Consider the following 144,179-nt stretch of genomic DNA (forward strand, 5'->3'; position numbering starts at 1 on the left):
GGGCCCGCTCGTGCCTTGCTTGCCAGTCTGCCAAAGTGACACGCCATACCAAGACCCTCCTCAGTCTTTCCTGCCACCTGGATCGCGCTTTGACCATATTGACCTTGACCTCGTTGGACCGCTTCCCCCCTCTCAGGGCTACAAGTATATTCTGACGATGGTTGACCGCTTCACCCGTTGGCCAGAAGCCGTGCCAATTCCGGACATTACCGCGCAAACAGTTGCCAGAGCTTTCGTTGCAGCGTGGGTTTCCCGCTTCGGCTGCCCCGGCATTGTTACCACAGATCGCAGCCGCCAGTTCGAATATGCCCTCTTCACTTCGCTCACACGACTACTCGGCACTAAACACTGTCGCACCACATCATACCATCCCTGTGCCAACGGCATGGGCGAGCGGCTTCCTCGCCAGCTCAAGGCTGCCCTCACTGCGCGCCTGGATCGCGAGCACTGATTCGACCACCTCTATATGGTGCTCCTAGGCCTACGTGATGTCCTGCGTCGTGACCTTGGCTGTTCGGCGGCAGACCTCGTCTTCGGTACATCCCTGCGGCTTCCCGGAGACTTGTTCGTTCCTTCGGCTCCCTCATACCAGCCCCTACGATATCTTCATCACCTACAAGACTGTCTTCAGCCTCTGCGCCCAGTGCCGCCTCGCTCATCTGCCCATGAAGTCTTCGTGCGCCCAGACCTTGCTTCCTCGACGCATGTGTTTATCATTCGAGACGCTGTAAAGATGCCTCTTACCCCCTCATACGACGGCCCGTACCGCGTCTTTAACAGGACGACAAAGTCAGCGACAATCCTGCTGGATGATCGTGAAGAGGTCGTCTTCTAGATCGTCTCAAACCCGCGTAGCTCCCCAGGAGCTCCCCTCAGATATTTCCGGCTTATCTGCAGACCTGCTTGCCGCCGTGGCACGCCCATCTCTGCCCCGTCGGAGCAGTCAGGGTTTATGGTCAACAATATCGACTGAATTGATCTTCTGGCCGTCCAAGGAACTCTCAAGAGTCTCCGAACCACAATTCAAACGCGTCAATTCTTCGGCGGTCAGCCTTCTTCACAGTCCAACTCTCGCATCCATACATCACAACTGGAAAGACCATAGCACGAGCTTTACGGATCTCGGTTGGCAAACTAATGTCTCTGCTCTTTACTAGCTAGGCGGTTAAGGCTAGCCTTGGCTCTCTTTCCCAGAAGCACGCGTCTCCTAATTTCATGGCTGCAGTCTCCTTCCAGGGTAATCTTGGAGCCCAAGAAGAGAAAATCTGTCACAGCTTCCACTTCTTGTCCCTTGATGCTCCAGGACTTAAAGGGCAAGACGCCATGATCTTTGTCTTTTTAATATTCAGTTTAAGCCCAAATTTCTCCCTCTCTTCTGGTACGCGCATCAGAAGTCTCGAGCTCCACTTCACTTTCTGCCATTAAAGTGGTACCATCCACATATCTAAGGTTGTTGATCCGTTTTCCAGCAATCTTCACTCCAGCTGAAGACTCGTCCAGACAGGCCTTCCTCAAGATGCATTCAGCATATAAGTTAAATAGGCAGGGCGACAGTATGCAGCCTTGTCTCACTCCTTTCTCAATCGGAAACCAATCAGTAAGGCCATGCTCAGTTCTGACTGTGGCCTCTTGCCCTTCATACAGGTTCCTGAAGATACAGGTGAGGTGAATTGGAACCCCCATCTCTTGGAGAGCTTACCACAATCTGCTGTGGTCTACACAGTCAAACGCTTTTGCATAATCAATACAGCAGAAATACATGAGTTTCTGAAACTCTCTTGCTTTTTCCATGATCCAGCGAAGGTTGGCAATCTGGCCTCTAGTTCCTCTGTCCTTGCGAAACCCAGCTTGCACGTCCGGAAGCTCCCGATCCACATACCGCTGCAGTCTACCTTGGATGATTTTCAACATCACCTTGCTAGCATGCGAACTAAGCGCGATTGTGCGGTAGTTGGAACAATCCTTGGCACTACCATTCTTTGGAATGGGAATTTAAACTGACCTCCTCCAATCATGTGGCCGCTGCAGGGTTGTCCAAATTTTCTGACGATGTATACAGAACGTTAACAGCGTCATGGTTGAGGTTTTGAAGCAACTCAGCTGGAATGCCATCAGTTCGGCTAGATTTGTTCTTAGCAAGGCTGGCTAAGGCCCATTCAACTTCACTCTTCAGGATGCCCGGCTCGAAATCAGTAACCACAACCGTCTTATGTTGGGTTTGCACATCCGGGTCCTTCTTGTACAGTTCTTCTGTGTATTCATCTCTGAAGCTTCAGTGAGGTCTCTGCCTCGTTTGTCCTTTATCACGCCCAGCTTAGCACACAAGCTTCCTTTGTTATCTTTGATTGTCTCATACAGAGCTCTTGTGTTACTCAGTTGGCTGTTGTCCTCAACTGCTTGGCACTGTATGTTCAGAAACGCATTCTTATCTCTCCTTGCTATTTTATGAAAATCCGCATTGAGAACCTTGTATCTTTCTCTTTCCCCCATAACTTTTGCAATCCTCTATTCCTCAGCTATTTGCAAAGCCTCTTCAGATTACCAGTTTGCTTTCTTGCATTTATTTTGCTTTGGAACTACCTTAGTAGCAACTTCTTGCATTATATCACGAACATCAGTCCACATCTCTTCAGGCACTGTCTTCTAGATGTAATTCTTGAAATCGATTCCTCACTTCCACAGCATATTCTGATGGAAATTGATCCAGATCATACCGGAAAGGCCTTCTAGTTTTCTTCGTTTTCTTCAATCGAAGCCTGTTTGGCAACAAGAAGCTGATGATCGGTGCCACAATCGACCCCAGGCCTTGTTTTTACTGCTTGTAGACGCTTCTCCATCTCTGCCGGCAAAGAATATAATCAACCTGATTCCTGTACAGACCGTCTGGTGAATTCCATGTGTACAGGCGCCTCTTGTGCTGTTGAAAATGGATATTCGCTATGGTCAGGTTGTTTTCTTGACAAAACTCTACTAGCCTCTGCCCAGCTTCATTTGGCTCACCAAGACCGAACTTGCCTGTTATTCCGGATATATTTCACTCCCCACCTTAGTATTCCAGTCTCCTATGAGAAAAGGGACGTCTGATGATGGAGTGCGATCTAAAAGGCATTGCAGGTCAGCATAAAATATCTCAACGTCAGCTTCTTCAGCAGTAGTGGTTGGTGCATAGACTTTGATAACTGTTATGTTGAAAGGGTGACCTTGGATCCGAAGTAAAATCATTCGGTCGTTTTTGGGGTTGTACCCTAGCACTGCTTTGCCCATTCTTCTGTTTACTATGAGAGCGACCCCATTCCTTCTCCTGGCTTCGTGCCCATAATAAAAGACATAATGGTCGCCGGAATTAAATTCTCCCATTCCGGTCCACTTGAGCTCGCTGATACCCAAGATATCAATGTTCATTCTGTCCATTTCTCGCTTGACGACATCCAGTTCACCTTGCGTCATAGATCTTACATTCCATGTTGCTATGTGATATATCTCGATCCTTGCAACATCGAACTTTCCGGTCGCTTCCCGACACATCCACAACTGAGCATCCTTTTGGCTTTAGCCCAGCTGCTTCATTCGTCCTTGAACTACTTGGAATCGCTGTTTGTTCATCCCCAGTAACATGTGCGACGCTTTCCAACATGGGGGCTCGTCTTCCAGAGGCATATCATTAATGCTATTGTGACTGGCCATAGGGTTTTCTTGGCAGGAAATACTGGAGTGGGTTGCCATTACCTTCTCCAGTGAATCACATTTTGTCAGAACTCTCTGCCGTGACCTGTCTATTTTGGGCGGTCCTACACAGCAGAGCTCACGACTTCATCGAGTTTCGCAATCCCCTCCGCCACGACAAGGCAGTGATCCATAGCACTAACCTTAGAAGGTAACGCAGTGGGTGTCAAGTTTACTACTGCGCATCGCAGATTGCCTCAATTGCATAAAGATATGTTAGCCTGGGCAGCCTGTTCATGCAGTGCATGAAGTCTGGCTACTCCCGTCAAAAGATATAGTGAACACAGATTACCCATAAACGGCCTCCGTCGTCGCCTAATCAAAAGCGCTTTTCTTAATGTCTCACTTTCGAGGTATGGCGTAGAACATAGCTCCGGATCGGCACTCTTGCACTCCCGTACTAATGTAATAAAAAAAGTTATTCCTTTGTCATCTTAAACAACCTCAGATGTGAAGAGTGACTTAATGAGTTTACTAAGGGAATCAGTGAGAATATTCTTGTGCACTGCGAAACGAAATGATTGAACAAGCGCATGAGTCTATTAAAAAACCTTATAGTGCGAGTAATTAAGTCGCGCCCTTGAGAGATTCCCCTCCCCCTTCCCTCCCCCCCCCCCAAACACACACACATAGAGAAAAAAGAAAAACAACATAATTTACCTGTTTGTAGGGGAAATTAATGTAATTTCAAACCAGTACTGGACTGCAGTTTTGAAACACGATATTCAAGGTATCGACAGCACCGGAAAGGGGCATTAGAAGAGAATCGCGTGAACCTAAGTTATTTTTTAGCGCAACAAGAAAAAATGAGGAAAAAAATGCAATATTGTCAACAACACTAATGCTAATGAAATGCAGCAGACAACCAGAGCTGGAGTTCATCAACATAGATAAACATTGCAAGGTTACAAGCAATTAAAAGGAGAACATTATACTTCTTTTGCGAAATATTTGAATGGGCAGCATAATCCTTTTTTGTGTGTGTCTAGTGGGAAATGAGCGTAAGCGTTCCTAACTTCCACTGACCATCTTTTTTTTTTTTTTTGCATGTGATTTTGTATTACTCCAACAGCTAAAACTATATTTCCAGCGAATTCACTTCAATGCATGCTTTAAGCTTAGAGCTCATATGCTTGGTTGGTAGCATATCCTGAGCTCATTCAGAAGCTTATAAGCTTTTGTGCTTGCCTGCCTCCCAAAAATGCAGTTAACGAAGCTGTTCGACATATCGTACGTCAGTCCAGGTAGGAGCCGGACGTACCAGCCATTGCAAGTCTGGAAGGCCTAGCTTGTAGATCATGCCGATCTAAATCCTCTTCTGAGCTTTTAGAGGCTTATATTTTAACAACGAGAGACAGCTTCATGAAGAACCGTGAAGAAGCGATAAACCACACTCTTATCCCTCCTAACTCCCTATTACCCGAACAGCGGCCAAGAGTCTTCCCTTCAATCAAATAAAAGCTTTATTCATTCATTACCTTTTTTTCTTTTTATTGTCAGCTGGCGCAGCTCACTGCGGTTTCTATGCCACATGCTCAGTTATTTTGAAGATATTTTAATTTTTGTAATCATCCTGCTTGTCGAATTTCTCTGCAGTTCTTATGATGTCTACTCTTCGCATAAGCTCTGAGTTGGAAGCCCTGTGTACAATTTCGCTTCATTGAAATAAGAGCTGTAATCTACGTTGAATTCACATGATATGAGCACTTTATGAGCAAAATATCATTGCTGTGACAATTACCCGCTCAATGACAAAAGTCTTCTCAGCAAGCAAATTCCTCACCCTCATGGTTCGTCTAGTTCCTCGTCACGAAAATACTCAAATTTTCTTCAAATTGCTGATACTGCGACGAACTGAAAATGATCCAAATCAAAGTCCGTTTGTGCAGCTCAGCTGTCCGATTTTCGCTATGTACACTGATAAACTCTTGGAATCTTGCAAGTTCTTTACTGGCATTGCTGTCAAAACACACAGGACAGAGCGATTATTAGGGTGCTTTCTCTTCGGTATATAATGCTTTTTGCGTTTGAAATATTCGCCAGCAAAAAAATAAAGAGCCTTGCTACACGAACTATCACGAAAGTACTTGAATAGTTCCTTTTCTAAATGCAGTTCCGAAATTGTTCACTTCGAAGTAAGTTATCTCTTATGTGCAGAGCTTGTGCCCATATTTTATCTCGAGGAAGGCTATGACTGACACGAATAAATGACGGACTTCCAAGTAATCGTTTCAATACGCTTCGTTGCCCTGGTATAAAGCATACAGGCCAGCATGAAGAGGCCTGATGTTAAAAAAATATACAGCCGAAAGCTTCATCTTAAGAGAGGACGCGATAGCGCCTTTAACGCTGTCTTTTTATTTCGCCAATTTTAGGCATCTAGAGGCTGGCACGTATATTTGGCAAGGCGTACGTCTATTTGTTTTTGATTTTAGGGTAAAGACGCAGCATCTTCTCGACGCAGACCCTACGTTTACAATGAATGGCGGATAATTGGAGGCACTCATGGCGGCGGCTTGAATCCCACACAAACTGGACTGAAACTGGATAAGAAGATGGATGCTAAATAAGAAGCGAAAAATTGCATGACCGCACGCTGAACGCTGCGCAATGAGCGGCTACGTCATAATTTAATACGAAATGACTTGATGTCACAGTATCGCGTAATAAAAAGAAATGAATCCGAAGAGCAACAACGTTACTAGAACGCTAATTTCGGCGAGCAAGTCAATAAAATTGTCACATATGTTTCACGGCATTGAATCTCGCATCACACAAATGCGTTCTCTGAGGTAATGCATGTCTTTGAAGCCAAAACTGTCATATCGCAGTCATAACTGCACTGCAGACGTGTAGAGTGCAATAGCAGCACGTAACAGCTACGTGTATGCCGTCCGCTCTATGCTTTCGCGCCGCGTGCAGCAGACGACGCACCCGGCAAGGAGCAAGAGTCAACTGCAGCCACGGCCGGCCTCGAGAAACGTATCTAGTAACGTTGGTCTCGAGGGAGAGAGCGCAAGGTATTTGTGCTTGAGAGCGCTTCTCTTAGCGCGCGTTCTCCCTCGAGACCGGCCGTGCTGCAGCGCCGCTAGTTCGCGCGACTGCCACCGAGGACACCTCTCCGGGCGGAGCCGGGAAGCTGAGTTTGTTCTAATAACGTTGGTGCTGCTTAGTAGGAGTTTCGTTTTCACCGAACGAAGAGTGCATGTCTCGGCACGTAAGAATATGCCGGAGAAAGAAAACGGCATTGATTATCAGATCAGATGCTAGGAAGTCACATGATTAATTTAGATATTATTTTATATCCGCGGTAATAGGAATGGGGTCAGATAATTTCGTCATCTGCACAGCAGCCGAATCACTTGTTAAAATTTTGCTGAGGACAATTAAAACATGCATGTCAGCCACAAATTCGTGGCCATAGACAGACATTCACGGATACCTCTCGGGCGCCCGCGTGCGTACATCCGCTCGCCATTCAATAACGGATGCCCCTCGGACATACACCGAATCTCCGAACGGATATCCGAATATGGGCGTCCATACGGATGCCCTACGAACGTCCTCCCATATTAATGGAGATTCAGATCCTAATCGGACGTACCACGGATATCCGAGGTTGACTGGGACTCTTGCTGTTGTGGGCGCCACTGACGACAGCGCCCCAAGCGGCAAGCTAACCAGGCGGACCGCAGGGATAAAGTGCCTAGAATAATAAGTATATTCTAGGCACTATAATAAGTATATTCTAGGCACTATAGCCGGGAGACCCGGGCATGGGGGACCGCGCCAAGCAGAACGAAAACGGGCGCCATTACCGGATGTATAAATAAACAGTTTTGCTTGTTATACCGGCTACGTCCACCACATGGTGGCAGCGGCGGGATAACCAACGCAGCGTGACACCCAGAAGGACAGTGAGCCCAACGTAAGCGGCCGCAGCGTCATGCCAGACACTCGCGGCGCGAACGAAGAGCGCGCGAGCGGCACTCCGAGAATGGCGTTCAACCCGCTCGCCGTGGAACTGCCGACAAAGCTCGATTTCTGCAAGCCCGAAGATTGGACACGATGGTAACCCAGGTGGGAACGCTACCGACTCATCACCGGTCTAACAGGGCAGGACGAGACGACGCAAATCAACACATTACTCTACGCCATAGGCGAAGAAGCGAAGGACGTGCTCGCTGCTTTGAAACTGACAGACGAACAGATGGCATCATACTCCGCCGTGGTGAGTGCTTTTGAAAAGCATTTCCTACCTCGAAAGAATGTCATCTATGAGAGAGCGCGATTTAACTCTCGGAAACAGGAGCAGCATAAAAACGTCGACGCATTTGCGACTGAACTGTTCAAGATAGCCGAAAAATTGCGATTACGGAACTCTCAAAGACGAACTGATTCGGGACAGGCTCGTGGTCGGCTTGCGAGACGTAAACCTCAGCGAGAGCCTGCAGCTTGACGCAGAACTCACTCTCGAAAAAGCAATCACAGCTGCCCGCAATTCAGAGAGTGTGAAACTTCAACACAAGGAAATTCGCTCCATCGAACAGCCAGCTCTCGACATGGGAGAAGTTCGCGGCCAGACAAACGTCAAAACTCGCCGGAACGAAGCGAAGGCGCCTTTCAAGTCGCGCCCTCAATGTACACAGGACGGGAGACGAACGCTGCAAGTGGTGTGGTGGTGTGCGTGACTACGCGAAGACACAGTGTCCCGCGATATACAAGACGTGCAACCAGTGTGGGAAAAAAGGCCACCACGCCCGCGTCTGCATGTGACGAGACCTCGAGTATCCGTCAACGACCAAAAGATCTCAGAGAGCTATATCTAGGCGAAATCAAAGTGGGAGTGAACACGCCGTGGAAGATTACTGCTACCGTGAACAACTTGCCTTTTACCTTCAAGGTCGACACCGGCGCGGATGTGACTGCAATCGCACACTACCAGTACGACAGAACCGTCATGGGATCCATCAAGTCAACGCAACAGCTGTTGATAGCCCCAGGCCAGACAGCGATAGCCACTGTTGGCTACATCGATGCAACAGTCACCTGGCGCAACACTGAAGTCCAAGAAGCAGCCTTCATCATCAAAGGATTAAAAGAACCGCTGCTCAGTCGACCAACTATAGAATCACTTAGGATTCTACAGTGTCCTCTTGAGCTAGATGAAACCCTCGCACAATCAACTGATGTCCCCAACTTCTTGGCGTCATACCCAAAGCTAACGTCTGGGCTTGGCGTCATGAAAACTGAGTACAGCATCAAAGTCAAAAAGGATGCTGAGCCATACGCAGTCAGTTATCCTAGGCGCGTGCCTCTTCCACTGCTTCCACTTGTGAAGAAAGAACTAGAAAGGATGGAAGACTTGGGACTCATCCAGAAGATCGAGCGAGCAACCGAGTGGTGTTTTCCAATGGTTGTCGCACGAAAAAAGAACAGTGAGCTGCGCATCTGCCTGGACTATGGTCAACTCAACCAACAAATAATACGCGAACTTGTGCTCATGCCTACAGTGGACGAGTGTCTTGCAAAATTAGCAGGTGCAACAGTTTTCAGCCGCCTATATGCACGAGCAGAGTACTGGCAGGTGCCACTGTTCAAGGACTCTCGCGAATACACAACCTTCATCACACCAGTTGGCAGGCTCCAGTTCCTGAGGCTTCTCTTCGGAATCCCCACAGCGCCAGAGTTCTACCAACGAGAAATGCTCCGTGTGCTCGAAGGACTTGATGGTGTGAGTTGTCTACGAGATGACATCATTGTCTCAGGGAAGACAACTGAGGAACACGACACCAACCTGCTGTTGCTGCTGAGGAAGCTGCAAGATGCAGGTGTTATCCTCAACATCGACAAGTGCTCCTTTCTACAAACAGAAGTAACATTCTTAGGACACGTCGTAAACTCAACAGGAGTCAGCGCCGACCCGGAAAAGGTCAGGGCCATAGTCCAGCTCGAACAACCATGTGATGTGTCAGAAGTCAGGTCTTTGTTGGGCTCTGCAAATCACCTAGCGAAATTTCTTCCAGAGTTAGCAGACTTTATGAAGCCTCTGAGAGACTTGCTCCACCAAGACGCCGACTGGCACTGGGGCCCGGCTCAGCAGCAGAGTTTTGACAAACTCAAGCAAGCTTTAAGCAGGACGCCGATTCTTACTCACTACGATGCTCCGTCGCCTCACACAGTGTCTGTGGATGTTTCCTCATACGGTCTTGGGGCTGTACTTCTACAGCAGTCGCACGAAAAACTCCTACCTGTGGCATATGCATCACGCTCCCTTACGGATACAGAACAAAGATATGCCCAAATCGAAATGGAGGCACTGGCAAACACATGGACTTGCGAACATTTCCGCAAATACCTGCTGGGATCAACCTTTCACGGGGAAACGGACCACAAGCCGTTAATACCGCTGCTGACGACTAAACGACTTGACGAGCTGAGTCCTCGCCTTCAATGTTTCAGGATGCGCCTTTTGGAGTACGACTACACCATGTCCCACACTCCCGGCAAAAAGCTGTACACAGCTGACCTTATGTCCCGGAAGCCATCTGGGAAACTAGCAGACAAAGAAAGAACTCTCAAGAGTGCAGTGCGCGAGTTTGAAGAATTAGCACTTAAACAGCTCCCTGCTTCAAACCAAATGCTGGACAGTATCAGGGCAAGCATCCAGTCAGAAGAAACGCTTTCCATGGTGGCTACCTTCTGCACTACATCATGGCCAACTGTGCATGGGCTGTCACCTGAGCTGAAAAGGTACGTCGAGGTGGCTAGTGAGATTTCGCTCGTTGATTGCCTGCTATATTCAACGGCGACAGAATAATCATCCCGCCAGACATCAGAGTATAGGTTCTAGAAAAACTCCATGCAGGCCACTTGGGCACAACGAGGGGCCGAGCGAGAGCAAGAGAATGCATATGGTGGCCAGGCATAGGCAAGCACATCGAAGACTACGGGGAAAAGTGTCCAGCTTGCAGAGAGCACAGAAAGCCAGAAATAGAACCCCTGCTTCTAACCCCATTGCCAGCACGTCCTTGGGACACAGTCGGCATGGATCTCTTCACGCTGGAGGGGAAAGAGTATGTTGTAGTAGTAGACTACTACTCCCGATTTTTCGAGCTAGAACAGCTGCCGAGGACAGCTACAAAAAACATAGCCCAAGTCTTGGAGCCAATGTTTGCACGGTACGGTGTTCCACGGACAATACGCACAGACAACGGGCCGCAGTTCACTCCCACGGAGTTCAAAGAACTAGTGCATCACTGGGGAGCCTCACACATAACCTCCCTTACTACCCGCAGAGCAACGGTATGGCTGAGAGGGCTGTGCAGACAGCAAAACAGCTTTTGAGGAAGTCTTCCAACATACACGAAGCGCTGCTTGCCTACAGGGCCACACCCAGCGTGGAAGGGCTTTCACCAGGAGAACTCTTAATGGGTCGTCGTCTGAACACTACAGTACCAACCACTTCGAAGCTGCTAGCCCCGAAGTGGGATGAAAGCGAATTCAGACAAAATAATGAAGCCTACAGAGCTCGTGCAAAACGATCATACAACACCCGGCACAAGATACGGAGCCGAGAGCGCTTACCACCAGGCACAGCGGGGCGCATCCTCGCTGGAGCTGCATCACACGGTGTAGTAACACAGCCAACACCAGAACCAAGATCCTACGTTGTACAAACCGACAGAGGACAAGCAAGACGTACAGCAAGACACCTGCAACCATTGCAGGACACGAGCACCACAAGAAGTGGACGAGTTTGTAAGCGACCAGAATGCCTGGACCTGTGAGATCAAACCTTTCAAGAAAGTGGGGTGTTGTGGGTGTTGTGGGCGCCACTGACGACAGCGCCCCAGGCGGCAAGCCCGGGCATGGGAGACCGCGCCAAGCAGAGCGAAAACGGGCGCCCCCATTTCCGAATGTATAAATAGTTTTGCTTGTTATACCGGCTACGTCCACCACACTTGCTACGGAGCCGTTTGATCAAGCAGAGCGTTGGCTTCCATTGAGATTTTCGCTGTTCGATCCAATCCTTAGCAGTACCATGTTGATTGATGGGAACGCCAAGTATCCGGAGATGACCTTCCGGGGGTTGTTCGATGCTTTGACCGCCGAAGTGAAAGCTGATGCATGCCTGTAGAATGAAGTTCATTGTCCATTGCATCTAGTGCCAGTTGCAGCGTCTCCGTTTGTTCTCGAGCCGTATTACGCTACGTCGTCCAAAGCGTGATGTCGTCCGCACATATTGTGAACCATAGGCCATCGATTTTGTCCAGTTGCCATACGATTTTCGCCATGACGATTTTAAATAAGGTGGAGGAAATGACTGAGCCTTGAGGCACACCCGTGCGGTTTGTAAAATGTTGCGCCGTGATTGGTATCGATTTCAATTTCATAGGTTCTGTTACTCAGGGAGGATTTCACAAAGTTGATGATGCGGGCTGCAACTCCAGTGTGGATGAGCACGTCGCCAGTGGCTTGATGGCTGATGGTGTCGAACGCCTTGTGTAAATCGACAGCTACGAGTATGTCGGGGCGGCCTTTGCACCATCGGCGTGCTCTGTTGGTGTGGGTTGATGTGGAGAAGATAAAGGCTGTCCTGAGTTCCTAGCTGAGGGCAGTAGCCAGTCTGGAACGGGTGAAAATAATTTGAGATCTCAAAGCAATGTGTGAGTCGGTTGGTGACCATGCGTTCCATTACCTTACAGACGGTTGAGGTTAGAGAGATCCTTCGCAAGTTGGCAAGTTGCGTGGGGTGTTTTCCAGGCTTGGGAATGGGGCGACTACCGAGTGTTTCCAATGTGGTGGTAGGAAGCCCGTATCCCAGTGCTGATTGATGAGGTCGCTCTTTAGCTACAAAACGCGACTGAAGACTCCAGCACAACATGGCGCTGAGGCAGCTGTTGGCTTGCTTCGCAGCCGCCCCATACTAGTTGGAACATCCAATTTCTTCTTATCGGGTCAGGCAAGTACTCCAAACAAATGTGGTATGAAAAATACTGCCGACCAAATGTCATTTCTGTGCGAAACTATATAGCTCCGAGGATCCAGCGAAGGAGGAGGAGAAAACTTTATTGTGGAGAACTGGAAAAGTTCTTTCTTCGTGGGAGTTCGCTTCTCCTCAAGCCGTCCCAGGGGTGGTCATCGCTCGATGGCGCTCGACGACCTCCTTGGCCCAAGCCGTGATGGCGTGTTGCCGGCTTGGATAAGAGCTAAGCAATGCGGCCTCCCACTGTTCCGAATTGGTAACCTGCAGGCCCTCCGGAGGATGCATGCTTTCACATTTAAACATGATGTGTTCGAGATCTGCCCTCTGGTCACCGCAAAGTGAACATGAGGGGCTGTATTCGCCTGGATACCATTGTGCTAGCTTATACGGATTAAAGCACGTGTTTGAAGTTTTCTAAGTAGTGTTTGTTGTGATTTGCTGAATGTACAGGGGGGGGGGCTCCGGATATTTCAGTCTGTTGTTTTTATACCAATTCGTAATTCCTCTGTACGTAGGGTCTCTCTCGCGAGCCAATCTTAGTTGGGGGTAACACACCTCCCGGCCTACGACGAATCCTCGGGCATACTGGTGCACCGCCTCGTTTCCAGGATGACCCGCGTGTGCGGAGACCCACAAAATTTTGATCGAACTTGCGTTTTTAGAGTAATCAAAAGATTTCAAAATTTTGGCTGCTGGTTGATGAATTCTACCTTTTGAGAAATTTCTAATGGCTGTTTTTGAGTCGCTAAAAATGTATTTGGAGTCCGTCGCTACAATCGCCAAAGCTACAGCCGCCTCTTCTTCGTACTTCGTTTATCGTCGCTGAATTTTGTAAGCGATACTTGTGGTCGACTAGTGCCAGGGCATAGGCTCCCTTATTCCCGTATTCTGCTGCGTCCACATATGTCGTATTTGGTAGACTGGAATAGTATTTCTCTAATGACTGGGCTCTTGCTACCCGACGCTGCAGGTGAAACTCCGGGTGCATGTTCCTAGGTAGTGGAGGGTCTACCAGTATTTTGTGTATTGGACGGGGAACCGACGTTACCTATGAGTGTCTGCCCTCGTAGTGTATGTCGGTCTTTTGCAGTATATCTGTCTTCCGGTCGATGTTGCGGTCAACCGCTCGTACTGCGCCGTGAGGTGTGCTTCGATCATTTCTTCTAGTGTGTTATGTATCCCCAGTTGCATGAGTTTCTCGGTAGCCGTGCAAATGGGAAGACCGAGTGCTGTTTTGAAGGACTGCCGAATAATGGAATCGATCGCTTCTCTTTCCTTGGCCTGTAGGAATAAGTAGGGCGCGAAAAGTTCTCATGAACTGTGTCATTCAAATCACGCGCGCTTATAACAGGTCACATGACACAAGAAACAATTACTACAGTGTGGCCAAGGTGTGGCTTTAGTGAACAAATTACGAACGCTACAAACAACAAAAAATATGCAAAGAAACTGATGCAATAAGGAAAAAATACTCGCAACGGTTTCTTTCACGTGACGTACATGTGTTATTGACCTTGCGCACGTGTCGTCTGCTACAGCACTTTCTAAACGCTTTTAAAGAACTAATATTATGTTTTTACCATGCGTGTAACTTATAATATGCCCGCAGGGCGTTATAGCAACATTCTGATATGAGTAATACTTCTTACAATTGGTTGATTATTATCGAGAAAACGCCGAGAAACCGAAAGAAACCCTCATGGCACATGCCAACCACGCGCTGTTCACGATGTACAGGATCGACAGAGGTAAATTTAAAATTTTGGCGAGTTGGTATGTATTCATTTTGACAAACATTGCATCAAAGACGGCATATATAACGGAAAAGGTAGAACCCCTCTATACTAGTTAATATTGCAACTATGCCGACTACTTATATAAATCCATAGAACGCCATGAATTCGTCAGCATACTATTTTTTTTTTTTTACTCAAGTGTCACATTTACTTGACGAAGACTGATCGGAGCAAATAGCGATTGGCCTATATTAGCGTATACATTGCTTTCTTTCTTGTATTTATTTCTCTATTTTCGGACGCTGTGCATGAGACTTTGTGTATATATTCGGATATCACCTCTAACTTTCTCGTTATATACTTCTATGCCTGTCCTGATGTTTTAGTGCTGTGGGATGATTCTTTCCTTCTAGGCTACGCGGCAACGCCGCTACGCCGGCTACGCGCTTTGGGAGGTGACGAAAACAGAACCGGAAGTCCGTGTTGTTTAGCCTCCGGACAAAATGGCGGCAATGAGCAACGCAAGCAGCAGCTGTGTGCGCGTAGAAACCAACTGACGATGTGTGTGTGCGCTAGTCGTGTCGGCCTCGCGTCGGTAAGTAGAGAACGAGGAACCGTGGACCGAGTGGCGGCATGAGTGGCCCGCCATGCGAGGCCCCGAGACGGCCTCAGCGCCTCAAGCGGGCCAGTCCGGTGCCGCGCGCGTCGCCTCTGGTGCAGAAGCTGCGCGCGAGGTTCGAGCCGGCGGACGGCGCACGAGCACCGCCGAACGGGACGGGGAAAGGATGGCCCGAATCCGGAGGCGCGGCCCGTGAGCACAACCGGACGCCGTCTGTGCTGCAGAGGGCCCGCCACTACGAGCGCTACTCGGTCCGACCGTGCGCGAATGGAGTCGACACGCACGTGAGACCCGCCATGCTGTCGCCCCAACAAGGCGCCTCGCCACCGGTGAAACCCCCGAGGACATTCGCGCACGATGTGTACGCCGAAATGAAGAAGCAGATGAAGCCAAACCCCCTGTATGGTAGGGTGCCACATAGGCGGGGTACCGTGCCTTCCCTGGATGATTCGGCCATCGCCCACGACTACGACGAGGTGTGCGTTGGCGAATCGTCGGACGTCGAAGGCAGGCTTCGCCGCAGTCGCAGCGACGAGCACATTTACGCCCAGCCCGGTGCTCTACGCACCCGTGACCAGCCGCGTGAACTGCATTACATGGTTAGTATCTGCGTCCCTTCGCTGGGGGAATGAACTCTGGTGGCAAACGCTTGTTCGATTTGGCTGCACCGATTCCGCAAAAATTATGCGGCATGCATCAGCGCTTCAGGGAGTTCATGTGCTGATTAGTACGAGTCAAGAGCAGGCGTGGTTGTTTGTTAGTCAAATTGCTGCGAGCTGCCTGTGTTCACGAATTGCCCGAACGGCGTGAATGTCAGCTAACCCCATGAATTTAATGTTTTCCTGATCATGTTTGTTGCAGGAATCGCACACACACACACAGTTTTTAAAGGAATGGACACTGAATGTCTGAAGGTCCCTTTAAAGTAATCGTTAACCATTGCCGTTAAGTTACACCATGAACTATGCATATACTTGACTGAATTTGTTATTTTCGAATCGCAGCATTTACATACCCGAGTCAACCAGTTCCATCTGTGTTTGCTTGTTTGACTTGAGATTCCCTTCTGCCAGAAAAATTCAATGTGATCCCCAATGAACACACCTGTCATTGCTTCACCAAGACAGGATAGCGGTAAAAGACACAGTGGGCTTGTGAGCTGTCAGTGCATGTTAGAGAGCACCACATGCTCAAAAAATTCTCCGGAACGCACCACTGCAGTATCTCTTTATTTCTTGCTGCTTTTTTCACTTTCTGCTCTGCCTTCCCTCTGCGGATGGTTAAAATGTCTATTCACCAAGATGCTGGCTACCTTCTTGCCACACTTCCACCGCAGTGAGTGTAAGGCAGCGAAGAACTCGTGCTGCACAGGTTTACATAATTAAGGTAGGAGTTCTATCGACACTGGAAAAATGAGATTGCTGCCCTCCTTGAACTGATGCAGCCCAGTCAAAAGGACTCTCTATCCAGCCTTGAATATATGTATCTCCCAGAGGGCCTGATGACAGTGAACGGCATTGGAGTCGTTGAAGCTGAGTAGCTCTGCTGTCATCTGCATTTAGAATCATTGCAATTGACGAACGCTGAAGACAGATGAAGTCGATTCTACTCTCACTCACACGCTGTGATGGTGCAGTGGTTAGGGCACTCCATTTCTGTGCTCAAAGATGCGGGATCAAATCCTGGCTACGGTGGCCACTTTTCTAGAGAGGTGAAAAGCAGGGCACCCCTGTGCGGTGTGATGTAAGTCCACGTTGAAGAACTTCAGGCGGTCGAAATTTCTGGAACCCTCCACTCTGGTGTCCCTCATATTCTGAGTCACTTTCGGACGTTATGCCCCATACACTAAACCAAGCCTCTATTATGAGAACGAAGTTTCTTGTAGCAATAAAAAAGGTCACAAAATGAAACATCTGTCGGTAGTACCCAATCTTGCCTGTAGACTAATTGCCATGCAGGGGCTTTTACATCCAAGCAATTCTTTCACACCTCACGTTACTAGTCTGAATCAAGTAATGAGAAGGGATTTTTTCCGTCACCAACGCTGCCGAAAAGAGACAGAGCACTCATTTTTACTAGCAACAAATATTAGGTAGAGTGGTTGTCTTGGGTGTGCTTTAAGGCTAGATTCAAGACACAGGGTCTGATTGAATTAGATCCTATGCCAGCAAACTTTCCAATCTGCTCCCATACGCACTTGGCTAAGTGGTGTATTCACCATGATAAGTTTGCCACATATATTGTGCTCAAGCCGAATTCCTCATCACTGCTATCAGACAGAGTTGCTGTCAGCCTTTCTAGCAGTGTTCACAACTGTTGATAATCCTAGCTGTTTGCATTTCCGTTCTGTTCAAAATCGCTATTGTCTTATTCACATTGATTTTGAGCCTACCTTTGTATTTGCTTCATTTACACCTTTATTTGATTTGCTCTCTTGTGCTGCTATCTCCAGAGTTACTCATACCATATCACCAGGAAATTGCAGATCTTATCCATTACCTTCTGTACTTTGCCCTTCACAAGCCACCACTCCAATGACACATGTGAACAGGTTGTAATTGACGGTGAAGAGATTGTTTTTGCTTTTTCTGACACCCCGTGTGACTCGGCTATCCTGCTAAGGACTGTATATTTAGTTATTACAGGTAATATCCTTCCTGTCAGGATCGAGATAAGAATTTAGATGCAAATGAAGTGCAAAAGACGACAATGCAAATGTAATATACCCAAAAACAAAAACACTTTTTGTTCAATGCTAAATTGAGCCCTTCTGATAAAGAAAACATAACAGGTGTGCGGGCTACACATAAAAAGAAAGCTTTACAAAACAGTACAACAAAATGTACGACAACATGGTAACACTGCATGGGCACTTAACGCGTAAAGTGCATCATGCAGGAAACGTAAACATTTATATAATACCAGGAAGGAACAGAGCTACACATATGGTTAGCAGTACGTGCTCAAAAAGCTTGTTCCACTATTTCATAAGGAGAGGAAAAAGTAATGCTAAAAGCGCTGCTTATAAAACTTGGGCTTTATCACGTGACTGTTGTGTTTAACCCGAGTCGTAGATGCTGTGATTTTGCCTATGGTTTACAACCTTTTTATCCTTGTTTTTATGCTTCTAATCCGTCAACCTGCCTGATAAGCACAAAAACTTGGATGGATCTATCCATGTCGTAAAAGAAAGAAAACAGAAGAGCCTCCAGCAGTCACATGAGTGTTGCAGAAAACTTGTCAGAATTTCCATGTTTTTTACACAAAAAAGGTGTGGAATTTTTTTGCACAACCACACAGTCATGGCAGCGGTACCTCCAGTAATGTCAACCGTTTGGCTTACTGAGCTAGGACAGGTTTCCCACAGTAGCTGCCACTCCTGACTGCTTGGCACATGCTCAAGAGTTGCCACAGTAAGGAATACGGGAGTAATTACTCATTGACGCCCACCCTAGGAAAGCTATTTTGTAGTTAAAGAAAAATTCGGCCTGAATTATGAATTCGAATTATTGATGAATTTGCCCTTGCTCTACCATCAGTTTTGCTGACCGTCCTGGTTAGCTCAGTTGGTAGAGTGACTGCACCGGAAAGGCAGTGGTCCCATGTTTAATCCCCAGACCAGGACGAATTTTTTTGTAACTGCGAAGTTTCTGAGAAAGCTGCATAGCATTTTTTTTTGCAGCCGTATGGCTGCGCTTAGGGGAATGTCGATGAGTAATTACTTTTTAATTACAAATCCACTCCACCTTGAGGGATTCCCCTAAATATTCAGCCTATAGTAAGGAATACACTGAACGCTTATATATCCCCCCTTCCCCCCCCCCCCCCCCTCCCAGCTATATTGTAAAAATTGTAAAAGCAAATGTTTTCATTTTTGTCTGGCCAAGTGGCTTGTCAGCTTAAGGCAATGCATTTTTGTTGTGTTACATAATTCTGAGCAATGTAATGGGGCCTGTGTTACATACACTGTGTGCTACAATCACGTTTGGGCTGAAACTGCAGTCAGAAAATAAGTTGTTTTGCTAAAATGAGGCACTGTTTGGAACTTTGCTCATACGTTGTAGCATTTCAGTTCTTGACGGCTGCCCATTTCACCCGAACAGTGCAGTTGTTTTGTGTGGTTACATTGGCTTGGTTAGAAGTTCGGAAATTAAGAAAAGTGTAACAGGCAGCTACTTGAAATGGAGGCATGCAAAACATGGGTAAGCATAGTGTGCACAATGTGTAAGCTTGCTTCTTAGGTGTTAGTGATTCCAAGGAACTTCCAAAATATATTGATGAACATGTATATATATATATATATATATATATATATATATATATATATATATATATATATATATATGTTTACTAATACAAGTACTGTATTTCTAGATTAAGCTCTGCGATAACGGCCAACTAATCTGCTATGTACTCTCAAGTGCAGTTTTTGTCCAGACGGCACCTTTGGGACTACACTGCGCAACAAGTGAGGGAGGTCTTGAATCTGTGATACTTCCACCATACCAGTTATATTTTCTGTTATTAATGTAATGAGTGAGTGACTTTTGCAAGCTCAGTAGTTAGATGGCTAGCCATCTAGCCTGACTAGTATCAGCTTACAGCTTAGATTGCTTTCAAGTGAGGTTTAATGAGCCAGTGTTCAGCAGCCTTGTGCTGGGCACTCTTATCACTGCTGTGATTATGTACAGCGACTTTCTGTAGCCTTAAATCAAATTGGGCAAATTTTTATTCAGCTTATATCTTCTCCTTCTTTTCTGACCACTCAGTGATTGCATTTTTTTCTGTTTATCCTTTTTCATTTCTTTTGTCTTACCCGATTATTTTCATCATGCAATTGCTTTTCCTTTTTTTCTCTTTGTTAAAGGATCTTGTAAGTACTGGCTTATCTTATTGTCGAACACTGTTTCACTGTCTTTTCTCTTTGTTCTGAACTCTACTGTTACTCTGATGACAGGGACTTGCACTCAAAAAAAGCTTGTTATTACATCCTTTCATGCTATCTGTTATGCTATCAGCAGAGTAGCCATGCAGCTGTTAACTAAAATAGATAACTGGCGACGTGGCTGTGGTTATAGTCAGTTGGTCTTGTTGGGGCTAGCATTGTTGCATGCCGCAAGTGCGTGCTGTCTGATGACTGTTTCTTGCCAGAGAGATAATGTTATGTATACATTGAGGGGCTGCATTCACATTGTTGAGCAAATATAAATATAAAAAGCAAGTATACCATACAAAGATTACATAAAGTTCATACTGTGTAAACTGAGAGCTAATTGGTAGTTTTCATGCAACAGTGAACTGACCAAAGAGCTGTACCTACTTACGCTGATTATCGAGGCATAGAGGTCATCATTGAGCACGGTTTATTGAAGTAATATTGTATCTGGTTCATATTGCACACACACATCTCAAGCACGACTTCAGTGCTGGAACAGGATAGGCATACTGCAAAATAACGAGCGAGTGCTCACCTAAAATTTGAAGGTAATCATAAAATATTGGAAGATGAGTGTTTTTTTGGTCCAGGCGTGAAAATTAAGAATGGGCAAGTGGTGGAGTGGGCCCTTAATCGGCCTTATGGTCGATTAATAAATTCAAGATTGCTGCCAGCTGCTCTTTCCTGGCGACAGTGAATTGAGTGCATTGTTGAAACAAAACAGTCTACGCTGCAGCAATCCATGATGTGACTGAATCCGACTCCCCTTGATCGGCAGTAAGCGTTGCGGAGATAATGTACACTGGGTGCTTAATGCGTCTTTTAGCTACTGACAGACATGGGACATAGTAAAAAATCTCAAGGAAAGGAGGTGCGGGCACTTTGTTCAGTTTATTTGACCATCAGTGGATTTATGTTATGAAAGGTGTGGAGACAGGCTGACACCCAACCACATCATACTATTATGCGCAATGCTAAAGGAGAAAGCTTCAGTCCATTTTATACTAAATGGATTCGATTCCACCTTAGCTTGCTGTGTTGAGAAAACACCTTTGTTTTCTTTTCGTGTTTTAATGCATTTTTAAAGGGAGCAAGGATCCTAATAAAGTTTAAAAGTTGATGTTGTAGAATATTATTTTATATCTCTTTAACAATGCACCAGAATTAGTCCTGTGTATGGTGCATGGTGGCCTTAGTTGCTTATGTGCCATAAAATCCAAACGGTGATTAGGGCAGGAGTGTCAAACTTGTATTGCTATGCGCACCACATTGAAAAACTTGCTGCTGGCTAGATGCTGGGAAATAAAAATAAGGTGGGTTTGGGGGATCACTCACAGTGGTCATTTCTTTTTTGTGGAGAGTGCACATGGTGTGGTACACACAAGAGAGAACGATTGAAATAAAAAAAAACAGCCTGATGAGGAAGTGGCTTCATTTTGGGATTGCATAATTTATCTGTCGCTTCCGATCATGCTGCTGGCTTGAGGTTTGGCTATGTCTAGCAGCGACAACGGAAGAAATATCCACTGTTAGATGTTCTGTGGAGATGATTCGACAGCGGGTCTAACATGGTTGTCTGTCATCCTGGAAGAGCAGGCTTGGTGTTGTAATATGTCGCTTGTTTGGAGCTCAGTAAGCTTCACTTCCAGCTCGAGATCCACTTGCGCTGCAAAGGATAAAGAGTAAATTTCCCACGGTTTGACGAGGCTAGGGCTTGTTCAAAACTGCATTTTGAAATTTTTTCTTGAGATTGCACACTAAATATGTAAAAACTTTGCAAGATTCTTCGGCAGCATGCTCTTATTAGCGGTGAGTTGAGAAATGGACCAGCTCATTCGTTCTTATTATGCACTGACAGTATAGAAATTTGGCCTGCTCGCTCATTTTCATCATAAATTTCTTGTTTTTCCTAACATGTTAGGTGCTGACTTATTTCTGTGAGAAATGCAAGTGTACCAAGTCACTTCTCATCTGAAACGTCAGCAGACTCCTTATCTTTTTTTTTTTTCAGAAAGTTGTCAATTGCTTTCCAAATGTCAAAAAAAAAAGCAAATGTTTTGAGCACTTTCCTGTGATTCAACCAGTACACATCTGTCGGATACATGATCTCTCCATGATTGCGTTCTTTCTCTTTTAACAATGGGTGAGCATTCTTGAGATATGACTCCACCGAATACAAACTCAGTGGCAGATTTTGCATTCAGTTTCATGCTGCCTAGTGCTCTTTAGTGGCAGATGCTGGGTACCACCACAAACTGTTTAATGGCCATCGCCCTGCATGCAGTCATCTGTATGTATGGCACCCTGCCTCCCTTTGTTGTGGCCATTATGGCATTGTTGTGGCACACAATAAATGACGCATTTTCACTGCATGGCCTGCTTGCCTGGGCTGTGTCCCGTTCAGTGGCATTTTGGATGTCCTGTCAGGGGTTGACTAGGCTTGGGATCTAGTTTCGTACATCCTTCTCAAGAAGCTCTTTTTTTGTGAATTCCAGCCGCTGTTGATAAAATCAGCCCCCCCCCCACCCCGCCCTCCATGCTGGTTGTACAGGTAATGGAAATCATCGACACGTGGCAATGGCAGTGCAGCTTGTGTTTCACCTCTTGATCAATGACAAACGCTCTGCTGATAAGGAAGAACCGCAGTGCGGACGTTTTTTACCCACCCTTCAGCTGGCTATGGTGAAATCAAATTCAAAGAAACAATAAAGAGAGTACTCAGCATGAAAGTGAAATGGACTACCAGTACTGCTAACACTTTTGTCCCATCATGCTTTATAATCGTCGAACATGTTTTAGAGCTTTAGCTCTTATTTCTCTCAACACAGTAAGTTTGGCGAGTTAGTTTTTGACATCGCTCTTTGTGGCACAGAGATGATGACACACAACACAGTACTGACCGACAAGTAAATTCCATTGGATGGCCAGCAGGCTTTTTACTCCTACTGGTAACCAGAAAGGAAACAGCAGAAAACAAAAACATGCACAGAAGGGTCAGACGCCACCAGTTAGCTGACATTTGTTGAATTTCACACTCAAGGGACACTTCGAAAACTTTTTAACTCCAAACAGTCCAAAAAGCCAGCTATGTTGAATGGGTTGTTGTGTGACAGTATTGTCATCAAGTACCCCATACTTGGAATAGGTCTGATGGAGACAGTCACTATCCTCGATGCAAATGTCAGGTGTCTCGTATGGGTCATAAAGTACATGTCGTGTGTTTGGAATGTCATGCTCTTATTGGGTACCAAATGCTTCGGCAAACACTCAAGAATTCATAAAAATAGCTTGTTCAAAATAGGCATATTTGCAGGAGAAAACTCAACTGTGGTGAACACAATTTACTGCTAAACTTTTGACTGTACAGCTAATTAACTAACACTCACTAATGAACTTTTAACATATTTGGCAGTTAGTGCCAGTAAGGACTTTGTAACCTTGGCAAGATGATGCCATATCAGTTTTTAAACTGATGCCATGTGAAAAATTTCAGCACATTTTTTTTTCCATGGAACTGGAACTAAATGCATTAAACTTGCACAAAGCTGGATGCAGATTCAACGTCGGCTAATGCCGTGTTGCAGTGCTGCCACACTCAGTAAGAACCACATTCAAACTGCAAACATAATTGTGTCACATCATGTACATTATGCACAAACTGTGCCTTCGTTTGGTTTGGATGTGGTGATATTTAGTAGTAGTCAGGTAAATTGATTTTAAATTGGTGATGAATAATTGGGAATAGGTATTGCAATTGGTCAAACTTAGAGCTGTTCTGAAATGATGAAGCTTGCATGCCTGCAGAGTTCAGTTGAAGAATACAAGCGATGGTATCTATAAAATATGAATCTAGAAGCCAATCACTGAACTCTGCCAAATTTGTTATAATTAGCTGCTTTATGTAGGTCCCATGCTGTCTTTGCATGTTGAGTAATTGGTCGTACTACTAGTACTATTTTATCTGCTAGGCTTTCAACTTCTGGGGGTGCACTGTACAGTCTTCACCTAAGGCCTCGTAGAATGTTGTTTGCCCTACTGCACATCTCATTTATTTGCACGTTCCATCTCAAGTCTGGAGTAAATATTAGACCTGAATATTTATGTCCTGTTACTCTTCTAAATTTATATACTCCAATGCAATATTTATAGTTCAGGGTCACCTTCCTTTCTATGGTCATGCAAACCGATTTTCCTGGGCTTGTAGCCATATATCAGTTCAGTTGCAAATTGCAAATTACGAGCGCTGCGACGGAGAGCAACAGTATTTAATCTGTGTTCTTCGAATAAACGTTCAGTTGATAGTAGCGCCTGTCCTTGTCATTACTCTCTCGTTGTTGCTCTCCGTCGCAGCGCTCGTAATTTGCAATCATGTACCAACTAGCTCAACTTTCCGTATTACTGCAATCAGTTCAGTTCAGTCGCGTCCGACTCTTCGTGACCCTATGGACCATATCACGCCACGCTTTCCGGTCGCTCACTATTTTCCTAACATCACATAACTTCATCTGCAGCGCCTCGAGAAGGCCATCTAACCATCGCGTTCGCTGCCTACCCCTTGTCCGGTGACCCTCAACCTTTCCCAACATCAAATCTTTCTCCAGCGACTCTTCTCTTCTCATCAGATGACCAAAGTAGCTGAGCTTTAACTTTAGAATTTGACCCTCCAATGAGCAGTCAGTGATATATCGGCAGCCATATATCACTGTTTGGTAATTTCTGTAAATTGAAGTTGAGGTCTAACTGGCTGGTCACTAAGAGATTCTGCCTGGTTATATATGGTGCAGGCATCTGCAACAAATAAAACAAGAACAGCAATATCAGTATGCAAACCATTATTAAATAAGGGAAATAAAAGGGGCCTGAATACTCTGGCTCGAGGTGCTAGGTGCTCCACATAAGACTGACTTGGAACTCAGTTTACTTTCATCTATTTTGACATTCTGCCGACGAGAATGAAGGTATGATGTAAATCACTTAGTAGTGTTAACATTTTTAAATGTCTTGTTAATTTTGATGTGAGTTCAGGATGAGCTGCTTTATCAAATGCTTTCATGAAACCTAAAAAAGATTAGGTTGTTGTGTCCTCGGCAGTTTATTGTTTGTGGATGTGAGCAATTTGAACAATCTATGTTACTGGGAACCAGCCCTTACGAAACTGGTGTTGCATACGGGACAATATAAGTTTGAAGGTAATTTGGCAGACGTTGACTGACTATGTTTAAGCAGTTTTAGAGATGTGCTTGCAGGAGATGGGCCCTTTGTTACTTACATCAGGTTAAGTCATGTTTTTGTGAACTGGAATTACTTTGGCTTGTTTCCAGGCTGTGACAAATGTGCATTGGGTAAGTGACGATTGAAATATTCTTGTGTGATTTTTAGTGACCCACATTGCATACCTTTCAAAAATATTATTCAGGGTATTGTCTGGACCGGGGATTTCTTGATTGTAATGCGCAGAAGAAGATTCAGGACTCGTTTCTCATTGATAGCAGTGCAAGACGCTAACAGGTGATGGGAGGAGTAATACGAATTGGGGCATGTACCGTCATCTGTGGTGAAAATGGCGAAGATGAAATTGAAGTGTTTGGTGCAACCTTAAGTCCCCCTTTCATTCTCAGTTTTGTTTTTTGTTCTTTTTTTTTTAGGGTTTCCATAGCTGCATGATTTGCCATCTTTGCTTCGATCCTATGATAAGGCTATTAATTCATGTCTCGTGTTCTCAAGTGCCGCCAGGTTATCAGCATTTTGATCTCAAGAACACGCCTTTCATTTCCCTCCTAATCCTCTGCTTGATATGAATCCTCTGGTAATCCAGGGACTTTTTCCTTCTGCATTTTTCGTATGCATTAGGTATAAATTGTGTAATACAATACTTAATCGTCTTGGCAAAGAAATGCCGAAAATCATCACTTCACCATTTGACTCAAAGCTAGATATGCACTTGTCACATAACCTTTCAATGCAATCCAAGCCACTAATATCATCAGCAGCTTGAAAATTTAGGTACTTGTTAGTTGAGCCTCGGATCCTTCCTGCATTATTTATGCTGACTATTTTGAAACCAAAATGTTCACTTTGAGTGTGTTAATCATTTTCACTTGATGATTCCCAGCCTGTACCCTTCCTCATGTTCTTCATTCAGCTTTCAAATGCGTTTAACTTGTATCAAAAACTAGCTTTACGATAGCTTTTTCTTTCTTCCCTGTACTCATTTAGAGAAATCCTCACTGCTGCTTTCAGTTTGAAGTATTTCTACAGCATTTTAATTTATTCCTGTAGTCTGCAGCCCTTGGTATGACTGAATGAGTTTCTTACCTAATTTGTGAATTCTTTTGATGGAACTCGCCTCTACAGTAATACTAAAGATCTTGCATTTACTTTACTTACTGGGGGCTTCCTTGTTCTTGGGCTCACTTTCTAAGTGTCTCCTAATAATAAGATTACTTCAATAGGAACAATTATCTATTTCATTTGCATGTTTGAGAAAACTACATGTCTCAGCACTGCAGCCTGCCATCGTCATTTCGAAATCTGCTACCCTGTTGCGGGGTTCGTCAAAAGTTTGTAACAGTTTCGATTGCAGAAAGTCATTTCTGCATATATTGATTTAAATATCATTGATATAGATTAATATGGGTTATATATAGTATAGAGTATAAATATAAATACAGAATATAGATTAAATACAGCGAGCTGTTCCAGCACTGATCAGCAAGACTCTGGAATTTCAATTCTAGATAATATATCAAGACTTGATCGTAGATAAAGAAGACTACATCTTGGTGGCGCTCGAACAAATAATTTTGATTCTGTGTTTTCACAATGATATCTGGGTTCAACATTTTTAGTTTACAATGAAGGAGTGGATGCGGCATAGTGCCAAATGCTTTTCGAAAATTTAAAAATGTGCAGTCTTCCCTTCGTTGTGGACTTGTTCATGGTAAAATTTAACAAGTTGTCTAGTATGGGATAAACCATTGTGGAGCCAACTCAGTATTTTATCAGCATATCAACAAGTCATTGTTTACCAGGTCATTTTGTCAGTGTTAGGAATGCTGCCCCAGTTGCTGTAACCTGTGCCATTGCATTAAACTGGCTACATGCTGCTGCAAGTGGGAAATCATTGATGAAATTTCACAAAAGCTGTGTCAAAATACTATTCCAGCAACCTAGAGCAGAATAAAAATGCGAAGAGGCTGCCAGCAAATGTGCACAGGCATGGCTCCTCCCCCCAGTATGGGATGAGGAGCTGACCAGGAGAAACCAACTGCATCGCGTTTCACTTTCTAATCTTTTGCCGCCTACTCTTAGTGCACAGTATGCACGTTTCCGAGGTTTCAGACGTGGTCCATACCGATAGCTCGACTGCAGTGGCCTAAATCATGCTCACTGTAACAGTACCGTCAGCGTCCAAACTTCCTGCTTGTTTGTGCAGTAGAGACACGTTAATTCTAACTTTCAGTGTATAACATGGGCTCGTAACAGTAGCAGTCCTAGCTAAATTGAGCCACGTGTTTATGTTACACTACAAAGAAGCCCGAGTCTCTTCATTGCAGGCACTTAAAGGGTAAAAGCCAAATACACGGTAAGTGTATGGCTATGCCAAACTCGTGAATGGAGGAAAATAGGACTGCGCACATGGAACAGGGCACTTCATTGCAAGAGGCACAGCCATGTTGGACTATGAGAAACCTGTGCCATGCTGTGGAAAGGTGATGGCATGTCCGTGGTCTGGCTCAAGCAGCAGAAACAAGGCGGCTGCTTGCAACCTGGAGTTGCGCTTTGACCGGCTGCCCTTTTTACTCGCCCTGGCTTTCCCTAACCGAGTCCCTTCAAATGAAGCATATTTGAAAGCACTAACATTAAAATGCAGAAGTGCTGTCATGTGCCTATTCTCAAATCTAGGCCAGTGTGATATCAAAAAAAAAAATAACTGAAATGGTTGCTTCTAAGTGCTTTTCACAAATTTGCATAGAAAAATTTGGGCTACTGCTTGCAATACAAATTTTAACTAACTTTTCCTTTTAAAATAAGTAAATTTGGTCGTATAAAAAAAAAAGGGCTGATGTGGCTCAGACTACCTTGAATTCTGCAGTATTCAAAGCTTCATGCAGCATGTTGCCATTGTTAAAAACCCTCTGTATTTGTATTTTTTTCTTAAGGCTCAGTATTGGGTTCTCGCTACAAAAAAGAAGGAAGATGCTCTAAATTAAATTTCCTGGTCCTATAAAGCTTTCAAAATGCTCTTGGCCATTCCTATCACCAAGCTTAAGGTATGTGTTCAATAATTTCACATAAAACTGATGTTAAAGAAATGGGCCTGTAGTTAGAGGCAGCTTTTCTAGTTCTGCTTTTATGAATTGGGGCTACATGCATTATTTTTCACTTGTAAGGCGTAATATTGGTGCACAAAGGTTTCAGATTCACTAGAAATAAGCACTCTAAAATAGGATAACCACAGTGCTTTAGTAAATGGGCTGACATGCTGTCAGAGCTGCAAGCCTTTCATTCGTCCATGTTCTCCAGGAGCCTTTCAATCCCTATCACACTTACGTCAGCTGGTTGCATTAATGGTGCACAGCTTGTGTACTGCTACTGATCATTTACCTCCTCAGGCCCAAAAACTGTTTGCAAGTAGTTACTGAAGCAAGTTACTTTCTCAGCACCATCTGGGACGACCTTCTGGCTACAAATGATTTCACCTTTCCCAGCCAATTCCGATCCGCATTCTCTTATTTAGCGCCAAAAAAGTCAAGGATTTTCCTTAATTTTAGCGTCCAGTGTTAGAAGCACTGCTCTTTAGTACTTTGGAGCTTCAACTTGTGCTTAGTGTTAGTTCATGTGGCCATCTTGAGTGATCAGCATGCTTTGTTCTCTTAAATATCAGGTGTGCGCACCATGTTTTCTTTATCATTCTCGCGATGCTGGCAGTCATCCATGGTCTTTCGCAATTATTCAGTCAAACTGAATCCATACTTGGCACATGTGCTTCTTTCAGGTAAAGTGCTTTATTGGCAAATAATGGCCATAATTCATTAGCCTCATATCTCATGAAGGCATTCAGAAATGGGCAAGTAATCGAGGAATTTTTCAGACATTCCAGTTCTCGGACAGTTGTATGTTTCTGATTGTTCCTTGTTTTCTACTTAGTAAAGAAATAACTTTTGTCTGTGACTTGAGCTTTCTAGAACGGTGTTCTTGTGGACTTGTTACATGAACTGTCTAATTTACACTTCCTTGTTGAATAACCAATTTATAGAGAGCTTCAATCTGGCGACTAGCTCTGTTAAGTTTAAAACTCTTTGCATACAACTACTGTGCTGGCTTTCCTCATTTTTCCCATATAATGCATACACCATGGTGGGCTCATACGACATAGTAAAATGCCAAACCTGCACTCGGGAAGAGCCGTATAAGAAACTGGCTGTACGGAAAAACATTCAGCATATGTTTTAGTTAAGGAAAGTGATGTGATGCAGGCCTCGGTTTTCCCATAACAGTTTTGGTCAGCATGGCTGCGGGGCTTATTTCTAACTGGCTTGAATGCAGGGCCTTGTTCAGTTACCCGAGATAGTGGAGGCCATTCTGAGGGGAGCAGGCTTGAATGGTACCGAGATGTTTGCCTGCATGTCTGGTGATTAAGGGTGGTTTCTTTCTTTTTTTTTTTTTTCAGAGTTCTCCCATATCCGGTGCTTCCCAAGATGGGCCTTTGTCACCCAAAATGAGGCGGGGCATGACCTCGCAGGTGAGGAGCTCTTTCCTTTCCACTCTGGCTGATTCATTGAGTGCACCTTTCAAATTGATTTATGATGGGTATGGTTTGAAACCCTTACACCATTCTGTCGTAGGCTTTTGTCAGAGTTTCTGGGGGTTGGACTGATAGAAAACCTGCCATACTGCACTTCTGTACTAGAGCATCACCATCACCTGCAGTCTGTGTTGGTGTGTCTTGTTTAGAATTTGCCTATCAGGAGTTTATACTAAGTGTAAAGCTGGAATTGATACAGCTGCCATGGTTGTTTCGAACAGCTAGAGACTGATGAGGTTTATTTTTTCTTCTTTAGGACGGTTTACACTTTGTAACGCTCCTCTCTGCTCTCTGCACAGAGGCTCTGTTGGCTCTCAGCACTTGCTTCTTACCCGTGTGCTGTGTGATGTTAGTGCGCATTACAGAACTCCCTCCACTACGGCATCTGTCATAGCCCGAGTCACTTTGGGGCAAACCAACTAACTGTTCTCTCAGCCTTCCTTTACATGAGAGGCACTGCATCCTGACGTGGTTGAGTGAATGCATTGTCCTGATTTCCCCCACTGTTCATTATTTTGCCCCCGACAAGTTTGCTAGTTAAGGCTTATCTTGTTGCCATCAGGGGCTTGCTTATTCAAAACTGCATGAAAAATGTGCTGCACCTGATCTTTGTTTTTAATCCTTACTTGTTGCTCTTTGCTGTTCTCTTTCTGAGATAGTTTGTGGCTGACTCCTCCGCATGACTCCTCCTTTGCAAGCCTCTGTGGAGGCTTGCAAAGTTGAATAGCAAAAGCTATTCATTGTCACAGCCAGAGGTTTGTGCACCAGCATAGAGTTGCACTGCTTTATGACTACTTGTAGCTGCTGACTGATTTTGCAGTGCAAATTGTTAGTTCGCCCTTTAATGCTTTTAAATTGCTGTTTGTTTTAATTTATAATGGTTGTTTTCCGTCTCCCTACTTTTATGCTGTTTTTGCTTAATTTTCAGACATGGTGTTTTTTCGTCTCCCTACTTATTTATTTATTAGATACTGCAGACCTTGCTCAGGTCCAAGCAGGGTGGTAAAATGCAACAATATTACAAGTGAACAATACATCAATCAATGGAAACAGGCAACAGCGAGTCATTCCAATCTGCAATTGTTCGGGGGAAAAACGAAAATTTGAAGACATCCGTCCTTGCAAAATAAGGTGTTAGTGAATTCGGATGGTGGTGTCGAGTAAGCCTAGATGTTGAAAGAGACAGATAAGATGAAGAGCCAAATGCTAAATTTCCTTCACAAAGCATGGAAAGTAACCGCAATCGTAAGTCTTTCCTTCTATGTTCAAGAAGTTCAATACCATTATTACGCATTATTTCTGAGGGAGAGTCGTATCTAGAGAATTTGGAATAGATAAATCGTACTGCTTTTCTCTGTACCCTTTCGAGACTTTTAATATTTTGTTTTGTAAACGGGTCCTAAACTACACACGCATATTCAAGTTTAGGTCTAATTAAGGAATAATAGGCAAGCAATTTTACGTTAGGTGGAGCACTTTTAAGCTTGTGCCGCAAAAAATATAATTTACGCAGGGCCGAAGAACAGATATTATCAATGTGTAAATTCCATGATAAATTGTTAGCAATTGTGACACCCAAGTACTTATAATTGGTTCGTTCCTGCAAAGGCAACGAATCTAACGTGTAAGTAAAGGATAATGGAGCTTTTTATGCTGTCTTTGCTTAATTTTCAGACATGGTGTATATTCATCAGCGATCCGTTATTTTTGGCCCTGTCATTTTATTTCTGGTACTGGACTAGATGTACCTGTTTTGAGGTTGCTCTTGCTCAGCTGGCATCCAGCTTTGTTTTGAAACAGCCTTTGTTTCTTATTCATTTTTTTTGCATTACTTTGCCGGTTCCTTGCTTAACGCTGAGCATTATTTTTGCCTTTGTGTCTTTTTGAGCCGGTCCCTTGTTTAATGCTGAGCATTATTTTTGCCTTTGTTTCTTATTGATTTTATTTTTTACATTACTTTGCCAGTTCCTTGTTTAACGCTTAGCATCAGTTCTGCCCTTGTTTTTTATTGATTTTTTTTTGCATTACTTTGCCAGTCCTTGTTTAATGCTTAGCATTATTTTTGCCCTTGTTTCTTATTGATTTTTTTTCATTACTTTGCCAGTTTGTTGTTTAATGCTGAGCATTATTTTTGCCCTTGTTTCTTATTGATTATTTTTGCATTACTTTGCCAGTTCTTTGCCTAATGCTGAGCATTATTTTTGTTTCTTATTGATATTTATGTTTCTTATTGATATTTTTTTTAATTACTTTGCCGGTTCCTTGTTTGACGATGGGCCTTATTTTTGCCCTTGTTTCTTATTGACATTTTTTTGCATTACTTTGCCGGTTCCTTGTTTAACGATGAGCCTTATTTTCGCCCTTATTTCTTATTGACATTTTTTTGCATTACTTTGCCGGTTCCTTGTTTAACGCTGAGCATTATTTTTGCCCTTGTTTCTTACTGATTTTTTTGCATTATTTTGCCGGTTCCTTGTTTAACGCTGAGCATTATTTTTGGCCTTGTTTCTTATTGATATTTTTTTGCATTACTTTGCCGGTTACTTGTTTAACGCAGAGCATTATTTTTGCCCTTGTTTCTTATTGATTTTTTTTTGCATTACTTTGCCGGTTCCTTGTTTAATGTTGAGCATTATTTTTGTCCTTGTTTCTTATTGATATTTTTTGCATTACTTTGCCGGTTCCTTGTTTAACACTGAGCATTATTTTTTCTCTAGTTTCTTATTGATCTTTTTTTTGCATTACTTTGCCAGTTCCTTGTTTAACACTGAGCATTATTTTTGCCTTTGTTTCCTATTGATTTTTTTTTGCATTACTTTGCCGGTCCCTTGTTTAACGCTGAGCGCTATTTTGTAGTGTTTGTACAGACCATCACACTGTCAAAGCTCTTGGAATTAAGAAAAATGAAAAACAGTATATGAGAATAAAATTAATAAAAATGTGCCAAACTACCAAATGCCCAATTCCCACTTCACACCTTCCCATTTGATATAATATATTTGATATATTTGATATAAATGCTTCTCTTTCTTCTTGAGATAGATTGTTGAGAATTTTGGTATCCATCCTGATAATTCTTTGTCTTCCTGTGTTCATGCAGCTCTCAATCTACCATTTCATATCTGTCAGTAGTAGTAGGGCTGTTGTCACCTCTGCAGAAAAATAAACGTGGCAAACTAAAATTTTGTTTTAATGGCCTAAGAATTTTTACAGCCATAATACGTGAAAAATGGAAAGAAGTCACTGAAGCCGAAAAAAGGAGGGAAATGTGTAGCCTATTTGCTCCTGGGAGTGTGTTGCTGCTTGGAGAGGCCGCATGTTTGCAAGAATGATTTGGCATCCATCATGTGGACCACCTTGGTAGACTTTTGTGTGCTCAGTGTGATGCAGTTAGAATGAGCGGACACTGGCAAAGAAAGTGCTTGGTCCGTGTCCTGTGTGCAGATCCGGGATGCCATCCGGCAGTCCTTCACGCTGGCCCGACAGCAGCTCAGCGCACGATCAGCCGAGGCAGGCGACAACACACAGGGCAAGTGTGCTGGGCTCATTAGCTTCCGCCAGGCAGCACTGCCTGGATGCATAGTCCCTCCATCTGGTGGATTAAGCTTTCACCAAAGACCACCCTACAGTGGCACCTAGTGGCCGCCCTGCTGGTTCGGCCAACATGCCCTCCTTGGGCATCGCATAAGGACTTTTTCTTAAAAGTGCCTATACTCTGCTTGGAACTCTCCAGGTCTTTGGGCTCCGCATTCAAGTCATGATACACTACCAAATGTGGCTGCTGCTTCCTTGCACCCACACATAGCATTTGTGTACATTTTACATAGTGCAGTGGGGATCATTAATGCATGCAGGTATGTACACACCAGCGGTCAACTGTAAGCATATTGTACCATGTCTGTATAACTGGTCACACCAAAATATTTGAGATGGGTACCGGCTCTAACACAGTCTATATTGATGGGTGAGAGAGGTGCCCACTCTCAGGTGGGCGGACCTCACCCCGCAACTGGTGCAATTACAGTTGAAATGTTATTTCAGGGCGCATATTTGATTGGCAGAAATGCAGGCCCATGCTTTTGTCCTGGCTCAGAAAGGGAGACGCATTATGCTGCTGGCACGTTTCCTTGTACCCACCGCTGCCGTAGCACTGTCTTGGTCGTCAGCAGTGCAAGGCCACCTTCTTATGCGGTTGTTGTTTAATGTTTACTGCATGATCTGCCCTGGTTAAACCTTGTCCACTGAGACAGCCTGGTGCCCTTTGTAAAAGGGGTTCATGAAAGTAAGAGTACCCTTATGAGCTTCTTTACTGCCACATTTTTTGTTCTGGAGCATGTCTAGGCATATACTATATCATCTAAATTTGAGCGATGAATTTTTCTGTGCCTATTCAGGAGTCTATTTATTGGAAAAATAAGACAGCACATGCCTGGCATAGCATTTTCTAATGCATGCAGACAGTGGAATCTTGCTTTTAAGAACGTATGGACATTCACTTGCACTAGAAAAGTGTCGTGGGTAGCACTCGAGGTTCAAGTGCATTGTTTTTGTCATCTTGCAACCGTGTATCCACATGCTGTTTGTGTAGGAATCGTGCTTGCGAGCTTTCCTGCCGACAGTGTTGTGGAAGATGAAAGAAATATGAGCCCAGACTTTGATGGCCCAGAATCTCACACTAAACTGGTGGTAAAGTCATGGCACAACCTTTTAGTGCTGAGTAAGGGTGCTGTTGGTAAACGGCACTTTCCCTTCCAAGTAGATAGTGTGGAAAGCCTGCACTCAATGTGTTTGCGTTTGCTACGCTTCCCTTGGCTCCAACTTATGAGATAAAAACCTGGCTACAGCAGCTGCTTTGAGGGGGGGGGGGGGGATTAAAAACTTCAATTTAAGCCAGGGCTGCAGATGCCAGTGTGGTATCCCGGCTGGAGCTGCTGCAGTCTGCTTAACATGTGGAATGTGTAACTGCCGACAACAGATGTGTCTGAAAGCCTAACAAAGCACCTTTTTTTCTGTGCTTGCAGCAGACAGCAGCAGTGAAGTGTCAGTCCGAGAGGTCCAGAAGAGGCTAGTCTATGTGCGGTCTATCAAACGGGTGAGTGCATTTGTTTCTGCAGCCTGCTTCCCAGCTTTTGCACAACCAGCATCTGTGACAGATGTGTGTGCTGAGTGCAGAATGAGAAAATAAGAAATGAATCAAAGATTTTTCAACAGATTACAGTTGAATGGCTTTTAATACTATTGTGACCAATAAGTTCACTTATGAAAGAATTGCTCCAAAAAAAATTTTGTTCTTTAATAATAATAATGTAATCTTAGCTTTCAGGGAAGTTCCTATGTAGCTGTGTCTCACCATTTCCTCAGTGGGGAGTGTAAATATTTTCAACTGTTGGGAGGCGAACCTAATTGGCCGTTTCTTAATTGTTGGAAATACACTGTAAGGCATGCATTAGGTTCTGCTATGAGTGCCATGTAGCTCAACTGGCAATATTGCTTATGATAAAAGAACATTGTTCAACAGAACAACAGGAATGATTCCACATTTCTAAGGTTTTATACTCATGCTTTTGAATTTCATGAATAGATGAAGCACAATTGCTGCTTTGGCTGAATGAGTTATGAGGAGCGAATATGTGCATCAAGTACCCACTCCATCTTTGGACTCCTAAGTACGACTATAAATATTCACGCAGTCCTTCACCCGCAACTTAAATCGCTTGAAGAGACAGCTTGATGAAGCAGCAGGAAGGTTAAACGACTGCCACCTTGTTGGCCATTTGAGCACCTGCCTTGAAGATTAATGGTGCGTAAAGGGCATTTCAGAGCCTGAGACCTCTGAAATTTACCATTTGCCAATGAATGCTGATGAAAGGAGACAAGACAGCTAAATGCACTGAACAGATTTTTCTTAGCTGCCTCCTCCCATGACCAGCCTTTTTGAGGGGTGTCATTTTTTTATTTCCACAAGAAACAAAAAGCCCGGCGCTTTGTGGTTCGTGCAGCTGTCTAGGAGCACATGATGATGGCCCACAGGTAAACTAAGCTGTTCCACAATTCTACGATTCAAGCAAGGAAACATCCCGCGGCATTCAGACGGGTTCGCTTCTCATGCGTACAGACATACCGCGCCAATGAGGCATCGGAGAATACCACAATGGGCCCAGTGCTTTGCGGTGGTGGTGACGCAGTGCGACTGCCAGCAAAAGCAGTATGTTGGGCTGAGAAACTTTCTCCTCCTTGTGCAGACCTACACGTATGGCCCTTCGTGTGACTACTGCGAGGCCGAGAAGGTGTTTGAGTTTGCCCTCCTGGTGGGCTATCGGCGCATCGACCACGCCATGCCTCCCCAGCCAGATGTGCTGCATCGTTACCCCAAAGAGGTATTGCCTTTGGTCATTGGCACCATCTACCTATTTCTGCTTGCACTTGCACCTATCAGAATATGGGGGGGAGGGGGGGGGCATCTGCTCATGCTCCTTGCCAGATGCATGCTTCAGGAAAGGTGCACTCTTCATGCTGATCTTGCCTCCTCACCATTGCATCGGAGATGTACTCTCTTTTTGCTTTCTCAGCTGCATGCAAGCATGGGTGCGTGTGCCAATTAAGAGGAACAGCCCTACTAGAAGAGTTTCATTTGAGACCGAAAATTGGCTCAGTTACATCAATTCTGTATTTCAGCCCCCTTTTTCCTGTGGCAGCTTGAAAGCTCTGCCAGTTTGGAGAATTTGTTTTATAAATTCTGGGAAACTTCTTAAAAGCTTCCTTTTTGCCAAATATCTTTCTTCAATTTCTCTGAAAGAAGGAAATTTTCCTGAACAGAACGTCACCATGGCATGCAAAGTGAGCATAGTTTGGAGGTCCCCTTAGGACGGAATTTATATAGGGATGACGGGTAGGTGTACAAGCCGTTGCACACAGCAGCATGGAGTCAATAACAATCAAAGCTTTTTTTGCACCTGCCTTTGCCTACTGAACAATGTGAAGATATGTAGCCAGATTCAAAGCATTGAGAAATTTATGCAGAAGCCAGAACACTGTCATGCTTGGGCTTATGGAAGCACATCATATAGACATGAAGATGCAGTGCATTTGTTATTGACACATGATAAGGGATTCGCGATTTGGCTAGCCAGCTTCGTCATTACATAATTTCAATAAGTTATCGTGTTGTTGTCCATCTTTCCAAGTAAACCAGTTGCAGGTAGCCACCCATCCTGTTTGGTTCCTTTCCACTTCCTCGTCCCGAGTCACGCCCACCTCCCCTCTTTGCAACAAGTTGTGAGTCCTATACTTCCGCCTTACTGAGGTGGGGGACACAAGTACCTTCGGCCAACCTTCTCTCGTGGCTGACATTCCACAAATTCTGTGGGAAATTTATCAAATATGTTGGGCAATGAAAACTCGGGCGCCGCAGCCACGAAAGTAGAGGAAGGCATGCTTTTGCAGGTAATTTTAGCAGCTATGCTGCTAAGTCTAAGTACCTGCTGCTGAGTCTTTCGAATGCACATTATGGTCTACAGTCTAAAAAAATTTTAAAATTTGTGTATCGTTGAACCCTTCTTGTTGCGCAATAATGACACACATGGCTCAGAAACTCATCGAATCCCAGTCATGTTTAATATAGAACACTCACATTATTGTTCAACAAACCTCTTTCTTTAAAACCTGAAAGTATTTCCGCCACTAAAACTCAGCTACAGTGTTCTTTATTAGAGCATACCACGGTGTGAAAGGGAAAAAGAAACATTACAGTGCCAGCCTACATTTGGTTGGAACGCTGGGAATCTTTGTGGCCGTCTTTGTTCCTTATTTGTTTGACTCTAATATATGTGATGTGTTTTACAGACAGACTGCCCTGGCTATGACCCGGTTGTGATTGCTCATCTCTGCATGCCACAAGAGTTTGACTCTGAGGCTGGTTCATCATCTGAAAGGCCAGTACTGTGGCATTGACCACCTCCCACTTCCTTCTCTTCGTTGCCGTGGCTGTCGCTTTATTGCTGAAATGTAGTCTTTGCACAATCTCTGCGTTCACAGCATTCACCACCGCCACAATGAAATTCGTGGTACTTGTGGCCAGGACTAGATTATTCTATACTTTGGTTGTGAAGTGTGATCATTTGATTTGGCCCACGTTGTGTTCTTCGCTCCAGCTCGTAAGCATAGTCTATTTGTGTTGCAAAGTGTTTTGTGGAAATTCTTGGCGTGCAGCAATAATAATAGCTTGGTCACATGCGCAAAGCTTGGTTGGGCGTCTCTATGTTGTGATGGCACTTTTTTTGTGACCTAGTTTGGCGAACATGATGGCCTTGCCTCCCTGTAGCTGCTAAGGGTGCAGACTGTAGTCTTGTCTTATGAGTCACGCCTGTCACATGCAATGCTTGTAGTGATTAACTCAGTAGATAGGCTACAAGGATGCACCATAGCATACACAATGCAGCTTTTCAGTGTCAAAGCACTATTCCTCAAGGTGCTAAATCTGGACTCAGGTTTATGCATTTCGTGTCCTTAAAAAGGCCTTGAAGCTAAGCATAACAGCAGCAAATTTCAAATTTGAACCAAGACATATTATGATATAGAGCAAAAGCTCAATTATTCGAACCTCGATAATTAGAATTTTTGGATAATTTGAACTACACTACTCAGTCCTAGCAAGCTCCATAGAAATCTGTATATAAAAAAACCCGTTAATTGGAACATGAGTAGGTTCCACTACAGATAATTCAAACTGCACGCCGCCCCCTCTGGGTGACCTGGTGTCCACCATATGGCCAAGGAAACGCCTCCACAATAAGAAGGCAGAGTTAGAGGCTGCGCACATCCAATACGGGGACAGAAGATGAAACTAAGTAAAATTGTGGAAGAGTAGACAAAGCCTAAATGGTGCCATGACTGGTGCGGCGGTCAGCGGTGCCAGAGTCTAGGAATTGGCAGCTGCGGCTGCGACTGCCTGCTTTTCTCTTCTGCGCAACCTCCGGAACTTGCAACTAAATACTCGTTAATTCGACCCCCGGTAATTCGGAAATACGGATAAGTATTTCTGTCGGCGTAGTCCCAGCCAACGCCCATGAAAGGCTATTATGTCGGACGGGCGCTACAAGTCTCCAAATAAAAAGCCAAATCCTTACACGTAAAACACTTTTTTTTTTTTTAACATTCATCTATCCTTCCACCCATTAGTAATCAACGAAAGGAAGCAGTCAGCCACGAAATGATTTTGTGGCAGTGGGCGGCGTTCGCCCCAAACCCAGCAAGGTAAAGTGAACCTATTGAAAACGAGGCTTGCACTACCGGAACAGCACTGGCACTCTGCCAAGTTTCTGACCGTGAATTTTCTCCCTGCTGCACGTTTGTGCATCATTTCCTTTTTCTTCCTGTTTGTTTGTGCTGTCTTCAATGAACCCAGAACTCCAAGTGCATCTGCTCTTGGCAGAAAGATGTGTCAGCGGTAAATCAGAACTATGTGTGTGGCAGCATTGGCCTTGCTTGTGCATGTTCTAGGGGCTCGTCCAGCGGCACAAGCAGATTACTTTTGCAGCTGCCGTAAGCATGGCCATCGTGGTTGCAACGAATGGCGGCCTCTGGTGGCCTCTCGCTCATCATGACATTATCATAGTCGCCACATGCACCTTGCTGAAAAATTTTTACCATAAACCACCGTTGCGCACTGACAAATCTGCCTGTGAATTTCTAGAAACCTGGCTTCCTGGAATCATGGTAATAAATTGCTGGCTCCATTCCAAGGAGTTATGCTCTGGGGTAATGTTCAGAGGCATTTGTTCTTTAACCGCACATATTTGTCTGTAATTTTTGATCCCGTTTCATAGTTCGTTTAACTTACATCCAGACATTATTTTGTAGCTGGAAAAATTCGGACAGATAGTGTTCACACATTGTGGTGTGTTAGGAGGACGGTCTGGCGGTGGAGGTGGAGGATGTAGTTCCAGGCGACATCATGCAGTAGCAGCATGTCTCCAGTGCTTTTGAGGTCACATGAGCAAGGAGATGTGGGTAGAGTGGGTGAACAAAGGAGGGGAATGGCATGGAATAAAAAATGTGGTGGTGTTGCAGCACGTGTGTGGTGTGACATCGATGAAGCATCACAGGAGCTAGCACACTATGTGGTGTTACTTAATTGTGTGCTAATAAATGGCACTTTACCTACTTATCACGGACTCAGGCCGGAACAGGCTGAGGGGCACAACCAGCATTCACCCTCGCTCCGAATGAAGGAAGACAAAGTTAATGGGGAGCACAAATGTTTACTATGTAGTAAGCTGCATTACTTGGAACTGCACTGATCCCCAAACCTTAGTACAGCCGGTATACCTGCCAGAACGCCTGAAGGCAGAATAATGAATCCACTCGCAAGGCAAAAAGTACTTACATGTTTGTGGCGGAGCTAAGCCTGCTTGTGAATCGCACAGCCAACAAAAGGGTTGAATTTGTTGCATGCGAGACAATACAAACGTGGATGAGGAATTTGTGGAGCGCATCACACGTCGGTAGTACGTCACCACTGGTACTGGCTGGTGGTGACAGAAAGCTATGCAAAATCAGGCCTTTCTAGCATGAAAGCTTCAGCGCTGCTTATGTGAGGTACAGGACTCCATTCGGGACTAGACCTGAGCAAGCATACAAGATGGGCACAATTATACAACCCACGTTCATGGTCGTCTGTAAAAGGTCAGCGATCCTGGAAGGAAAGCTATGCACCCTGGTTCTACCTGTGTTTGGCAGCTGTCTCCTCTGTTTGCTCCCATGCATGGGCTCACGTCCAAATGACAAATCAATACGTCACTTGAAGCAACCCTGTGGATGTGAGGTCGAACAGGCTGAAAGGAAAGGCGGGTAACTTACACTAGTTTTTGGAAGAGCATCCCTTCAGAAGGGGCTGGCAGCTGACTGCCATCTCCTGCAGTGCCTCACAGGAGGTCTCTAGAGCAAAAAAATGCCAGAGGCAAAATGCTCGTATCTCTCGGTAAGCTGAATCCCCACAACTTGTACAAGTAACATCAGGTGTTCCACAAGAACTGTCCTTAGTCCCTTTTTATTCCTGATTTGTATTAATGTTTTGCCATAAAATGTTTCAGGTCAAGTACATCTATTTGCCACCAGTTGCACTATTTACACTCCAGTTAATAATGGCAGTGAAGAGCTTTTTTAAGACAACCTTAATTGCGTAACTGTAGTCTCTCTGTAACTGTAATTCCTGCTCAATGACCTATAACCGCACTGCATGCAAGCCCGTGCCTGTTCATCGCCATTGCAACCCACATATTATTTTTAATATTACTGCTGAACTTGTTCCATCCTGTAGTTGCCGAGGCATATCAGCAGTGATCTCTTGTGCTGTGAGCTTGTAATAATCTAATCATCTGCGTATAAAAATCTGGGCTTCTTTAGACATCATCTTTACGAAGGTGATGAAAATGTCGAGTTGCTTGCTTACAAATCATTTAATAGGTATGCATCCTATACTTGAGCATGCATCTGCCATTTGTTTGTAACCCGCAGCAGGCATGTCTCATTGATTCATTGGAAGCCGTACAAAGCAGAGCCGCTTGTTTGATTCCTTGCTCACCCGCATACAATATCAGCATCTCGTCCCAGATGTGAAGTCCTCCCCTCCATAGCCGCAGTTCCAGTATGTGCCCATTTCACAATTTTTACTGTGCCCAGCTCAAGCAGAAATCATGCATCTCTGGACCTCCATCACGCATGTCTCACCACATTGGTCATCCAGTGAAAGTTTCACACCAGTGTGCTTGTACGGCTATATTTTTCAGTCATTTTTCTTCCAAACAGCAATTTAGTGGAATGACCTTCCCCATGGAATCGCAGCCAGTCTCGAAGTCACATCGCACTTGGCATCAAGAAAGGTGTTATAGTTTCATATGTTAAACCCGTCCCTTATGTAATACACTAAAAGAGGGGTCGTTAAAGAAATTGAAAAAATGGTTAAAATAGGCAATGGCCCAGCTAAACAGTTGACGTTATCTGGCAGCTGAGTAGAAGCAAATGCTTCACACTGACGAGCACAGTTTCGTGGGCAAGGCTCGGGAATGTGCGCAGCCACAGGAGTGTTTAATGAGAAATGTTGTGGGCACCTGACATCTGGCTCACTGGTCTTTGGGGGGTGTGGCTTGCAGGTTCTTCTTCACGCTGGTGCGGGACAGTGGGGAGAAGACCTTCTTCCACTGCCTGCAGCTGCCCAAGGTGAGACCGCCACTGGCAGGGCCTTGCTGAGGCAGCGTAGCAGCTAAGAATAAGCACAGCTGTATGCGCACAGCCATTGTGAATGAAAATCAGCTAGTCACACAGGCACCAAACAAGCTAATGGAAATGTGTTGAGAATAGCTTGTAGCTGGGAGACTGAATTTGAAACACCCGAGTTATAAGTCCCCAATCCTTTGATGACGTTGCCGCGGGCAGGGTAGACCAAGTAAGATGAGATGGCCAGCATGGGCTCTATGCCTGGCTGTTCTTTGGCCCCTTTTCCTGGACTGTATGCCAGTGGTGGCATGTATTTAGAAGTCCTGGCCATGACAGGGGCATGAATAAATGTGTTTAAATTGTTTATATTGTTGTGTGATACATAATGTTTACCTATGAGGAGAATACGTATATCAATAAAATGATGCATGCTTATCTACTATAATCGTAATTGAGCGAAAGCTCTCTTTAAACTACCTTAAACTCTTTTTCTTTTTTCCCTGGTTATTGTATATGATTATAACAATAAGAGTTTTTTTTTGGCTGTAGTATGCATTTAATTATGTGACTTATAATATTAAGAGATGTTCATTGGAACTTTAGAGCCTTTGCCCGTGAAGTCCCGAGACTGAGTCCTTGAAGAGAAAAGGCATTCAGCTTTGAAATAATTTGTGCAACACCCCTTGGAAGTAGTCTTTCTTGCAGTCTGTTCAGAGCTTCCAACGTTTGTTTTTTAACGTCTTTGAAGGTGTTAGGGAACGCCTCTTTTGGCAGGGGTATCAGCTCCTTTGACATAGCTTCTTTAAGTCAATTCCATGCTCTCCATCCAGCGCCTTTTCAGGGCTGTCCTCACTTGTGGAAACTGAAAAATTCTGGTAAGGAGAGGTTGGGAGTGTGGCAAAAGCAAAATTGCACGAATAAATTTTACACCACTTAGGACACTATATGGCCTTACAGGATCGTGCAGAAGGCTCCGTTCTGCAGGGGCCCATAGGTTGCATTGCATTGCTTGCATTTGTTTGAGTGCACAGACATAAAACTCCTGATTTTATTCTGCCTTTGTGGAACAAACTGTGGCACTGAAAAGAAATGAAAAAATGAAAGGTAATTTAGCATAGTTAGGCCAAATGCAAATTTTATGTGCTAGCACTTGAATTTTGCTTTGCACTGGGACACGCATTTTCGTTAGCACACATCCAAAGTCTACCGCATTGTGTGAAGGGCCACCCGACATAGGCATAAAGCCTCAGTTTTACCGGGCCTTATGAATATGCCTGTGTGGCCTAGGAGTGGGACTTGGAATACAGGAGTCCCAGTGGGTTTCATTCCCGTCTCAACGGCATTGCCCATGTTGGCAGCTCTTGCCAATTCAGCCGTGACATGTGGTATTGTGACATTACGCAAAGTGCCAACAGAGAAGACACTGGCGTTGAGCTATGAGCCTTCAGACACCACACAGTGGCTAGATGTGGGAGGGAACCATCTAGTGCTGGCACATTATCAACATCATCATTTTTTTTTTTTTGGACTCCTGTCGCTTCACATTTTTGCACTCACAGAGAACTCATGGGCATCTGATTTGGTGCTCTGCCTCTTTGTTTGAGGGTTGTACTGAAACTGAAAGCAGCATGTTTCGTCTTCATTGTTGATGCTATCTAAAACCACAGCATCCTTGCGTTCATCGGAGAGCAAAATTGCACACACTGAGGCCCACATGACCTTCTGTCCTTGTGTGAAGGAGCACAGTGACTTTAACTTCTCCATGTTCTAACGCAGAATTTGTTGGCATGTTGTCTCACTGATGTCAAGGGATAGCGTGTGGACTGTGCTGGTGCAGTCTTGCAGCATAATTTGCCGATCCGAGCCTCATTGTCATCATTCTATAAGGTTGAAGCGAGCCCCTGCCTTGTATCATTTACTTCAGACATTCTCCCTGATCTCGCTGCAGTGGCTCAGTGTTTAGTGCACTGACTGCTCAACCCAAGAACACGGTGGGAAATCCGTCCTATAGCGACTGCTTTTTGGTGTAGGCAAAAAGCAAGAAACCCATGTACCATGTGATATCAATGCATGTTAAAGAACCCCGGGTGGTAAAAATATCTTCGAGCTCTCCACTATGGCATCTCTTATAGGCTGAGTCGCTTTCAAACATTAAGCCCTCTCAGCCAAATCAACCCGTTATTCCTGTGATGAATCTCTTGTGCTACTCTAACACTGGTGCCTGCAGTAATGTTTCGCTCTCATCAGTGTCATGAATAAGCTCAAGAGTTTTACGTTTACATGCTGTTCCAGATGAACGTCCATCTCTCTACGGTCATCTATAGTAGGATGCGGCAGTGAATTGTCGGATGCAACTAAAACATAAACGGCAAATAACACTCGAAGGAGGCCCTCCAGCCAGTGGCTTTGAGAATGCTCATGACATTTGCATTGCAAGAGATGAAAAGACAATAAAACACTGCTTGATTGGACGAACCACAGCGTCATGGAAACCTGTCGAGGCCATTGGCTGGAAGGCCATCTCTGAGGGCCATCGGCCGCTTTGTTCCCGACTCGTATTTGGCTGTAGTGGAAGTGCTTTTTTCTGGCTTGTAGTTTTGTCTAGTGGCTGTCGCAGCATTTAACATAAGTAGCATAGGCTAGCCTTCAAAGATGGTGCTATGCATACACACAAGCACCAACATTTGTTTTAAAACCGAATCACTTCCAGGCAAGCGTCTCGGAAGTTTGCGGACAGCGGTTGTATTTGAATTATGTCATCCCTACAATTCATCCCCACAGTGTTAAGTAACCAAGGAGAGAGTGCTGAGCATTTTTTTGTCGCCATGTTTGCCAAGCCTTGTTCTGCGCAATAAGTGGCTCTTTAGGCTCATGGATGTAAAGGAATTCTCCTGGGCCTGTTTTCCAGAGAATTACTTTCAAGGATAGATATTGGCATGCACACATGGAAAAAATCAAGGGCTTTATCTCACGATTATCTCAAAATTGATATGCAACAAGTGGAATCATTCTTTTGTCGTTCATCATTAATTTTCAAAGGAATGCAAAGAAAAGCAATCGCAGAAAATGTAAATCCTTTATTTATTGCTTCATGTGATTTTTGCTTCTGGTCAAAGAAATATGGCTTTGCAATAAATCCAAGCTCTTACTTGGTCGCACCTGTTCATGGTGGCATCAAGATGGCAGCGCACCATCATTGGAACCCCATACAATTCGCAATGCTCTACAATCATTGGGAGCACAATTCGTTCAATATTTCATTCAAAAAATCGTTTTTAATTTTGTACTACATATTTCACTATAATGCTTCATCACGAGACAGGTGAAGACGGGAAGATTATGAAAAGAAGTATTGAAAAATAAAATTGTTTAGCTAAACGTGTCATTTTATTTGCCACGACATGCCTTAAGGTTGTTAATGCCACTGTTTTCATACCTGACGGTACACAACTCAACTTACAAAAGTGGCTCATGTGAGCGGAAGTTAGAATGTGTACATCAGTTGACGGGAAGTTGTTTCTAGCCAAGCTTTCTTTGGGTGAGAAATGGACTGAAAGCTTGCATGTCTCAGCCAAGGAGCAGAGTTTTCTCCCTTGGCTGGCGTGCTGCTGTTCCACGTGTGCGCTGGGTCCTGTGTTCAGAGTGCCAGCATGTGCTTGTTAATTCTGCCTATTTAATTTCTTAATTGTTAATTTTGCCTAGTTAATTTGCTTGTTCTCGAGCACAAGGCTGTGATCATTCTCTCGGGATACAGTAGTGATGTAATGTGGCAGATGAGTGGCTTGCAGGAACGTGGTGTTGCTGTATAGCCTATGTGCAGGCTGCATCGCATGTTTTTCAAGCCTTCAGCACTGCTAGCAGTGGTGATGTGCCCAGGAAGGGCCGCTGCCCCTCAGTGGAGGTGAAGGAAAGCTACAGCCAACAAATAAATTCCGCACAGTTGAGAAGACACGCACACAGGCTTTTGTACGTGCCTTCTCACTGTGTGCCGTTTATTTGTAGACTCTAATTGTAGACTCGCGAACCACCAACTGGCTTAGAAACGACTCCTCTTTGGAGCCACACGCAGTGACTCTATTATTGTGTGCCTGTGCAGGGTCCTTCCAATGGGGGAGGGGCATTGGGGGGCACTTTGAAGACGCCCTTGGTGTTGTGCCTGGCCACTAAGTCATCCAGCGTGGCCTTCTACCACCAGGTATGAGCCGTCCTTCACCAGAAAACAGCTGAGCTGCACAGAGCGGCACATATCGCAGGTGCACTCAACTGGGGCAAAAAATGCGAGCAGGAAACGAGTCATTATTTTTTTATGTGTGTCCTAGGGCTTGGAACATTGTGGTTTAAACAAAAGAAACACCAATAAACATGCGCTGAGTTCATTTTTTGAAATTGTTAACCGTTATAGTTGAGTATTTCTAGCATGCATGTCACAGCTAGTTGACTACTTAGGGCCACTTGCACTGAGTCACTGGAGAGAATGAAGTCCTGGAACTAGGAACGAAAAGGAGCACCGAAAAAGGGTTCCAGGCATTGTTTTTTTTTCTTTTTTTTTTTTCTGCACATCCAGTCTGTCAGTGTGGACTGGCGAATGTGTTTGTCATGAGATCTTTTCTCACTGCCCAGTGTGTTTTTTCCATTCTAATAGCCTGGTTGCATCGTAAACCTGCTTGCACACTTTCTTTGTTTACATTTATTGCAATGTGTTCAGTGCTTGAAGCAGGCCCCCGTGTGGGTGGGTACCGTGCATATTTTGCCGGCATTTGCCTTCTTTATTCCTTGCCCATGTCGCAAAGTGTGAAGTGCGAGTGCTAGAGAAGTATACCGTGGCTGGTGCTGTGCAGTTGCTGGGTGACCTGGCGGGTCCCCTGGTCTCCCTGTCCGAACCCAGCTGGAGCGAGCTGCTGTCAACGCTGGCCCAGCAGCGGGTGCCATCACCTGGATGCCGGCTAGGGTGCCTCCAAGCCCCAGTACGTTTACCCTCATACTCGCTGACGTCATACTGCACACTTGTCAATCTCCTAGGAGGCAGCCTGATGGATCCGGTGTTCATTTCAGGGCCTAAGAGATGTGAGCCTTGCCACAACTCGGCCTGTCGACGACAAGTATGATTGGGTGAGTAGACCCCTCTTCCATGCCCAGCTGAGGGCCGCAGCTTAGTAGTGCGTAGAGGTGTCTTCTCGAAAATTGCAACACTGGAGCTCATTCCTCAGGGTCCTGTTTACCTTAAGCCATATGTATCTAGTCAGCAAACTTCACTGCCACCGGTAATAAATGGGCTGTCTTTGGAAGAAGGGGGAAATAGTCACTCTTGGTCCATATTGGTGAATGGTGAGTGGAACACTGATGCACAGCAAGCACATGTGCCCATTGATACAGTAACTAAAATGTTACAGGGCTGGAAGGGACCGAGACGAACGTGCGCATACGAAAAAGCCGGTTTGTGCAAGTTCATGGTGAAAAAGGCTGTGAGCGCACACTATGGTGAACAGAGACGGTTTGGGAATATGCAGAAAAAGTTTGGCTGTCACTGATGGAATTTTGTGCCAGGCACCCCAGCCACGCAAGTATCGGCGGGGGACCGGCACAGCCTTTCCAGATTCGCCTGAACACTTCGTTGTGGTCGCAGGCAAAAACAGACAAGCAGAGTGGTGGGAAAAGCAGGTCTCTGCAGAGCCAGAACACAGGAGATTGTAGCCACGTGCCATCCTTTATACATGCACCGATGGTGCTCCTAGCTCAGACTGTGCAGTGCAAAAATTTAAGGGTATTACTGTTCAACCTTGATATAACGAATCTCAATTTAACGAACTTTGCAATGCAGCTTTTTTTCATTTTAGTTTCTTGCTTCAGTGGAAATGCACATTTTTTACCTTTGATTTAATGAAGCAGTTTTGCACAGGAGTTTCAATACAACAAAGTTTTTGTGAGCATAGAAAGCAAATTTTAGCAAACTCTCAGTTCAGTTCAGTCGTGTCCAACTCTTCATGACCTTATGGACCATATCACGCCACGCTTTCCGGTCTCTCACTATCTACCTAACATCAACTTCATCTGCAGTGCCTCGAGGATACCATCTAACCATCGTGTTTGCTGCCTACCCTTTCTCCGGTGACCCTCAACCTTTCCCAACATCAAATCTTTCTCCAGCGACTCCTCTCTTCTCATCAGATGACTAAAGTAGCTGAACTTTAACTTTAGAATTTGACCCTCCAATGAGCAGTCAGGGTTTATGGTCGACAATATCGACTGATTTGATTTTCTGGCCGTCCAAGGAAATCTCAAGAGTCTCTGCCAGCACCACAATTCAAACGCGTCAATTCTTTGGCGGTCAGCCTTCTTCAGAGTCCAACTCTCGCATCCAGACATCACAACTGGAAAGCACGAATTATACGGATCTTGGTTTGCAGACTAATGTCTCTGCTCTTTACTAGGCGGTCAAGGCTAGCCATGGCTCTCTTTCCCAGAAGCAGGCATCTCCTAATTTCATGGCTGCAATCTCCTTCCGGGGTAATTTTGGAGCCGAAGAAGAGAAAATCTGTCACAGCTTCCACTTCTTGTTCCTTGATGCTCCAGAGCTTGATAGGGCAAGACGCCATGATCTTTGTCTTTTTAATGTTCAGTTTAAGCCCAAACTTCTCACTGTCTTCTTGTACGCGCATCAGAAGTCTCTTGAGTTCGACTTCACTTTCTGCCATTAAAGTGGTATCATCCGCATATCTAAGGTTGTTGATACGTTTTTCAGGAATCTTCACTCCAGCTGAAGACTCGTCCAGACCGGCCTTCCTCATGATGCACTCAGCATATAGGTTAAATAGGCAGGGCAACAGTATGCAGCCTTATCGCACTCCTTTCTCAATCGGAAACCAATCAGTAAGACCATGCACAGTTCTGACTGTGGCCTCTTGCCCTTCATACAGCTTCCTAAGGAGACAGATGAGGGGAATTGGAACTCTCATCTCTTGGAGAGCTTGCCACAATCTGCTATGATCTACGCAGTCAAACGCTTTCGCATAATCAATAAAGCAGAAGTAGATGGGTTTCTGGAACTCTCTTGCTTTTTCCATGATCCAGCGAAGGTTGGCAATCTGGTCTCTAGTTCCTCTGCCCTTGCAAAACCCAGCTTGCACGTCCGGAAGCTCCCGATCCACATACTGCTGCAGCCTACCTTGGAGGATTTTCAACATCACCTTGCCAGCATGCGAAATAAGCGCGATCGTGCGGTAGTTGGAACAATCTTTGGCACTGCCTTTCTTTGGAATGGGGATGTAAGCTGACCTCCTCCAATCCTGTGGCCACTGCAGGGTTGTCCAAATTTGCAGACTTAATGTATACAGAACGTTAACAGCGTCATGGTTGAGGTTTTGAAGCAACTTAGCTGGAATGCCATCAATTCCGCTAGCTTTGTTCTTAGCAAGGCTGGCTAAGGGCCCATTCAACTTCACTCTTCAGGATGCCCGGCTTGAGATCAGTAATCACAACCGTCTTATGTTGGGTTTGCACATCCGGGTCCTTCTTGTACAGTTCTTCTGTGTATTCCTGCCACCTCTCCTTTATCTCTGAGGCTTCAGTGAGGTCCCTGCCTCGTTTGTCTTTTATCACGCCCAGCTTAGCATAGAAGCTTCCTTTGATATCTTTGATTGTCTTATACAGAGCTCTTGTGTTTCTCAATGTACAGTTCTTCTGTGTATTCCTGCCACCTCTCCTTTATCTCTGAGGCTTCAGTGAGGTCCCTGCCTCGTTTGTCTTTTATCACGCCCAGCTTAGCATAGAAGCTTCCTTTGATATCTTTGATTGTCTTATACAGAGCTCTTGTGTTTCTCAATTGGCTGTTGTCCTCAACTGCTTGGCACTGTATGTTCAGGAAGGCATTCTGATCTCTCCTTGCTATTTTATGAAAATCGGCATTGAGAACCTTGTATTTTTCTCTTTCCCCCATAAGTTTTGCTATCCTCCTTTCCTCGGCTATTTGCAAAGCCTCTTCAGATAACAAGTTTGCTTTCTTGCATTTATTTTGCTTTGGAACTACCCCTTAGTAGCAACTTCTTGTATTATATCACGAACATCAGTCCACATCTCTTCAGGCTGTCTGTCTTCTAGATATAATTCTTGAAATCAATTCCTCACTTCCACAGCATATGCTGATAGAACTTGGTCCAGATCATACCCGAAAGGCCTTCTAGTTTTCTGCGTTTCCTCAATCGAAGCTTAAATTTGGCAACAAGAAGCTGATGATCAATGCCACAATAGGCCCCAGTCCTTGTTTTTACTGCTTGTATTATAAGTAGCGGCGGCAGCCGAGCTGGCCGTATTCGAAGAAACAGCCCAGACCAGGTGCAGGATAAGGAATGACCTTTATTCGTTCTTTGACGCGCTTATATAGCCAGCGCGGTTACTTATCCGCTGCTGCTATCAGTTAGCAAGTGGCGCGTCATGCACACGCGCTATCACATTCTTCCTTCTCCCCAAGATCATTGTCTTTAATCCTTGGTTTCAATGACGGAAATCATGAGAAGTGTACCGGTCAGGTGGTTTTCGGGTGCGCTGACTTCTGCGCAGAGGTGTTCGAGAGTCTAAATGAGTTTCGGCTTGCGTCCGAGGATCCCCGATGTCGGCAGCTGGAGGTAGCGCTGCCTGCTCTTCCAGTGGTGGTGGGTTCCGATTTGTAGCATCTTCGAGAAGGGGAGGTGCAGGCGTGCCCACCTCCGGATGCACCTGCTGGCGTGCGGTGAAGCCATCTTCATCCGTGCTGGGTATCCCCAAGGCAGGCATGTCCACCTCATGATGCGCCTGTTGGGGTTCAGCGAAGGCCTCCTGATGGCGTGCGGAGTCCTTGGGGCTGGATAATCTAGGACCCATCGCCTCGGTCTCCAACCCTGCATGTCGGAAACAACTTCGCGAACGCAAATGATCAATATGAACATGCCGGACGACGTTCTGCATTTTTACAAGGTAGGTCACAGGGCTGATTTGCCGTACTATACGCCCTTCCGTCCATGACACCTTCTCTTTCCTGACTGTTTTCACGTATACGAAGTCGCCCTCCCTAAATGAACGGAAAATCGATCTTCGTTGATCAAGCTGCCTTTTTACTACTTCTTGCTTTTTCTCCATGTCATCACGAAACGACGACTTTAGTAATGAAAGCTTTGTGCGCGGCGTTCGCTTCAGGAACAGTTCTGCGGGAGACTTGCCTGTGACCGTGTTAGGTGTTGTCCGATACGCCAGCAAGAAGTGATCCAGTCTCTCCTGCAGAGATCTGCTGTTAACTCCCTTGCTGTCGTGGAGGAGCTGCTTGCGAAGGCTCTTCTTGACCGTTTGAACTGCCCTTTCGGCTGCCCCGTTGGACTCCGGATGGTATGGCGGGCTGTACGTGCGTCGGGTGCCACATGTATCGAGGAAGTCCTGGAATTCCTGCGATGAAAGCTGTGGACCATTATAAGAAACCAGTTGTTCAGGGAATCCGTAAGCAGCAAACAGACTTCGCAAGCACTCGATGGTCTTTGCGGTGGCAGTGGAGGACATAGGGTACACTTCGAGCCACTTTGAAAACGAGTCGACACACAGGAGAAATGTCGTTTTTTCAAACTAAAAAAAATCTACATGTACTCGCTGCCAGCAGCGGGTGGGAAACGGCCATGGCTCGAGTGGAGCGCGGGCAACAGTATTTTGCATTGCTTGGCAAATGCTGCAGCGTTTTACAGTTTTTTCGATGTCCGAGTCTAACCCTGGCCACCACAGCAGGCTGCGTGCGAGCATCTTCATGCGTGACGCCCCAGGGTGTTCCTCGTGCAACAGTCCTAACACAGAGTCCTGCAACTTTGTGGGCACAATAACTCTGTTCCCCCACGTGATGCAACCTGCTTCGAGAGACAACTCCGAGCGTTTGCTATAGTACGGCACAAGTTCGGCATCTTGCACTTGTGCTGGCCATCCTTCCAGTGTATATCGGTATACCTTGCTGAGCGTACGGTCATACTTGCTCGCTTTGGCAATATCTTTGGCCGTCAGTGGCATAGTTTGGAAAACGGCTAGTGTATATGTCTGATCTACATCGGTTCCCCCTGCAACAGGCAGTCTGGAGAGCGCATCTGCGACTTGCATTTGAGATCCTTTCCGATATCTCAAGTCGTAATGATAAGAAGCCAAGATCAAAGCCCATCTCTGCATTCGAGCCGCCGCCAAAGATGGAACAGGCTTCTGTGAGCCTAAGATGCCTAGCAATGGTTGATGATCAGTGAACAACGTGAATTTTCGCCCATATAGATAGCAATGAAACTTTTTGAGGCCAAAGATTATCGCTAGCCCTTCTCGCTCGATGTGGGCATAGCCCCTTTCCGCTTGTGATAACGTCCTGGATGCAAAAGCAACAGGTTTTTCCATGCCATTTGGAAGTATGTGAAAAATAACTGCGCCGAGCCCATACTGTGACGCGTCGCAGCTCATAGCCAAGGGTTGCTTTGGATCGTAGTACGATAGTACCGGACTGTTCGTGAGCAAGTTTTTTGTTTTCTGAAATGCTTGAACACACATGTCTGTCCATTCCCAACGTTTTCCTTTCTTCAGAAGCTCGTACAGCGGGGCAGCAACTGTTGCCAAGTTTGGCAGGAACTTTGAGTAAAAGGTTATCATTCCAAGCAATGATTTCAGCTCAGTACTATTTGTGGGCTCAGGTGCGTCAGTTATTGCCCTTACTTTGGACCGCAGTGGCTTTATTCCTTCCACTGAAATTTTGTGACCCAGGTAGCGGACTTCACTGCAAAAGAACTTGCATTTTTCTATGCACAGTGTCACATTATGATCCTGTAATCGTCTCAACACTTGTTCTAGCTTTTGGCGACATTCAGTGATACTCGAACCGCCAATGATGACATCATCAATGTAACATCCTACTTGGGGAATATCTTTGAGAATACAGTCCATGAGCGACTGGAATATGGCAGGAGCACTTGCGATGCCGTAGGGCAGTCGCTGAAATTGATAAAGACCTTGGTGTGTGTTTACAGTTAAAACAGCCTTCGAGTCTTCGTCAAGTTCCACTTGCTGGTAAGCGGCAGCCAGGTCTAGCACGCAGAATACCCTTGAGCCTGCCAACGTTGCGAACAAATCCTCTGGCACGGGGAGAGGGTAATGTTCAATCAACAGTACGGGGTTTACTGTGACCTTGTAGTCACCACAGAGCCGTACTTTTACTCCTACATTTTTTGGTACTACTACCAAAGGGGTCGCCCAATCGCTTCTAGTGACCCGTTTTAATACGCCAGTCCGTTCCAAGAAGTCAAGTTCCTCGGACACAGCTTGTCTCAAAGCAAAAGGCACTGGACGGGCCTTGCAAAACACTGGTTTACTGTTCGGCTTCAAAAGGACTTGTGCCCTGTAGCCCGTTATCAGCCCCATTTGTGGCGAAAACACGGGTTCGAATTTCTTCTTTATCTCAAGTACGGCATCATCTTGCTGCAAAGCTTTAACTTCTTGCCAGTTCAATTTAAGCTTACTCAGCCAATTGCGACCCAGTAGACACGGCAACTCTTTTCCACCATCATCTACTATCAGCACCGGCATAACCTCAGTTTGATTACCGTACTCGACTTGCACGTTTGCCGATCCCACGACCGGCACCAGTTCCCCTGTGTACGTCTTTAAAGGAACGGTAGCTTCCTCCACTGCCAGATGCGGAAACTCGCGCCGAAAAACTGATTTTGGCATGACGGTGACTGACGCCCCTGTGTCAATTTGCATTCTTACGGCCCGTCCTTCCATCTTAACAGTGACATAGTATGCAGAAGTACTCGTTGTCATACTGTAGATTTGTTCTCCTCCTCAGACTCATTTGCGGGACTATCGATTGCGTTCAGTGCCTTCGTTTTGACCGCCTGCTGTCTGCACATTATTTTCAAGTGACCTTGCTCGTCGCAGATATGGCACTTGTACTTGCGATACCGGCACCTTTCGGCTGCATGCCTTTTCCCGCAACGGAAGCATTGTAGGGGTTCCGCCTTGTTTCTACCGTGTTTCGTTATCCGGCGCCCTTGGTCCAGCTGATCAACTTCTAGCCTCGGTTGCGTTTGCAATATACTTTGGTGCTGTTCTAACTTTATTTGTTGAGTCTGGGCGGAGGATAGCTCACGATTTAGAGCGATTTTACACGCCTCTTCGAATGTCAGTCTTTCAGCTGCAAACAACTCACGCTGAGTGTCAACGCAGCGTAGCCCGGCGACTAGCCTGTCTCTAAGCGCTTCGTCCAGGAATTCGCCGAACTCACAGCTTCTGGCCAGGTTTTTGAGCTGAACCATAAATTCAGCTACCGCCTCCTGCTCGAGTTGTACTCTACGGTTAAATCTGCACCTTTCCGCTATCACGGCCTTTCGGGGACTGTAGTGGCTCTTTAGCAGGGTAGTGACCTCGTCATACATTTTGCTGGCTGGAGAGCGGGGTATCAAAAGGTTCTTCAAAACCTCATACACTCGAGGGCCCACGACCGTCAGAAACACAGCTAGTTTCTTGCCTTCAGCCACATCGTTTGCCTCCACGTAAAGCTCAAATCGTTCCAGGTAGGACTCGAAGCTTTCGCTTCCTTCGTCAAAGAAATCAATTTTCCCCACCTTCGACATTGCAGCGCCGGCCAGGAAATCGCAGTCTTCAGTAGCAGTTGCCGAAACAAGTGGACAGCCACGCAGATCCCATCCTCGTTGCCAGAAAATATAGTAGCGGCGGCAGCCGAGCTGGCCGTATTCGAAGAAACAGCCCAGACCAGGTGCAGGATAAGGAATGACCTTTATTCGTTCTTTGACGCGCTTATATAGCCAGCGCGGTTACTTATCCGCTGCTGCTATCAGTTAGCAAGTGGCGCGTCATGCACACGCGCTATCACAGTATAGCGCTTCTCCATCTCTGCCGGCAAAGAATATAATCAATCTGATTGCTGTAAAGACCGTCCTTTGAAGTCCGTGTGTACAGACGCCTCTTATGCTGTTGAAAATGAGTATTCGCTATGGTCAGGCTGTTTTCTTGACAAAACTCTACTAGCCTCTGCCCAGCTTCATTTGGCTCACCAAGACCGAACTTGCCTGTAATTCCGGAGATTTCTTCGCTCCCCACCTTAGCATTCCAGTCTCCAATGAGAAAAAAGACGTCTGATGATGGAGTGGGGTCTAAAAGGCATTGCAGGTCAGCATAAAATCTCTCAACGTCAGCTTCTTCAGTAGTAGTGGTTGGTTATGTTATGTTATAACTGTTATGTTGAAAGGGTGACCTTGGATCCGAAGTGAATTCATTCAGAAGTTTTCGGGGTTGTACCCTAGCACTGCTTTGCTCATTCTTCTGTTTACTATGAGAGCGACCCCATTCCTTCTCCTGGATTCGTGCCCACAGTAAACGACATAATGGTCGCCGGAATTAAATTTTCCCATTCCGGTCCACTTGAGCTTGCTGATACCCAAGATATCAATGTTCAATCTGTCCATTTCTCGCTTGACGACATCCAGTTTACCTTGCGTCATACATTCCATGTTGCTATGTGATATAGGTATCTCCTAGCAACATCGGACTTTATGGTCGCGGTCGCTTCCTGACACATCCACAACTGAGCGTCCTTTTGGCTTTAGCCCAGCCGCTTCATTTGTCCTGGAGCTACTAGGAATCGCCCTTTGTTCATCCCCAGTAACATGTGGGACGCCTTCCTACCTGGGGGGCTCATCTTCCGGCGCCATATCATTAATGCTATTGTGACTGGCCATAGGGTTTTCTTGGCAGGAAATACTGGAGTGGGTTGCCATTACCTTCTCCAGTGAATCACATTTTGTCAGAACTCTCTGCCGTGACCTGTCTATCTTGGGTGGCCCTACACAGCAGAGCTCACGACTTCGTCGAGTTTCGCAAGCCCCTCCGCCACGACAAGGCAGTGAACCATGAAGGGGTAGCAAACTCTACCACCCGGAAACCAAAAAAAGAAGTTGTTTTTTTTTATTGCAACTGCATACAGCATGTTTGTAAAGCAACACAGTTAAGGAAACAGGAAAAGTTTTCCCGTCTGCGAAGCCCCGTCTGCTCACACATTCAAAAAGAGACGGCCGGAATGAGATTCTGACTGGAGCAGCTCTATCTAGATCGTCTATTTCATTTGCTCGCATGCAAAAACATGTTGAGATAATCATTTTGTTGATTTGTAATCATGCTTCTCCTACTTATGTGCTTGAGACAAGCCCATCTCGCCTCACCATGGTGGCCGGTTGTTAATCCCAAGGGCAGCCATGGAGGGTGCTTTTTACTGGAGGTGAAACACATTTATAAGACTTCAGCGCACCTTGAGAACCCCATAAGTCAAAATTTTTCAAGCCCTCCATATAGCATCTTTCATAGCTGATGTTAGTTTGAGACGTTAAACATCATAAACAATACTGAGACATCATGCCTGTCTCATCACGACGCTGTTGGCCCCATGATGTGCGGACAGTCTGCAGCCGTTAAATCACGTCTGGTGCACGCGCCAACAACATTCATGGTCAGTATTTCTAAAAACGTAGCCTGCGGTCCACAAAGTTAGGCGAAGCAAACCAAACCAGGTGCACTGTTTTGTGGCAGCCTGCTGCTTGCATGTCTCGCTCCCATCAGCCTGCAAGAACACGTGGCGGATCGCAGGGTTGCTCAACGCCATTAATGGACTCCCGCAGCACCGCTTAGCTTCGTATTTGGTGAAAGCACTTGCTGTGTGGCAGTCGCCGCATCAACATGCGAAGCTCGAGGTCATTTTCAGTTATGGCGTGATGATCCATAACGTGGTCAAAAATACTTAGAAGGTTATTATACCTAAATGCGCAGCATCAGGGGAGAGCTGTTCGGCTCCGCAAAAAACCTGGACTGGCGCGATAATTTGAAACATGCGACTTCGAGGTTACGAAGCTTTATTATACTACTCTCGCCGCTTGTTTTGTTTGGCGCTTCTTCTAAAATTGCCTGTATTAGCCTCGCAAATGCATGCAGGCAAAATGAAGGGGAACAGGAAGGTTTCAGTAATGCGCGATATCGTTTGCACCACTGGCAGACAAAAAACTTCAATGCAGCGAAGTTCGCAATATAGTGGAGTTTTTTCCCGGCAACTACGACTTTGTTATACCGAAGTTTAGTTGTATAAAGCAAAGTAGCTCGAAACAACAGGATAAAGACGTTGCATTGGAAAAACAAACATCACTAAACATCATACTATTCTAGACCTAAGCATGTCATTACAAAAAGACGAATTCCTTGTCGCTGGACCCTGCAGATGATATAGAGACATACCGAGCTTTTGTTTACGTGGTAGGCCACAGGAATTTCTATTTCCAATTTGCTGCCTGTCTTCAGCAATTAACTCTGCTCTTTCAAAGATTGGTTTGCATACTTTGCATACCTCTGCCAGTGCCCTCTTGATCGGTTTTCCAAGGAGCGTTTGTGCTGGGTCGTATCAATACAAAGGATGATGTGGTGCTACGATAAATCGGCTGATAAATGGTGCCCATGTTATGCTGCTCATTTGTTCCTTTGTCCATGTCTTTTTACACCACATTAACCTTCGATGTCATGCATGCTTGCTCAGAATAAGGACTTGCTAGCACAGCTATTCTGTCCATTGAAATGCTACGCATATTGTCCAGCATAGTGTCACAAATGAAAACCTTTACTGAAGAAGTCACTCTAGATGCCTCATGTCAGTTGCCGTTAGCAACCAAGTTCTTGCAACTACACTTCAACCCTGGAATCCTGCTTCCTTCTCTTACGGCTCCACAGCTGTTAAAATTGCCTATGTACAGCCGAAGCCCAATGGGCTAGCTATGTTGTCTCCAGAATGGTGACAGTGGCAATTTTTGTCACATATTTGCCTTCATCCTAGTGTTTCCTGAGGTTGAGGTGTTTGCAGCTGACCAGTGCGAAGGTCCGGCTATGCATCCCCTCTTTATATTTTACTGCCACGCACATCCAGGGCGTTACAAGCTGTCTCTGCATACTTTTCCGGGGAAAAAAGAACTGCTCCCCTTCTGGCTCCTGCTATTCTTCCAGCAGCCCTGCGCTCCTCTGTTTTGCATGTTTTGCACAACAACTTTGCCTCTGTGCATTTGGGATCAGTTCACACACTCCACCATGCTCAATGGCAGTTTTACTAGCTGGGAGTGGGTTCCACAGCTAGACCTCGCATGGCTACGTATTTGCATGCAGTGTCAGTACCACACACACACTTCCTTTGCTGCGCGTGGTCTGTTTTACCTTTCCATGCCTCCCCGCAGCCTTTTCAAGCAGGTTAGAATCTGCAGTAGACTCCCGTTAAGGTGCACTCAGTTGAGACGAATTCTCAGATAAGATGAGCAATGTTAGATCATTTGTTTGTTTTTTCGTGTAGAACTTGGCACAAAAAAAGTCCCCTCAAGATGAACTGTTCGTGTCCTTTGGTTAAAGCAAACTTCTGTAGCAGCTGCGAACTATGGTGACCCCGCTCAGCAGCACTCATAGGGGCATGTGCGTAGCACCATTTAGGGAAAAAAAAGAATAGTGTGCTCCTTGGCCGGCCCCCGCAAAATGGCTTCCGCCACAATTGCTGACAGCTGCAGGGAAGCTATCTTGCAGGAGCATGCTTTCTTGAATGAAAGCATCCTTGATGATGCAGAAAAGGCAGGACACCATTGTGTCTGGGCTGAAGAGTCTTAGCATGGTGATATCTTGACATTGCGCATCACCTGCACTGCATAACCTCCCACAGACCGAGAGGTGCACACGTGCAAAGTGGGCCCTCACATTGCCTGGAGGCTTAAAACTCTGGTGTAGGCATTTTCAACTGACGTTGCTTTGCAACACGCACTGTCATGAGGCAAAAGGGGCCAGATACATATTGATGGTGTGCTCATTGTCCGTGGAATACTGAAAGGAGCGTGACACGCCTGTTTGTGGAATGAGTAGTGCGTAAAAGTTATGCTGCAGATGTGGCGAGATACAAGAGGGATGCGTAGCTACATTGCTGGCTACATTTGATGTGCTCAGAGCAGGATGGAAAGTGAAAATCAGAAATTGAAGCCAGCGGCTGCATTCTGATGGAGGCGAAACGAAGAGGCGTCAGTGTGCTGTGCAAAGCCAGTGCATGTTAAAGATCCCCAAGTGGTCGAAATTACGGTACTCTGTAGCCGTCCAGTATAGCACCCTGTTCTCTCTCTCCGCTGTCATTCCCACCTTCCTCCCTTCCGTTACAGCATGTGACGAATACAGTGCCTTTCCTGTGAACCAATATTATTATTATTATTATTATTATTATTATTATTATCATCATCATCATCATCACCATCATTATATATATATATATATAAATGTAAATTGCTGTGGGTTACAGTGAGAAAGATGAGACAGTGAAAGAAGAAAACACCAATTAGGACCACATGGGCTGGGTTTTATGCTCTCACTTCTCAGCTCATTTTTTTGCATTGTGCATTAAGCTCTCTAATTGCAGTTTAGGTATTCTTTCTCTGGAAGGCTATTTTATTGATTGTCGCCTAACCTTTGCACTCACCTGGCATGTTGTTAAAGACAAGCAAATTTTCTGGTCCCTTCAAGTTCGTCTTAAAGGAGCGAGGTGCCAAATTTTGGTTCCATGCTTTCTTGTTAATTATGCACAAGACATTACTGTATGGGGTTCACTTCATGGTAATCGCCAACGACAGTCAATTATATTTTATACTTGAATTTTTGCTCTCACTTGTTTTGGTTCGGGCTTTAATAGTTGAGTGGTAGCCACGACGTCAAAGTTGCGTGTAAGTCACGCGAGTGATAAAGAAACTGCAATATAATCACTACTTTCATGCTCTTTACGATTCCGGCTCTTGAAGCAGGCTAGCTATAGCGTAGTAATGAATTAAACAACAAAGGAGCTCGCAGTTTTTTTTTTCATCCCTCAGATAACCTATGTGCAACTTTGGCATCATAGTCATCGCTCGACTGTTGAAACCAAAACAGGTGAGATTTGTTCGTAATTATTTAGATGTTGTAGGCAAATGCCACTTGGTGGTTCGGGTACAGTAATGTCTTTGTGCATTCTTACAAAAAATAAAACAGAACCAAAATTTCTTTTTCTACACTCCTTTAAGCAAAGCCTGCTGTAATTCGTCCATTTGCCAAATCTCCCAATAGCAATAGCTGAATTTTGGTATGTGCAGATCACCTCACCCATAATTGTGAAGCAGCTGCTCTGCCATCGGCTGCTGTGCATCATTTGTCCCTCTTCTGGCTCCACTCTGTCCTCTTACTCCGTAGACCCCGATGAGTATTAATTAGGGGCCGAGGCTGACGATTCAATGCCATTTTCGGTGAAGAACTGTTGTGTTTGTGCACAATGATGTTTTATGTGGCCACGAATCCACAAAGACAAAGAACCAGGGTTTGATGGGGTCCGTGGCCTTTGCGGAAGCGTACAATCCAAAATTTATTGTATTGGGCTTGAATCTTTCAGACAGCTAGAGATCGAGTTTTCTCAATAAAAAATCTATTTGGACTTCCCAGTTAGAACCACGGTTGTTATCGAAAGTTACGGTTTTCCATTTCATTCGCTTTGCAACTAGCTAGAAACACATGTGGCAGTTGTAACACTATTTCCCGAGAAGGACGCACAATGTTCTTTCAAGTCTTATTCCGCTGTATTAGCAGATCGATGGGCTTTCGGGAACCCACAGGAAGTGAACCCACACGTGGGACACACAGGAGATGCTTTGAGGGAAGAACCAGTACAGGTAGAGATTAGGGTGTGAGCAGTCACAGCCGACCACCTGTTATGAGTTCTGCACACACAGCCGACTGCCTGTTATGAGTTTTGCACCTGGCCCTAAGCACTCGTGAGCTGCCCACGCACTCGAGGGAATGGGCTCCTTTGAATCGGACTGCTGCGGCAAGTGTCTGTCTTAAAAGACTAGTAGCACGACGACTGGGCAGCAGCAGCCAATGCAATGTGGCCCCTGTTCCAGGCTCAGCTGACTCCCCTGCTGGGAGCCCTGGACCCGCCTGTGCTGTTGCGGATTGTGTCCTCCCTCATCCTCGAGCGAAGGGTCATCCTGGTCTCGGACAACTGCACGTGGGTGGTCTGCTCCGGTGGTTTGCCTCCTCTGCTTGTGGATTGCACACACGGGCACTTTACACTTCGGCTTCACTGGGAAGAGGGGGGGGGGGAGGGGGGGGGGGCACATTTTACCAGGTGCAGCAATGCCAGGACACATAGCAAAGAAGCTGTTGCAATGTATTTGCTGCTTCATTGTGTCTGCTACTAGTCCCTCTCCTCCCGGCTCACAGGATGAAGTCCTCTCTGTGGCAGCTGCATTTCACTGGGGGCCCGTGTGCTCTGTCAGGGCGGCTGAAAGTAAACCCTAGTAGCCTTACTTTATCTGTGCTTGGCACCCTCCCTCAAAGCCCGCATGCACGCATCTCAACACAGTGAGGCTTAACTCGCACCTAATGCATTTTCTCCTGTGTCCGCCAACTCGTATCTACTTTCTGCGAAGGTTGCCATGCATTGATTTTTGTGGATAATGTGCATCTGGAAAGGGAATGGTATATTCATCATGTCATTTTCTAGCGGGGCTTGCTACTTGCAGTGTATGGTGCTTACTGCGTCGTTCAACCTGTTTATTTCCTTGTTGAGTTGAGGATAAGCACAGGACAAAGGCATGCAGGTGTAGGCCTTTCATATAAATCAAAGTAGTGCATGGACAGAAAAGTGCAGCACCACACAGCATGTGTGTGGTGACGTCAGGCCGCAACCTGTTTGATAAACGAAGCCAAATAAGCGCTACTGCACTGGGCAATGCACTTGAAGTCATAGGAGAGGGTATGGAAATGTCCAGAAGTGTGCACTCTTGTGGGGGATGTGACTGCTTGTATCCTGCAGAGACATCTAATTGTGTCCGGTAATTTGCTTTAGTGGTTCAGATTCAAGTGCATAGCTGGATACATACACAGATGCTCACAACTGGCTCTCTGAGAAATGAGCAAGTGCCGATTATAAGGGCAAGATACAGTGAGTTCATCTAGCGAGTGCCGAGGACCAAGTGAAGCTTGCCTGTGTCAGTAGGGTACCGCATTCTAAACACTCCCTTGCATGCATCCCACAGGCTAGGCTACCGCATTCCTTTTCGGTGTCGGAGGTCATCATGGACCTGGATCTTTGGCTTGCAGGCTGGTGCGTAGGTGGGTGGAGTCGGTCGAGTGCCTCGTCTACCCATTCAAGTGGGCGCATGTGCGGGTACCACTGGTGCCCCGCAGCCTTTTGGCCCAGTGTTCATCTCCAGAGCCCTACCTGCTGGGGGTGCCCGCTGCGATGGCACATACGGCTCTCGAGCTACTCGCGGGGCCAGTGAGTTATTCGCTCTTTCCCCTATCGGTCTTCACAAGAGCAGTCAGAGTATTAATAGTTATTTGCGAACCACGGTATTCAACCCTCCCAAACATTCAGAATTATTGTGGGCTGTTTGTTCATCTCAACTGCAATTGTACGAGTACGAAAATATTGAGTATGAAGCATATCCAGATATTCAAAACTGAGAGCAAATTAAATCTAATAATTTTGTATTGCTGCCAAATTACGAATTAAATATTCGGCGAAACGTGACAGGAAAGGAGGCAAGTATACTAAGGATGTGGGAATATCAAATTTTTGCTTGTGAAGCAAATTTGAATATTATGTTTAGGTATTCACATAATGAACCCACTCGCATAATCAAACCAGTTTTGCCGTTGAGAATTAAAAAAGAAAAAAAAGGAAGGAAGCCATTAGCGTTGCCACATCCCTCTGTTTCTTGGGAGTGTGCCAAAATTTTGCGCAGCGATACCATCTTATGCAGCAGTTAGGTGCTATCCACTGCCACGAAATCATTGGGACTCGTGTTAGCAGCAAATGCCTTTTAGAAGTGAATGATGATGCTCAAAGACAGTGTCATGATCACTGCTGACTGCGTGCTTTCATTGATGACTGATGGGGTAAAAGATGGACTATCGCAAAAGGAAAGTTGCTCATGTTTTTTTTTTGTTTTTTTTTAATGAACCATACCTCCAAACTATCGTCAATATTTTGAAGAAAAGTGGGTTTACGCTAGTAAATAGGGTAACAAATTATTGCAAACCAATTTTGTTTTTACCCATCATGGACATGTTTTTTCCTGTGATGCCCAACAGGCCTTCAATAATGAAGTAGGGGTCCTGCAGTAGTAATAACAATGAGCTTAATTTTGTTGATTAATGTGCTACTTACAGTTATGTGAAATGTGGATAATGACTGCTGTCAGTAAAAACAATCCCCGTATCACAATTTGACTTGATGGTCATGGGGAAAAAGAAGTTTACTGAATGTTGCCATGAAGCATCATAAAGTGGATATTTCCTTGTTGGAGAAGTGACCTCAGCCAAATGAGGCACTGCTCGCAAAGTTCAACAAGATGGCTCACGAAATGACACATGAATGGCAACCTCAGCTGCAATGCAAGCTGGGATCATTCCTTCCACGCTCCTTCATGGCATATAAAGACAATGCGTCGCTTGTGGAATACGCATGTGTAGACAACTGAGCCCTTGTACATTGGTGTCGTTGAATTAGGAGCTCCGTAATGGGCCTCAGACACCCAAAAATTTTTTGTGTTAACACCATGATAACGAAACCGTGTTTCAGGAAGCCCACTGCACACACTGCTTTGTAAGCTGCACGGTTGCTCGGGTTAGCTTTGAGCTCGACACTTGTGTCGTGCATATTTTTTTTCTTTGCCACTGTGGCCCAAGAGAGGTGCAGTTAGTAGATTCTGACAAAAGTTTAGAACGATCAATGCGGCCTCCGCAAAGCGCTCTGTCATTTCCACTGCCCTCCACAAGCTGACTCGATGCCGGTGAAGTTCATAGGCAGTCGACAGCATCGTGGCACAGTGACATACCATATGGTGGCTCACATCATTTTACGGCTTGTGAGCTCTCGATGGCTGCCAGTGGGTTATCACACGTGAGCTTTTGTCGCAAGCTTGTAGTTGCTTCTATGAGGAAAGAGCAAGTTGTCTCGTGTGACCAGTGCGGGATGCTGCCATTTGAAAATATGCAATGTTTTGCTGGCACACACACACAGAGTAGTTTTAGTTTCACAAACTATAGGTTTGTATTTTCTGAGCCTTTAGGATGCTCGAATAATTTCAGCAGTGAAAGTGCGGTGTGAATCGAATTGAATGGCAAATACTGTTCGAAATTTCGAAGTGGCAAAACATAGCTACATTTTCGTTTGGCTGCACTTGTCACGCAAGTTGCTTTGCTGTTCCGTCGCCCAACTGACAGGCAGGCAGCATGTGGCAAGCACTGGGCCTAGCATAGAATAATTACGCTGATAGCCACTGAGGGCTGCTGCACATCCTTGGGTCAGAAAACAAGTGCAGCCCAGCGTGGCACATCACTGTCTCCTGTTCTAAGGCAGTTGACAGGTGGCTGCGAACCTGACTGGAAGCGATCATTTCATTGTCGATCACTGCGATGAGAGACACAGCGTGCACGTACTGCTAGAGCTGTTTTGTGGCGACCACTTTGGTGATTGTACCTGGTGCCTATCAGGTACTGAGTGGTGTTGCGGCACAACCTAAGATGCCCAGCTGAGTCCAGAAGCTGACACAGCGCAGTTATGGACAACAAGTGCTTTGTACCAAATGCCATTTAAGCTGCCGAGCTTGCATGAATCAAACGCCACTTTTTTAATCTTTGTTGAAGCACGCTTGTCTATAATCATGGCGCAGTCATAGGACATTGCAAACGAGCAGCTATGTCTGCCACATATAAACCGTGCATGTACATGCCACAGTGCCAAATGGTCCCTCAACACGCATGCTATGGCTGTTGGAGCTTTGGAGCTCTGTGGCTCAGTGGACCCCTTTGTGGTGCCATCTGTTAACGTTCAAAAGAAGTGTGCAGACAATGCTGGGTTGATAACGGGTGGAGGGTTGACACCTAAACATTTCTTGCATCATGTTGCACACCGATGACGGCACAACAATACCGGAGCGTACGAGTCCAAATGATTACTTGGATCAGGACCACAACCAAGCAAACTGCTCTGAGATATCTACAGCCGGCGAGGACAGGGTTAGTTAGAGAAGTGTGTGAGTTGCCTTTGTGCTGCAATTGGAGGAGATTGTTAAGCTGTTGGCGATTGCACCTTTTTATTTTATTATTGGCGGCCTCTTCCACGGTTGCAGGTACTGGTTGTGGACGTTGACCGGGGTGCCCTGTTATGTGAGGACGAAGACAACCGGGATGTGGTGCCCCAGAAGTTGCAGCAGTCTCTCTGCATGGCGCTTAGCCTGGCCAAGAACATGACTGGTGGGTGTACCCCATTCGATACTGGGGCCAATACATAAAGAACAAGGTTTCCTTCTTTAGTCACATGCTAAATTGTCATACACTGGCTCTTTCCTTAGTTTTGAAAATTCGGCACTCCTATCTCTTAAGTTTCCTGTGGGGAAACTGTGGGGGTTGTTGCAAATCTGACATGCCCATTCTCCAAGCTGCTCAAAAGGGTAGTTCTCAAACTACCTTCTGGGTGGCAAGGTGTGTCCAATTTGAGCTTGGCAGTGTGTGCCAATTCATTCTTTACACTATATGAATATAAGATAAATATTTTAGACAAAGGTAAGGGGCTAAACGTTAATTGTTGCCCATATGTGTTTAAAATATTATGTGACTTTGCAGATATTTGAAATTTCAAATACAAGTCGAATATGCTTATTAGTTGATTCTTATCCATATTCGAAAAACTGACATTCGGAATTTTCCGAATGTTCGAAAATTGCAGACTACACTGGAAATTTTCAAATTCACCAGTTTCACTGCACTCCGTGCTTCATTGCAATAATTGATCACATGACTGTGCTGTGCCTGCCATACATAAAATGCGCCTACTAAGGACAAATCAGAGGGCTATAGAACGAAAAATGGTAGGGATAACATTAAGAGATAGGAAGCGTGCAGAGTGGGTCAGAGAAATAACTCAAGTTACTGACATTCTAGCGGAAATTAAGAAGAAGAAATGGGCATGGGCAGGACATGTAGTGCAAAGAGAGGATAACCGATGATCGCTTAGGGTAACAAAGTGGATTCCAAGGGAAGGAAAGCGTAGCAGGGGGCAGCAGAAAGTTAGGTGGGCGGATGAGGTTAAGAAGTTCGCAGGGGTCAAGTGGATGCAACTAGCACAGAACCGGGTTAATTGGAGAAATATGGGAGAGGCCTTCGCCCTGCAGTGGGTATAGTCAGGTTGATGATGATGAAGACAATGCAGTGAAACTTGAAATTTCTCCAACCATCACTTTTTTATTTTAAAAAAGCCCGACGTTTCGGAGCCGGCTCAGCTCCTTCTTCAAGGGTGCATGACACGGGGCTTCAGGCGTCATGCAGCTATAAGTAAAGGAATGGTGGGTGGATGGGGAGAAGAAGGGGAAAGGGGGGGAGGTGAGATGGAGTGTGAAAGAAATGAGAAGGAGGGGGGAGTGAGGGTTAAGACGAGTCACGGTACCGCAGATGCAGGGGTGCTCGCTGGCATCTTTTTTCTTCTGTGAAGTGGTCAGGAGGGAGCGAAGATCTTGCAACTATACAGCGGGAAGGTTGCCTACTGTCCAGCTGATATTATTTGCGGTTGACTGTACAGTAAAAGCTTGTTAAAACATACCCGCTTTAACAGTAGTTTCATTTTAAAAGTTGTAAAGTCAAGTCCCCGACTCGGCACCTATTCAATATAATGCATTTCGCATCCACATAAACCGTACCAGTTTATGGCGGACGTATCAGGTAGCATGTACCATTTTCACTCTTTGTTGTACTATTTACAGCGTTAGTACCGCCTCACAAAAGACTGTTTGACTAGCGTTGTGACAAACCTTCATAAACGCGACCGATGCAATAGCAAGCTACATAGTCATTGACAAATCAGAGAAAAGTTGCGATGATGGTAATACAACTTGCGGCAAGCGCGCCAATCCAAGCCATAAACTAACTGTGGCCTCCGAGCGCCGTGCTGCACTAGACGATCATGGAGTATCCACATACTCCGTCTTTCCCCTAGCGGGCCCTGTTTCGGACCAGTCCGAGCGACCACTCCTTCTTGCTCCGTGCCTCTTGCACGCCTAGGCCTTGGTTTACTTTCGTACGTGTGACGAGGTGACTTTGAGCGGTGTGTGTCACGAGTTCTCCATCCGTCTGCATCATGCCGAAGCTTGGACAGAAACATCGGGTGCTTAGTATAAATGACAAGGTGGAGATTGTCCGTGCCGTCGAGAGAGGGGCAAAAAATTCTGTGCTGGCACGTGAGAGAGACTTGCTGCTAACTACTGTCTGTGGCATTTGGAATGCCAGAGAAAATACTCGGCAGTGCTGCTGCGACTGCGAAGAGATGTTGAGTGCGAGGATCAACATTTTCGGATGTGGAGGCGGCACTGGTGTGATGGCTGAAAACAGCTCGGTCGAAAAACCTACCAGTTAGCGGACCTCTCCTCCTGGAGAAAGCCCTGGTTTTCACCTTGCAACTCAACCATGACAACTTCGTGTGCAGCAATGGCTGGCTAACCAGATTCAAAGCAAGGCTCGGAATGAGCACAAAGACCGTAGCTGGAGAAGGCGCAGAAGATTGGAGGAATGGCCAGTTTGGACAAATTTTGGAAGACTATGCACCTGATAACGTATTTAACCTTGACGAGTTCGCACTTTTTTTCAAGCTGTTGCCGAATAGAATGCTTGCATTCAAGGGAGAACCGTGCACCGGCGGCACTTACCAAGGACCGCATTACAGTTGGATTCACATGCAATATGTCTGGAAGCGAGAAATTGCCACTTCTCATCATTAGCAAGTCAGCCAAGCCAAGGTGCTTTAAAGGCGCCTCACTGCCATCAGGAGTCCTTATAGGAATAACACCAAGGCATAGACGACTAGGAAGCTTTTTGAAGAGTATGTGCGCTTCATTGACCGCCATTTTGAGGCGAAAGGAAGAAATGCTGTTATTCCTGACAACGCATCGGCACACGTTGCGGTGGATGGCCTCAAGGCACTGAAGCTGGTGTTTTTGCCACCAATCACCACAATTGCCCAGCCCTTGGACCAGGGCATCATTAGAGCTGTCAAGCAGCTCTACAGGAAGAACCTACTGCGCAGGATGCTGCTTGCACTGGAATGCGGCAAGGTGTACGCCATTGACCTGCTGGGTGCGATTCACCTGCTGGAAAACTCATGACGGTAGGTCGACTCTGCGACCGTGCAGAACTGTTTTAAGCACGCAGGTTTTCGCGAAGTGTGCACGGGTGACGCAGACGACGCAAGCTACATCACCGCCATCCCGAACCAAACATTTGAGAGCCTGCTGACCGAAGTACTTGAGAGGGAAGGTTCTTCAGAAGGCATTACCTTCTCTGAATTCAGAGACGTCGACAACGAAGTGGAAACTTCGCCAGACATGTTCGATGAAGCCATTGTTGCCTCAGTGGTGCCGGAGGTGGCTCCAACTGACAGTAACGACGACGACGACACAGAAAGTGTGGAAGATTCGGGCTCAACAGTGGCAGAAGCTGCGCGCGCTGTGAGCGTCATGTGGCTGTTCGCCGAAAAAACTGGACTGGCTGAGAAGCTGGCTCGCGGCCTGAATGAGTTTGAAGCTGCTGTTGTCGCTGCTAAAGCACCGCGGCGTCAGATTAAGATTACCGACTTTTTCAGTCCAAAATAAAGGCTGCATTTTTTTTTTCAACCTACTGCCCATTTCCGCTTGTTTTCTGGCAGGTAAGTGGATAATTTTACGCTACTCCTGTTAAGACGTAGTACCATTTAGTACGTAGTTTTTTCGAGTTCCGGCCAACTACGGCTTACCGAGGTTTTACTCTATACGGCAAGACTAGAAAGGCGTCTTTTCCGGTAATTGGTCTCAGTCTCCAGAATGAACGCTTCATCGAAATTTATTCCGTGGTCGGAATCTTCTGAATGTTCAGCTACGGGCAAATCTCAGATTTGGTGCAGTCAAATCTTTCGAAATGCTTAGCTTTCAACCTTTAAATCAATGCAGCACCTGCTAAAATAAACATCATCACCATCAGCCTTACTATACCCACTGCAGGGCGAAGGCCTCTCCCATATTTCTCCAATTGATCAAGTCCTGTCCACACTTTCAGGAGCACTGCAATGAATGTGCACCAAGGAATGCCACGCGACAGGAGTTGCACCATACCACCAATACCACATTTACAGCACTGTAATGAATGTGCACGGCGACACCGTACCACCAATCCCACACTTGCAGGAGCACTGCAGTGAACATGCGCCAAGGAAAGGAAATTTCTACTGCGTGGCACAAGCTCTGGCCTTGCTGGCAAAAGCTACACAAGGAGCGAACAATGTGCTGTGTGCAGCAGCAACGCTCAGACTTTCGCATTTTTTAGTGCACACTCTGCAGTGCTCTCAGAAGTTGTTTATTTATTTTAATCATTCTGGGCGAGCCAGTACTCTGGCCCAAGCTGGAAAGGGTCTGAACAAAATTTGAAGCAAGTAAACAGACATACAGTAGACTGGCGATAAATCCAACTCTGATAATTCGTACTGCCGGTTAATTCAAACAAGATTCAAATTTTGGTTGGCCTGCTATTTTTTCAACATATTTAAAGCCGTTTAATTCAAACTTCCTTATTCGGCTAATTTGTACTTTTTGCATCTCCATACCGAAAAATATTTGGTACTTTACTGTCACTAGCTGAAAATTTGTGTTCTTATATCTACTGTAGCAGATGCTAAGACGCTGCAGGCGCCGATGCAGTTGTTGGCAACGCGGCTCACCATGGGGATGGCGTTTTTTTCCGTGCACTGAATACGTTTCTCATCTCAAGGCATTGTGAGCGACCACGCAACATTTAACACGTTGCTAGAAACTGTTTAGAGGGCACGACAAGAGATCATAAATGCGGCAATCGCAGAAGTGGTGAAAGGCCAGCACACCACACGAAGCACAAAGACAGCCAACGAGAACAAAGAGCTGGAGCAGACGACGCGGGGGAGGCAGTTGGCGGAAACCAGCGTTTCAGCGGGCGCAGCAGCCAATTGCAGTCGCCCGATCCCCCGCATTCTCGCAGAGCGCTCACTTTGACCAATCGCAGCCTTGAATTCGAGCCCGGGAAACTCGAAAGCCGCCACGAGGCTCGGAATTAGAAGCAAGCCATGCCTCAACCACGCTACTGTCATTGCATCTGAGAGTGGCAAAAAAAAAAGCAAAAAAAATCACAAAAGGCCAAGATGGCAGCGCTCGGTTCGGCGGGAGAGGAATGGTGCGCGCACAAAGGTTGGGAATTTTCGGCGCTTGCTCGCTGCTCTCCGGCTGCCGCCGCTTGTTATATTTCAGTATTTCTATGAGTTAGGCATTGATAATTACAGAAAGGATAGTTCATGAGACATCCTGCCAAAATATTTAATATTCCAAAAATCAACTGTTTTGCGATTTTTCGGTTTTCAAAGGTTGTCTCCCTTAAGATGTACAGTCAGCCATAGATGGCAGTGAATTCGTGGACCTTTTTTGATCTGTATTCAAATTGCAGTATTTTTTGAAATGTGAGTGTACTGTTGGTCACCAAACTCACAATGCTGCTACAACTTTCTGTTTCTCAAAGGTCTTGTCAAGGTTTCAATAAATTTGTTGAGGTCCTTTCACCTTTTTTGCTCTGTTTATATTGTGTCGTTAAGGTACAGAAATGCTTATAAATGAGATTCAAATGGGTGCCTATTGTGTGCGGTAATCTTGCCCAAAGTCACATATATGAGAACTGATAATTCAAACAAAACCCTGGGGTCTCTTTGAGCTTGAATTAATGAGAGTCTACTGTTTACATCAAAAGCAATTGCAAACATCAAATAATCATGAAATTTGAAAATGCGATGAAAACACGTTTCAGCTTATTAGAGAAATCATAACTGACAGTGATATTTGGAAGGGCATTCCATTCTTCTATTGGTCTAGGAGTTGTTCTGGATGTGTTACGATAAAGTTTTCTACTGTTTTTTGCTCCATGCATGGTGTTTTGGCAAATTAAACAAAACAAGCAGATTGAACAATACGTTGCTGCCCCCCCCCCCCCCCTACGCAGCATTGCTCATAAGGATCATAACGACATGCTCATAAGAGTTGTTTAAAAGCAATCCGTATTGCTAGTGCTAACGAACACCAGCATTGAGTGTGTACTAATTGTGTTTCCTTTTCGTCCACTGAGTGCTTCACTGCATGGTATGGTACGGTACTGGTGGCTTGCTTTAGCTCGTGTGGGTCCGCCTGTGTGTTGCATTTTTCATCCCGCGTTAGAGATGTGTCGGCCACTGCGTGGGTGGATGTTTTCACTGTGTGAGACCCTGGGTGCCTCTCTCCACTGCTCACACCCAATGGCTCACTTGTGCCAGTGCTGTAGGGAGACATATTGCGTGCCTTTTCAGATCCAACAGGCCGAGTGCGGGACATGATGATCACAGAAGCCTTTATCCGCCTCTTTGTGGAGTTGGTGGGCCACTGCGACCAGCACATCAGCCTCTCGGACGACCTCAAAGAGTCCTCCTTCCAGGTGATCCTTCCTTCTGCTTCAGTAAAGCACACACCAACCTTGACAGTGTCACGCAATCCGTGAGGTTTGTTAGGTACAGTGAAATCTCATTAATGCACTAATACTGGCAACATGGTTCCAGCCCACGGCCTTGTAATTCTGTGCCATCGTACGCTCATTTATTCGGTCATGGGTGGGTCTCTCCGGATGATTTGGAAGGGTGATTGAGTAGAGGTACAACCGTTGAACCCAGCAATCACCAAAAGAGACCTCCGCAAACCTGAATTGCATGAAACAGGGATGTCTCGACACTCTATGCATGCTATAGCAAGCATGACGATGGTGTGAAGAGAGGATAACTGATGGTTGCTAAGGGTAACAAACTGGATTCCAAGGGAAGGAAAATGTAACAGTAGGCAGAAGAAAATTAGGTACGAGGGTAAGGTTTAGGAACTTTTCATCGGTCATGTTTATGCAGTTAGCACAGGACAGGGTTAATCGAGAGAATATGGGGGAAGGTTCCGCTCTGCAGTGGGTATGGTCTAACTGATGACGATTGAAAAAAAAAAAAAATTATTTCCAGTAACATACAGGAAATGGGCCTCGGACGAAAAGCTACAAGAGCTTGAAATGATGATGGTTTTCAGAAGGCCAGTGATCTGTTGAATTGGGCCTGCAGTCAGAAGGTCATCAAAATCGACCTGGTGAACGCATAGAATGAATCGGATACATCATGCAGTATGACTGTCGTTTGAAAACCATCGCAGCAGGGCCACGTTTTCTTTCCTGTAAATGAATTATAGAACGCTGGCGAACTTTGATGCATCCGGTGAACTTTGAGGCATTCAATAAAATGCTGGTTGTGTTCGACAAGAGGGCTCGATGTACCGTCACGACAGGCCATGACGTCACCAGGCGATCTATGCATTATACGAAGCTGACTTCGCCAGGCGTCCGTGCGGCGCCTTTCATTTGCCGCGTCCTCGAACTCCGCACCGCACAGTAAACAGAAGCAGACCCAGATATCTAGAAGATGCTAGTACAGCAGGCATCAGCAGCGTTTGAAATTGATTTACATGATAGAAAAGGCACAGTATCTGTCAAAATCCTCAAGCGTTGAATTGACTGATGTGAATCTGAACCATGCAACCATTCATTAACTTCGGACAAAAAAATTGAGGATGAGAGAAATTTCTGCGAAAATGACTCCTAAAAGCATCACTTCACAGCAAAAAGACAATAGGAAAAATTGTAAGCTTCTAGGTTGGAATAAAAGAACATTTTAAAAATATCCATGCTGTTCCTCAGCCCCTGTATTCACTTCACTTGAGGTTGTGAAACTACTTTTTTCCAAGACTAGAACAGCATCTCAAAAGGCATCACTTTGGCATGACGGAAAGTGTTCAACAAGCTGAGAGCCAATCAAACTTCTGCTCTCTAGCACCATGTCTATAAGTAGTGGAAACATTCCAAATGCTGCATCACTTCCTAAGGGAACCATCTATACGGAGGCAAAATTGGTGTCTAGTTGAGTGGTAAAGGTACTGGCTGAAAAAGTCTTACTGCTTTATTTATGTCCACCGTAGGGCGAACACGCATGCAAGTGGCCGCTCTCTTCAAAGCTCCATTTCGCTCAACCGGGATTTTCAATGAAGCTCTTCGTATGGCCCACCAAGCTCCACTTCCAGGTCCCACAATGCTGGTTCGTCTTTGCTTCAATATGCTGTCATATTGGATGCAAAGGCACTCCAAAGAGAGCGAACACAGCTTCGCATATTCGTCCTAAGTGTGGAGGACCGTGTGCAGTAAAATCGCGGTGATACGAATCTCACAGATTCACGAAAAATTTGTACAATCCAAAAACTCGCATCATTAAAAGGAATAAAAATCAGCATTTAGAAAAAAAGGCACTCTGGGGGATATGTTTGCGGCCCAGGAATTTTTTTATTATTATTACAGCCCTGCAACTTCAGCTCACCACTTGCAGCGCATACAGCGTGATAGACAATAGTAATATCGGCAATGTACGAGCCACACCTTCGCCAAACTCTTGTGGCGTGGTGACAGGCGATTGCAACGTTGGTGATTTCCGGGCCAAGCACCAACGCAAACTGCTCCCAGTGCGTATTCGCTGCGAGATCGACCTAGAGGTGGTGCTACCGTCGCTTCAATAATGTGGATCGGCAGCTGGCGACGCTCACAGAAATACGCACGGCGTAGGTTTGCTTCCACTTTTACAGCAGGTTTGTCGGTAAAGAAAACATGGATTCTGAAATGCATTAGCCTTTTACTATTCAGAGTGTTTCAATCTTGCAGAAAAACATGGATTTTGCCAATAATGTGGAAAACAAGTGCTGACTTTAGGGAAAAAAAGGCTTGCAACCACCCATCTTTTAGTTTTACTGGCGTCGTTTCGCACTTCTTTTGCGTTGTACCGCGCTCATGGGTCTGATATTTTTGTTGTGTACTACTTGCCTAATGACAGCTTTGTCTTTTTTACCACCTCTTCAACAGTGTGCACGTACCTTATACGAGTGTCAGACAGGCAAATTTAGTGTCAAGCCCACACAGATGCAAGGTTCTTGCTGTGGCCTGCAGTACTTTAAAGTGAATCGAGACACACCCTGGTTCATTATATCGAACCTGACTCTAGGATTAAAGGTTAAATGCAGAACTGAGCAAAATTTGCTCACTGCCCCTGTTACGGGTGTGCAGAAGCCTTCAAGAGCAAAAAGAGAAAAAATTTATGGTGTTTTAATGCATCAAAGCGAAAGCGGCTATGATGGATAATGTAGTTGGCGGGCTTCAGTGTCGTTGGCCACCTGGGGTTGTTCCCAGCAGTCGAGCTCCCTACCACACCGAGAAACCTCGATGCAAGTTTAATAGCAAAAAAAGAAATATATAATAAAGGAAGGTACTCAACTCAATCATGCATACAGAAGACACAGATTGGCTTGTTCAAACTGCATTCTGCCATGGAACAGTCTGCGGTCGCATGCTTGAGTAGCTGTGGTATTCAACTGAAACGGGAATGTATGATTCCCGAGCGCTTGAATTATGTTACATTGACGGCACCTAACTATAGCATCACTTCATTAAGATGCTGCACGTTAAAGAATCATAAGCGCCGAAGATTGCGACTGATTGATGATATCCTTATCCAGCATGACATACTCAATATGGACAAGTATATATAAATTTGTTTTGAGCATGAGATGATATCCTGTGCACATTTCTTTTGCAAAGGGTAGTTGGTAAGCAAAAGCTCACCAGAACCGCAAAACAAACAAAAACACGTTTGTACACACCGCACGCGCGCATGTAAATCACTGCTGGCTGGCACACGACAAAGACGCGCATCCACACTTTCGCCGCGGGGTGGCGACTTTCCTCATCTCAAGGCCAATAAACGACTAGTGATCGTGGAATCAGCAACGTGCGGGCCGCTTCCGCTACCACTAATTTCTCATGGCATGTAAAGAGCGACAGGCGATCATGATGTCATCGATGTACAGGCATGGCACCGCCTTAAACTGCTCCTCGCACATACAGTGCAACTTGCCATCTTAGAGTCGGCATATAGTCTTGGGCGGCTGGCAGATTCTGGTGGCCGCCAGCCCATATGACCACTGTGGCACTTTTTGTCAGAAGTGGATTTTCTAGCTGCCGGCAGGCTGCCCAAAGTCGAATAGAATTGTGGACTGTGCGCGCCTGCTGCTTTTGCCGCTACCAACTGTTCACAGTGCGCAACTGCCGATCGCTGCGTCGGTGATTTGCAGGCCGCACGTCGCCTCAAACTTCTCGCAGCATGTAAAGCTCAACAGGTGATTGTGGCCTCATTAGTGTGCAGGCCGCTTCTTGCCAAAAGCTGCCTCTTGCACATACAGCATGACAGGCAATTGCGACGGCAGTGACATGCGGGTCACATGCTGCCGCGAACTTCTCGCAGTGCGTACAGTGAGCCATAATTCCAATTTCTCTGTGATAGTATCCCGGAACTTCTTCCTCCTCCTCAGTGGTTGTATGCCAGGGAGTTAAACTGTGATTGCTGCTCAGAAGTGTTGCTGAACGCAACTTAAGGGTAGCACAGCGACTGAAGGCGGGAAATAATAACTGTGAAGGCAATTGTATAGTGTGAGTGCTGCCGTACCCAAACATTTGATGTCATCTTCCAGCTCTATTCTTGGCTAGTTTCACAGGTGTTATAGTATTCTGAAACATATTATACTGCAACCTAAAGGGAAGCGCATCCTCTGTGAATGTGTTAGCAATTCATTTGAGTGTTCTGATTTAAAAAAAAAAGAATGCAGGAAAAAAAGAAAGTTGTATAAAGTAGATTCAGACTGATGTTTCGGCATTCAGATATGTTGGCGTCAATCCATTGCACCACAGAAGTGATGGAAATAGTGAGCTTTAATTAATTGCTTATATATTTTTTTTAACAATATTTGCTATTTTTCGTGAGATGACGCTGCTCAGAGGGCTCCATAGTTGAGCAAACAGAATCATGCTACAGTGAGTTAGCGATCTTGGTGTCAATGATGTGCGCATACTGGACAGCGCGCAAGGCTGTGGTCGCGGATCGTTTACAAGTCCATGTCATTCGTAGTGGCACAGGAGTGTGTTCAGAATGTCTGAAATTCTGCACGTTTGCACACAATGCACTCTTGCTGAGGAGTGTGACGAATTCATATGTAAAATCTCGTTACAAGAGACAGTCGGTTATAAGAGACATTTGAAAATGGTTGGTTGCCTTTCCCATGTCTGCCTTGTTAACAACATTGCATATAAGAGACATGATTACAAGAGACACTAGGTTACTAAGGACAACTTTTTCAAGTCCCTGGAGTAAAATCTTCACTATTTAGAAGAGACACAACCCAGGTGTGCTCATGCAATGCAGCTGAAGCATACCAACTCGTACATGCTGCACTTCAGATTCCCTTAGTCAAATCCTGTTCCTATTTGCATCCTTTTTGTTGAAATATGTCAGGAACTGAGAAGGAGTGCTTCCCTATGACTGGAAAGTCAAAACGACCCTGTTGTTTCAGCCACTGTCATTGCATTAGTGTTACCTACGAAGCAAGCCAAAATGCATGAATGACATCTAGCATTTTTAACTCCTCATTGTTAAAACTGTATCGCACGATGATAGCTCAGAATCCTGATGGCCTTCTCTTTCTGGACAATTCTTCTTGCAGCACCAAAGTTTTTGTGCTCAAAGCCACCAAAGTTATTTTTTCCCTCCGAACCCCACACTCTACCTTCAACCATTAGACAATAGCATTGTGTACTCTGTCAAGTTCCTGTACAAAACAAGGTTGGTAGAACGCCTGTTGCTTGACAGGCAGCAAGACTGTATAGTGGTAACTGATGCGAAGTTTGCTGTTCAGGTGATTTCAGGTGTCTGGAATGGCCTCAGAAGTGAAGCTGTGAAAAACTGTTTCAGACAAGCAGACTTTAATTGTGACACGATGTAAGAGGACCCATATATGAATACTGTGGAGAGCTTCCTTGAAGATAAAGCTTGGGCAAGCATCCAAGAGACTGCTGAGGTACCAGAATCTTTTGAGGAATTCGTATCTGCAGATGTAGATCTCGTGTGCTCCCGGAGAGCTTACAGACTGTAATTCTCGTGCAAGTAAATAGCACATGTGTCATAGAGGGTGACTATGAGGACACTTCACAGGAAAAAGTGTAAGCATCTGAGGGTGATGAGCATATAAGAATGCTTCAAAGGTATTATGAGCTTGCAAAGTGAAGAGCTTTACCTCCAGAATTTGGGAAGGAATACACTCTGCACTTACAAAAATACATAGTAGTATAAAGGACTTCTTTAAGGGGGGACGAGGGTCTTAAAACTAACTTTTTTAGTTATGGCTAGACGAAACTTTGCACACAGATGTGGTTTTCTCTCCTGATTTCAAAAATGTAATTATAATTGAGCTGGTGGTATTAGATCAAAAGTTATCTAACAAAGTCCAGAGCATAATTAGTTAATTTCTTACGCAGCTTTAATGAACTTTCTCATTGCATTTCGTTGCTTTTAATTACATAGATTGATAGCCAAAGTCTTCCCATACCTGATGACATCCTTCGTTTTCCTCAAAAAGGCATGTCATTCTCACATACTATGGTGAGAGTAAAAGGCTGCATTATTTGAAACGAACTCATTAAGCTAATCTCAAATTGACATTTATCCATTGCCTAAACTAAAGAACTAAAAATGTCATCGGGTACTTCATTTCTCTCTGAAGAAAATGGTACCAAAGTTATTTGTGTGAACTAAAAAGAAGTTATCAAAACCCTGCGAAGACTGTAGAGATCGACCAAAAATATGAAACTGAGAAAACTGCATTTGAAGTTTGACCACATATTATAACTTGAACAATCAGTAGCCTCACTGTGATATTTCTCACCAAAAATGTCATGCTCTTCCCATTTCCAAAACTGTCTTTGGATTTTGATTATGTCAAATAAAACTGAAACTATCACCATTACCCATGGCCAAGGTAGTGTATGCCATTAGGAAATCAGCAAAATTTTTTGACATGCAATATTATTTTAATGGCAATTTGAAAAAATCTCGATAGAGTGATGTAAGTGTTGGATCACCCCCTGATCTTTTCAATATGACTGCAGTGGTGCTAAATTTGTCATTGTCACTCGGCGACAATGCAGAGAAAAAGCACAGTAAGGCTGAGTGCAGTGTCCAGAAACAGCACTGAGAAAAACGTATTTGCATTTTGAGACAACCTTTAACTTTTGCTACACTGCAGCTATGGTAATATAAATGGAATCGTTGTGAGGCTTTGTTCTTCATGAGGAAGGCTATATACTAAACATATACAGTACCCTCCCCAAATACTGGTAAAAGCTTGCCACAAAGTCTAAATATACCGCCACTAGAACCAGCGGGAGAAGCGTTAAGCACTAACCGCATTAGGCGACAATTCGCGACGACATGCCGCGCGACGCCGTCGCGCGACGGGCTGAGGGCCGCCAAAGCATTGCCGCTCGTCGCCGTTGCTCGGTTTCTGGGTTTTTAGAAAATTTCGCGTGTCGCCCGGAAGCAGCTCGCGAGGCAGCCAATCGCAGAGGGCTTTAGGGTGCTCAACTTCCGTTCTGGCTTTCTTTTTATTGCGTGTGAAGTTAGTTTTCCTAGTTCGGTTTGGGCGAAGAACCTGGTGCCTTCACGCGCTCACTTCGTCTGATCCGTGTATATATATGAGTGCATCGAGATAATTCAGTAAAAGCTTGGAAGGGTAATAAAATAAAGAAAAAGGTTAGCGTGGCTTGATATTGTTAATTTCCGAAAGGAGCAGGAGAAAGTCGCTGCTTGCAATGCAAGTCGGCATCGCAGTGTATAGTAACGCACCGCTGCCCTGTGACCCTTTAAAATACGATGCGTTACAAGAAATTTCATCAGTGTTTTATCGTACTTCATGCTGTTTAGTGTTGAAAATGGGATATTTGCATTCCCTTTGACCGAATGACGAGGCGGCGGTAACAGAGCAACGCTGAAAACGCGCTTCTGTCGCTGAGCACCGTCGCTCCGTGCGGTATGCACCAGCGACAACGACAGGCGTTGGCGGCGGCGTCGCGCGACGGATCGCTAGGGGTTGTCGCCTCATGCGGTTACCGCTTTATTTACAACTTCATATGCCTGTGGCAGTGCCCTTCAAGGCAAACAGATACTCAAAATTACGATAAAACGGTCTTGCAATATTAATAAACCTGCACAAAGTTTAAGACCAAAGCACCAGCGGCATACTGGAATGACCTAATAAATTGGCTAATGTTGCAGAATGAAACTTTGCTACTTTGCTGTACAGCGCATGCAGGGCCGCACGCGGAGTCCCTTGCTGGAGCGAAAGCTCGAACTTTCACACCCCTTGAGCGCAGCGACGCAATTACTTCGACATTACTATAACAGTTGAGGGCATATCTCTTCTAATCAACAATCTGAACCTTTCTACTTCATCTGGCGTTGACAATATCAACTCGAAGGTACTGAAGAATTTAAAGCCCATTTGCAGCGAAATATTGTGCCGTATATTCCAGCAATCATTACAGACAGGTCAACTCCCTGCTGAGTGGGAAATGGCAAAAATAATTCCAGTTTTTAAAAGCGGTGATAGAAGTTCTCCTGACAGTTACAGGCCCATCTCGCTCACATGCATATGCTGTAAACTACTCGAGCACATTGTTTCTTCTAACGTCCGCCGTCATCTTGAGTCTAATAACTTTTTCTTTCCTAATCAGCACGGCTTTAGAAAAGGTTATTCGTGTGACACTCAGCTGCTCGAGCTAACAACTGATCTTAATTTTAATATGAATAAAAATGAACAAACAGACTGCATATTTCTTGATTTTTCGAAGGCATTTGACCGAGTAGCCCATTGTCGTCTAATCTCCAAATTGTCAGCACTTCGTCTTGATTCCCTCACTTTATCATGGCTTCGAAACTTTCTTTTTCTTCGCGAACAGTTTACCTTCGTTAATAATTACTCCTCGTCATCTTCTTCTGTTACTTCGGGTGTTCCTCAAGGCAGCGTTCTCGGTCCTTTGTTCTTCCTTATTTATATTAATGATCTCCCAACTAATACATCGTCCGTTGTCCGTATGTTTGCTGATGATTGTATAATTTACCGAGAAATAAAATCGACTAATGACCATCACCTTCTTCAGCAGGATCTTAATAATATTGCTAGGTGGTGTGAAAACTGGCTCATGACGCTTAACCCCTCCAAATGTAAAATAATGACTTTCAGCCGTAAACGTTCTCAATCCAAGTTCTGTTACTTCTTAAATAATGTGCCTCTGTCTGAGACACCGTCGTACAAGTACCTGGGCATTCTTTTAACACCGAACCTATCCTGGAACGAACATATCACTTCCATCTGTGCTAAAGCATCTCGCTCTCTTGGTTATCTCCGCCGTAACCTTAAAAAAGCGCCCGCTCATGTCCGAAAATTAGCTTACATAACCTATGTACGCTCCCAGCTTGAATTTGCGTCTTCGATATGGTCACCACACCAGAACTATCTGAACATAAAATTAGAATCGATACAAAACAGAGCTGCCAGATTTATTTCCAACAACTATATCCGCCAATCTAGTGTGTCTGAAATGAAAAAAGAACATGTTCTCCCGCCTCTAGAAAATCGCCGCCAAGTTTCGCTTCTGTGCTTGTTACACAAGTATGTGTATACGAATAGGCCTTCGCCGCTGCCACTAAGCAATCCACTGCGCACGTCTAGACGCTTGCACAATCATCTTAGTTTTTCTCGCATCTTTGGCCGTACGAAAGCTTTCAACTCATCTGCACTTCCTCGCGCCATTTCACTCTGGAATGATCTTCCCGATTCAATTGCATCGATAAATAGTCCTGCTTCATTCCGTGAGAAAGTGTTAAGTTTGTATTGCTAGTTCAATGGACCTATGTTATACTATTATCATGTTGCCTTTCTTTCTAAATGTTTTCTCTCATATTTTTATATGCATCTGCATGTACTCTATTCTGTAGCGACCATGTATAATTACGTTGGGAATTCGTTTATGTTTGAAATTATGTAATACCTAGTGTCTGCTCCTTGTTTACAGCCATTAACCTTGATATTGTAACCTCCCTTACACAATGCCCTTCGGGGCCTGTAAGGTTCAATAAATAAATAAATAAATAAATAAATAAATAAATATCTGAAAAAAAAGAGCGAAACCGTCCGCGGAAAATGAACGCGGGCAACGGCGCGATGTCAGGCTCGCCTGTCGTCTGAAGCGACGCGATAAAAAAGCAACTAAGTGGTAGCGTCGGTGAGGACCATGAGTATCAGCTGAACAGTTCAATCTATCGATGCTATCTTTTGATGCCTCTGAACCGCTCGCAAACGATTATACGCCGCCGGACGTGCCGCAGTCGTTCTTCGACGCGCACTCGCTAGGCGCTTCCGTTTTCAATACGCTCCTGATACGGCTAAGTCTACCGAGCTACGTTTAAAGACCAGCACCGGCTGCGGGAACGACTGAAGCGAAGCAGCAGCCGCGACGAAGAACGTTAAAAACAAAAAAAAAAAAAATGGCGTCAGTCGCGCTGGCCAATGGGAAGCGCGAGACGAGGGGCTCGCTTCGCGAGCGCGCGCTCCAGCCAATCAGCGGATCGGAAACGGCTTTCGGAAAACCCGCGACGGTGGTCGTTCTGTTTGAGCGACGTCATTTGGAGATGTCGCAAAATGCGCACAAAGAAACAAGCTTCAAAACAAGTCCAAGATGGCGGCGACCAGCCGGCTGCTTCACCCGCGGCGCGCGCGGGAAGTTCGAACAATTTTCACCCCTTTTTTGGCCATTTCGAGGCTCCCGTGGCGTTTTAAAAGTCGAGTTTACCGTATTTCCCGATCGAATTCAGTGTTGATATTTTGAAGGCTAGTGCTCAAAGGTGCAGACATTCTGAAAATGTATTTTTCTCAAAATCAATTTTTCGCCCATTTTTGACCAGTTTAAGACCCGCGTCCCCCCTTAAGCTTTCCTGAACAATTTACTGTTAATACGGGTGAATGCATTTATATGCCGATCTGTAATAAAATGATTAACACTGTATTTTTAGAATTTTTGTTTACTAGAGACCTTGCTTACAAGAGACATCCTTTTCGGGTCCCTTGATTGTCTCTTGTAACGAGGTTTCGCCGGAAATTCGTATCATAGAGATTCTATCATACCTCACATCTCAGTGTGCAGACATACGTGGAAATATGCTCCTAAGATACTTTTTGACACCAAAACTCCGACAGCAAATGATAAGATGCTGGAAAACTGCGCAGGAGACAAAAAAAAATTGACCTTGCTCCTAACCTTCTGATTCCAGGCTTATGATGTGCATTGCTTCGTGACTTGGTTGAGGATTCCAAACATGGTTTATTGACAGCACCTCATTTGAAAAGTCGGCCTTTTGTGGTAGCTGACTGCATAATCTTAATGCGGCTCTAATGGTGTTTATGATTAATGAGAGATCTTATGCACATGCATTGTTTTCATGTGCAGAGGTTAGTCGAGCAGGGCTGGCCCATGGGCGGCATTTCAAGCAGCAAAGCTGCCTACCATCCTTTCTGATACGAAATTGGTCAGCTGAAGTGGTTGCAGCACACTCTTCTTGTGCTCTGTTGTTTCAGCGGGATGCCTTCATCCGTGCCCCATCCTCGCGAGGAGCCCAGATGTTCCTGCAGTGGTTTGTGGAGACGCAGGCCTTTGAGCAGTTTGTTCGGGAAAGGACGGAGCGCCTGCGGCAGCTTGCACGGACACCGCAACATCACCTGCTTCCCAAGGGTGAGCACTCTGTGACAAGTCCCACCTGTAATAATGCAATCACTGAAACATCTTTTTTGTTGCGGCTGTGACCATGGGAAAAAGGGACTACGCTTTCTGTGTCAACTCTTCGGCAAATTATTGCTGAGAAAATTGTATTTAAACATTTTTTTTATCACGCTCGAGTTTCACTCTTGACACTTAAATGTGGTCACTGTTTAGAAGTTAGCAGTGTATGCTGGCTCTGGAGTCCGGGCAAAAAAAAAAGAATCATTGAGACACCTTGCACTTTGCTCACAAAAATAGCCGCTGGGGGCCACGCCTGTGTTTTGCTCCACACCATTAGCTGTCAGGGTAAGATTCCCAGCCTATGTTTCGGCTTGTGTTGTCGGAAGTGTACGAGATGGGCCAGGTATTATGTGGAGAGTGTCATCTTTACTGGCGGACTATGTCCAGCAGGCTGTCTAAAGAGTGAGTGCGCCAGAGGAGGGAAGATATACACACAAAAGAGAGGGCTTCTGGTCGGTACCACATATCCCCTAATGCACTACTTGCGTTCTCAAGCTGCTTGCACACCTGCACAATAGGTCACAATACATCCTGTGCATGCTTATTGTTGTAGTCAAATAGTATCTGTGATGTGCCACGTGGCGCATTGGTAAGACGCCCGACTATTGTGCCAGAGTACCCGGGTTCGATCCCAACCACTGGCGGCTGCGTTTCGATAGAGGAGAAAAGAAGTGGCGTCCATGTGCTGTGCGATGTCAGTGCACGTTAAAGATCCCCAGGTGGTAGAAATTACTCCGGGGCCCTTCAATACGGCCTTCTTTCTCTTTTTCCACTTTCACTCCCACCTTCCTCCCTTTCCTTATGGTGCGGGTCAGGTGCCACAGAACAAGTGTGACAGATACTGTGCCTTTCCTTTCCTGTGAACGAATTATTATTAGTATCGGTGATGCAGACCAGACGGATCACAGAGCGAGGAACGAAGGGTGCAGAGAAGCCAAAACGGTAGTGCAGAAGTAGAAAGTGTTGAAATGGAGTACTAAGTGAGAGAGCAGTGGCTGCAAAGCGGCGATATGCTTTACAAGACAGGGGAGAATTTCTAACTTGAGCCGTTATCCTTGGTCATCGTTATAGATATGATTTAGCATCAGCTGCAGAGACAACCGATGCCGGGCATGAGCTTGAGCCAAGGATGCTGCATGTGAGCGACCTACCTGAGCTTGTAAGCTGAGGAGACCGCGACAGCATTAATACTAACTGAATAATTTGTGGGAAAGGGGCCAAGACAGAGTTTTAAGGTGAAAGCCTTTAAGCTGTCATCGTTGTCAGCAGGTGCTGTCGGTAGAGGGTGCCACATTTTCGAGGTACATAGTTAAAAATAAATAAATAAACCTTGTCTTCATTGAGAATCGAACATCCATCCCTTGGATACCCAGACAAGTGCTTTACCAACTGCGCCATGCCCCACATCGTGAAACGTTCATCATAATTCCCCTTGTTGTGCCATGAGGATGATACTGGGATTCCGCGGGTGAATGCTGGTTGTGTTCGACAAAGGGTGCACGATGTACCATCACCACAGTTCAGGACGTCACTAGGCGATTCATGCATATACGAAGCTGACTCCGCTGGGCGTCAGATCCAGGCATCCATTCGGCGCCTTTCATTTGGCACTTGCTCAAACGCCACAGCACACAGTAAGCAGAAGCAGACCCAGATGTTTAGGAGGTGTTAGTACAGCAGGCATCACTGGCATTTGAAGTTGATTTGCAGGATAAAAAAAGTGCAGTGTCTGTCACAATTCTGCACGGACACATGTATACCACGCCATAAAGGAAGGGAGGAAGGTGGGAGTAAAAGAAGAGAGGGAGATAGAGGTGCTGTAGTGGAGGGCTACAATCCACCGCACTACAATGGCTTTCGCCTCATTGCACTTTAGTGGTCCAAAGTGCCCTCTAAATTTTTTATCTTCATGGTATTGGCATCTTTCCGTGCATAATCATTATGATGTGCTAGCTGACGCACATTTTCCACGTTCAAATTTCTGTAATCAGATTTGTGTTTTGTTACCTTTTCTAGCCGACAGAAGCTCAGTTTCTAGACTCCACCTTGCAGCTTGAAGGATGCACTCTTTTAGACAAGACTCCTCTGTGCCAGAGTGTGTTGTACAAGCATTGTTTGGCCCCCATTGCAAGGCAGGTGTCGTCCTCGTCTCTCTCACCCAGGGTTGTTCGAGCAGCGTGCGGCCGAGTACCTCCTAGATCTGGAGCAATCCGGCCGAGGGCTGCGGCAGCTGGGCAAGAAGGTCCGCACCATCGGTGAGTGTGCGCTGCAGACACCGTGGTCCTCACTGTCGTGTGCCCACTCAAGTACAAAGGGCGCAGATTTCATTGGTGGGCAGTTTTGGGATAGTGACAGAGTTTTGTGCAAAAGCATTGCATTCAATCCTGTCTGTGTAGAATAGATTCTAGTGTGAGCTGTACAGAAAACAGAATAAAGGAATTTTCTGTTCCCCCATAGATTATGGCAAGGCAACAGGAACAAAAGTCTCGAGTTTCATGTTCTCTATAGAGTCGAACTCTGATATATCGAACTCGAAGGGGGTTGCGAGATAGTTCTATATATCAATAATTTGATATACAGAAATCGGCTTGTTATGGCACTTAGGATGCGAAAAAACGATACCTTATTTGTCACGTAATCAACCCACTCGCATAATGAACCCACCCTCCATTTTTGCACCCGAAAATTTGAAAAAAAAAAAAGTGTTAAGACCAGCTCGCTCACATGCAAGCGATTGAGTGATCTCAGTGACGAGCAGCAGCGACAGGGCGAAAAATTTCCAACTTGTTGGAACTGCATCCCTCACGCTGCTCGAGCCACCGTGGCAGCTCAAAACAAGGTTTCTATGTTGCCGCGGTAGAAATTGTGAGCGTTTTCGCTTGCATGTCGATGGCGCGCGCCACTTCGTTTCAGTCTCATCCACATCTCATTTTTTGGCAGCGTGCTAAGATGCTGTGCAGCAATAACGTCACGGCATGTTTATCGTTTTGATAGCTCCTGCGGTGGCGGGGAGCGAACTTGGCAGAGTGCCCGTGATGACTTGATTGCACAAGCCTGGTTCGATTATCACGCCACTCTTGGGGTGGGCGTAGTCCACTGTCACAAAATCATTAGAAGTGTAATAGCTGCAAATGCCGTTTGAAGCGAACAATGCTAAAAGCCGGTGTCATGATCGCAGCTGACCGTGTGCTTTCGTCGATTCATACATGCAAGTATAAATGACTCCCACAAGAGAAAAAAAAAATGCCGCCCTCTTAACGTTCGCATCTGTCATACCTTGCGCTACGCCGCGCGTACAGCACAGCAGTAAGAATGGACTACTCTTGCAAAAAAAAATTAAAGAAAAAGATCTGCTGCTTCTTTACCGTCCGCAGGCGCCATAGCCACGTCAGCCGCCGCGCGCAGAGGGTTCGCAACACACACTGGAGAAAGCGTCCGACGTTCTGTCTGAAAACAGGCTGAGCTGGCTTGGCGCATGCGTAGCACGTGCTACTGCGAACGAAGGCCGGAAGAGATGGAGAGAAATCGCTCGGCAAAAGAATGGGCACATCCTTGCACTTCGCTCTGTCGCAGTTTTCCCTTGTCGTCCCTACCGGTTCTCTATGGCTCATTCACCCACATGGCTTGCAAACGTCACGTGCTGGCGCACGGGAAACGATAACCGCTGATGCACGCGCCTTTGGGGAATGGGCACGGTGCTGCCCTAGACCAGCTGTCGCCGAACTGTCCCCTCTCATTCCTTCTGCGCATGGCTTGAAAACGTCACGCGGCAAACGGCCGAGGATGATGCGGAGTTTAATATATCGAACGACCAATGAAATTGAGTCCGATATATGATGCGGCTTTTCTATACTTTTACATGGAATTTTCAAGGGGATATTCTGTGAGTTCGATATAACCGAAATTCGATATATCCGGGTTCGACATATCATGCAACTCTGCAAATTCATAGAATTAAAAACTGGGCTTGCCTTTGACGTGGACAGTTTTCAATTTCACGATATAACCTTATGCCCTACAAAGAACATGAACTACTGATAAAATATAACTCTTCTGCTCCAGGAACAAACACAGGATCCACTTATATTAAATGAATCAGGATGACCCTCAAGCTCAATCAAGGTTGAACTGGGACTTAGGGTGCCTCGTGACAAGTCTTGCTTAGTGTATAGTGTGCTACGGTGAACTGGTGCATGACCACTTGGCTTACTGACTGTTTATGACCATGTTACTGACAAGTTGCTAATTATGTGTCATAAATTAAATACAGTTTAATAGATAACTTGATTGAAAATTCTGTCGAGTGGTATATTGTTGGATAGCTTATGTCGAGTATAATTTCAGTACGCTTAGTGGAGACCTTAGTCAGTTACTGTTAATTAGTTAGCCGTGATTAAAATGAAACATTTAGCTGCAGCACCCCGTCATATATCGTTCGACAGCTTGTACTGAGCACAATTGCATGTCCTAATTATTTACCTTTAATTAGGTACCTGTGATGAAAAATTTATCTCTCTGCTACGTCATTCTTTTTCTGCTTCATTGTAACCTAGATGATCACATCATTGTGCCAACTAGTTTACCCTGTGGTATTGCCGATAGCAAATTGTCCATGGCTGTACTGTTGGTATTAACTAATGTGCTTGTGAAATGGCACAAATACATATGTGCATGCAATGGAAAGAGGGTGAGAATCTAGCATAAGTGTAAGTGGCTGCCTTGTGCCGTTTGTGCAGGTGAGATGTTCAGGAACCTCAAAGCTTTCCAGCGTGAGTGAAGGAGCAGCAGCAGCTGACTGTCCTGCCATGCCACCACTGCACACAGTCTTTCAAGTAGGAAGTTGAGCTGCTGTACAAGCCAAACCAAGCATCATCGAGGACCAGGGAATTAACCACTGTGGTATATTGTGAGACTGTGAAGTGATTAAAAGAGATTTTTACTTTTATAAGAGCCATGTTGTTTGTCAGTTCCTGTTCACTTCATTGGTTGCCCTTTCAGGGAAAGTTTGGCTCTTGAGGAGCCTTTCAAAGCATGCCTTTGCCAAGCATTAATATGTGACTTACATGACTTGCACCGGGGTCTGGCCACTGCCGACTTTTCTCTTGCTTCTTTGTTGCATCATCCATACCAAACACACCAACTTGACCTCACACTGTATACTTCTTGCCTTATTAGAAAAAATTTTGGATTTTTTTGTCACACTATTGGAACTAATTTCCTTCAATGCTTCCGGGAAAAATGACCTCAGCGCTGATAAGATGCCAAACATGGGGACACCAAAGGACCCTCCGGTAGTCGCTGTGACTCCTGCAAGTACAATGGCAGGCTGCGGTAACAAGCCGTTACCTGGAGCTCGCACTTGGCCGCAGAGCAACGTGGACAACACTCGGGCAGCTACCCGAGCTAAAAGATGCAGAGCAGGCTATGGATATGCAATAGGAAATCGTCCCTAACACACCCCGGCTGATCAAACTGCCTGGGCTGCTAGTCAATGAACCGACGGCAAATAAGGTAAGGGCCGCCCCTAATAAGCTAGCTTCTGCTTCTCCGACACCAGCCTTGCAACAAACCTTTAGAGTGCATATCAGGCCAACAGTGCAGTTTGATATCACACAGATACCTACCAGATCTATATGGAGAGTGATAGACGCAGCACTTGGTACCATAGGTTACCAGGGATTTGTAAGCCACAGGGTATCTAATGCTGCCACAGTGCATTTAGCCACACTTGAGGATGCACACAAAATGATTGCAGTAATACAAATTGCAGTCACGGCAGAAGAATATCTTTCTGTCCAGACTTATTTTGTGTCTGGTCCGAACACTCGGCGATGTGTCGTCTAAGACCTAGACCTACAAGATTCCCCGGAGAGGGTGGCCAGAGGCCTCATATCAGGAACACATACTGTGTTAGCCGCACATCGTATGGGGAACAGAGGCACTTTTCTGATCACATTGCAGGGGCCAGACAATCTTCCGGACAGATTTTACTACAACGGCCGCATATTGAGACCCAAAACATGCAAACCTAGACCGGTGCACTGTTATAGGTGCTACAGAGAAGGCCATATGCAAAAAGTTTGTCCATATGGAGTTGACCCAGAATACATAACTGAATCGGGACAGGTAAAGTTCAAATGCGGCCTATGGAGATCTGATGATCACGATATCACTTCCTCTGGATGTTCGACAAAAAAGAAAAAGCTTGAGTTAAAAAGGCTGGGCGACAAACAAAGTGCACCGGTAGTGGTTAAAAACATTTGCAGCTCTGGCCGAAGAGCTGTTTGATGATGATCCTGAAGAAGAGCCTGTGGCGGTGGTTGCACAGAACAGTGCATCTTTTTTTTCCACGCTGAAGAATGGACGACGCACAAAAGGGACCACGACAACATTCACTGCTGATAATTTTCCGGAACTTAAAGACTGCACAAGCCAGCAGGATGCAATAGAAAAAGAAATGGCGTTGCTTTCAGCACAAATTGTACAGCTCTGACAAAAGAAAGCGCATATAGCTCAACGCTGAAAGGAGAGCTCAGAAAAACAGATACGCTTGTAGGCAGTATGACAGCAAGGTTAGTGGATGTTCCGAATTGTAAACCTGCCGCTAACACAACAATATGGGAGGCGGTACAAGACACACGCAATGGATAGTAATAGCCGAAACAGTTGGCAAGAGATTACACAATGGAACTACAGAGGACTCTCTAATAAAGTTGGGGAAATCAAGACAAAATTATTGTACGGCAAGCTGCATTCATGGGCGTTCTTGATACAGGAACACAATAGCATATATTCAATAACAAGATATATAGAGTACCAGTGTCCTTCTATCCCTGATAAACCAGCAAGAGCAGAGGCCGAAACGCCTAGAAAAGCTGCCGTCTATATTAGGGCCAACATTCCCCAAATGTCACGATTTGAGCAAGTGGTGCAGCACACAGCGGGAAGTAGTTGCTGTACTCACGCGTCCGAACAAAACGCCCCTTATATTAGTGCCCGCGTACGCTCGGCCAAGAAACGCAGTACTTAATCTTGGATGGGCTAAGCATATTCGCCATTAATACCATGGCATTGCAATACTAACCGGTGGAGATTTTAACGCTCTGAACACTGTATGGAGATATGATTATGATTCTAAAAGGGGTGATCAAGTTCATACTGCCTTCACAGAAATGGAATTTACACTGCTAAATCATCCAGGAGTCGCAACACTACCTGAAACACAAACACTCACCAGACGACGTGATGGAAGGGCCCTGGTGCACCGCAATGGCAGGCGGAATTAGATGCGTGGGGTAGTGACCATGTCCCCATTAGTATTGTTCTTAATTTGGAACATATTGTGACATATATGTTCTGCCTCGCTGGACGTTGAAGAAGACAACGATCAGCAACAGTGACTCAGAAGAAGACTAAGTGATAGCAACTGTTGGTGCTCGACGGGACATTCACGCGTCTTCAGCTGTTGTGTTCATTGCCACGTATCATCTTCGTGGAGGTGAATCAAGATCCCCGTGTGCACAGAATAGCCCATTTACGCTGCGAAAAGCTAGATTTGGGCAGTGGCCGCCACCTATCTGGGCTCACGACGACACCAACAACGATCACTATGACCACCGAGGCAGCCCTACCATCGCAGCAGCATCGGCTCAGCCTGTCATACGAAGATCCACCACCCTCCCATCTTTAATGGCGAAGACAAGCAAGATGTTAACGACTGGCTGGATGGGTACAAGCGCTGCAGCAAAAACAACCACTGGGACGCGAGCATCATGCTGCCGAACTTAATTTTCTATTTGGCGGAAACAGCTCGCACGTGGTTCCAAAATCACAAACAATAGCTAGTGACCTGGAAAATCTGTAAATAAAAGCTCAGGACTTGTTCCTGTTTGTGAAGAAAATTCGAAAGAAAGCTTCTGTAACACATTGGGATGGTGTACGACAGGATACTCGAACTCATTCAGTTAGCCCAAATACTCGTTACCACCCTTCAAAGGGTACTCAAGGATCGCACAATTTCAACTACAGTGAACGAAGATTAGTCTACTCTTAACCTGCACCTACTAGAACTTTGGGCACGCCGAAAACGGGCCGAGATACAGGCTCGTCGGCATCCTGAAGACGTGCTAAGAAAAATTGAGGTAGACAGAGTGACGGCACAGGCACGGCGATATGAAAAACAGCTGGCTCATAGGAGATGGGATGAATGGTACAGACGTTTGGGCTCAGGAACGACCAACAAGGCACTCTGGAGGACTTTCCATGGCATGGAAAAGAGGCGGCAGGTTAAAGATCATGCGGAAAGTATTAGACTCGCATTACAGCTTACAGCAGAGGAGAAGGAGACTGCAGATCAGGCTGCTTCCCTTTTCTTCCCGAACCGTGCACATTATCCGGCACCTTCACTGACAGTGAATGTGGTTGATAAAACAGGGATAACATCACCATTTACCGAATTGGAGTTATTGGCTGCTATAGAAGAAGCGAATGGTAAAACTGTGCCTGGACATGACGACATTCCTTATTATCTCTTCAAGAATTTAGAAGGAGCCGCAGTTAGCTTGTTGGATGTGGTAAATGAGGTACGGCAAGGAGAAGACATTCCACTTGGCTGGAAACACTCGATGGCAGTCCCAATACCAAAGGCTGGGAAACCTCCCACAAGCCTAGAATCTTTGCGGCTTATCTCGCTAACACCCACAATTTGCAACATCTATGAAAAGATGACAGCCACCCGCCTGTCATGGTGGCTGGAAAGTAATAAAAAATACCATGCTCAACAAATTGGGTTTCGAACAAACCTTGGCACAGAAAATGGACTGGCTATGCTTGCTGAAGAGGTCATACACATGCACACTGTAGTGGTTACCGACGTGGCGAAGGCATATGACGTGTTACATGCCAAGATTGTTAGCAACATGGAATGTATGGGCATTCCCTTGTAGGTCATAAAAGCAGTACATAATCTGCTTAAGGACATGATGTTTTTATCTGGATGAACGGAAATCAAATTGGCAATAGAGGCTTTACAAAAGTTAGCGCCATCTAGTGAAAAAAACAGAAACTGTGCGCGGCGGCCATGTTTTACTCAGTCCGCCCGCGCCTCCCATCGAGTACGCTGTCAACGTGCGCCTTCGTAAAACCCGTGCATGCACCGAAAGGTGCATTAGTATGCTCACAAGCGATTGCTTCATTTTTTAACATCACAGCAGTCGCTGTTAGCTCCAAGCTCTATTCGGAATGATGCCAGCATGTTGTTGCGTGCCCTTCTGCAGACAGCGCACCGTCATAGACGCGCACGGAATCAAGGTATACGCGTGTATGCGACCGTTCGTTTGCAGTCCTAATCGGCTTTACAAGGGTCACTTGCATCATGTTAAGCATTACTGCACGTCCCTCTGACTGGGAGCTAGCTCACAGAATGTGCTACCACCTAAAACAGCAAGGTTAATTGTTTTGCGCGCTATGGAGCCTTGTGAACTTGAAGGATAAACTTATGCTGCGATGGAGGACACAGGAGAAGAGCAATGCATGTGTAACGAATGCTATTGTGCAAATACGTTCTTTGAAACATTTTGTACGTAGGTTACATTTACCATTGTGTATTTGATTTAAGACACGGGCATGATTACCGATACTACTTTTTACAGTCGTACGAAATGGTAGTGCTTGGTGCAGAGAGCAATACGGTTGTCTAGTGCGCCCGAGGTGCGTGTTTCAAGCGGCAAAAGCAAGCGGCTGCCAAACCCGCGGCGTCTAGAAAAGCAGGAAAAGATGACATCCCAGTAGTGTGTTGTAACATGCTCACGTACAGCCCGTTTCGACCGGTCCACGTCCAGAGCGCGCAGCTCAGGTTTTATACCTGCCTGCGCGGCCGATAAAATAACGAAGCGTGCGCTTCACTTTTGTGTTTTTTCGAGTGACCCGATGGATCGCTAATTCACAGTTACCTGAAATTCACTGGAATTTTTAAATATGTCGATTTCTTGTTTATTCCCTCTGTCAGAAAGTAAACATTTGAAGCCGTAATCTCATATGAAAGCGCTGACATTGGAAGCTTCGAGGAACTCGGGGAGGAAGAACTTGGCTGAAACGAAAAGAAATTTGAAAAGTCAACTCACATTACTGCGAAGTGTTTGTGCTTTGTGCAACTGGCTGTGTTCATAAAATTAGATTTATATTATATCATATCGTTATAGAAAAATTAGGGGGTCACTTAAGCTCCGCCGTTAAAGGTATAACGCGACAGTGTCTCTCTCATACACATACGCACGATGTTTTTTTTTCTTCGCGTGTTATATTTTAGCTCTTTTATTTATTTATTTATTTATTAATTGATTGATTGAATGTCCTTTATTGAATGGGAAGGCTCATGGCCATGGATGGGGATAAAGGGGAGTAGACATAATCTTCATTGTTTATTTAGGTCGTCACTCGAATCACATTGCTCTAACCAGGCCACTAAGCGAGCCATACTTGGCAAATATCATCTGTGTGTTTGCATCAGTTTCTAGAAGGGAACGGTAGTTCAGGCGGTAGGGTTCGATCTCGGGGCGTCCAGTAGAAAAAGCAGGGCATTCCCAAAGTAAATGAGATATGCCGCCGCAGGTTAGAGTCGTACAGTGGGGGCACGTAATCATTTTCTCTTTATACTGACGCCAGCGGGCCATAATATGTGGCGTGTAAGCCGCATGGGCGATGAGCTTATTCAAAAAGACTTCTTGACTTCGGGTGAGGTGGGTTCTTCTCGTAAAAGGTGGGTCTGGTGTGGCCACCTGCATGCGATGCTGACTGAGGCTACGAAGACTGGTCCGAGTATAGTGCATAAGGGCAAGAGAAGGGGTGAGTTGCCCGCCCAAGGTCGAATAAGGATGAAGCAAGGGGGGTGGGGAAGTAAATGTGGACATCCCACCTGCCAAGGCAGCCGCGGCGTGTGCCGCCGCATTGCCCCCTGATTCGTCCGAGTGACCTGGGGTCCAGTGAATAGCGACAGTTCTGGTCGCGAGTTGGTGGCGTTTAAGGAGGCGCTGTATAGCCGTAGCTGTTGCATCTTGTGAACCCGGAGTAGCGATTTCCTTGTAAGCTTCAAAGGAATCAGTAAGAATACGTAGTGACCCAGTTCCGGTGCAAGGCACTCCTGACAAGGCTCCCCAAATCGCGAGGAGTTCAGCGTGAAGAGGGGTACCCTGAGGTAGATGGCAGGCATAAGCGCCTGAAAGGGAAGGGTTGTCATCGCATACCCAGGCCATAGATGCGAATTCGCTTGTAATGGATGCGTCGGTGTATATGTCAGTCGTATCGGGGATTCGCTCTTGTCGGTGATGGGCAGCTAGGAGCTCCCGGGGAATGACAAAATCGCGGTTTATAGGTCGGCGATGGACGCGTGTGACTACTGGCATCTCCCAAGGGGGAAGTGATGCATATAGGGCTGGTGTTTTGTCGTTACGCTGTTCATCCCAGGCCAGCAGGCGACGCCCCTGGACAGTGTTCTCTAGACGTATTCGATGACGCGTCTGTGACTCGGTAACGATGGTAGTGAGCGGTGGAAGAGCGGCCAAACGCTCAAGTTCGGCTATAGGAGTGTGCTTAGGTAGACCGGTAATAGTGCGCAGTGTAGCGCGATGAAGGCGTTCGACCTTAGCGAAGTCAGTCTTCGACAGTTGGAGGACCGGTGTACCATAGAGGATTTTTCCGACCGCCGCTGCTCTGGCCATCGCACGGCAGGCATGCTGCCGCGCACCGCCATGCCGGTTGGACAGGCGACGAATAGTATGTAGCAGTGCTGGCCAAAGGCGTTGTAACTGACGAACCCATTTCTGGGGGCTGTTGCAGCTTGATATGGGCAGGCCAAGAATGCGGATTTGCCCATTTGAGGAGGTGATGGTGTTGCCTCCGATGTGAAGATGGATCTGCATACTGGGGTTGGTTTTATGTTTTCCGTCGATACTTTATTTTATTTACCAAGTACTGCAGGCCCTAACTGGGCCCTAGCAGGAGGGGCGAAAAGAATACAATGCAGTGAAATATGAATTCATCAAAAGTAACATACCACACACAAGTGTAGTAGGTTATATGTTATGTATGTTATATTTCTATGTTATGTATGCTATGTTATATTTCTATCATTAGTTTATTTATTTTTATTTTATTTGACGTTTTATATTTTTATACACCAATACGCATGCGTCAGCAACAACCGGCTTTCCATTCTGAGCAATTTGACACTTTTGAACACATTCTTCAATTATTTCAATTAATCAATTACACATTCTAAATTTTCTTCCGTAGCATCACCAAGCACTGGTTTTTCATTCTGACAGCTTTAAACCCTTACTTTCCCATTTTTCCTTTTTTTCGTTTTTTTATTTCATCAATTGATCAATTAGTTACAAAGATTTTATTAACTCGTCATCGCACATCAATCAATATTCAATCACTGGAAGCACAAATTACCATGGCACATTTTTTTTTTTAAGCAGCCCCCGATTATTTCCGAGACAAACTATACTGCGTCGACGGCATGGGAAGGAAAGTGCTAAGCGCCAGTCCAACTTACGTCAAATTACGCATGATCCTTTTACCATAAAATAAAATGCATCCTCGCTCATTTCACCTACCAAGTATCTTCCAGTGGGATGAGCGACGGTGATTGCGCAAACCAAGCGAACAAACTCGCGATGATCTCTCATAGGCATTTAAGTAAACAGCAAAGGCGCACAGACAAAAAGAATCCACATTACAGAACTCTGGATACTGTACCTGGATAGGGATGACGCTGCGGATTTCCGAGGAAGGAGCGGGGGGGTTGGGGGCATGCACGACTCGTAGAGCAATTTGTAACTGCGCTCGGCAGCGCAGCCGGTGGGCCCCTCCACGTCTCGGCTGTCAAAATACGCTCCTAGGCGTCTCTAACAGAAACCGCCAGGGACCGAACAGAGGTCCAAGCACAGCACACTAGGTTAAAACGTGAAAAGTGCGAACAGAACGGCGAGCGCTGACGGACGGACACGAAGCGAACGGATGGAGTGAACAAAATATGGCGGCCAGCGCGGGATCAGGGTGCCGCTCATGGTTGCCAGACGTACTTTTGTAAACCCTCTATTACACCTCGAACAGAGGTGTGCCACAACGGTCAGCGTTAGCACCTTTGCTATTTAATATTGCACTGATCCATTGGCGTGAAAATTAGCTGAAATACCAGAAGTGCGGTTCATGATTTGGTCTGCTCATAAACAACTTGAGAGACATAATCGGTATCTGCAAGAGACTTTAAATACCATAGGTGAGTATGTATAAGATGCAGGTCTGGAATTGTCACCTCAAAAGTCCTGCTACATTTATTTTGCAAACAAGAATGGAAGAAAACAATTGGCAACGCAAAGAGTCGCGTGAAAGATTAGAGATCAGGCTTTGCAAAAGGTGGACGAGTTGAGAGTTCTAGGCCTAGAAATTCACAAATCCGGCAAAAGAACACAATGGCTTCATAAGGTGAAAAAAGTAGCTGCGACTTCCTTAAACTTGATAAAACGCATTTTGTCTCGGGAAGGAGGAGCTCGAACGGACATATCAAGACATACAATCGGTGTTGCAGCCGAGGATACTATTGTGACGTAGTGGTGACGAGGTCGACGACACAAATGAAGGGGTCGATGATTGCACTAAAGAAACTCTTTATTTGGGCTGACTTGCGCCCGCAAAAGAACTAAGCAACTCGGCGGCGGCGATAGAAACAAACGTGCTCGTCGATCGTCGAACAAAGAATGCCCGTCACACTCGGCAACGCTCAATTTAAAGGCCGCACAGAACAATCTAGATAACGTCCAAACAGCTACTAGCACGGGCTGGAACATTGTGGAAAGACACCCGAGTGGCCGGAACCTTCGAGACAGATCTCGGTGCATCTTGTGCTACAACAAAACTGATAAAGGTGTGACTCGCGACATCGAGCATTAACAAACAAAGATTACGGAACCGATACGCGGTCCAGAATCAGAGTGATAAGCCTGTGCGCCGGCGGCCGCCAAAAAACAACAAATACTGTTTGAAGGTTTCGCGGCACTATATCAGACCCAATTCCAGACTCACGAGGCGGCAGTGGGCGAAATTGGAAACAATAAATAGAAACGCAATGCGCAATATCACGGCCTTACCAAAACTTACCCCATCCTTATTCTCCAAGAACTTGCACACATCAGTAAATTGACAGAATTAATTGAACGAGAGGCAACAAGGTATACGAAGCGAAAGTATGTTATGCCCATAGCATCCTTGTCACTTTATTGTAATAAAGTGACAGAACACCACCAATGGCTGACCGCCCTCCCCTTCCTTGGGAATTCACGACTATTACGACAAACAAGCCACTCGGCTTCTTAACAAAGAAAAGCTGGCATCCCGACCTCATGGTTGATGCACTTCCAGGTACCTGCACTGTATATACGGACGCATCTATTATAGAAAATGGTGGTAGAACAACAGCTACTAGTCCAACACACAGTGAACTAAAGGTGCATAAAGAATATGTTTCAGAATACCCGGACCCGCTTGTGATGGAACTGTATGCAATCCATGATGCTATGGAGGCAATAAATAAAATAGATTCCATCACAAAAGCCCACATCTATACAGACTCCTTAGCGACCTAAAACAGCTGAAGAAAGTGACAAAGACGCTATGTGCAACCCAGGAAATCCACGCACTCAATAAAAAAACAAAGATACGCATCTATAGATACATCGGAGACAAGACTATGCTGAGAACGCTGAGTAGAGAAAAGTTGATCACCTCACACACGAAGTTCCAAACACTAATGCATCTCCCACCAGGCTCCCTTTTAATGCCCGCTCCGTTGTTCCCATCTTATCATCCTCTTTAAGGAAAAGTACACGTGCCCTCATTCCCCCATGTACATTCCCCTCCTTCATAACTTAACGAGATTGGAGGAGGTTTCCCTTAGAAGGATAAGAGCTGGTGCGGCCCTTACCCCGTTGTTAACATATGCCGATGGGAATCTCAAGCAGATATCGGACCAACCACATGCCTAGCTGCAGAAGTGTATGTTCGCCACCTGCTGCGGACTTGTGTAGGGACAAGGGCATCAAGGACACAGATTCTGCGGGAATTGGGATACGATAAGAGCGGGAGCCTACTCTGGTTCCTTGCGGAGAATAATTTACATGAGTTTCTATAATATGCCTTACGGCAAGCTTGCGTTAAAAAAACGTGCTCTCTAGAAGTTTTTGTTTTTGCAGCATGGAGCCGTCTCAATGGGCGTGCTTTGTGGCGTGCGGGTGCAGAAATGCGCTTGCGGTAACTGCAGGTGCACGCAGATCATGCCGATTGCGGGCTGATGACAGATGCGAGGCGTATTATGTGAATGAGATGCCACCTGCAGGAAATATATGTTACTATTTTTGGAGAAAATTTTTAAGTAAACAAGGATCGAACCCTCACCACCCTCATATCGACTCCACCCCCCCCCCCCCCCTTCAAGCGCACTGAAAAAGTGTGTGCGTACGTGACCCATAAATGAACCCATGACGTTTTTCGAGCTTTCACTGTTCCAGAATGTCGCGAAAATACGTTGGCCTTCACGTACATAAGCGGCGGACATTGTAGACAACTAACGCCCGTTTTTGCGGCCTTTATTGCTCCCCGTCCAAATCGGAATTTGTGCACATACGCCCCTCTCATCAAAGTGAACAAACAAAATCGACCTCATCATTAACAGTGGACCCATACCCGAACACGACGAGATCCGAAACATTGTAGAGCTGACACAACACTGGTCAAATTGCGTAAAGTGGGGGACGGTGGGCCACATGGTCCGCCGGGTTTCGAACAAGGCTTCGGACAATCCTGAGTGAAGAGCGTGATCTATGTTAGAATGGATGAACTCTTTGTAGCACCTCATCGGGAGTCGCGGCTAACTGATATCATAGCGTAGGAATGAACATACACGTTCGACGTGCATATAGTCATGAGCCTGTATATCGACGTCCGCCGTATCTTTACGAGAATAGAATGGGTAAGTCGGACGAACCTTTAGACACTTCGTTCGAACAAGCGCAGGGGGTTACGATGCAAAGACGCCTTGCGGCTGGCGCATGCATTTGTAACCAGTCGAGTTCTATACTCGGCTCCATACCTCCACCTGCCTGCGCAAATTTGACAAGAATGCACCATATCTGTAAAATATTCAAGCGTGCCCTCGTCCTCCCGGTCAACACCTCCAAGGAGCGCCTACTTGGCCTGGGGATGGTGAACACCTTTATTGAACTGCGAGAGGCACACTTGATGAACCAATACACAAGGCTGTCTAAAACGCTGTCAGGTCGCCATCTCCTTGCCCGACTACACATTCAGAAAAACACGTACATATATCCAGAATGGAGATAGGCTTTGCACGTACGCCACTTTCAAGTAAAAATGACACAAGAGGACTATACTGGCAGACGTCTCGCGCGGGCGGAAGCCTTGGCTCGCCACTATACGGACACAAAAATGGATTTGCAGCGCGTAGCCGGACAAGGACAATGACGGAGGAACAGGTAAGATGCACAGGCGTCTTACCCGTTCCTCCGCGATTAGTACCGGTTAGTACATATATGTGCGTCTTGTTCCTCCGTCTTTCTCCTTTTCTGGCTACGCGCTGCAAAAACTATGGAAAACCAACTATATACAGCTTGTCCTCTACAAACATGAAGTTTTCTATGTGGACGCTTCCGGCCCGCACGTCATGCGGGTTGATACACGGCCGCAGTCGTTTATCAAAACACTGTAATAATTAACGGATTAACTTTCCGTGCACACAACATAACACACGTGGAAGAGGTGGCCATCGCGGTAGACGTACGGGTCATATCATGACCGACTCGAGGGTTGCCTGCCGCAATATCGAGCAGGGTACATATATCCTACTTCGCAAGCAAACTTTTACAAAACAGCGATTATCTCGGTGCCCGCGCGCATCGTACGATTATCTGACTCCGGCTGACACATGGCCTCGAGGGAAACGACACGCCCGATGCCGCCGCACGCGCGCTCACTTTTCGGGCAACAACCTCGTCTCCCATCGATCCGGACTCCGAACCCAATCCCGCCTGCACTTTCAAATTCGTTTCTTGAAATCCAGCCATGCAATCTATCCTAAGCCCTGCAAGAACCTCACAAAGGCGGATCGTGCATTCTCCTTTGCATTTACTCTAAATCGTTACTGTGCCCGCAGTATTACAATACTTTGACCCCGCTTGCACGGGGAAATGGCCACACTCTGAGGAAAAGTCCTCGGACTTTTTCCACATTGTGTGGGCGTCAAAACATTGTATGGACGGCATTTCGTGGGGAAGGCAATGAGGCAGCAGACGATGACAGTATAGTGGTGATGACCCGGTATCTAAGTCGGAGTCAATGCTGGTGCCGTTGACATATCGCTTCATGTTTGACACATGCTCCAGGAAAATGTGCACACCGCATGGTCGATGCTCAGGGAGATCTTCGAGGCGGTATGTCACGGGGCCGAGTCGTTCAACGACATGGTAAGGGCCGTGGTATCGGGGATGAGCTTCGTGGCACGGCCAGTCGCACGGATGGTGCGGCGAACGAGGACCGTCACCGGACCGGAAGGAGGGAAGTGGTGGTGCTGCGTGCTGCCCACCGTGGTGCTGCCGCATTGGCCACTTGCACACGCGCATGAGCCGTGAGAAGGTTGCGATGAGCGTTGAGGCGGGCGTAACGAAGTCGTTGGGCGTAGTCAGTTGGTGACGCAGTCTGATGGGGAAGGCCCAACTGCGCGTCGAGAGGGATGGAGGGTGTTCTGCCATAGACGACTGAGAACGGCGTGACATGCGTTGTTTCTTGCCTCGCAGTGTTGAGTGCAAAAGCTGCTGCAGAAACAAAACGGTCCCAGTTTCTGTGGGACGGAGCCATGTAGGAGGCGAGTATATCCGTGAGGGTGCGGTTAACACGCTCCACGAGGCCATTGCACTGGGGATGATTGACGGGTGTAGTGGAATGTGCAATGCCGAGGAGCGGAGGGCTCGCTCAAATTCATGGGACATAAAGCAGCTCCCACGGTCCGTGATGAGGCGTCGGGGCACACCATGCCGAATGCTGTTCCGCAAACAAAACGGCATGAGCGGAAGAGGTGTCTGGAACGGGCAGTGCTTCGACCCACTTGGAAAAGTAGTCTATCGTAATCAGAATATACCCGTTTCCGGCGGGCGTCTTCGGGAATGGGCCCAAATGGTCCGGTCCAACCAGTTCGAAAGGTGAACTCGGCAGCGAAAAAGCCTGCGGGGGTGGCTTGGATATTCGTGTGGACGATTTCCGGTATTGGCACGTCTGGCAGGACGCAACGTGTTCCTTGAAGTCTCTGGGCATATTAGGCCACCAAAAGTGCTCCGACACTCGTGCGTATGGTGATGATGGTGAAGGTGATGATGGCTGTCCCCTTTTTAACGGGTCGCCTCCGCCTGTCGGCATGGCGGAGCCAAAAAAAAAAACAAAAAAAAACATAATAACAATGCAAACACACACACACACACACACACACACACACACACACACACACACACACACACACACACACACACACACACACACACACACACACACACACACACACACACACACACACACACACACACACACACACACACACACACACACACACACACACACACACACACACACACACACACACACACACACACACACACACACACACACAATATCTGTTCCACGTGACCACTTAGTTCACTCTGGCAAGGTCTTGCCGCGACCAAGGTGGCCAGCTGTGGGAGCGTCGTGTAGACCGCGCAAGACCTGCGACCTCAGTGTTGCTGGCACCACTGGCAACCACACGGGTGGTCGACCACGGAGCCGCCTCACATGACACAAGAGATTATCTTTAATTCGATAGACCCGGCGCAGTTTACGGAGACCTGCGCCGGCGGCGGTGCCAAGGGATTGGACTATGGCCGCAATGTCGGGATCTTGCGTTTGTGCAGTCCTGAAATCCGTCAAAGCCGTGTTGGGACAAGGGTGGCGAGAAAGGAAACCGATATCTTGATGGGCAGAACCACGCCGATGCACTATGGTGAAATCGTACTCTTGAAGTTGCAGTGACCAGCATGCAATCTTGACATTTAAGTGTTTGGCAGACTGCAGCCAAGTGAGAGCGCTATTGTCCGTGACTATGGTAAAATGACGGCCGTACAGGTAGGGACGGAACTTCTCGACGGCCCAGACAACGGCGAGGCACTCGAGTTCCGAAGATTGGCGGCGGCGCTCTACGTCGGAAAGCTGGCGGCTGGCATAAGCTAGAACTTTGTGATCACCAGACTCGTCTTCCTGCGCAGAAGGACAGCGCCGAGCCCACCTTGGCTGGCATCCGTGTGGGGGACAATGGGGGCCGATTCGTAGTAGTGGGCCAATGTGGGAGGCTTGAGGAGGGCGTGCTTGACGTCAAGGAACGCGAGCTGTTGGACCGGATTCCAACTCCACGCTGCATTCTTCTTCAGCAGGGCGGTCAACGGAGCGCTTCGCTTGGCAAAGTCCGGAATGAAACGACGGAAATACGAAGCAAATCCAAGGAAACTTTTGAGCTCCTTGGCAGTGGTGGGAGCTTCGTAAGCCGTAAGCGCTTTTAGTTTTTCAGGCTCGGGACGGATGCCATGCCGGCTCACAACGTGACCCAAGTACGTCACCTCTGCAAAACCGAAGAAAGATTTCTTTGGGTTTTAAGCGAAGCGCAGCAGAGGTAAGGGCTTCGAGGACGAGTTTGAGTCGCGTTTGGTGTTCTTCAAACGTAGCCGCGTAGACAATTACGTCGTCCAGGTAGACCAACGCCATAGTCCACTTCATAGTGCCTAAGACACGGTCTATGAGGCCCTGAAAGGTAGCTGGAGCATTCGAGAGACCGAAGGGCATACGGTTGAACTGGTAAAGGTCGTCGGGAGTCACGAAAGCCGTCTTTTCCGCATCATCGGGGTTAACAGGCACCTGCCAGTAGCCCGAGAGCAGATGTAGGGTGGAAAATAACGGGCTCCCTTCAGGCGAGCAAGTGCATCGTCGAGGCGGGGAAGAGGGTACACGTCGAGGTGGGTAATAGCATTTAACTTGCGATAATCAACGCAGAAGCGGAGTGTTCTATCCTTCTTGCGCACAAGGACTACAGGGGAGGACCAAGGGCTACAAGACGGGGCAATGATTCCCTGGTCAAGCATGTCGCATACGTGCTGCTGGATGACTGTCCGTTCGGCTGGCGCTACACGGCGAGGTTGGTGATGAATGGGCCCGCGGTTTTCGGTGTTGATCCGGTGTTGGGCCCAGGAAGTGCATGCACCCGAGTTCACCGGCGCTTAGAGCAAAGCAACTGCGATATTCGAGCAGCAAGGCCTTGAGAGAGGCAAGCTTCGCGTCGGTGAGGGTGGGGCCAAAGTTAAATGTTTCCCATGGTAGGACCGCCGGCGCTGGAGGATGCTGAGGCGGTGATTCAGACTGCGGAGACGCAACCGGTGATCCGGAGTTCAGGATTGAGGCTGTACCCAATTGAGTGCCAGGAGTCAGTACGAGAGGTGCGCGGCTGATGTTAAGCATAAATATGTGGGCCTCTCCTTTGAGCACAGGCAGAAGGCTTCGAGGGGAGGTCATCTCACGGGCTGGAGCTGAACACCGGATGGGTTCGAAAAGCAAATCCGCTGTGATCGGACTGTCAAGCTTGGCATACACCCACATTGCCGCACCGGTGGCAGAGTCACGGCGGACGCTACAGTCATGGTAGTGACGTCGATCGGCTTGACTTGACGTGGCCACTTCGTTGAGAGGTAACGCACAGATTCTGAGGCACACTTGGTCGCAGACACGAGGGACTGCCACAGGGCGACACCGAGACTGGAAATCCGGCTAAGCCAACCCGGCCCACGCAGAGTTCGACTCGCCCGTGGTTCTGTTGTGGTAAAATTAAGGACGACTCCGGCTTGCTGGCACCACCCGCACCCGAGGACCACTGGCCAAATAGGGCTGTCTGCTACAACAAACTCGGTGGAGAGGGTCTTTCCGAGCGCTGTCAGACTGACGATGACACGTCCGACTTGCTCCACCGGGGCGCCGTTAAAAGCTACGAGCCGGGTTTGGCGGCTGGATGAAGCCGGTGGGCTCGTTAACAATAAACAATTTGTCCAGCACATTGACAGCCGCTCCGGCGTCGACCAGGGCCTCTACGAGCCGATCAAGCAGAGCGACGTCGACGAGTACGTAGGGAGCTTCAGTTGTTATCGAAGCCGACGAAAAGAGGCGACAAGGAGAACGAAGGAGTGTGGGGAGTTCTGCCAAATCGTTTTCCAACGTCGGAAGGTTATCACAGTCCCTCGCGTAGTGCCATCTCAGGCCGCAGCGGAAGCAGGTCGTGAGGGTGTCGTTACGCCCGCGTCGGTTAGAGGCCACTGTAGTGACTGCCAATCGAGGAGTCTGCACCGAGACGGTGCACGCAGCAGACGGTGGCGATCCCCACGTGGCCAACAAAGTCCATTTCGCCTCGATGGCGAGCGCCATGGAGGCGCGAACGGACTCAGGACGCCCAAAACGGACCAAGCGCTGCACCTCAGGGAGTCGGATGGCGTCGACAAACGCTTCGGTGCCGACCAGGGCCACGACGTTCTGAGGTGCCCCCGGCAGCGACTGCAGAACCAGGCGCTCAATGGCGGCGGCGAGGTCCTGGTATGTCTCCCAGGGCTCTTGACGGTGGGCTCGCAGGCGGTGGTACTGCGCACTGGGTTGACCTGAAGCACTGTAGTGGTGGGACAGGAGGCCCACCAAGACGGTGCAAGAGCCCAGCTGGTCGGGCGGCACGTTCTGCAGCAGCTCAGTTGCGCGGCCTCTCAGTTTGGAGACGAGCATCCATGCCTTGCTCGTCCCAGCCTCTCGCCGTTGCAATACCTTCCAGTTGGATGCGGTAAGCATCCCACGAGATAGTGCCGTCAAACGTGGGTAATTCCACTACGTCCAATGATGTACCCGCGTCGAGCACGCTATTGGCGGCTACGACAGCAGGCCCAGCGACGGCAGGGCTGGAGGCAGCGGTGGCGGTGACGCCTAAAGACTCATGACCTGAGTTCGGCTCGGCTGGCGCAAGGCGACGGAAGTCGCGCCGGAGAGCTTCCATCTCCACAGCCTGGGCAGTTAGACGGGCCTCCCATGCGTCCATCCGCTGAGTAACTATATCCAGTAGGCGCTCAATACCGCCATCGAGCTGCTGCGAAGCACCGAACCCCTCCGAGCGTCTAGGTCTACCTGCGCCAGCCGCTGTGTCGTCGGCGCCATCGCCTGGTGGCAGAGTCTAGTCGTCTGGCACGTAGGGTCCTTGACTTTGGGAGCGGGTGAGCGGCATGATCCCACTTCTGACACCAAAATGTTGTGGGACGCTGTGCCCGCCTAGAGATATGCACAGAAGAAGGACACCAGGCAAACACCACTTGCCCCGGCGCTCTTCTTTTGTTCTCTAACCCTCGCGGTGGCGCCGCGCGCTCGTCTCGCGCTCGTCCCGCGCCTCTTCTTTTTCTGGCGCAGCGCTCCTCGCCGCGCGCCGTAACGATATATATATATATATATATATATATATATATATATATATATATATATATATATATATATATATATATATATATATATATATATATATATATATATTGTTATATATATATTTATATATATATGCAGATCAATTAAGGGGAAATGAGAGTGCTCGTTATAATACATGAAGGAAATAAGCCAACAGTCGGCGAGGCCAAGGAAAGCATTGGGGATTATGTTTATGTCTTTTTTTTAAATTTTTACTTCGATAATCACAGAAATGAGTAATGTAATCTGCTTAGGGGAAAGATAATTAAACACAAAGTAGAAGAAAAACAACGTGCCGATGGTGGGGACCGAACCCACGACCTCCGAATATCGCGTCCGGTGCTCTTCCAACTGAGCTACATCGGCCGCTGTCCCCCCCGCTACTTGCTTGGGTATTTATGTTGTCTGTATACGAACCTTGAGAGTGTTCACCAACGCCACCCTAGGCCATAGCGGCGGACGTAGAACGTCCTTTGTTACCGCCAGCGTCACGTAGAACGTGATCAAGAGCGAGGGCGAATGCTGTGCTAGAACCCTCTTACGCTACCTATGGCTTCACGACTGCCAGAACCGAGACCCCCGTAAGCTACAAGCAGATCAATTAAGGGGAAATGAGGGTGCTCGTTATAATACATGAAGGAAATAAGCCAACAGTCGGCGAGGCCAAGGAAAGCATTGGGGATTATGTTTATGTCTTTTTTTTTTAATTTTTACTTCGATAATCACAGAAATGAGTAATGTAATCTGCTTAGGGGAAAGATAATTAAACACAAAGTAGAAGAAAAACAACGTGCCGATGGTGGGGACCGAACCCACGACCTCCGAATATCGCGTCCGGTGCTCTTCCAACTGAGCTACATCGGCCGCTGTCCCCCCCGCTACTTGCTTGGGTATTTATGTTGTCTGTATACGAACCTTGAGAGTGTTCACCAACGCCACCCTAGGCCATAGCGGCGGACGTAGAACGTCCTTTGTTACCGCCAGCGTCACGTAGAACGTGATCAAGAGCGAGGGCGAATGCTGTGCTAGAACCCTCTTACGCTACCTATGGCTTCACGACTGCCAGAACCGAGACCCCCGTAAGCTACAAGCAGATCAATTAAGGGGAAATGAGGGTGCTCGTTATAATACATGAAGGAAATAAGCCAACAGTCGGCGAGGCCAAGGAAAGCATTGGGGATTATGTTTATGTCTTTTTTTTTAATTTTTACTTCGATAATCACAGAAATGAGTAATGTAATCTGCTTAGGGGAAAGATAATTAAACACAAAGTAGAAGAAAAAACAACGTGCCGATGGTGGGGACCGAACCCACGACCTCCGAATATCGCGTCCGGTGCTCTTCCAACTGAGCTACATCGGCCGCTCTCCCCCCTGCTACTTGCTTGGGTATTTATGTTGTCGGTATACGAACCTTGAGAGAGTTCACCAGCGCCACCCTAGGCTCAGTTGGAAGAGCACCGGACGCGACGCGATATATATATATATATTGTCATGCACTTCCCGCGGTCCTTATTGAAGGAAGATGAGGTTTGGCGGAATAAGGAGAAGAGGACGAGGAAGCTGGATCTGTCCGCTGTGGTGTGCTAATCTCCAGCGTATCCTACCATCTGTGTAAATAAACGTCGTAACAAGTGTGGTGGAGTTTGCGGGCTACAGATCACCACGGAACCTCTCCTACTTCGCCGGAGCAGAAGAATTGCTGGGCTACCCCCCCCTTCGGACGGAGATGGCGCAAGCAGATGGTTCAACGCAGCACACGCCAGCAGCTCATCCGACCACCGCACAGCCTTATCGGGAACCCCGGCACTTCTATGGCAAGCCCGGAGAAGACGTGGATGACTGGCTCACCCACTACAATCGGGTGAGCAAATACAACCGCTGGGATGCGACTACCAAGTTGGCGAATGCGGTATTTTTTCTTGAAGAAACTGCGCTAACATGGTTTGACAATCATGAAGCATCTCTTACCACCTGGGATTGCTTCATGGAAGAAATGAGAGCGGGATTTGGTGATGCCGATGCTCGAAAAAAAAAGCGCCGAACAGACTCTGGCTCAACGAGCGCAAGTACCGGAGGAGACCTGCACAACTTACATAGAAGAAGTCCTCAAGCTGTGCAGAATAGTTGATGTTCGGATGACTGAGTAAGACAGAGTGGGTCATCTCCTGAAAGGAATAGCGCAAGACGTGTACAACTTTCTTATCTGCAAGGACGATTTAAATACCACCGCTGATGTAAGACGACACTGCCGCCCGTTTGAATCTTTGAAGCGACGCCGTATCATTCCGAAGTTTGGTCGGATGCCTAATGTGACAACTGTCGCTAGTGTGGATGTGTCTGAAACGACAAGCCTGGCAGATACAATTCGCCAGATCGTCCGCGAAGAGCTTCGGAGGCATCAAGGTATTGGGGGCCACGTCACACCCGTCTACAGGAGCACCTCTTCGTCTGACAGCCCATCTTCTACCTGTTATGATCCCTCTGCTACGTCTCCTTCGGACACCCGATGCTCTGCTGCTCATCGCCCGAAAACCCAGCCTCTCAACATCAACGCCTACAACAGCGAGCACTCTCGTCCTCCTCGTCGACCACATCCAGAGCATGAAACGTTTAATACAAGCGACGACGAACCTTATTCATCGAATGAACGTGAGCCGCCAGTGTGTTATGCCTGTGGGATGATCGGCCACATTTCCCGCTTTTGCCGCAACCGTCGTCCGTACCAGCGGTATCGCCGACAGTGGGTGAACTCCCGTACAAGGCTTCCTGCTGAAAATGATGATTCATATAGAAGGACACCTGGCCGGAATGAGCACAGATCAACAGCTAGCCGACAAGAACGCAGAATGGTGCTGAACCGAAACGAATCACCGGCCTCTGACCGTAGCTTGACACCACCATCTCGGCGCCTACGACAATCCCCTTCTCCCCGACGACGTTCGCCACCTCCGGGAAACTAGTGAGTGCGTCAGATAGAGGTGAGGTCGCAAATGATTCTAGCTTACCCATACCTCTGCCCGTTTCGATTTTAAAAACCGAATTGAAGTATTTGTGGACGGTGTACGTGCTATGGCGTTGTTGGACACAGGTGTAACTATTTCTATTATAAGTCTCGCTTTTAAAAACTGCCTTGGTCGTAAAATTATGTTTGCTTAGGATAGTACGACAACATTATGTGGTGTTGGTGGCGAACCGCTTAACCCACTTGGAGTCTGTTCCGTGAATCTTGTTATCGCCGGCCACACATTCCGAACTGAATTCGCAGTACTTACTCGATCAACGCATGACGTAATTCTTGGACTCGATTTTCTGGAGCAATGTGGGGCCACTCTCGACTTTCGCAATAGAGACATTTCTGTGAGCACTCGAATTGAATCTGCTTTGCGTGAAAATTCGCGGACCCATCCTAGCACGCTTTCGGTTTCGGAAGACATAGTCATTCCTGCAATGTCAGCAGAGTTTATACGAGTTGTTAGTTCCAGCTGTGCCAGTGATGCGTTCGACGCTGTGGTTGAACCACTCACCCTCAACTGCGCGAAGAAAAGTATTCTGATTCCCCGCTGCATCCTCTCAGTCATGAATGGCCATTCTTCTTTGTGGACGAATAACTGCTCTAACGAACCTGTTGTATTACCACGTGGTCTAAAACTTGCCAACTTTGACGAAGACACTTTTAAATCAGTGGCCGTGCTCAGCACAGACAATTTCCAGCCTACCGTATGCTCAGAAGAAGATGAGACAAAATTTCTTGCCATGATTAACAAATCCCTGCCAACAAGTGACCGTCACAGTTTAGTGGAAGTTCTGGCGAAACATACTGCGGCTTTCGATTTCTCTCGGGACTCGCCACCACGGATTCCCATGTCCCGTACTCAGCACCAAATCAATACAGGAACTGCTGATCCAATCCGCCAGAAGCCTTATCGTGTATCCCCATCAGAGCGCCAAACAATCGAAGAACAAGTTCGTGACATGCTGCATAAGGGCATCATTCAGGAATCGTCTAGTCCGTGGGCTGCCCCTGTGATTCTAGTCAAAAAGAAAGATGGCACATGGCGATTTTGTGTTGATTATCGACGTCTGAATACTGTTACCAAAAAGGACGTGTATCCCCTGCCACGTATTGATGACGCCATTGATTGCTTACATTCCGCCTCCTAATTTTCCTCAGTTGACCTCGGATCAGGCTATTGGCAGATCCCCATGCACCCGGAAGATAAAGAAAAGACGGCATTCATCACCCCAGATGGGCTGTATGAATTTAATGTGATGCCGTTTGGATTATGTAACGCTCCAGCCACGTTCGAAAGATTCATGGATACAGTTTTGCGCGGGCTGATGTGGCACATTTGTATGTGTTATTTGGACGATGTAGTGATATTCGGGACAACTTTTCATGAACACAACAGTCGATTAGAGATTGTCTTGGAGTGTATCGAGAAAGCTGGTCTGGTACTCAATTCCAAGAAATGTCGTTTTGGAGAACGCCAGACTGTGGTACTTGGACATCTTATAGACAAGGATGGAATCAGGCCTGATCCGAAAAAGATCGAAGCTGTCACTTGTTTTAAACCGCCGAAATCGTTAAAACAGCTCAGGAGTTTTTTGGGGCTTTGCTCCTATTTTCGGCGTTTTGTTCCGAAGCTTGCTGATCTAGCATATCCCCTTACTTGTCTTCTGCAAAAAGATGTGCCTTTCAAGTGGACTGCCGATTGTGACTCCGCCTTTCGTCAGTAAAAGTTTATTTTGACATCAGGACCAGTACTGCGCCACTTCTGTCCATCAGCTCCAACAGAACTTCACACTGACGCCAGCGCAGTTGGAATTGGTGCTTTGCTCATACAGCGCCACAATGGCGATGAACATGTCGTTGCGTATGCAAGTCGTTCTTTGAGCAAGGCTGAGCGTAATTACACTGTAACTGAACAGGAATGTTCAGCTGTTGTATTCGGTGTGCAACGGTTTAGGTCATATCTTTATGGATGTGCATTTAAAATTGTGACGGACCATCATTCCTTATGTTGGCTTGTAAACCTTCGTGACCCCTGTGGACGCCTTGCGCGGTGGGCTTTGCGCCTTCAATAATTCAATTTTACTGTGTCTTTTAAGAGTGGTCGTAAGCACGGTGATGCTGACTGCTTGTCACGGTTGCCGCTTGAAACTACTGATTGCGACAATGAGGTCTTGGATGAATATATAGCTGCTATCTCTACAAGTTTCCCTGATGTTGGTGAATTCAAGATTGCGCAGCGGCACGACAACGAGTTCTTCTGGTAGTTCCTACAAGTCTTAGGTGTCAGGTTCTTCGGGTAATGCACGACGATGCCACAGCTGGACACTTGGGTTTCGCAAGAACATTGCACAGGACTAAGGAACGTTTTTATTGGCCGAAGATGCGTCAAACTACTCAACGTTATGTGGCCAGCTGCCTCCAGTGCCAGCGTTTCAAGCACCCAACCTGCTCACCGCCGGGTCATCTTCAGCCTATAACACCACCACGAACCCCATTCGAACAGGCGGGAATTGATCTTCTAGGACCGTTTCCCCGTTCCTCCAACGGAAACCGCTGGGTCATAGTGTGCGTAGACTATCTTACGCGGTACTGTGAAACTGCTGCTATACCGTCAGCCACTGCTTCTGATGTCTCGGCGTTCCTCCTACGGTCCATCATTCTTCGACATGGGCCTCCTCGTGTGTTCATAAGCGATCGTGGCCGACAATTTACGGCAGAAGTTGTAGAAGAACTTCTTCGCCTCTGCTCATCCCATTTTCGCCATTCAACTCCTTACCACCCACAAACAAACGGTCTTACCGAACGCACCAATCGGACGCTTAGCAACATGCTCGCAATGTATGTCGACTCCCGTCACAAAAACTGGGATGAAGTCCTTCCGTTTATAACATATGCATTTAACACTGCTAAGCACGAAACGACAGGCTACAGTCCGTTTTTTCTTCTCTATGCACGACCTCCACGAAGCACTTTGGACACGTTTCTGCCTTTCTCACTCCCTGCTGAAACTTCACTAGCGCATACTCTCTCTTTGGCTGAAGAAGCTCGTCGACTCGCTAGACTTCGCACTCTAGCCTCCCAGGAACGCTACAAGCAACGCTACGACAAGCGTCATCAAGATGTTAATTATGTCCCTGGTGACTTGGTGTGGCTTTGGACGCCGTTGCGTAAGCGCGGCTTGTGCCAGAAACTGTTGCACCACTATACTGGCCCTTTCGTTGTATTGGAACGCCTCAGCGCAGTAAACTTTGTAGTCTCTCGCGTGACCACCCAAGGACGTCGTTCTCGGAAGACTCAAGTAGTCCACGTGGCCCGCATGAAGCCCTTCTATCAACGTGACGAACCTTGACTCGCCCGGCGGGCATCGTCTACGAAGGGGGCAGTGTCACGCACTTCCCGCGGTCCTTATTGAAGGAAGATGAGGTTTGGCGGAATAAGGAGAAGAGGACGAGGAAGCTGGATCTGTCCGCTGTGGTGTGCTAATCTCCAGCGTATCCTACCCTCTGTGTAAGTAAACGTCGTAACAATATAATAAATATTTTTCATCACCTCATCATCATCCATGTCGACTTTAAACTAAGCGCTGCCAGAAGTAGCGCCCATTTGTAGTTTGACGACCACCGAGCACACAATTGGTGCTATCGCCATGTCGTCGAGGTGCTCGTTTCTTTGCTTTTTTTTTTTGATTGGTTGGTTGGTTTGTGGGGTTTAACGTCCCAAAGCAACTCAGGCTATGAGAGACGCCGTAGTGGAGGACTCCGGAAGTTTCGACCACCTGGGGTTCTTTAACGTGCACTGACAACGCACAGCACACGGGCGCCTTGCTTTTCGCCTCCATCGAAAAGCTGCCGCCGAGGCCGGGATTCGATCCCGCGTCCTTGGGAACAGTAGTCGAGCGCCGTAACCACTGCGCCACCCCGGCGGGGCCTTTTTTTTTTGAGGGCGCATTCATCCTATTGGAGAGACTTCAAATGTGTCCTCGACAGGGTGACGCCCACTTTATAGGGGTACTCTAATTGTCAAGGAGTGGGACAGGCAGGAGACGCAGGCAATAATTATAAGGTAGTTGGGGGAGGATACTTCGTTCGGGAAAATCGGGGATGACTTGGACCGGGAGACGCCTTCAAGGCAGTCGGACCGCTTCTACATTTCTCCAACACAGTCTCTCCAACATAGGTGTGCGCAGGGTACGTTCTGCATTAGGGGTAGTCAAATGAAATAAAATAAAACAGCGCAAGGAACGGGACGAAACACGAAGGAAGGGAGACAAAGACACAGGCGCTGACTAACAACTGAAAGTTTATTCCGAAGCAGGACACATATATAAGGTACAAAGAGAGGGGTGTGGCCAAATGCGATCCAGCACAATCACCGAAGCAGTGTAGTCACGTCGGAATAAAATTTCAGTTGTTAGTCAGCGCCTGTGTCGTTGTCTCCCTTCCTTCGTGTTTCGTCCCGTTCCTTGCGCTGTTTTATTTTATTTCATTATGCAGTACCAACTAGCCCCGCATCTTGCACTTCTGAGGGGTAGCCAAGTTTCACCGCAGCGAACCCAAACAAGGCTCCTAAGCAGAAACGCAGTGCAAATATGAAGAATGGCTATAATACATTTATTTTGATGTGATGTAATTTCAGCATATTGTCATGTAGTGGTGACAAGGCTGTACACACCAAAAGAAGACATAGGCGTGAGGTACTGAAATTAACTCTTTACTGCGCTGACTTGCGCCCGCAAAAGAACTAAGCAACTTGGCGGCGATGATAGCAACAAACGTGCTCGTCGAACGTCGAACTAAGAATGCCTTGGTACACTTAATTTAAAGGCGGCGAGGAAAGATCTAGATAAAGCCGCAAAAGGTTATGCTATATAGCATAACCTGGAACATTGTAGAAACACACGCGAGCGGCTTGAATATTCGAGATACGTCCCGATGCAACTTTCGCGACGAAGAAAATCATAACGCGTCGTATCGCGACAACAATCCTAAACAAACACGGAATACAGAATCGATAAGCGCACTAGAATCACAATGATAAGGCCGCATGCCAGCAGCTGTCGAACAAGAACAAATAAAGATTTAAGCAGTTCGCGGCAATATAAGAATATTGCGCGCTTAAAAACCAAACCATCTTCGCCATGAATGCAGAACTGAATATGAGGCGTCTGTGCATTTCTCACAACATTTCCTTAAGCCTCAGGCTTTCCGGTAAAGGTGGCAAGTAAGCAGTTCTTGGAAAGCAACATCAAGGGCTCTCGGCTGCTATTATTGTCAAAAAGCCTGCATGGTCATAACCCTGTAGTTTAAATTTAAAAGATGACGGCACAGGTCTGGCAGAGTAAAGTTATGAGGCAGACGATCACCTCCAAGAGGTGATCGAGAGAGGAGGAGGTCGTCCCTCCTCCCCCACCTCTGTACAGCGTACGCCAATGGCTTCCATGCAGCATGCAATTCATGTGGTTTTTCCCCTCCGCGTTGAGTGATATGTGTCATCGTTCATTCCGCTGATATCGAACTCTGCTCCCTCGCGTAGGGGACTTGGCGCCTCAACCCGCTGCAGCTAGAGGACCAGGAAATTAAGGAAGTCTCCGGTATCAATCGCAGTTCTTTGCATTTCAGTTCGGTTCTGGGCTGTGCTGGGTACGATTGTTTCGAGGCGGTGGGCACGCGAGGAGTGCTAAGAGATTACTATTGTGTCTGGCGTAATCTCCTACTCTTCATGCCTCTCTCTGCTGGCCGAGGAATCCCTGAAGCACTTGCATCGCAATGCATCCGCCTCCGGGAATTTCTCCAACGCCTCTTGGATATATAGTCTTAGGGGTATGGCGCGCTGAGCAGTGGGAGAGGGATCATTGATGCACCAGACATCTCCTTCGACGTCGCTTAGCGGGCACGAAGAATTTGTAGAGCCACCTACGGGCTCCGTCCTAAACATTCCGGACGCTGCTCTAGAAACAGCGAGTTTTATTGCAAGCCAAACGAAGTGCCGTCCGTGTGCTGTGCGATGTCAGTACACGTTAAAGATCCCCACGGGGCCAAAATTACTCCGGAGCCCTCCATTACGCCCCCCTCCTTATTCTTTCCGCTTTCACTCCCACCTTCCTTCCCTTCTGACGTGGTTCAGGTGTACAGAGACCAAGCGTGACAGATACTGTGCCTTTACTTTCCCGTGAACCAGTTATTATTTTTATTATTTTATTGCACTCTTTATTAGGCTTCCCCTCCAACAGCAGCAATTTTTCCATCCGAGACCACCTCCCATCCAGTCCACTTATCTGGAGATCCTTGGATGAGCTCAAATTTGAGGCGGCACTTATTCCATAGGAATCGTATTCTGGGTTCGGACGGCTTGACTACTAGCTGAGTTCTAAGTCAGTTTGTGGGGGAAGCTCGGGAAGCCTTTCCCCGCTCATGCGAACAGGCTTCTGGGTAAGGAAACGCTTTCAGAAACTGAGGCAGGACTGATCACCTTTTTTGTAAGGATGAGTCGAGACGCATTACCTGCGAGCCTGGCATGCCGTCATGCTCATGAAGGTCGATTGCAAACTCATAGCCAAGTTCCTGTCCTCTCAATAGAGCTTACGAAGGAGTTGGGTCTGAGGACAAACTCAGAAAACCAGAACCGCTAAAGCTAATTATTCTTGCGCTGGAGGCTGAATATTACGAGTTTTTGCAATGCCTTGAGCTCATTGAAGAGACGGAGGCGACAAAAAGACAAGAGGAACTTGAACGTAAGGAAAGAGAAAAATAGGATCGAGAGTGTAAAGAGAACGATGAAATTGAACGCGCTTTGCAAATGAATTGTCTTGAGGTAGATATAGAACGCGCTCGCATTTAAAGGCAGGCGCACGGTGCAGGAAAACGGAAATAGTTTAAAATGACTCGTATGAGGCAGTTTAAGCTTGGAGAAAACGTTAGTTTAATCTCGGGTAACTTCTCGGAGACTGAAGGGCAGCTTCCCGAACGTCACCGCAGTAAGTTCGCGTGGGCAGCTGACGAGGCTGCTTCGCCGTTAGCAGAAGCGTGCACGAACGCGGATTACAAAAAAATAAAAAAAAGATCTTATAGGTCTACTAGAACATGCTCTAATCGCAATTCTGAGCCAGAAGCTAGCGCAGGGACAAAACTACCCGCTTCAGGTGGACAGCCCATCGTGTTTGGAGCGCCAACGATAGGCTGCGAATACAGCTCAAGGGTCGAGATTGCACCCAATGCAGAGTATCAAATAGTTGCGCACAAGGAGCCAAAAATTAATCCTTGCTGCAGGAAGCGATAGATGTCCTAGAAAAATACCTGAGTAATACGGGGCTCCGCTGTTCGTCTAAGAAGTCCGAGCTCCTGCTGTACCGCCTCAAGCAGAAGGGACGACCACCCAGGGGATCAAAGAAGACAGAATAGGAAGAAATCAGGTTAAACACAATGTGATGGCGGAACCATCACCATCGTAAAAAAATATCAAAGTTCTAGGCATGATTATAGAATCCAACGGCATAAATGACGAGACAGTCAGTAAGCTTATACACAAGACTGCTAATGCAATGAGATTATAAAGAGAGTCACTAATAGGAAAAGTGGCATGAGGGATGAGAGCCTGATACGACTCGTGTACTCCTTTCTCATATGCCACATGACCTACGTGGCTGCCTTTCACAATTGATACAAGGCGGAGAAGAACACGATAGACGTAATTATAGGCAGGATATATAAGACGTTGCTTGGACTGCCAGATTCGACTAGTACCAAGCTCCTGCAAAAATTAGGAATCCACAACACTTTGGACAAAGTCGCAGAAGCGCGGCACATAACGCAGATTGAAAGACTGACGACCACCGCAGCTGGACGACACATACTCGAGTGGCTTGGCATTGGCTACCACCGTCAACACGGGGAGAAAGAAGTAATCCTGTTGAACGTTAGGGACGGCATCCAAATCGCACAAGTTCCGAGAAATGTACGCCCGACCTATAATCAAGGGAGAAGACAGGCCAGAGCCTCGGCCCTGCTGCGGAACTACGAAAAAGCGAGGGAAGCGCGCTTCGTGGACGCTGCCGAGTATCAAGACGATCGACGATACGCTGTCGCTGTTGTCGACACTACCAGAACGCTTGTCCACTCCGCCAGCATAAAGTCCCGACACGCTGAAGTGGCCGAAGAATTAGGTGGTGGTGGTGACTATGGTTTATTTTTGGGGAGGGGCCATCGCACTTGCCATAACTGATCCAGATTGCGGGATCGTTGTCAGCGACTCGAGCACTGTAATAAAGGATTACGCCCAGGGGCGAATATCCGTGGAAGCCTGCCGAATAATTAAAGACTTGAAACTCTCACCGGACAACAAGATCGAGCTAGTTTGATTCCCGGCACATATGGGGAACGTCTCTCCGCATATCACCAACCTCAACGAAGTCGCTCACTCCGTAGCACGAGGTCTCGCTTACCGTGCCGGAGAGAGTCAAGGCGAAGAAGGGGGGAGAGAGAGAGGCTGACGAGCTTTAATGACTTAACCAAAGCCTTATACCTGGCCCGCCGGACCTTCCCTTCGCCTAGCAGCAAACTGCAGAGCTCAGGCAGTCGCGTGGAGGCATTACAAACAAATACATACCCGAACCCGCTGCAGTACAACAAGATTTGCCCCGAAATATATGACAGTCAGCATATATGCAAGGTCTGCAAAACAAACATAGCAACACTTAACCACATACTCTAGGAATGCAAAGCACAAATGAAATGCGTTAATCCCGAAACCCTCTCGTCGAGGTGGCTAGCCGCTCTGCGCAGCTCCAACCTCAACGACCAACTCTGGGCAGTCCAGCAGGCCCTCACGGCAGCGAAGAGACAAGATCTCGACGTTCCCGCATGGAAGATCTAGGCCCGGTCGCTTTAAACCCTGCCGGACATCAAACAAAGTTATTTCCTGCAGTGTGTACCGAGAAGACAAGTCACAAGTCGCTGAGGAAATGCCCGCAGGTGCCCCTCAGATGATAGAAGGGGTAAAATGAAAGCGTGCTTGACAGGCGTAAGCTGCGCACAGCACAGTAAGAGGCGGTGGCCTGAGAAAGGTACAAAAAAAAAAGCGACGATCTGAGTTATCGTGTATCGTGTTTCGACAGGGCATGGACGGCGTCGGAAAAACAAGGAAGCTTGCGTGCTGGGATGTAATCTAACAAGCCACCCACAGCTCACTAAGAAACGAATGCAATTATCTTGGAGCTTGAAGAAGTCTTCGTCGACAGCAACCCATTCTCTAAGCTATAGGATGGACGATAGGTCTCCTCGTTTGGGAAAACCATGCTAGCACTGATCGGTTAGCAAGCCGCCGGGACGGGAAAGGGCTCGAGAAGGTATTAGATTTCATCATTACATCGAAGTAGTGAAAGCACGTCCCCGCAGCGCGATCCTAAAGACACTGACGAGGAGCGAGTTCTCTTGTACCGCAGCCTCGCTTTGCAGGAATACGCTTCTGAGATGCGTTACAAAAAGGCGAGTCTCAGCAGTAACTCCGATGGCTTCAGTCGGAGCCCCTGACGTAATAATCAGCCTCAAAGCAGTTGCAGGTGTTCTTGTTATGATGTAGGATGCTGAACATTTTACATTTGTTATTTGCTTCAAAATGATTGTGTTTTATTGTGCAACTTCAAATTTCTGGATACGTTCCAAGTCCTGCTGGGCTACATTAAGAGAATAGATGGCCCTATAAGCGATAAATTAAGAGCCTGGCATGACTTAGTGGAGTTAGTGTCGCATTGTGGTTCGGCAGGTGAGTCTACCGAAAGTTCGCGAACGGGATAGGGCAAAGGGGGTAACCGAGACACCGGAGGAGCGGAAAGAACATCTTGTTGTTGTTGTGGCTGCAGGAAGAAGTAAAAGAAAATGCACGGGCCTGCTACTGGCTCTGTAGCTGAGCCACCTCCGCTGCCTCGTGCGGACAGAAGAGAAAATAGACAAGAAAGAAAAAGAAAAGGGAGAGATTGACACGCGCCGCAACAACAGTCGTCCTCCACCACCACCAAAGCGGTGGCGGGTGCAATGACGGCCTACAACAGTAAAAAATTCAGTGGCAGGCTAGCCCCCGCCGTTTCGTCCCTGATGGGGCTGGGACAGGCAGAAAAGAACATCTCGCTAAGCGGCGCCGTGCCGACGCAGCTAGGCGGGAACGCCGCTCGGCTGAATCTGTCGGCGCTGCCTCTACATTTAAAACGCCGTCTAACCACCAACATTAACTATCTTTAAGCCTTTGTCAGGTTATATATCGTGAAGCTATCGCTTCTCATTCTGTTTAAACACGACATTAGTAGAGTAGTATAAATATTGAGGTAAGAAAGCTAAACCACGGTTAATTATTTTTCTTGGTATATTTATATCATTTTATCCCGTTAATTTTTATGACATATTTTATTAGTTTTTTATTATTACCATAATCAATATCATTTTTACGTACACTACTAATGCTTTCATTAGTAATTGAATTAATGAAAGGCGCTGCATCCGTCACGCACATTCTGAAGGCCGGGTTAGACCTCGTGAAATAGTTGGGTTTGAGTGCACTCTCTGTGGAGAGTTGCACGTTACCTTGGACCACATTATTTTCGGCTGCCCTGCCGATCCTCCCCCGCAGGGCAGCCCGCCATCGGATCATGGGAGGAATGGGAGGCCCTCCTTACGTCGTAGGACCTGGACATCCAACTTCGCTGTGTGGACCGGGGTGCCAGTGCCATGGCCCTACGTGACCTGGACACATGCGCGTAATGTGAGGGCCGTGCGGTGGCCCTGGGCCCTTGAAGGGTCCAAACTCGCTCGTGAAATAAAGTTTTTTCCTCCTCCTCCTGTACGCCCCAAAGCGACTAGGGCTATGAAAGACGCCGTAGTGGACTGCTCCGGAAATTTCGACCATCTGGGGTTCTTTAACGTGAAACGACATCGCACAGTACACGAACGCTTGATCAAAACGCAGCCGCCGGCGGTCCGGTTCGAACCACGGTATACTTCGCACAGTAGTTGGACATCTTAACCACCGCACCATTACGTCAGGGCAAAACGAAAAGTGCTCTCGCACCAATAACAAGTATCTCTACTACTCAAGTATATTCGGAACTCGTGAACATTAACTTGCATGCCACTCAAGGAAACTATTGTAAGCTGCCTAGTTGACTTCTCTATTTTTACCCGAATAGTTCATATAGACGATAGCCTGCAACGGCGACTAGCAGCTCATTTTATTTCCTTTATCATGCTTTGAAAGCTTATAGATATCTTGTTCTTCTGGCTTTAACAAAGTACAATTTTGAAGTTTCCATGCATAAGAATGACCAAAAATGCGCAAAATTGCTTAATAGGAAATGAAGGGTAGAGTTTATCACACTTTTTCTGTGGACACCGAACCGGGTCATAAGGGAACGGAGCACTTAGGAGTGAAAGCGAAAATATTGAGAGAGGTGCCATAGGAGAGGGCTCTGGAATGAGTTCGAAGACCTAGGGATCTTTAAAAGAAAATCACAGATTATACGTTTTAAATGTACGCACAAAAAATTTGCGACGATTAGGGTTTTTCCTAATGCAAAATTTGAACGCAGCTAATCAGCTGTTTCAGCTTTTTGATAGATTGAGGCAAAGCGCTCGAGCAAAATATGTATGCTCAATTACAGACAGCTGGTTACGAGGGACAATGGCGACGTCGACGACGTGATACCCAGAAACGGGCGCCTAAGAGCTCAGTGCTTAAACGACGCCATGGGAGACTGAGATGTAGTGCACGTAAAGAACCCCAAGTGGTCCAAATTGCCGGAGTCCTCCACTGTCTCTCATAGCCCGAGTCGCTTTGGGACGCTAAACCCCACAAACCAAACCAAACCAGACATTTTTTGAAAAGCGAAGGTGTTTTTTACCGTGGCGACTATCTGTATATACGCAAACTACATCAAAATATGATGCTTTTCTCTGTAAGTGTGAATTCTCGGTTACTGCACATGTTACCCTGCAGTTCGGTGTGGGAGCTCGCATTATCCATGTGTTATATTTGCAGTGTGTACCATGTGTGGTCACATCTTCCACTTGAGCACTGAAGCGCGCCTTTCATAATTGGTTCTCAGGAATAGAAAGGCGCCGTATCTGTCCATGCTCCTGTGGACACTTGAATCGCGACGTAAGGGAAGTAAGGTGGGAGTGAAAGTCCCCTTAAGCTCGGAAGCGCGCCTTGCATAACTGGTTCAGAGGAATGCAAAGGCGCAATATCTGCCGCACTTGTTTCTGTGGGCATCTGAATTGCGCCGCAAGGGAAAGAAGGAAGGTGGGAGTGGAAGTCCACTTGAGCTCTGAAGCGTGCCTTTCATAACTGGCCCACAGGAATGGAAAGGCGCAGTATCTGTCACAATTTTTCCTGTGGACACTTGAATCGTGCCGTAACGGAATGATGGAATGTGGGAGGTGGTAACAACTTTTATTGCCACGAAATGAAAGGAATTATTTCGGGCTGGGGCGAGTCTAGGGTGGCCTCCAGTCGGGAGCGACCTCTTGAGCTCGCGTGACGAGGGCCAGTTGCGTAGTTTTTCTTGGGCTGGCCAACAGCTTGTCCCATTCCTCCGCTGAGGGAGCTGGCAAGAGTGTCTTTGGAGGGGGATTGCTGGCGCATTCCCACAGTATATGGTCTTGAGTGGCCTGCGTCCCGTCACCGCAGTGCGGGCATGCAGGGTTGAATTCTCCGTTCGTAATTAACGATAGTCGGTAGGGGCTAAGAATGGCCTTTGTTTGTAGGCGTCTGAGTGTCGTGGCTTGCGCCCGGTCGAGGTCTGGGTGAGGGGCGGGGTACGCGCATCTTAGCTCGCGATAAAAGTTTGTTACCTTCGCGAATGTGCGCGGTGCCTCGACAGGCGCGTCCGTTCCCGAGGATCTCCCGTCTCCCGGTTGGTTAAGCCTCGGGCTAGACGATCGACCCCTTCGTTTCCGGAGTTACCCGTGTGAGCCCGAACCCATACGAGATTGATGTTGTGATTGAGAGATCGGTTGCGCAGAATTCGCGCCGCGAGTGCGCTTACAGAATTTTTGGCGAAATTTTGAACGGCGCTTTTTGAGTCGCTGAGAATAGTTTTGGTGCGGGGATCCGCGATGGCCAGTGCGATAGCTACTTCCTCTGCTTCGCATATGGAGCTAGCATGAAATGTTATGGCGTTAATGAAGGTTGACTTTGGAGTGGCCATACATGCCACGTATGCTCCGTTTTTGATGTGTTGAGCTGCATCCACGTACACTGCTTGTGGATCGTCCTCGTGCTGTTTCTCAAGGGTCTGTGCCCTTGTCTTCCTGCGGGCATCATGTCTACCTGGTAGCATGTTTTTGGCTATTGGTTTAACAACTATTCTACTAGTTATGTCAGCCGATAAATGGGATGTCGCGCACACCTCCTTAGTTGGGTGTATGTGGAGCTTGTCGAGAATTACGCGTCCCGCAAGGCTTCGTGACAAGCGGGTCACTTGTGCTGTCTTATGGCTTCAATTAGTTCAGATAGCGTGTTAAAAATTCCTAACTGCAGTACTCGATCTGAGTTAGCGTATACTGGTAAGCTAAGGGCCGCTTTGTATGCTGTTCTAATTATGCTATTAAGTGCATGCTCGTCCCTACGACGCAGATGATAGTACGGGCAAGCGTACATTATTCTGCTTATCATAAAGGCTTGAATGATCCTGCACAGGTCGGCTTCTCTCATACCCCTGCGACGTGTGGCAATGCGTCTCACCAGCCCACCCATCTGGTGCGCCGTGACGCGTAGCCGGCGTATAGCTTCTGTGTTCTGCTTATTATTCTGAATCAACATTCCGAGAACTCTGATCGTGGCTACCGGGGGTATCGGATGGTTGTCATGTGTAACTGGATAGGTTCTCGAGAATCTGGTTTTACCTGTGAAGCTTGTTTGTTCCTTATAACTAATAGTTCTGATTTAGCCGGTGAACAGGTAAGGCCGTTTTCCTGCACATAAGACTGTACCGTGTCGATAGCTCGTTGTAATGACTCTGTAATATCTCCATCGGAGCCAGAATTGGTGCATATGGTGATGTCGTCGGCGTATATGGAATGATGTATGTGTGGGATATCATCTAACAGACGCGGGAGGCCGCTCATAACGATGTTGAAGAGAAAAGGTGAAAGTACGGCGCCTTGCGGTGTTCCTCTCGTCCCTACTGTAATTTTGTCGCTAACTTTGTCAACGAAATGGAGCGTAGCCGTACGCACATTCAGAAAGGCAGCGATGTAGTCGTATGTCCGTTTGCCTACGTTTAACTGTGAGAGGTGATTGAGGATGGAAGCGTGTGACACATTGTCGAAGGCCTTACTCACATCGAGTCCCAGGATGGTTCGCGTGGCTCTTATGCGATTTGTATCTAGAATGTCTTGTTGAATTTGCCACATAATGTCCCGAGTCGAAAGACCTGCTCAAAACACAATCATGGACGGGGGAAACGTGCCTTCCGCATCGGTGTGCATAAGGAGCCTGTTTAAGACAACGTGTTCCATTACCTTCCCGAGACATGACGTTAGCGAGATTGGGCGGAGGTTTCCCATCTCGAGTCTTTTGCCCGGTTTAGGTATGAAAATAATTTTAGCGTGCTTCCATTCCTCAGGGACGCTGCCCTCTGTCCAGTACCTGTTGAAGAGGTCCGTAAGAGCCTATACTGACTGGTCTTCTAAATTGCGCAACATCTTATTGGTGATGCAATCTTCCTCCGGTGCCGAGGTGGCGTTAATTTGGTTAATAGCAGCCCTAATCTCTGCTACGGTAAAGACGCTATTCATGCGAGGATTATCCAATCCTGAGTACCCATCTGGCGTGGGTATATCCTGGGAGGTGTTAATGTATTTATCTTTTAAAGTGGTCATGAGCTCTTCGTCGGTGCCTTGGAAAGATTGCGAGATCCTATGTAGGTTCTTGTGGGAATCTGCCTTAGTTCTCGTTTCAGTTTCAGTTTAGTCGTTCAGTCGTGTCCGACTATTCGTGACCCTATGGACCATGTCACGCCACGCTTTCCGGTCTCTCACTATCTTCCTAACATCACATAACTTCATCTGCAGTGCCTCGAGGATGCCATCTAACCAACGCGTTCGCTGCCTACCCTATCTCCGGTGACCCTCAACCTTTCCCAACATCAAATCTTTCTCCAGCGACTCCTCTCTTCTCATCAGATGACTAAAGTAGCTGAACTTTAACTTTAGAATTTGACCCTCCAATGAGCAGTCAGGGTTTATGGTCGACAGTATCGACTGATTTGATCTTCTGGCAGTCCAAGGAACTCTCAAGAGTCTTCGCCAGCACCACAATTCAAACGCGTCAATTCTTCGGCGGTCAGCCTTTTTCACAGTCCAACTCTCGCATCCATACATCACAACTGGAAAGACCATAGCACGAGTTATACGGATCTTGGTTGGCAGACTAATGTCTCTGCTCTTTACTAGACGGTCAAGGCTAACCATTTCTCTCTTTCCCAGAAGCACGCGTCTCCTAATTTCATGGCTGCAGTCTCCTTTCGAGGTAATCTTGGAGCCCAAGAACAGAAAATCTGTCACAGCTTCCACTTCTTGTCCCTTGATGCTCCAGGACTTGATAGGGCAAGACGCCATGATCTTTGTCTTTTTAATGTTCAGTTTAAGCCCAAACTTCTCACTATCTTCTTGTACGCTGATCAGAAGTCTCTTGAGTTCCACTTCACTTTCTGCCATTAAAGTGGTATCATCCGCATATCTAAGGTTGTTGATACGTTTTCCAGCTATCTTCACTCCAGCTGAAGACTCGTCCAGACCGGCCTTCCTCATGATGCACTCTGCATACAGGTTAAATAGGCAGGGCGACAGTATGCAGCCTTGCCTCACTCCTTTCTCGATCGGAAACCAATCAGTAAGACCATGCCCAGTTCTGACTGTGGCCTCTTGCCCTTCATACAGGTTCCTGAGGAGACAGATGAGGTGAATTGGAACTCCCATCTCTTGGAGAGCTTGCCACAATCTGCTGTGATCTACGCAGTCAAACGCTTTCGCATAATCAATAAAGCAGAAGTAGATGGGTTTCTGGAACTCTCTTGCTTTTTCCATGATCCAGCGAAGGTTAGCAATTTGGTCTCTAGTTCCTCTGCCCTTGCGAAACCCAGCTTGCACGTCCGGAAGCTCCCGATCCACATACTCCTGCAGCCTACCTTGGAGGATTTTCAACGTCACTTTGCTAGCATGCGAAATAAGCGCGATCGTGCGGTAGTTGGAACAATCTTTGGCACTGCCTTTCTTTGGAATGGGGATATAAACTGACCTCCTCCAATCCTGTGGCCACTGTAGGGTTGTCCAAATCTTCTGACATAATGTATGCAGAATGTTAACAGCGTCATGGTTGAGGTTTTGAAGCAACTCTGCTGGAATGCCATCAATTCCGCTAGCTTTGTTCTTAGCAAGGCTGGCTAAGGCCCATTCAACTTCACTCTTCAGGATGCCCGGCTCGAGATCAGTAATCACAACCGTCTTATGTTGGGTTTGCACATTCGGGTCCTTCTTGTACAGTTCTTCTGTGTATTCCTGCCACCTCTTCTTTATCTCTGAGGCTTCAGTGAGGTCCTTGCCTTGTTTGTCCTTTATCACGCCCAGCTTAGCACAGAAGCTTCCTTTGATATCTTTGATTGTCTTATACAGAGCTCCAGTGTTCCTTAATTGGCTTGTGTCCTCAACTGCTTGGCACTGTATGTTCAGGAAGGCATTCTTATCTCTCCTTGCTATTTTCTGAAAATCCGCATTGAGAACCTTGTATCTTTCTCTTTCCCCCATAGCTTTTGCCATCCTCCTTTCCTCAGCTATTTGCAAAGCCTCTTCAGATAACCAGTTTGCTTTCTTGCATTTCTTTTGCTTTGGAACTACCTTAGTAGCAACTTCTTGTATTATATCACGAACATCAGTCCACATCCCTTCGGGCTCTCTGTCTTCCAGATCTAATTCTTGAAATCGATTCCTCACTTCCACAGCATATTCTAATGGAATTTGATCCAGATCATACCTGAAAGTCCTTCTAGTTTTCTGCGTTTTCCTCAATCGTAGGATCCAGTAAATGTCTAAGTAAAAACCACGTGTTCTTGTTGCCCAGTTGCCCATTAAGGCAGTCGCAAGTCTGATGCCACTGTTCTCGGCTAAGTTCCCACGAGTAAGCCTCGATTTCCTTTTCAAGCCGGGTTAGCCGAATTTTTAAACGTCGGTTGTGCTTATTTTTGCGCCATCGAGCTTGGATACTTCCTTGTGCTTCAATCATGTGCACTAGCTTAGCGTCCGGGCTGGGACTGCTGTCATCCAGGGTAACAGTTTTTGAAGTTTTTGCGGCGTCTTGCAATAGACGCTCCGTCCATTGTCTTAAATCTACTATACTTTCCGCTGGCCTTTGCGAGCGGACATATCTAAAGGCGTCCCAGTTCGTGTGCTTCACTTCCTGGCGACGCATTTTGCAATGAGTGGCTCGGAAAGTGGTACATAGTACATAGTGGTCGCTTCCTATGTTTGTATTTAGGTTTTCCCATCTCGCATCGGGAATATTTCTGGCAAAGGTAAGGTCAGGGCACGTATCCCTGGTTACACTGTTACCAATGCGCGTAGGTTTATCAGGGTCGACGAGTAAGGTATGCCCTAGCGCCTGGGCTGTCTCCCATAATTTAGTTCTCTTTCTACCGTTAACTGAGTAGCCCCATTCTGCATGGGGTGCGTTAAAGTCTCTAACAGTCAGCAACATTCCATTATGAGCGGCTACACGCGCCTTACGGAAGAGTGTGGCTATTTTCGTGCTGTTGTCTTTAGGTGGACTATATACGTTTAGAATGTAAAGGGGAGATTGTGTTCGTTTGTTCGGCAGGATTTGTATAAATGTATGAGAGACCTCCGGTGTTTCCAAATCTAGTTGCTTTGCAGTTAGATTACGGTGTACAAGTGTAGCTGTGATCCGCCGGCACTCAGCCGACACTTTCTCATTTTATGCTGTATACCCTGCAAGCTTTACTTCTGTATTCGTCTCTTGAAGTGCTATGACTACCGGCCTGTTTGTTTGGGCCAAAACTGCATATTCCAGAGCCTTGCGCTTGGCTTGGAATCCCCTGCAGTTCCATTGCCACACTATAACAGGTGTACTAGCCATCGCGTATCGGGTAAGGTTCTGCTCGCGCGGGTTGCAATACGCTGGGTTGGAGAATGCTGCTGGGGGACGTACGCGCCGAAGCACCGTCAGCTGGGCGTGAGAATGCTGTGTGGGCGGGAGGCAAAGAGCCTGCATTTGGCGTTGGAGATATCAGATTGCTAGGGGATGCTAGTGCGTTAACCCTGGTTGTAAGCGTGTCGAGTTTAGCTAGGACAGTTTCGAAAGTAGTCGGAAATTTTTCCATTGTGTCAGTTACTTTGTTAAGCTGTGGTATTAATTTCTGGATAGTTTCCTCCACCTTGGCTAGTCTTTGGTCTATTTTTGCAAATCTCTCTTCATAATTACTCTCTAAGTCATCTGTATCTGGCCGAGGTGCCAAAGGTGCCTTTCGTTTGTTACGGCGGTTTTGATCTACTTCCATGTCCTCATTGCGGCTGACTTCAACGCGAGCGCAAGCCACAGACGACTGTTCATTTTTTATTGCGCATTTGCAGTTTCTAGCTGTTTGATTTTTTCGTTAGACTGAGCTAACTGTTGTTGCAGTTGTCGGACTAACTCTGCCAGCTCCCTTACCTGTGGGTCGGGTGCTCGGCGTTGCTTGTCGTCTGTAAGTGGCGTCTTCCATGCCAAATGTTTGGCAGGTCTTCCTTCTTCTCCGGAGTTGGAGTTGATCCGCGAGCTGCGTCTCTGGGACGATGACCTGCTCCTATCTCTGCTCCCACTGCGTCCACGTAGAGGGGAAAAAAGAGTCATCTCTTGGTTACTGCAGCTGAAGTGGTTGACTTGTGGCGAGGTCAGTTGGAGGACTGGTGCTTTGCAGTGGCGGGAAGGATTCATCCCTTGGGGGTGGTTGTTGGTGGCCGCGTTCTCGAGGACAGGACTGGCGGTCGCTTGGCGAACTGCCTGGGTCAGTGGCAGTGTCCGTGGGGGATTGTGAAGATTTGCGCATGTGGCTAGACACGAAGCGGTATTTGCAGCTTCTGCTGCCTGTTGGATGTGAGCCTTTGCATACGATGCACATGGCTTGACAGGTGGGTGGTTGGCCGGCTGGTGGGGAGTCGTGAGCGACGCCGCAGCGGCGGCAAGTAGGTATTCGTGGTTGGGGGCACACGTCCGCTCGGTGACCCAGCTTGCGACAGTTGAAGCACGCCTCCGGGCGAGGCTTCAAAGGGAAGACTTCGAAAGTAAACCCCAAGTACCGCACGTATCGGGGCAGCTCGGTGTTGGCGAACGTAACGACGAAGTGCTGCGTCTTGCCCATACGACGCGCAGCAACGATGGGGAGATCGGGATTACGAGCGCGGAGCTCAGCCAGGATCTCGGCATCGTTTTCGTAACTGTAGGCTCGGTACAAACTCCCCCGTACGGAATTGTCCGGGGCTGGGGCGTAGGCGGCAACCGGGACTACTGTCTTGTCGATGGTGATGCTGCCGATCTTGGCGTAAGACACTGCACGGGCATTGTCAGGCGTGCTCACTGTGATGGTGTTGTTAGTGGGGTGTATGCGGACTTGGTCGGCAGTAACCGCTAGGCGGTGGTCGACGTTGGCGGCTGCGTAGATAGCAAGTGCAAGTCGTGCGGGGCCTACGGTGTGGAGGTTCAGCGTGCCCTGTGGACGGAGGACGATCTTGAGGTGTTCTGAGGGCAGGCGGGGCAGAGGACGCTTTTTGGTCGACGGTGGAGGGCGTCCGCGTGGCCGCGGATTCGGTAGAGTCGATGTCGTGGCTGGCGTCTGGGGCTCGGCAGGTTGTTTCTTGGGCGGAGATGGTCTTCGGTACCGGCGTTGCATCTCGAACGCCATCCATGAGCCATCGGATAACTCCGCGGCGGTAATGTCGGTGCCTTCCACAGTATAAGGCATAGTCAAGGCGGTGTTGGGCTTGGCGGGACGCGACGTCGCCACCGCCGCTGCGCGCGATCGCGCCGATGTCGTGAAGCAGCTGATAGGCTTAGCTGTCGCAGCTGTTGCGGCCAAAAAATTTGGTCGAAAAATCATCAAACTGCTTGCCTTGGTCTGGAAATCACCACACCGGGTCCGGAGCGATAGACGAACGTCCAGGGCAAAGTTGGTGAACGCAAGTGGCAATATGAAATTTTGCTGCGAAATCACGGAGCTCATGTGAGATGCGTCCGCTCGCTCCACGATCAAGCTCGACCACCTGGGGAGTGAAAGTCGACTTGAGTTCCGAAGCGTGAATTGGGCGGAGAAGGCGGTGAAGGGTAGCTGTTTCTGGCCCTACTGGGCTGGGACTGCTAGGCAGGAAGGGTTTAAAGAACCTTCCGAAGAGGAACGAACGACATAAATTCTACTCTGCCGTCTGTGTGATGTGCCTGAAACAATTGAGCACTGTTTCATTAATTGCAAAGACGCAATTCTTTTTTGGGATGTGCTACAAAGAACTCTGAAGAAAGACTTTTTTCTAAATTCACACAGTGTGCGGTATCTTGCTGTTACACAATCTGATTACGAACCATATGACATGTTTTTTCTTATTGGACTTCATAGCTTGTGGAAGACACGCATGTCGGATCGCAATGCTGAACCTGTTGTTCGACATACACTTCGTTTTAGCAGAATGATGCTGCAACTGAAGGACATTTACGATGAAAATGACTTTCAACCTGATTGGTTTCCGCTGGTGACACGGTGCTTATTTTTGCCTGCCTTTTAAAAAGTTGTGTCTTCTGTTGGGCATCTCAGCAATGGCTGAGGGAATCGTAAATAGTATGTGTACATAACCCTTTCTGTATACTAAATACCATGTCAGAAAAAAAACGAAAAAAGAAAAACTGCCGTGGTGGAGTGGTTAGCGTGCTCGTCTCGCACCCCGGAGGCCCACGTTCAATTTCTCAGGTGGGCAATTTTTTGGGAGTTTTCGCTCACGGCCGACGCCGGACGGCGCGGGACGGCGGCCGCCGACACCGACTTTTCTGCAACACGGGGCCCTTAACGCTGTCGCGGTAAAACAATGAACTGTCATTGTCACGCACGAAGAATGAAACGTCCGCGTATGAAAATACGGAAAACCTCGAATACGCCTGGTTAAGCTCCTCGGTAGAAAAGTGCTGAAGCCGAATTTGAAATTTCGGTGAACATAAATCTACATGCTACTCAAGAAAACTCGCATAATCTGTCTAGTTGACTTCTGTATTTTTATCCGAATAGTTCATTTAGATGAAAGCCTGCTCGGTGACCAGCAACTCAATTTATTTCTGTTATCATGCCTTGAAAACTTATAATTGGTTTGTTCTCCTGGCTCTAACAAAGTGACATTCTGAAGTTTCCATGTAAGATATGCATAAGAATGTCCAAATGAACAAAATTGCTTAATAGGACGACGCCTCTTCGTTTCAAATGGAGGCGAAACGGTTTGGTTGGTTGGTTGGTTGATTTGTGGGGAACGTCCCAAAGCAACTCAGGCTATGAGAGTCGCCGTAGTGGAAGATTCCGGAGATTTCGACCATTTGGGGTTCTTTAACGTGCACTGATAACGCACAGCACACGGGCGCCTTGCTTTTTGCCTCCATCGAAAAGCTGCTGCCGAGCCCGGGATTCGATCCCGCGTCCTTGGGAACAGTAGTCGAGCGCCGTAACCACTGCGCCACCCCGGTGGGGCGAAACGGCTTGGTTTGTGGGGTTAACGTCCCAAAGCAACTCAGGCTATGAGAGACGCCGTAGGGGAGTACTCCGGAAATTTCGACCACCTGGGGTTCTTTAACGTGCACCTACATCGATCGCACAGCACACGAGCGCCTTGCTTTTCGCCCCCACCGAAAAGCTGCCGCCGAGGCCGGGATTCGATCCCGCGTCCCTGGGAACAGTAGTCGAGCGCCGTAACCACTGCGCCACCTCGGCCGCGAAACGAAGAGGCGTTGTGTGCTGTGCGATGTCAGCGCACGTTAAATATCCCCAGGTGGTCGAAATTACTCCGTAGCCCTCCACTATGGCTCCTCTTTCTCTTTCTTTCCGCTTTCACTCCCACGTTCCTCCCTTCTCTTACAGCACAAGAGGCGTCCGTGTGCTGTGTGATGTCAGCGCACGTTAAAGATCCCCAGGTGGTCGAAATTACTCCGTAGCTCTCCACTACGGCTCCTCTTTCTTTCTTTCCCCTTTCACTCCCACCTTCCTCCCTTCCCTTACGGTGAGATTGAGGTGTACACATAAAAACCAAGTGAGACAGTTACCGCATAGAGAAACATATGTTTCTCTATGGTTACCGTGCCTTACGCCCCGCCGGGGTGGCGCAGTGGTTACGGCGCTCGACTACTGTTCCCAAGGACGCGGGATCGAATCCCGGCCTCGGCGGCAGCTTTTCGATGGAGGCGAAAAGCAAGGCGCCCGTGTGCTGTGCGTTGTCAGTGCACGTTAAAGAACCCCAGGTGGTCGAAACTTCCGGAGTCCTCCACTACGGCGTCTCTCATAGCCTGAGTTGCTTTGGGACGTTAAACCCCACAAACCAACCAACCAACCTTCCTATAAATCAATCAATCTGCACCCTCCACCGCGTTTCTTTACTTTCTCATGTCCGCACGAGGCAGCGGAGGTGGCCCCGCCGGGTGGCGCAGTGGTAAGACGCCCGACTACTGCGTTGGAGTACCCGGCTTCGAACGCGACCTCGGCGGCTGCGTTTCGATGGAGGCGAAACGAAGAGGCGTCCGTGTGCTGTGCGATTAGAGCACGTCAAAGATCCCCAGGTGGTCGAAATTACTCCGTAGCCCTCCAATATGGCTCCTCTTTTTCTCTTTCCACTTTCAACCTCACCTTCCTCCCTTCTCTTACGGCGGGGATGAGTTATCGGAGGCGTTGGATGAGGTGTCCACAGAAAACAAGTGAGACAGTTACCATGCCTTTCCCTTCCTATAGATCAATCAGCGGAGGTGGCTCAGCTAGTCAGTAGCAGTGCCATGCATTTTCTCTTCCTTCTTTCTACAGCCACACAACAACAAATAAAAACTAATCTCGCAGAATCTAGTAAATCTCGAGAACAGATCTCGTGCAGAATTCTCGGGCCCAACTCTCGCACACGGCATTTCGTTCCGTGAGCCTAAAAAAGTTTTGAATTAAAACTGCGTCACGTGTAGTGTTTAGTCCCCGCCGCCTTGGAGCAGTGATTAAGATGCTGGACTACTGTGCCGTTGTACCCGGTTCCAACAAGACTGCCGGCGGCGGCGTTTCTATGGAAGCGACACGGAGAGGCGTCCGTCTGCTGTGTGATGTCGGTGCACTTTGTTGTTGTTGTTGTGGCTGTAGGAATAAGGAAAAGAAAGTACACGCGCCTGCTACTGGCTCTGTAGCTGAGCTACCTCCACTGCCTCATGCGGAGAGAAGAAAGAAAGAGCCACTCCCCTGATGTGGCTGGGGCAGGTAGGTCACCGCCGCTTGCGGCGGGGCCTAGCCTGTCACCTAATGTTTATCTGTTGTAGGCCGTCATTGCACCCGCAACTGCTTGGGTGGTGGACGACGGCTGTTGTTGCGGCGCGCGTCTTTCTCTCTTCCTTTTCTTTTTTCTCTATTTTCTCTTCTGTCTGCACGAGGCAGCGGAGGCGAAACGAAGAGGCGTCCGTGTGCTGTGCGATGGCAGCGCACGTTAAAGATCCCCAGGTGGTCGAAATTATCCCGTAGCCCTCCACTGCGGCTCCTCTTTCTCCCTTTCTACTTTCACTCCCATCTTCCTCCCTTCCCTTACGGCGCGGTTGCGGTGTCCACAGAAAACAAGTGAGACAGTTACCGCGTCTTTCCCTTCCTATAAATAAATCACACCACACAACAACAACAACAACAACAACAACAACAGAAAAAGAGAGAATAAAGAAAAAGAAGAGGGAGAGATTGACGCGCGCCGCAACAACAGCCGTCGTCCACCACCGAAACGGTGGCGGGTGCAATGACGGTCTACAACAGATAAAAGTTCGGTGGCAGGCTAGCCCCGCCGCAAACGGCGGTGACCTACCTGCCCCAGCCCCATCAGGGGTAGGATCCTAGTGCACGTTAATGGGTAAAGATCCCCAAGTGGTCGAAATTATTCCGTAGCCCTCCACTGCGGCTGCTCTGTTTCTTTCTCTTTACTTTCACTCCCACCTTATTCACTTCCCTTAGAGATCGGATCAGGTGTCTACAGAAACAAGTTTGACAGATACTTCACCTTTTCCTTCCTGTAAACCAATTAATGAAATTCTTTATAAAAATGTCAAGATAAGGTCACATAAGAGTCATGTTGCATGTTGCGCAGTTATGTGAGTATCACATGATAAGCTAACTTGACAGTCAAGAGCATGAAAATGTCACGTGGTTATGAGAGTATCACGTGACAAGGCCACGTGAGGGTACTAACATAAAGCTGCGGCAACACTAACAGTACTAATGCAGTACAGTAACAGTATCAGAGGCAGTACTAACTACATACATGTTTTTTAATTACTGCGCACATTAACGACATTGCAAAGAAGACAACGGCGCCTTCCTGGGATAGGTAAGAACAAGCAGTTTTGCACAGCAGCAGTGCTCGGACCCTCTGTTGAAAGAACTAGCAAATTACCTAGAAGGAAAGACCGATTCCTTTCTGGTGTGTTGAAGTTTCAGTTTTCGTCGTTCGCCTTAAGAAATGTCGTCATCGTGAACAACTTCGCACTTAACAGGTCCGCAGCTATTTGCGTCCAAAATATTCAGACATGAAATCATGAAGGTTTTCTATGACAATCCCACAGCAGGGCATTCGGACTTGCCCGCACGCTGCATCGGATTCAAGAGAAGTAATACAGGCCCCGGTCCCCTGCCGACGTTGCTCGTTACGTGAAAACGTGCCATGAGTGTAAGCGACGCAGACACCGCCGATGAGACCTGCTGGGTCTCATCCAGTACAACCCTTTACTTAGTCCTTCCAGAAAATAGGAATGATCTGCTCGGCTATTTCTCAACTTCGTCAATGAGTAACAGGTGGATCGTCATGGCGACGGAAAAAGAATATATGACCCGTTATAACCAAGCAGAAGCCTTTTCCAATGGTACGGCAGTAGAATTCGCGAAGTTTTTCTTCAACGGTCCCCTTCTGCGACTATGCGCTCCTAAGTTCTCGTCACTGACAGGGGGACAGCATTTACAGCACCGCTTATAAGACATTTCGAACTACAGCCAGACAAGCCATAGCAAATCTGCATATCATGCGCAGACTAACGAGCTTGCCATGTACATCGACGCTGAACGCAGGGCATGGGGCTCCATACTGTCCTGCATGCTTTTAACTTATAGCCCCATCTTCCAGGAGACGACCAGGATGACTTCGTTCCAACTTGTGTAAGGTACGAGCTCCACTCGACGCAGTGCTTCCAAACTTCCCACGACGCCGCCGCTTAACTTTAGCCCTCAGAGGAAGTCCGACGTCTCTCCCGGCTGCGTATTAAAGACCAGCAACGCGCCGACACCCGACGATACAACTTTAGACGATGCGAGGAGACCAGGTGTGGGTTTGGACACCGATACGCCCTCGTGGACTGAGTGAAAAGCTCTTGCGGTGATACATCGGTCTATACAAAGTCCTTTGACACCTCGGACAACTGCCCCGCCGGGGTGGCGCAGGAGTTAGGGCGATCAACTATTGTCCCAAGGATGCAGGATTCAATTCTGGCTTCGGCTTCCGCTTTTCCACACAGACGGAAAGCAAGGCGCCCATGTGTTGTGCGATGTCAGTGCACGTTAAGGTACCCCAGGTGGTCGAAATTTCTGGCGTCCTCCACTATGGCGTCTCTAATAGCTATAGTCGTTTTGGGACGTTAAACCCCACAAACCAAACTAAACCAAATATCGAACAACTTGACTACGAAGTCATTCCGGACGGTACGCCCACATCCCAGCGGCACCCGGCGAGTCCAGAAATTTTACAGGTTGTGTGCCTGAACCTCTATTTTTTCGCGCTAAAAGTCATAGATGTTTTAATTTCTAACGTTTTTGTCTAGCTTTCTTTCTTTATTTTGGAAGCATCGAGGCGAAGGCTTTTTAAGGTGAGTATAATGTTGCGATGCATTCAAATATTAGTTTTTTTTTTTTTGCAACAACTACTAGCATGCAGCCGTATCACGGGGGCTGTAGTGCACGTAACGATCTGTTTGTTCATGTTCATTATCGCGAGAAACTGCTTTATCATTTGCTTTGTCGCGCAAGATGCGCCGGGATGCATCTGGAATGATTCCAGGAACAAGCGCCTGTTCCCATAATGCTGCAGTTCGTCGGGGCATCTTTTTAATTTCATCTAGATGTTGCATCCACCTTGCATGTTTCTTCGCTGACCTTAAATCGGGCACTGAGGAGCGCAGCAGGCGAACGACCGACGACCTACGAGGGACGATTGCTGCTTTCGACGCCACCGTGTTTCTTTATTCTTTTGCGGGTGCAAGTCAGTCCAATGTAGTTTTTTTTTTCAGTGCAACGCTAGCCGCTTTTTTTCTCGCCTACTGTATTGTCACTACCGCGTGATAATATAAAGCTCTGCTTTACCTAAGCCACACGAACGTGTCGGCGGTAGCGCAGGAGTATAGTACTTGACGTGGCGTCCAAGAACAGTAGAAGGTTGATTCTTATTCCACCTTCCCACCACAAATGAGTAACCTGAGTTTGCAGCTCCTCCCGGTTTTATTTTCATCTTTTCAACTTTCTGATATATTGTGGTCTCGCCAAGTCACACAAACCCCCGAAGAATCGGTTCTCGGCCATGGCACCTACCTACTACCACTTGCAAGAGCCATTCCTGTGATTTTTCGCTCACAACGCCATAAGAACCAGATTTTTTGATGAACGGGTCCTTTAACGCTAACAGGTTAAATTTACCGTCTATTGGGCTACATGCGTTCTGAACCTTTACAAAGCTGCTTTTTTTTCTGGTGCTTCCCAAACAGCAATGAATAGTTCAATACATCGCTTATGCAATTCAATCAGGCGATGCAATTACACCCCTCCTCCTCTTCCTCCTCCTCCTCTAGGAGCGGCGCAAATCTTTCTGTGAAGCTGTCTTTAGGTTGGAAATTCAGATCACCGCTTTCCCAGGGAAGCGCAGTAGAGACGAACCAATATCTGGGCCCACCGCAAGAAGTAGAATAGAGTCCTGAACACAGACTTATTCATGAACATTGCTATTCGATAAACAGATAAATTGTGTGGTCCAGTTTATTGAAAATTCGGGTTTTTTGGACGCAAGCATACCTCTGGAAGTATTGTACAGATTGTATCTTCAGTCCTAGACTTTCTATATGTAATTTGACAACTAAGCTCAAAGTAATAAAACGTGTGTTAAAATGAAGTCATTTTTGTGTACTGCATTACATTTTGGAGCTGACTCCTTTCGGACTTATATCCATGACCCAGAATAGGCGGGCATTTCTCTCCACCAATAAAATTGTTAACCTCATCCTTTCTTGCCTACCTTCGAGCAATAATAAGCTTGCGATGCTGCAAATATCTGCTTAATGAAAAGAATAAACCCCCCCCCCCCAAAAAAAAAAAAAAAAATCTTGCCCTCGTCTTCAGGCGCTCTCAAAACGGTGGGATTCAATGCAAGGACGTGTCACAATATATTTTGCAGCAAACTTACCGCTGCATGTTCAGACATGCAATTTAGGAAAACTAGTGCACATTGTTACGAATATCTCCATGGCTTCAAAAGCAGTCCTGTAGATCATTTTCACCGGTGAGGAGAATAGAAGCGGTGTGCCTATAAGAGGTGCGCTTTCTTTCATTGGGTGGTGCAGCGGCCTAGCTGCGTCGGACTTGAAAAGCCAATTGGTTTTCGAGTTTTTAGTGCACCCTTGCTTATCATGATTACTAGCATACAGTTTCCAAAGCAGCGTGGGGCAAGAGCATATTTATCTAATCTTATATCTACGGACCGCCAATCTTACGTTCGCATTCAGCATCACGAACACAGCCCCTTACCACTAGGTACCGAGGCAATGCCGCAAAGCGCAGTGCTTTCTCCCTTGCAATTCTATTTGCCCATGTTGCACTTGCCGGCCCAGCTGCGTGCTATCGAGGGCGTGCAGCTGGCATGCTCTGTACCCCGACGACATCAACTTGTGGGCTATGCAGGGCTCGCTTGGAAACATTCAGACAAATCTAGAGCAGGCAGCGACATAGTAGGCAGTTATGCTCGCCGATGCGGCCTTCAATGCTCCCCACAGAAGTCTGAATATGTGCACATCCGCCCCTCACCCAAATACACTACCAAAATTCAACTTTCTCTTCAGTCAGGTCCAATTCCAGAAACACAAGAAGTCCTAGTGATGGGGCTTTTCACTCACCAACATCACAAGCCTGACACCACAATGGCTAAACTCTGCAAGGTTGGGGACCAGGTGGGTCGCATGGTCTGCCGAGTTTCCAATGAATGCCGGATGTCCGAAGTAAGGATGCCTTGCGGCTGTCTAACACTTTGGTAAACAGTCTACTGCTGTACTTGACTCCATACTTCCACCTGCGGACGCAAGATGAGGATGCCCTTGATGTCATTCTCCACAAAAGTGTTACCGCGCCTCGATATCCCTGTGACCACCTCTAACCAGCATCTCATGGCACAGAGAATGGTGAACACTTTCAGGGAATTGAGGAAAGGGCACCTTACAAATCAATATACGCGTTTGACACAGACGTAGTCGGGTGGCCGCCTTCTTGCTCAGTTCGACATCCGAAACTTATGAAAGAATGGGTGCGCATTAGCGCCGTAAAGATGCGCTCTCCGCGTACGCCCTGTTCAAGCCAAAATTACACGCGAAAACCATGATAGCCGACGCCTGGCGCGGGCGAGCTCTGGCACATCGTAATGGTTCCAAACCCGGTATTTATTTTGTGGGCGCCTCCGACTCATTGCACGTGTGATTGTACACGGCCGCAGTCGTCCACGAGGAGAAAACAGGAGGCGGCCTTAACTTCAGGGCCCGTAACATAAGTCATGTGGAGGAAGTGGTCATAGCATTGGCTGCTTCCCACTCCGACTCAAAATATATAATTCCCGTCTCGCGAGGTGCCTGTCCGAATGCCGAACAGGGTAGGGCCCCTTATCTATCCTATTGAATCTTTTAATATAGCTCTTACGTTGGGGACCCCGCTCACTGATGTATTACTTGGGCTCCTGCTCACCAGTGGCTGGCTGCAAGACGAGGCTGCCGACGCTGCCTCTCTCTCCGCGTCGGCAGCCTCGACGCTGCCGACGCGGCGCGCTCTCTCTCCGGGAAATTTGCTCCTCCTCCCCCTCCGACCAGGACGCTGATCCTAAGCCGGCTTATACATTCAAAGATATCGTAAGCTACTACCAATCTAGCCGAAGAATTTACCCCGCCTATGTCAAGGCCTTTCAAAGGAGGATGAGTGGCTCTTACTCCGCCTCTACACTAACACACGGCTGTGCCCGGCAGCTGTATACTTTCTCAGGAAGTTTCCCGCACTGTGGCGCGGTGTCTTCTGGCATCTTGACAGTTGACAGTTGACAGCCGTGTGGTGCGGACGCGTGTTCCATCGCTCCTCCGATTGCACGTGGCTACCGGAAACGGACGGACTGGCGACAGTGGGAGCTTCCGAAGCGTCAAATAGATGAGTTCTTTCTTTTATTAACTTTATTTCGTTTTCAGCTAGTTAGGTTAGGTGCAGCCTAAAGAATAGATTTTAGCTCTTGGTCCTAGCAGCCTGGTTTTTCGTGCCGGCAGCTTGGTTTTCTTGGCGTTCAATGTTTAGCTATCTTGTTTAGATAAATATTTTTCTTTCTAGGCTATTGGCATTCGCAGAATTGGTTTTTAACGCGTGTTTGCTAGTCGTTTCTTGTGTCTTCTTTTGGCAATTTGTATATTCTAAGAATTCGTAATAGTTATAGTTCATTCGAGAAGCGCTTAAGATGTGCAATCAAAAGAAGGTAAAGTGTACTCAGTGTGAGGCGCAGGTTAATCTCAAAGAAACGCGTTTTGACTCTGTAGGTGAAGCGGAAGGCAGCGACTTTTTGTGTCGGTGTTGCGTACTGAATGCACGTCTAGATAGATTTGATCAAGAAAGGGGCAGTTTAGTGTCTCGTGTGGAGGATTTAGAAAATGAAGTACGTTTGCTAAGGACGAAAAATCAGAAACTGCTTGGACAGCTTACTCAAATTGAAAAGAAAGGGGCCGACTTTATCCTTGGAACCAACAAGGACGAACATTCCAATGCGGGCCACGTGGTTGGGGCCAGCACTGGCATGGAAGGCATAAGCAAAGTAGGTCAGGCAGATCCGAACCGTCAGAGTTATTTAGAAGCAGCTAAGACGCCGGAAAAAAAGGAAGAAGTAAGGAAGAATGAAAATCCCAGAGATAACGACACAGATAACCGAAAGCAGGAGTCAACAGTTGGGAGAGGGAGAGAGAAGGACCAGGTGCTTATCGCCGGAGATTCTAACATGAGCAGGTGTAAGCGAGATATCTTGGAACGTGTAAGGGGTGATAAGAGAGTGTTGGTTGGAGCCTTCCCAGGGAGAACAATGAGGGCTGTGCTACAAGAGAGTAAAAATAGGCTGTTGAAGAATTCCGCAGAGCGCAGTATGGTAATAGTAGCCGCGGGTCTAAACGATGTCCTAAATGGGGACGCTGCAGGAGTGGTGGAAAGTTTAGCTAAGAGAGTTGACGAGATCAGGGAGATATCACAGCAGACGCAGATAGCTGTATGCACAGTACCAGAGGTGCTAGAATTGAACGGAAAGATGGAAAAGGACGTGGTGACAGTTAATCAGGACATAAGAAAGTTAAGCCTGGAGAAGCGTTTCGAAGTGGTTGAGGTAAACAGGGAGGTACATAAAGCAGGTTTTGGTAGGGCTTTTCAACGAGATGGCATTCATTTTAACAGAAGGGTCGGAGCAGAGATCGGCTGGCGCTTGGCAGGCAGGGCTGTAGCTTTTTTAGGAGGTCCGCGAGGACTCTGTGCACAGAGGTAGTTACAAGTGAAGCAGAAGAAAGTGTAATAATGGAGACTGAGCCCCCAAAAATGGCAAAGAGTAGGTCGAGAAAGAAAAGTACAAAAAAGAAATTTAACACTAGGATCAGCTACATAAACATGCAAGGAGGTAGAAAAAGAGCGAAATGGCTAGAGATAGAACAGCAGTTGAAGGATGACAAAATAGGGGTGTACGCTCTTTGCGAGACTCATATAGAAGGCTACGTCTGGGAAGGGTGCAACAGAACGAAAACGGAAAGAAAGGGTGGAGGGGTAGGTATGTTGATACACCAGGGAACAAATTGGCAAAGAATTAAATCATCTTGTAAAGAACATATTTGGGTTTCAGGAACCATTGCCGGCATAAAGACATGGCTAGGGGTAGTTTATTTAGGAACAGGACATCAATGCAGGCAAGAAAACAGGGATCTTGTTGAATGTCTCAGTGACGATATAAGCCAGTTTGGAAACGGGGCCAATATTATTCTGCTGGGGGACATGAACGGCCACATCGACAATCTGGATGGATACACGGATTGTAACGGGAAGCTAATGCTAGATTTCTGCGAGCGACACGATCTAGTTATAGTAAATAGAGAAAGAAAATGTGAAGGCCAAATCACGTGGGAATTCCGCAACAGGCAGTTGACCATTGACTATTGTCTAATGTCGCAGGAAATTTATGGCAAGGTCACAAAAATGGAAATAGACGAAGAAGGGGAGTGTAGTCTGGGAAGTGATCATAAACGTATTAGTCTGCAGATGGGGCCCTTGATGAAAAGAGAAATGGAACTTAGACAAAACGTAAACGCAAAATTAAACGACGATCAAATAGCGCAGATAGCAGCAGACATAGAGGAAGCAATAGAGAAAAGCCCCTTAGAAGACTGGGATTATGAACAGGCAGAACTACTCATAAGGAGTAAAATTCGGGAGGTTAAAGTAGCAAACCGCTGGAATGGAAAGAGGAAGCCACGGAGCTGGTGGAATAAGGAAATCAGGGAAGCTATTGAACAACGACGGGCTGCTTCAAGGGAACACCGAATGGCAAAGAAAGCACAGGCTTCTCAGGAGGAAATCGACCAAAAATGGGAATCATATCGACAAAAGAAACTTCAAGTGCAGGCCCTCGTCCAAAGTAAAATAAGACAGTCCACCGATCGCTGGATGGCTGATATACACGATGCCTCTAGAGGCGGAGCAAGAAAATTCTGGAACCATATAAGCTGGCTAGGGAAGAAGAATCAAAGAAAGCAAGATCGGATTCAAGATAACGAGGGAAATTGTTTAAAGGGAGACAACGCAGTGAACTACATTACATCATTTATAGCCGAGTCATTTAAGAGCGACGATAGGGTAATCTCCGCAAATCAGGAAGCAACACAAGGTAGCAGAATACAAAGCACCTTAGAACTCACTAATCTAAACCGGAAAAAGGCAGAAAAAAATATTCCTAAAAACACATCTACAGGAATAGATGGAATTCCGATCAAGCTGATTAATGAACTCGGTCCAAAAAGTAAGGAAACGCTGTTAAAAGCTTTGGAAACAGTCATAACGAATAAGCAAATTCCGGACAGCTGGCGGCAGAGTAAAATGAATTTGATTTATAAAAAGAAAGGAGAAAGGATGCACATAAAATCCTACAGGCTGATTACCATAACATCTGTAATGTACAGGTTAGCCATGCAGGCGGTGAAATTAAAGGTGCAAGCATGGGTTGAAAGTAACAAGATACTCGGAGAACTTCAGAACGGCTTTAGAAATGGTAGGCTCTTAGATGATAGCCTGTTCGTGCTTACCCAATGCATCGAAATATCTAGAGTGGAAAATAGACCTTTGTATTTGGCCTTCCTGGACATAAACGGGGCGTACGACAACGTAAGCAGGGAACTCCTGTGGAACATATTAAAAGAAGAAGGTATCGGTTATGAGATAATAGAGTTCCTACAGGAAATATACCGGGATAACAAAGTAGAAATTACGTGGGAAGGGATAAGAAGTACGGAGGATTCGAAGTATGCAAAGGATTAAGACAAGGCTGTCCTCTATCACCGGGGCTGTTCATGCTTTATATGATAAACCTGGAACGGAGGATACAAGACAGTAACCTAGGTTTTAACCTGTCATATAGATTAGGTGGAAAGGCGGTAGAGCAGCGCCTCCCCGGTTTGATGTATGCAGACGATATTGTGCTGCTAGCTGAGAGTCTGGAAGAACTGCAAACTTAGTTAAGTATTGCGGAGACGAAGAGGACGCTCTAGGCTTCAGTTTCAGCGCAGTTAAGTCGGGTCTGATGATTTTCAACGGCTCATCTGATCAGGGTCTTAAAATACAAGGCCTTGAAATACCTAGAGTAGCAGAATATAAATATTTGGGGGTAGGGGTAAACGAAGGATTGGCATACATTGGAAAGCATGAGCAATCACTTAAGGCCAAAGGGCGAAGGAATGCCGGGATAATGAAGCATAAGGCATTGTGGGGATACAATAGGTATGAGGTATTGAGGGGTATTTGGAAAAGAATTATGGTGCCCGGACTTACTTTCGGAAATGCGGTTTTGTGCCTAAAATCCGAGGTACAGTCGACATTAGCAACAAATCAGAGATCCGTTGGACGATTAGCACTAGGTACCCACGGCAAAACTACAAATGAGGCGGTACAGGGAGATATGGGCTGGGCATCTTTCGAAGTACGGGAAGCTAAGAGTAAAATATTATATGAGGAACGCCTGAGGAAATCGGACAGTAACAGATGGGCAGCTAAGGTATTTAAATACCTGAACCTAAAAAGCGTTGACTCACAATTGAGGAAAAGAACTAGGAAACTAATTAGTAAGTATGCTAGTAACAAGGACGGAGAAATAAAGAGCATTAAGCAACAGGTGAAAAACACAGAAAGTAAAAATTGGATAAATTCGATGAAAAAAAAAAAAACAGAGTGTGGAATTATACCGAAAGTGGAAAATGCAGATCAGGAAGGAAGATTTCTTTGATAACTCAAGAGGCAGTGCCCTACTTTTTGAAGCTAGATCAGGGTGCCTTAGAACACGCAGCTACAAAAAGAAGTTTAACAATGGAGATGACGCATGTGCTGTATGTGGAAACTCCAGTGAAACAATTGACCATATTATACTCGAATGCAATGGTATCCATCCGGAAGTAGGTGCAGGTGCAATCACTCTTCCTGAAGCTCTGGGGTTTAGAGATAACAGTGGCCGGGTGAATAAACCGGCGGTGGAAACTAGCAAAAACGGCTGGAAGATTGGTGGCTTAAAAGCAGAGAAGTGACAATGTTAGTAATGTAGGAGCAAAATTTAATAAATAGAATGATGGTTTAGTTAACCATTCTAAATCAATAATTAAGATATATGGAGAAAAATGAGCATGATAGCTACTGCTACCACCCCGTTTCAAAGGGGACGCTCCTATATTCCATCCATCCATCCATCCATCCATCCATCCATCCATCCATCCATCCATCCATCCATCCATCCATCCATCCATCCATCCATCCATCCATCCATCCATCCATCCATCCATCCATCCATCCATCCATCCATCCATCCATCCATCCATCCATCCATCCATCCGTCCGTCCGTCCGTCCGTCCGTCCGTCCGTCCGTCCGTCCGTCCATCCATCCATCCATCCATCCATCCATCCATCCATCCATCCATCCATCCATCCATCCATCCATCCATCCATCCATCCATCCATCCATCTGACACATGGTGTGGCCCTGCCGCTCTATTCCGCTATCCCCTCTCACCCCAACCCTACCCGGGATGCCTGGGAGGCGACCCTGCTCGGCTGCTGTGACCTGCAGGTCTAACTGGCCTTATTCGGGAGAGCCCGAGCTGCAGCAGACGCCAGTGGGGTCCCGAACTAGGGACCTACACCTAGCGTTTGGGAGAACTGGCCCCCTCCGGGTCAGCTCGTGCATAACTACCTGTATTTGTATCTGTATATAAGTTCCCACAACTATTACTGCCTAGAAATAAGTCGACATGCCGTGTTCACGTGATAGACAATGACTTCATGACCTCTTCAACCGAGTACGTGAGGGTGCGCCTGGCACGAAGTGCACATGCGGTGTTACATGTTAGGCTGTGATGTTAAGGCCAGAGCGGCGGCGCGCCTAGGTACGATGTCCACATGTGGTATTCACGTGCTAGGCCATGACATCAAGCTTTCAAGCGAGCATAAATAGCAGCTGCGGAGATGCCTAGCAGTCTGAGGCATGGCGTCCGGTGCTGAACAAATGTGTCTCCGTACAGACCAAGCTCATAGCTTTCGCAGATGACGTCACACTTCTACTATGCAACCCACATAGCTTGGTGGGCTTTGGGCAAGTATACGCGAGCATTCCCGAATCTTTGTCCGCCGCGTCAATGAGGCGAAGAGTCAACTGTTATGTGTAGCTCAACGCCCAGACTCGATGCCGGGCTAACTATCCTGCTTCGACCATGTTAAAATATTAGGCGTCACGTTCACAGCATGCAGTGTTTCACCACGCACGTGGCGAAACTATGTAGCCACTTT

The 144,179-nt window shown here is 46.8% G+C and overlaps 1 protein-coding gene across 3 annotated transcripts; it reads left to right on the forward strand.

Moving 5' to 3' along the window:
• Positions 1-14,921: 14,921 nt before the first annotated feature.
• Positions 14,922-87,891, forward strand: LOC146192599 (DENN domain-containing protein 2D-like). 3 transcript variants are annotated; one of them, XR_014706766.1, is made up of 18 exons: positions 14,922-15,666; positions 29,677-29,748; positions 33,256-33,344; positions 34,840-34,903; positions 36,054-36,188; positions 37,654-37,742; positions 41,961-42,027; positions 46,121-46,219; positions 46,863-46,988; positions 47,077-47,133; positions 60,987-61,093; positions 62,191-62,368; positions 65,229-65,352; positions 71,471-71,595; positions 73,161-73,276; positions 82,740-82,893; positions 85,104-85,196; positions 87,678-87,891. XR_014706766.1 is itself a non-coding variant. In XM_084602496.1 (17 exons), exons 1-17 carry the CDS (start codon positions 15,082-15,084, stop codon positions 87,716-87,718), a joined length of 2,208 nt encoding a protein of 735 aa, XP_084458622.1. In that variant the 5' UTR covers positions 14,923-15,081; the 3' UTR covers positions 87,719-87,891. The 3 variants fall into 3 exon arrangements, 1 of the variants encoding a protein (XP_084458622.1); XR_014706765.1 differs by having other exon boundaries at positions 33,256-33,340; positions 34,833-34,903; XM_084602496.1 differs by lacking the exon at positions 73,161-73,276 and having other exon boundaries at positions 14,923-15,666; positions 33,256-33,340; positions 34,833-34,903.
• Positions 87,892-144,179: the final 56,288 nt, after the last annotated feature.

The sequence above is a fragment of the Amblyomma maculatum genome, chromosome 4, assembly GCF_055883805.1.
Source record: "Amblyomma maculatum isolate TAMU_Amacu chromosome 4, ASM5588380v1, whole genome shotgun sequence".
Classification (NCBI taxonomy): Eukaryota; Metazoa; Arthropoda; class Arachnida; order Ixodida; family Ixodidae; genus Amblyomma; species Amblyomma maculatum.

Bases quoted from the DNA above. Each gene is read 5' to 3' on its own strand.
- LOC146192599 (XM_084602496.1), top strand. From the start codon at position 15,082: ATGAGTGGCCCGCCATGCGAGGCCCCGAGACGGCCTCAGCGCCTCAAG. The intron at 46,220-46,862 runs GTATGAGCCGTC...GGTGCTGTGCAG, and splicing joins GCGTGGCCTTCTACCACCAG to TTGCTGGGTGACCTGGCGGG. The intron at 61,094-62,190 runs GTGGGTGGTCTG...TTTGGCTTGCAG, and splicing joins CTGGTCTCGGACAACTGCAC to GCTGGTGCGTAGGTGGGTGG.